The sequence below is a fragment of the Lithobates pipiens genome, unplaced genomic scaffold (assembly GCF_037356315.1).
Source record: "Lithobates pipiens isolate NorthernLeopardFrog02 unplaced genomic scaffold, aLitPip1_a1.2 Scaffold_19, whole genome shotgun sequence".
NCBI classification, from domain to species: domain Eukaryota; kingdom Metazoa; phylum Chordata; class Amphibia; order Anura; family Ranidae; genus Lithobates; species Lithobates pipiens.
Window position 1 is genome coordinate 536,812,636 of NW_027507764.1, and position 144,179 is coordinate 536,956,814.

General features: G+C 43.1%; 1 protein-coding gene across 10 annotated transcripts; it reads right to left on the minus strand.

Moving 5' to 3' along the window:
- Positions 1-4,680: 4,680 nt before the first annotated feature.
- On the minus strand, positions 4,681-80,724 carry SYBU (syntabulin). Of its 10 annotated transcripts, none has more exons than XM_077493232.1 (10): positions 80,571-80,724; positions 80,246-80,316; positions 58,287-58,467; positions 46,900-47,097; positions 35,901-35,924; positions 31,000-31,105; positions 28,306-28,359; positions 17,761-17,865; positions 15,198-15,347; positions 4,681-7,788 (listed from the first exon to the last, which is right to left on the minus strand). In XM_077493232.1, exons 2-10 carry the CDS (start codon positions 80,267-80,269, stop codon positions 6,699-6,701), a joined length of 1,932 nt encoding a protein of 643 aa, XP_077349358.1. In that variant the 5' UTR covers positions 80,270-80,316; positions 80,571-80,724; the 3' UTR covers positions 4,681-6,698. The 10 variants fall into 10 exon arrangements, with proteins under 10 accessions (XP_077349358.1, XP_077349353.1, XP_077349354.1 ...); XM_077493227.1 differs by having other exon boundaries at positions 17,662-17,865; XM_077493228.1 differs by having other exon boundaries at positions 17,662-17,865; positions 80,545-80,659.
- Positions 80,725-144,179: the final 63,455 nt, after the last annotated feature.

Here is a 144,179-nt window from a genome sequence, read left to right on the forward strand (position 1 = left end):
CAAGCATCCATGGTCAGTCTATTGTCAGTGTCACACTCTCCAGGAACCAGAGTCTTCTGGGCCAGGCTGGCTGGAACACCCTCTTTCTGAATCCTGCACAACAACCTGTGAAAGTAGAGTGATCGGAGGGAAAGCATAAAGCAGGGAGTACCGTCTCCATGGAACCATCAGAGCATCTGCTCCGATTGCCAGAGGATCACTTGTTCGGGACACAAATTGCTGTAGCTCATTGTTGAACCTGGATAACCAATAGGTTGACCGCTGGCCATCCCAAACACTGGCAAATTTCCTGGAACACCCCTAGGTGTAGGGACCATTCCCCTAGGCAGATCTGCTGGTGGCTGAGATAACCTGCCTTCCAGTTCTCTACTCCCGGCATATGATATAAAATTGGCACACATCCCTCTGCCCAGGCTAGTATGTGGTTCACCTCCTTCACAGCTGAACGACTCCTGGTACCACCTTGGTGGTTTATACAGGCAACTGCAGTGGCTTTGTCGGACTGAACCTTGATGGGGCAGTCCTGAAGCTCCACTGTCCAGGACCGTAGGGCCAGACATACTGCCTGTAATTCCAGGACATTGATGGGCAGGATCTGTCTGGCCCTGATCATTTCCCCTGAGCTGTGAGCCCTTCTAGGGTCGCTCCCCAACCTGAGAGACTGTCATCTGTAGTCAGCACGCTCGAAGATACCGGGTGAGAGGATTTTCCCTTTCGCAGGTTCTGATCCAGCAAGCACCTGTTTAGGCTTAAGTGTGCCCAAGGAGATAAGCACATTGGATAATCCAGGGCTTTTCCCTCTTCTGGTCCAGGACAACAAGATGTCTTGTTAAGGCCCAGAATGGAACTGGGCATAGGGCACTGCCTTGATACCATCCTCCCTAGAAGACTCATACCAGAGCCGAAGGCAGAGTTTTCTGGTGCCCTGTATCTGATGAATATTCTTGCTTGAACCATATCTAGGATCAGACCTAAATACTTTAGCCATTGAGCTGGTTTGAAGGCTGACTTTTCAGTATGTATGATCCAGTCTAAGCTTTTCAAATACCGCACTGTGCCTATTATGCTCTGTTCTAGAGCCTCTGATACCCGAGCACTAGGATCCTTGGGCCCTTAAAAGACCCAGTACTGGTGCTAGGACCTTTAAGAACACCCGGGGAGCTGTAGCTAGGCTGAAGGGTAGAGCCACAAACTGAAAATGACATTCCTCTACTGCAAAACGTAGGAACCTCTGATGAGGCTGAAATATAGGTACGTGGAAATACCTCTTTTATATCGATGGAGACTAGAAAGTCTTCCCTTTGGAGTAAGGCTACTACTGAGCAGACAGACCATCTGAAAGGACTGTATCAGTAGATACTTGTTCAGGGATCTTAGGTCCAAAATGGGCTTTGTGTCCCAATTTGGTTTCTGAGCCCCTTTCAGATACCGGAACCTCTGCAATCACTCCTTGATGTACTAGATGATTTAGTACCTGAAGCAATAAGTTTTTTTGGAGGATCTGAGGGAATGCTGGATCTTAACCTCTGAGGGGGAACCCCCCGCAACTCTAGCTTGTAACCATGAGATATAATTGAGGTGATCCACTCGTCCTGCAGCAGCCTCCTCCTCCTCCCTCCGTACCCCCCGATGGAGTGGGGGCATCCCCTCAAAAAGGAGGGCTTGGTTTAGAAGAATCTTGGACCCAGGGCCTCTTCTGGCCCTGTGGCTTGTTGGCGGCAGAACCGCCTTGACGCTGAGACATTAGAAGAAGCAGTCCCTGAGGCTTTAAATGAGGGATGTCTGGTGCTTTTCTTCACAGGAAGTAGAACACTTTCCACCAGAGATCTTTTGGATATATTTGTCCAAATGATCACCAAATAAATGTTCCCCATGAAAAGGGAAACCTGGCAATAACTTTTTACAAGGAAGTCTGCGCATATGTACAGGCGAGAGAGCCAAACAAGAAACCTGCTGTATTGAATCCTTTAAAGGCCTCAATAGCAAAACACAGTGCTCAAGAAATATTTGTCTTACTTTCAAGCAGATCATCCTCCTGGTTAGGCCTATTAGGCCATTTGGCCTGATCCTTTACGGACTGGCAGATACCAATTGCTGCAACAGCTGGCTGAATAGCTGAACTGGCCAAAGAAAAGGAAGCCTTTAATAATGACTCCAATCTCTTGTCAACAGGGTCTTTCAAACCCTGTGCGTTATTTACCAGACAAGTTAAGTTCATGTTTTAAGGATGAGACTGCTGCAATGGTCTATTTTTTAAATGAACTTTTCATCCACGAGTATAAAAAAGGGAAAACCTCTTAGGGAGAAACAAAAATCCTGTCAGGATGTTCCCAATCAGCGTACACCACCTGTTCCAAAAGGGGGTGTGGAGGGAAAGCCTGTATGGCCTGAAGAGGCCTCAGGGATCCCAAAGAGAACCAGGGGGGCTCAGTCACCTCTACAAGAGGCAACTTAAAGACAGAACGAACCATTTCGGACAGCGTCAGGATCAAAAGCCTCTGACTGAGGAGAAAAAAAAAAAAAAAAAAAACCAATGACCTGTACACACGGGCGTTGGTTTTTTTGTCAGAAAATCTGATCACTCGGAACGAGGTGACGTTCGTTACGTACGATGGGACTACGTAGAGGCCAGTAGCTTTCGTCTCGTAATTTATTATGAGCATGTGTGGCACTTTGTCCATCGGAATTCTCTACACACGATCGGAAAGAGTCTGATCGGGTTTTGTTGTCGGAAAATTTTAGATCCAGCCCTCAAACTTTTTCCAATCATTTGTTATTTTCTCTGTGACTGAGAGGCAGACATCAACTGGATATCTTCTTGTCTAGATTGCCAAGAAGCAGACTCAGCCGCTGGGCCCTCCACAGAGTCCTTAGCTTTAAGCTCTTCCCCGTTCCTGCTCCAGACTAGGAGGCTCCGGGGAGGGGGATCTGTCACACTTCCTGCTACCCGGCGGTACGGAGGCAATCATGCCAGCAATCCTGTGCTCTAGCCCGGCTAGGGCCGAGGACAGTTCATCCTTAGTGATAAAGGGAGAAGCAGCAGCGTTGACACTATGCCCAATACCAGATAGGTACAGCGGTTCAGATTGCCCGGAAGCCTCTGGTCTTTCAGGGGATACAACACTAGGGATACGACTAGGTTTGTCAGGAACTACTGACAACATTGGTGTGCCCTTCCTTATAGTGGAAGTCCTGCTCCTCTTTTTTTGGAGATATTTAACCGCCACAAAAAGAGTACTTGGGTGTAGTATTAAAACACCTCAGAAGGGAGACCCTTTAATAGAGCTCACCAAGCCCCTATGCAACAATCCTTCTAAGCACCTTTAGCCTGCCAAGCAACACTTGGTGACTCGCGTGACCCAGGTAAGGCGAAAATGAACCGCTGCAAGTGTCTGCTAGCTCTAGCCTGCTCTGTGTCCCACACCTGTCTTTTGGAAGCATCGCATGGTTGGCCTACACAGCTTAAATAAGCTGGGTGTGTGGCCACGGTCCCAGCGAACAGGTATGGCTGCATTTGCATATAATGCGCATGCTCGTGCATCTAGATAAAGTATACTGTGCATGTGTGGCAAAGCCACATGCGCCATGGCTGCCAAATAAATGCTAAATCAAGCGGCACTTTTGCGAATGCACGTGCGCCTGGGTGAACCAAGGCAAAATGGTATGCCATCATACAGGTAAGAAAACAGCCAGACACAAGAAAAGAGGGTACACTTTGCAAATGCCCACAGCTAGCACAAAAACTCCCCTGTATGGTCACCGCACACAGGCTCTAGCTAGCTTGACTTATTGTTACAATCACTGGGACACCCCACAATAATACGTAAAGGGGTTTCACTTACCCGTTCAGGCGCAGGGCAGCTTAGAAACTAAGAGCCCAAACTTCACCCATCACAGCAGATTCCTGTCACTTGAGGACCTTCAAGGACTGGGTACCCTTTTCATGGATAGGGTCCACTCCCTTGGACATGTACAGCACCCTGCAGGAATGCCTTAGCCCTGTGGTGTCCAGGATTCCACTTTGCAACGTCCAGAGCCTGGAGGCCGCATTACAGGCAAAACCTTGCAGGATCTTGAGTCTTCTTTGAGGCTCAGGTACCATTTATCTAAGCATACAAGCCTGTGTCAAATGGATCCGATCTGTCAATCCCTTTATTCATTTAAGAACCGTTTGTGGAGCTAGAAACCTGGAGGTCAGAGAGCTCAAAACAAACTATGCCATCCACCTTGCAGACGCAGGTAAAAAACAGAAATGCTTCCTGTGTGGGAGGTGTTATATAGGGGATCACTTCCTGTCTGAAGACCTTTGGTCTACCAGTGTCCAGTCACCTGGTGATGGAGTATAACCCAGTAGGTAATGAATATTGGCTGACTGTGTCCCATGATGTATGAAGAAAAAAAAAAAAAAAAAAAAAAAAAAAAAAGTCACCAGGACTCTACTGGAAAAAAAAATAAAAAATACAACAGGTTGCAACTTTTCCTGGTCCTACCAAATATTTCTTCCGCCTAGTTTTGCCAGCAATAAAGATATAATGTACAAATATTGCTATTTTTCACTAGACTGCTTGACTGCTGAGAGCAGCTACTTTACATAACAGAATGGCAGTTACAAAATTGTGACAACTCTATCATTGCCATACAAGATTCAAGGAGTGTGCAAAAGTGAAGAAGACACCAAAATAAGCAGATAGATAAGGTCAGTTTATTGAATCTGTACATACAGACATTGGACAAGCAAAATGTGTTTGCCTACAGCAACACAAAAAGTACATAATAAATAAGGAAACCAACTTTTTTTTTTTATATATTTACTGTACACATTAAGGTTTATAAATACATCTCACCATGCTACGTTACACTGTAAACACTTTGCAATAACCTCTTTGATATACAGGCACATCTCTGGGTACGAACATGCTCTGACACAATGCAGGTACTAATAGAACATTACATTACCATAGGTAACAATATTTACTTCACAGATAGCCAAGCATACCTACAGCAGAATGTGGGGCTCTATGAAATGAGGCAACTGTGCTAGGAATATTCAGAACGTTATGGACACTTCAACATTGTATACAAATACAACAACAAAGTAGATTACATTCAAGAGAGTCTCCATCCAGCTACAGATCTGAGTTGTCTCTTAAAACAGTTTCAAGTTGTCCCTTGAGTATTTTATAGTGCAATTTCCAGCACTTAGTTTTTTTGACTGGTTGTATCAGATAATAGGCTGGTAAAAACAAACAAGTCACAAACCAGTAAAGAAAATCAGTTAAAAAGGGACAACCATCACCCGTTTCCATCGTCAGGAAAACAAAACAAAATGAAAGACCAAAACACACACACACACACACACACACACACACACACACACACACACACACACACACACACACACACACACACACACACACAATTTTTCCAGCCATGGGGTAGAAACTATGTTAAATGCCCCATTTCCTCATTTTATCTCTTGTAGACTCGAGGAGCAAGCAGTCCTTGGCAAATTTCCCAGCTTTGCCCCTGCGGCAGCCATTGTAACATTATAAAAAAAGGCATTTTCGGTTATCCAGTGGAATTCTGGATGGTAAAAAAAATAAAAAATAATTAAACAAATTCAGTAGCAAGAGTCAGAGGTCCTCATGGCAGTGACAGGTTGGCAAAACTGGTATTTGGTTGCAGAATTCTTGGCACTGGAGCCCCTTAGAAACATACGCAACCAGTGGGGGATTCAACATGCCACCATACATCCATAACTGACATGCCAAAAGTCATCAGTATGACGACCACTTAAATCTAACAGCTGGGTGGACAATCCCTTTAAAGAAGAGTACTTCGAGATCAGTGAATGTTCCCAGTGCAGGAGAGTAAGGGAAATAAAAAAAAAAAAAAAAAAAAAAAAAAACACACACATAGCTAATAAACTCAATATGAGCAGCAAGGCTGCAATATAAAGAATTTTAGAATTTAGAAGTGCATTTATAACATTCAAAAACTTTTGTTCTTTAGTACATTTAGTGCAATAGTTGTTAGGGGAGAAGAAAAGCTATTAAATTTATTATTTTCAATTAATTTTGCTTCTGCAAAAGAAGCTGAAAGTGAGAGGTGATAAAGTGCAAATAAAAAAAATAGGTGCAAATATGACAAACTGAATTTATTCAATTTGATAAGTGCTCTATGCAAGCAAAATGCATTAAAGGGGAAATAACAAATTTCCATAAACTTCAGAATCTAGCAGCAATCCATCAAGGTACAAAAAAAAAAAAAAAGCCATGGAGTAAAGGGAACGGTGTCAATCCATGATCGGGGAATTCATTCTGAACAATCACTTTAAAACAATTATTATTGATGGTGGTTGTAAAACATTACATTGCTCATCATTACTGCTACCATATTTAAAACTGGTATCCTTTGGTAGTAATTTAATTCCAGCATGAAGTCAATGTGAGTTGTTTGCGCTCCATTTTGTTTTAGACTTTGCTTCCTGGACATCATGCAAGCAACACAAAGTGATCAAAAGCTGCACTCAATTGACAAAGTGCTGGCATTATATCCATATCCTAGGAACCGCATGGGTCTAGTAGATTACAAGAGAAGATTAAAACTAATTAGAAGGTAGTATACAGATTCCCCTTTAAGCATATAGAAAAGGACAGTGTCCTATTAACATTCTAGAAGAAACAAAAAGGTAGGGTTTAAATATAAGGGCTGTAGGATGTTTTCCTAAGAGTATGCAAAGCCATTAGACAACAGCCACGCATCATAGTGCCAATGTTATACACAGGGTCTGGATATCCTCTTCGTGCACTTAATGCCCATAGAACTGTAGGAATAATGGGCACAGCCACCACAAACAGGTCGGTCAAAAAATGGTCACTCCAGTGTCTTTTAGCTATGCACGTGTGTTGCATATCTCTGCTTGGCAACTCTGGCAAAGGTCCTCCAAAATCAAGTTCTTTCATGGCACGGTTTGAGACTGAAAGGGTATCCTTGTCCAGAGAGTCAGGGGTTAAAAGGATAGCAACGTTTGGATCATCAGGGGTCAAGTCAATGAGATTTGTGGAATCAGAACACTTGGCATGGAGACCACACATAATGGAAGATGATGTATTAATAGGATGGTCATTATGGGCCTTATACATCTTGAAGATGAATTTTTCAAGGTCAAGGCTGTAAGGAACAACATCAGTTTGGATTGCCTGTTCCATCCTTTGTGAACCCTGGGCCCACTTGGAATGTATTTTCTCAATTTCTTTATCAAAACAAGCTGTGGATTGCAATTTGGTAGAATTTAGATTTGCCAAGCTACCAAGATCACTTCTTGTTTCCATCAAGACCTCATCGTAAAGGTCATCTCGGTTTGCCAGATCATCATTCAAAAGGAGATCGCAGTCTGCCATCTCCTCAGTTGCCTGGTCCTCCATTAGAAGTCCTTCTGACATCTTATCATAAATTGCACTTTCAGTCAGAGAAGCTCCTGGAGAGTTACAAAAATAATCCAAACACGGTTCATCTCGAAATTCTTCATCTTGAGCCAATTCCATAGTACGCAGAAGGGTCTCCAATTTCTTGTTTTGAATATTTATGTCTATGAAGTATTTCTGTATTCCTTTGTCTTTCTCAGCCAAACTGTTTTTCATAGTTTCAATGAACTGCTTTAGCTGCTTGATCTCCTTTCGAGCTTCTTTCAGAGCGAGCTGGGCCTCAACACGATGGCATTCCTCTTCAATCCAGTCTTCCCTCATACGAGCCAGCTGAGACTTCAAGTCTTCTATTTCTGCTTCCCTGTAATGTCAAAATAATGTTTATTATACTACAAATAACAAAGACCCTTGGATTGGCCAATGTCAAGTTCTCCTGATTCAATACATTAAGACATGCATAAGACTGAAGCAGGGGCAATACCAGACTACACCAGCAGATGGAACCTCAAATTGCAATTTCAGTTCCAGTAAAGGTGAACGGGAGTGAGGGCCATTTTGAGTATACAATAAATAAAAGAAAAGGCACGGCATACATAAAAAACAAAAATACATCTATAATAAAGTGAAATATATACGAATTTCACAGATATGACTATGGTTAATCATTAAAGGATAAGTTAAAAAATAAATGCACTTTTTTTGCAGAAAAAAAAAAAAAAAAAAGTACATTTATTATTTTTTGTTGCAGGAGCCTGGAAAGCATTGCATCAGCGATCAGTAGATCTCCTGCACGTGGTCAGTCTATCTGCTTGCCCGTATATGCCGTACGGGTAAGCTGATACTCCCTGACAGGAAGGGTCCATGAACTACCACAGCGTCGTGATAGTTCATTGAGAACTACAAGCTGACAGCCACTAAGTATGTCGGGGCTTGTAGTTCAGACACACAGAGCCCCTTTCACACAGTGACAGCAGTACGGGGAGAAGTTCCCTGTACTAGATGTCACAGGGAGGGGGGCAGCACTGGGAACCTGTTACACGTTCCACCCTAAAATCGTGTGGCACATGTAACATGTTCCCAATTATGAACTTACCCTTTAAATATATAACGTTTTCAATCTGGTAGCCCATTAGGGACATGCAACTCCCTTAGTTAAGGCTATACATCAGAATAGTAGAAAAATGCAGTTTAACATAATCTAGGTCTTTTAAATTGTTGCCTAATCTAAGACTGGCCATGCATTATACAATTTTCTTCTATAGATTTCCTTTAGATTTACCAAAACCAAATAATAGGAGGTCAAATCTGAACACTTTCAGTTTGTGTGCAATCAGGCAGGCCCTTGTACTACACAGTTTAACATAAATATAAAGGAAATTGAATAATAAAATTGTATGGTGTATGGCCAGCTATAGGCAGAAAATTCCACACAGACATCTAAGAAGGCTCACAAACAATAAGGAAACAAAGGCTGCAATACAGAGAAAGAAGCAATTAAGGTAGAATATAGGTAAAGGATTTGGTTGAATGGGCAATTCTCAGGTTTGAGGGATGAGCCAAACACCCCCCAGTTCAGTTTGCAGCAGAACGTGGGAACGGGCAAAAAATTTGGCAGAACACACAAACAGCGTTAAAGTCTATGGAGCACTAACATGAATAATCAAAAGTGTTCATTTTAAAGGCTTGTATGCAAGTTGTTGTCATAAAATGTGTTTGGGGACCCGGATCCTACCCCAGTGCAAATGCAATTTTTTTTTTTTTTTTTAAACAAAAATGGCAGTTTTTTCAGGAGCACCAATTTTTTTTTAATGCTTAAAGTGAAACAATAAAAATGAAATATTCCTTTAAATATCGTGCTTGGGGGTGTCTATAGTATGCCTGTAAAGTGGTGCATTTTTCCCGTGTTTAGAACAGTACCACAGCAAAATTACATTTCTAAAGGAAAAATTGTCATTTAAAACTGATTGCGGCTGTAATGAATTGTTGGGTCTCTGCAATATAGATAAAAAAAAATAAAAATAAAAAAACTAATTGAAAAAATGTGTTTATTACCAGGCCTTCTGGGTCTGGTATGAATATTAAGGGGAACCCCGAACCAAAAAAAAATAAAAAATTGCGCGGGGGTCCCCCTAAAATCCATACCAGGCCCTTCGGGTCCGATATAAAAATTAAGGGGAACCCTGCACCAATTTTTTTTTTTTTTAAAGAAAAAGGGTGTAGGGCCCCACCCCCCAAAATCCATACCAGACTCTTATCCGAGCACACAACCTGGCATGCCACAGGAAAAGCCCTCTCCCTCCTGAACTGTACCAGGCCACATGCCCTCAACATGGGGAGGGTGCTTTGGGGTAGCCCCCAATGGTCCCAAAAAAGTTTTAAAAGCGTCTGATCTGTCCACCGCAATCCCCACAAAAAATAAAAAATTGCTGATCACCACCATTACTAGTAAAAAAAATAAAAGTAAAATTATTTATAAAAACGCCACAAATATATCCCCTATTTTGTAGATGCTATAACCAAAATATACGCTTATTGCAATTTTTTTTTACCAAAGATATATAGAAGAATACATGTTGGCCTAAACTGATGAAAATTTTTTTTTTTTGGGGGGGGATATTATAGCAAAAAGTTAAAAATATTTCAAAATTGGCAGTCTTTTTCTATAGCGCAAAAAATAAAAAACAGCAGAGGCGATCAAATACCTCGGGAAGAAAGCTCTATTTGTGGGAAAAAAAAGGACATCAAATTTTGTGTACAACACCAACAGGACCGCGCCACTGTCAGTTAAAGCGACGTAGTGCCATGTGGCAAAAAATTGTCTGGTCAGGAGGTGGGTAAATCCTTCCAGGGCTGAAGTGGTTAAGTATGCATGTGTGAAATCCGATCAGCGTCTGAGAAAGCTGTAGGTCAATGTAGAAGGGCAGCTGCTTGGCACAGCACTTGAACATTATGACAGGGTGCTCAAGCTACTACAGCGATTTACAGCTTCCTCAGAAGACGATCAAGTATCATGTATACATACTTACAATGTGCCAAGCTGGCTCAATTTAAGTATTCAAAATATGTAATCTCTGGAGTTAGCTTTAAGTCTGGTGCATCAGTGGATATCACTGGCTATAGGATAGATATCAGTGCACTTGTTACATAGTAGGTGAGGTTCAAAAAAGACATAAGTCCATTAAGTCCAACCTATATGTGTGTGATTGTATGTCAGTATTGCATTGTATATCCCTGTATGTTGCGGCCATTAAGGTGCTTATATAAGTCTCTTGAAACTATCGATGCTCCCCGCTGAGACCACCGCCTGTGGAAGGGAATTCCACATGCTTGCTGCTCTTACAGTAAAGAACCTTCTACATAGTTTAAGGTTAAACCTTTTTTCTTCTAACTTTAATGAGTTGCCACAAGTCTTGTTAAACTCCCTTCTGCAAAAAAGTTTTATCCCTATTGTGGGGTCACCAATACGTTATTTTAATATTGAAATCATATCCCCTCTCAAGCGGCTCTTCTCCAGAGAGAATAAGTTCAGAGCTCGCAACCTTTCCTCATAACCAATATCCTCCAGACCCTTTATTAGCTTTGTTGCCTTTCTCTGTACTCGCTCCATTTCCAGTACATCCTTCCTGAGGACTGGTGCCCAGAACTGGACAGCATACTCCAGGTGCGGCCGGACCAGAGTCTTGTAGAACGGGAGAATTATTTTATCTCTGGAGTTGATCCCCTTTTTAATGCGTGCCAATAGTCGCTTTGCTTTGTTAGCAGCAGCTTGGCATTGCATGCCATTGCTTGTATATTGAGAACAAAAAAAGAGAAGGAAAATCAGACTATATAGGCCAAACACTGAGTGTATATAAAAATAATGTTTGATTATAAAACAGGTTTAAAATAATACAGCATATTTGCATCATTCAGATAATTATGTAGCTGTGCTTATAAGACTTAATAAATGACATGTTTAGCAGATTTCAATGCGTATTACAAGGTCCTCATGTTGATGCGTTTCACCAAAATTAGCTTCATCAGTATACATGAAAAAAAAAAAAAAAAACAGTATAGCAATCATCTAAAGAGATAATACTTTATGATTTTATATACACTCTGTTTGGCCTATATAGTCCGATTAGCCTTCTCTTTTTTGTTCTAAAATGTATTCAAGACAGATGTTGGCCATGAGTGTCACATTAATATTTGTATAAGTGCACTTGTAAATTGGGCACATCTGCAATAGATACCAATAATTAATAGTGTACTGGGCTCTGTATTAGGTCCTGAAGGCTTGATTTTTAAGTTCTACCTTTTTAGCTGAGAACATGAAAAGGTGCGTAATAGCGTTAATAATCAAGGCCGTCTTTAAGGCAGGGCAAAAGGGACAGCTGCCATGGGCCCTGTTATTGTTGTGGGGTCCAAAGCAGCTGCCTCATACTTGCCAACTATCCCAGTTTCAGTTCCCTTGTTCCTTGAAGTTTTTGTCCCGTGCTGTGTCCCGATATGTCATGTGCTGATACTAATGCTGCCCTGCTCTGCTCCATTGTTGTGTACAGATGACTCACCTGCAGACCCTGTGTTTACATGTAAATAAAAGGCATTCATATGTGAATAGTGGCAAACAGCTGCATATATGTATATCATGCCCCCCTGAAGTGAAGCGATGATGTGCTATAACCTCAAGCAACCAATCAGTGAGCAGTATTACTATACAGTAATCTCTAAATCAACTAAAAGCAGAAATCATTTGCTGTAACCTCTAGCAACTAATCGGTGAGCCGTAATGTGTGCTGTAACCTCTAGCAACCAGTCAGTAAGCAGTAACAGCATATTGCTGCTTGATCTGATTCAGTAAACTGATTTCAAGTCTAGTTGTTATTGTATGTCTCAGAGCAGGTGGCGGGGGGGGGGGGAGGGGCCCCAAGAAAATTTTTGCCCAGGGTCCAATCAATATTAAAGACGGCCCTGTTAATAATCCTAGAGACTTGATAACCGGGAAATGTACCATTGCTGGAAGATTGGTCAAAGCAGTAGAGACTACACTCCAAAGTTTATAAGAAATAATGCACGTAGGCAAAAATAATCTTCCTATAAAGTAGAAAAATTAGTAGGAAAAAGCGACAGAAGAGAAAGATATGGGAGTGATCATTTCAGAATATCGCAAAATTAGAAAACTGTGTCCCCACTCCCCAGGCAGTGGGAAAAATCAAGTAGCCTGGAATGCATCACTAGAGATCACCAGCAAGAGGGCTCAATGCCTCTTTACAGAGACTGAGACCTCATATAAAATAGTGTATTTCTGGAGATTTCACTTAGACAAGCTATTGAGAAGATACAGTAATACAAACAGCCATCATCAAGATAAAGTTACTTCTTTTCAAGTGACAGTAATTTGTGGCCATAAGTCCAATGAGACTTAAAAATGACATTCATAAAAGAATGATCCTTATCCTGGTGATAAAGTTGAGTCCAGAGACAGGCAAAGATTTTATTTATTTTTTTCTTTTAAACAAGGCTTTCATAACAAATATGTTATACTTACCTCCTCTGTGCAGTTGGTTTTGCACAGAGCAGGCTGGATCCTCCTCTTCTCGGGTCCCCTGCCGGTGCTCCTAATGGGAGCGTGCCTGCATGCTGTGGGGGAACCCAAGCAGGCACGCCCCCGAGCCATGGCTCTGTGTGTCCATTACCACACGGACTATTCCCCGCGCATGCATCCTGTAAAACAGAAATCCTGCAGACAGAACTTTTTTTTTTACCTTCATGCATAGACTGTATGAAGGTAAAAGAACCTTGTGCCTTTACAACCACTTTAAGGACAGAACCAGGAAAATCTGAATTTTTTGTTTAATCTGCATTCCTCATTAGCTGGTGGGAGGGGCCAGCAGGGTGCTGTGCATAGATTACTGAAAAAAAAAAAAAAAAAAAAAACCATGATAGCACCCTGCCTCAATATTCTTCTAAGCCCTGAACCAAGCAGTGGGCCGCCTCTTGGGAGAAGATTCGCAAAAATAAAACTGCCTTGAGAGGTAGATTTCGGTCTGGAAGCATGGGCATTCATGGACAGGCTATATTTGCCTACAGACTGCCTATGTAATGCCAACATTTGATGCTGCGCTTCCATGATTGAAAGAGATGAAATCCAATGAATGAAAGTGGTGGACCAGGAACATTCAGGCTGGGGATGAAAAGACTAGATGTTGCTGGATATCCTTCAGCTAGTAATGAGACCACCTCTATTTGACTTGTTGAACCTTCTACTACACACTGAGAAGCTCACAGAGTGCAGTGAAATCAGACTAAGCAATTTCAGTTCAGAAGAGGAGCTGGGCAAAAAAGTAAGGCTGGAGTCCAGCTTTGAAGGAAGGAAGGAAGGAAGGAAGGGAGGGATGGAAGGAAGGAAGGAAGGGAGGGATGGAAGGAAGGAAGGAAGGGAGGGATGGAAGGAAGGAAGGAAGGGAGGGATGGAAGGAAGGAAGGAAGGGAGGGATGGAAGGAAGGAAGGAAGGGAGGGATGGAAGGAAGGAAGGGAGGGATGGAAGGAAGGAAGGAAGGGAGGGATGGAAGGAAGGAAGGAAGGGAGGGATGGAAGGAAGGAAGGGAGGGATGGAAGGAAGGGAGGGAGGGAAGGAAGGAAGGGAGGGATGGAAGGATGGAAGGAAGGGAGGGAAGGATGGAAGGAAGGGAGGGATGGAAGGATGGAAGGAAGGGAGGGATGGAAGGATGGAAGGAAGCGAGGGATGGAAGGAAGGGAGGGATGGAAGGATGGAAGGAAGCGAGGGAGGGATGGAAGGAAGGAAGGAAGGGATGGAAGGAAGGAAGGGATGGAAGGAAGGAAGGGATGGAAGGAAGGAAGGAATGGAAGGAAATGTGACGACGTGATTGAAAATTTTATACAAGTGACAATCTGATAGAGTGGTGGAACTTTCACTTGCATTTTTATTTATTTTTTGAAGACATAAAATGGTGGTTTCGTTCAACCACAAGGAGTTGGGATCAAAATTACCCAATTGAACCAGAGGGAGAAATCTGATCACTTTCAAAAACATTGTTGGAAATGTATTGCTTGTTTTCCACTGCACAATGGATCAAATTCTGACTGCTGATCCAACTCTTCCACTGGATGGAAAGTAGAGCTGCGCGATTAATCGTTAAAGAATCAGATTATTAAAGAAAAGGAGGTAGTGGTGCGCTGTACTACGATAGGATATGCCTTATTTTCCTTTACTAAAGAATCAGATTGCTATTCTTCCCCCATCACGATCTTAAAGAAATTTTCCCGATTCTACGCAGCGTTCCCTGCTCACAACCAATAGTTGTCAAAGAAAAAAAAACCCCCAGGCAGCCTGCCAAGATTATGAGAACATTGCTTAGACAGAGATAAGGAGAAACATTGTAACACTTCCTCCTTTTAGATCAAAAGGAATTAACTTTGGTCTGTAAACGAGGGAAGTTTGACCACTAGAAGACTAAACCTTTTTCTGACACTGGTCAATATGCTGAAAGAATCGTGATGTTTATTCTAAGCAAAAATATCGGCCAGAATCGTGCAGCTCTAATGGAAAGCGGTCAAAATGAACTGAAAATGATAAATTTACTGCATATAGCTACGCAAAAGTGTGCTGAATATGGAAGGGCGAATCACTGCAGCAGTGAAGAGCACACCGGGGAATATTTGTGTGTATGTGTATAATAAATAGATAGATATCTGTGTGTGTGTAATAATATATATATCTATCTATATCTTATAATATAACGCACACAAATACAGAAAAGACATAGTACCTTTCTTGCAGTGAATTCTGGGATTCCTTCAGTTTTGCCTTCAGGTGACGTATTGAGACTTCTTTCTGCTGTAGAGGAGTCAAATACTGTTCAGGAGAGGGGGGCTTGATGCCGTGATTATCTCCACAAGATGTATATTTCATGGTGCGCCTATAGACAAGAAAAAAAGGTCTTTGATTCGCTGCTCTCCTCTCTGTATTAATGACACTCACTAAGGCCCCATTCACACCTGATCGTAGCATTTCCAGGCATAAAATTACGCGATTTTACCGCGACAATGCATTGTTTTTTACTGCGATTTTGCAGAGTTTTTTGCCGCGTTTTGCTGCGATTTTGTCCAGGGCAAAAGGTCATCAATGTAAAAAGAAATATGCCCAAATCTGCCCAATTTGAGCAACAAAAAAGGATCCAGAACTTGGTTCAGCTTCAGGCGTTTGGCTTCAGGTGACATGGAGTGGAGATGTGAACCATCTCCATTGAGAATAATGGATTTTTTCCCCCTCCAGCGTTTTGTAGCTTCAGGCTTCAAGCTACAAAACGCTCAGGTGTGAATGAGGCCTTACTTTTACTCCTTTAAATGATTGGCTAAATCAGCTTCCCCATCCAAATTGGCTTTTCCCCTCCAAATCTTGTTATCTACACACTAGAAACACGGCTACTTTAAGGAGATTACTCAAGAAACTTCTTAAAAGCTCATCTATATATAATGAAGACTGGCATCATGGAACACACTTCTATATATAATGAAGACTGGCATCATGGAACACACTTGTGTTGTGTCTTTTTGCTCTGTGTTATTTATGCAATATTGTTGGGTAACCCGGGCATGTTACTTGATGCCACAGGGCCCCTTATAGCTTACACTATTACCTCTGACCTTCCTTGAGTTGAAAGTTTCAAATAGAATATTTTGGAAATGTTTTTAAGCCTACTACTGTAGCTTCTTGAGCACTGAATAACAGAGCAAAAATTTATGTAAACATGAAGAACGATGATTTGCCATGTAATGGGAATATGGTTAACAAACATGAGAAGATGACTGGTTTGGGCAAAAATATCTCATGGATCATTTCCAGCTGTCCCCTCTGTAACCAACCATGGTAGGATCAAATTGTAAATGTCTAACTGTGAAGGAACCTTACCTAATAGATCACTTGAATTAGAATAGCAATCAAGGAGTTGCCATACTGATTAGACCAATAAAGAAACAGGAAACCCATGCTGTGGCTGCCACAAGCTAAGTGAAGCCCAATTAAATTCAAACTTTTTTTCTCACTTTATTATAACCCTGAACCCCTCCACATGTAATTTGACAGATTTTTGCTTGAAAATACTGCATCCCACAATACCACCTCTGTGCTGGCAGAGCTGAGTAGCAGCCACACCCCTTGGCACAAGTATCCTCACACAAACTTGTATAGCAGCTGAAGAGAGGGGATTCTCCAGACCAGCTCTGTTACTAAGTGCAGATGCCAGAACGCACCTGGTCTAATCCTGGTGCCTATTTGACTGCCCAGTCAGTTTAGACAACCTGCAAAACTGCTATAACTGTAAAAGGGAGGTAAAACTAGGAAAAAAAGTGGACAGTACAAGACCTATATGCCTGCATATCCATTTCTGTGATTTCAGTTGGAATTTGACTGCAGTCACCACCCTACCCACAGTATATTTGCCTTTGTGGTGCCACATCTGTCTCTTCTCTGCAATCATGATTGTAAGCTCCGTGGAACAGAAACTCACTTAGAGAGAGCATACTACATTGAAGAGCTTATCAGAAGCGGAGTCCCCAGGTTGGGAGCTTGGTTCAACCATCATGGTTGATGTGCTTCTGTGCTGCCAATCCAGGTGTCCTAAAACAATGAAAGTATTACATTATCAGACCAGTACTCCCCTTGAGGGACCATGAAAATGAAAATGGACATACACAGCTGGAATTTTGGGCAATGCCTGTGAATACTTTCATGGTTTTAGGACACCTGGATTGGCAGCACAGAAGCACATCAACCATGATGGTTGAACCAAGCTCCCAACTTGGGGACTCCGCTTCTGATAAGCTCTTCAATGTAATATGCTCTCTCTAAGTGAGCTAACAATCATGATCGCAGACAACACCAGTTGGATAAGAAATTGAGTGTTTTCCACCTGATTCCTTCAATCAGCTGCAGTCCCGGTTCAAGTACTTTGACAGCAGTGGGTGGCAGCTACCAGAACACAACAACCAGCAGCGGGAGAATCATGCATCTGTTGTTTAAGGCAAATGGGGGAATGCATTGATTTCCCTAACTCCGTGAAAAGTCTTCACATGTATGGCTAGAATAAGCTACGGTAATCAAAAATAAGCCCGGACTAAGTGCTTGTCCCAATCCCTTCCCTTTAGAATAAATGAATGCATAAAGAAATGAGCGACATGGCCTTATGGAGATATAAAGATGAGCTGGTGAAGGTACAGAATGGAGTACAACACCTGAGTGTAGGGCTGGTGTCGCTGCCCTTGTAGGACCCAGAGTTACTGCTACTAGGAGAGGAGATCCCATATGCATCATGAACATTAATTGGACTCAACTGATTCCTACAGAGCACTGCAAACAGATCCTTCTCTCGAGTGGCAGGCGGACTCTGTGCAGGCTTTCCAGATGAACTGTTGTGACCTCGCCCATGGGACACTCGGCTGAAATACACAAATATTTGAAAATGAACACCGGGGCTTCAGATTCCAGATCACACTGAAACATTTTATAGAATGGCATCTAGGAGAGTAAAGGATCTTCGGTTTCATAATATCTACATAATTCACGACTGATGGCATACCTGATGAATGCAAAAAAACAAAAAAAAAAAAAACAAAAACAGATATTTAAAAAAAAAAAGAGTAACTTCACTTTTGTTGAAAAAAAAAAACAAAAAAAAAAAAAAAAACAACATTCCCCTCTGGGTGATCTATGTACATTACAAAGATTAAAAAAAAACCTTGTTGCAGATTCCTACCTTTTGTTAGTCTGAAAAAATGCCTGCAAGTTTGCCTGTTCCCTACTGAGCGAGCCTAATGGGAGTGGTTTCATAATTATCAAATCAGCCGCCGCACTTGCAGGGCCTTAATGAGGAAAATTTCAGGGTTCTGCATCCCTTTAGACAGAATATCGAGTTGCTGCCCCACGTTTGTGGAATGCTTTGCCTGATAGTTTGAGTGTTTTTCAGTCTACTGAAAATTTAAAAAAAAAGGGATTGAAGACTTTTTTTAGCAAATGTTTTTGAATTAAGTTATTTGTTTTTTGTAACTGTGTAGCACTTTGAGGTCTTTTGATGGAAAGTGCGTTATAAATAAAATGTATTATTAACATCCTACTAGGAGTATCTCACCAAAAAATTAAATTTTTGTTGCAGCGGGTGCCAAATATCTGACCTGTATCTTAGGCCCGTTTCACACTGGGGCGGTGCGGGCATCGGTGGTAAAGTGCCGCTATATCTTTTTATTTATTTATTTATTTATTTTTTTAAAACCGCCCCGCTAGCGGCCGAAAAAGGGTTAAAACCGTCTGTAAAGCACCGCTGCAGTGGCACTTTGCCGGCGGTATAGATTGATTTCAATGGGTAGGAGCAGTGAATACACCGCTCCAAAGATGCGGCTATCAGGACTTTTCACCGTCCTGCTAGCGCACCGCTCCAGTGTGAAAAGCCCTCCATTTTTTTTCCAGGAACTACACAGGTGCCTTTTTTTAGCGCTGTAGCGCCTGGAAACCGCCTCGTGTGAAAGGGGCCTCAGTGTGGACTTCTGGGAAAATCAGTGAGCCAAATCACACAAGCAGAAAATTATATGTTTCTAGAGGGCATTCTGTACACATTCTGTGTACAGAACACCTCCGGGTAGCCATATTGCATTGCATTTTATAGAAAATGACAGAGCTGTATAATGAAAAGGAGATGTAATGTTTTAATATCATTCAATTACAATATGACTTGAGTTGCAATTGTATAATGCTATATTTTTTTATTTGCCATTTTGTTCCCCACAAAAGTGGAGTTACCCTTTAAGACCATACCAAAAAAAAACAAAAAAACAAAAAAATAAAGAAGACACTTACTATAGGATGCTGGGCACCCATAGACATGATAGAATAGTTGTTTTTAATGGTTGAGAGCTTAGCTCTTCCACCTTCTGCACTTGCCCATTATTAGGTTAAGCCACTTCCTTTATAGTGATAGGCAAATAGTTAAATCAGAACGCCAGCAAAAATAACACTCAATAGCCCTTAAAAAAAAGTAACATTAAAAAAATAAAATAAAATGTTTGCTGAAATATTTGCCTCCAATCCAGAGCATACAGCCCAAGTACTTTTTTTGTGCAGCTAGGAGGTCTTCAGTCGGTCAGATGCCCGCCATCATTCATCCCCACTTTATCTGAGCCCAGGTCACCCTGGACCCAACCCAGCCTATGAATGGACAATGAAGGATTAGCACATTGAGAAGTTCATTGCTTTGTTACTGGTTCTTCCTCTTTCACTGCAGACCTTCTGCACAGGGACTGCAAGAGGCGGAAAACAACATACTATTGACTACAGAGCAGCATTAGTGTATTATTTTTATATCTGCCCAGAGATCAGCTTTATGCAGAAGAGGTAGATTGGGCAGGGCTAGGCTTACATCCAAGAGAATTAGTCACAATGGACATATTGAGACACCCCATGTATAGGGAATACTGAGCAATCAATACACAAGCTGAACACACAAGCAGGCACCTAAGGAAACTATGGCTGGCCACACATTTACAATGTTCTTATACAATTTCCCTTTAGATTTATCAAAACCATATAATGTAATAGAACATAATTTGGAGGTCAAACCTAAAAGCCTCTTACACAACACAGTTGAAGGTCAATTTAAAAGGAAATTGAATATGAAAATTACAACGTATGACCAGCTTATATTCAGAGATTATCCTACTTAATTTAACGTCAGGTATACTTTAAAAGGTCTAGCCCACCAAACTAATGGAACCAGCCAATATGATCATGACGCGGCTTATTATATCCCTCAATTACTTCAGTTGCCTTTTCCCCTCAGTGCTTTCTGCCTCTCCATCCCACAAAGCCATAGTGAAGCTGTGACTCAATCATTACTGGATACTCCTACCTATTTACATTATAGATAATCCTTCCATTATTTGACCTATTGGGGCCATGGCTGTGGGACAACATAGATGAAGTATCTGAGATACCTAAATAAGCATGTACTGTATATTTTTTAATCCAGGTATGTCATTCATTTAGCACTGGTCTGCCCCCAGGTTTACGCCCAGTTAGTCTCAAAATTCAATAGAGCATGGTGTGAAAATGTTGTCTCGAGAAGCCTACATAAAAAATATCACCTTGAATTCAAACACAAAGATCATTTCATAAGAACATGGGTCTTCCCTTAGAGTCCATTCACACAGGGGCAACTTTGGATATGATTTGAAGTCGTCCCAAGTTGCCTCAAGTCGCGCAACTTGATAAAATCAATGTAAGTGAATGAGAGCTGTCTTACACACGGTCGGAGATTCCGACAACCAAATCCGTCGGAGTAATTCCGACGGATTAATTCTGGAAGAGGTCCGGAAGTGATGTTGCATACACACGGTCGGACTAAATTGTCGGAAAATCCGATTGTACATAACGTGATGACATAATTTCGTTACGAAGGAACTACGTTCAGGCTAGTAGCCAATAGCTTTGGTCTAGGAATTTGATCTGAGCATGCGTGGCACTTTGTCCGTTGGAGTAGGCTACACATAAAAATAGTTTTCTAGGCAAACCCCTCCCTCCCACAGAGCTGATTATTATGTGATTGGCCTCTGGCAAAGTCTTGTCCTGGAGGCAACTTCAAGTTGCCTTGTAAGTTGCCTCACGTCACGCTGTGATTCCTAAGTCGTGTCCAAGTTGCCTCCCAAAGTCTCGCTGGAAGTCATGTTGCCCCTGTGTGAATGGACTCTTAGCCCTTGTACACACGGTCGGACATTCCGACAACAAAATCCGTCAGATTTTGTCCGAAACTTGTGTTGCATACACACGGTCGGACAAAATTGTCCGAAAATGGGATCGTACGCAACGTGACGACCTAATTTAGTTACGACGGGACTACGTTCAGGCTCGTAGCCAATAGCTTTGGTCTAGGAATTTGATCTGAGCATGCGTGGCACTTTGTCCGATCGGAATTCTCTACACACAATCAGACAAAGTCCAATCGGATCATGTTGTCGGAAAGTTTTATAGCCCAGCTCTAAAACTTTGTCTGTCGGATATACCGAGGGAAACAATCCGATGGAGCCCACACACAGTCCGATTGGACATTTTCCGTTGGAATGTCCGACCGTGTGTACAAGGGATAACATGTTTGAACTAGGCATGTACAAAGTACTGATAGCGCTGCAGAGGCAAGATGAACATTGCTCTGTGAAAATAATTTCAACAGTTTATTGGACATTGTCCATCAAATATGGGCAAATTAGGAAGGACAAGCAGGAACAGTTAATATTTAGCCACGTGTGTAAATATTTTAGGCGTTATCACAAGCTTCAGTTCTGATTAGGTGAGTAAAGAGGACATTTCCTACAAACAGTAACTCCATTGATGGAAGTCTTAGTTAAAAAGAACCTGAACTTACTTTAAACCTTCAGGTGAAGACCTGCTGTGATCAAGGAGAAGCCAAACATCAGTGTTTCAACACATGAGCCATTGTTAAGGGGATGGAGCCTGGTCTTTTACAGGGACTTCAAGTACATGTACTATGAATTTCAGAATACTGTAATGAGGGACTAGGGGAGTATAACCAAACTAGGTAAAAAAAAAAAAAAAAAAAAAAGAAGAAGGAAATTCATTTTATTCCCTCATGTTAAAAATTACTATAAAAAAAAAAAAAAAAAAAAAAAAGTTGACCATACATGGCATTATCTGAATAAAAAAAACAATAAAATAAAAAACCACGTGCAGTGTGGAGGTCAAACTATGAACCCATACTCTCTTCAAACCGTGTAAATTCAAAAACAGAAAGAATGTTGAATGCATGTACCTGTAGAAGTTTTCACAAGAGCCATAAAAAAATAAATAGAAAAAAGCTCTATTGTGTAGATCAGGGATCTCCAAACTTTCTAACAAAAAGGTCAGTTCAGACATTGGGGGGGGGGGGGTCAGATTGTGGCCAGTGGGGTAAGATAACGTCCCAGCATCAGTAGGAGTAAAGTCTTAGATTAGTGAGTGTAAGCGAGAGTCTTATCTGTGTACAGTAGGAGAAATAATGCCCCATCTTTGGCATCAGTAGGACAAATAGCGCCCCATCATTGGTATGAATGGTAGGAGTCGTGCTTCATTGTAGGTGTTAGTAGCAGAAATGATCCTCCGTTGTTAGTGTCAGTGGGCGGAATAGCGTCTAGTATCAGAGGGAGCCCCCAAGAGCCAGATGAAGGCTGGCAAAGGGCCACATTGGTGCTTGCTGGGACTTTTAGTCCTCTTCCCCTCTCAGACTTTGCGACTGATTTTTAATGCTGCATTTAAATATTGCAATTTTACATTTATCTGTTTTTGCGCTGCACCTTACATTTCACTTGAATTACGTGATGATCTTTTTGTGCTAGCTGGATTTGTTTTTAGATCATTTAGGATTTTTTTTTGCGCCGATTGCTTTATTTGTATTTACTTCTCTGATCTCCGAGAAAACAAACAGTGGTCAACTGCAAAAATCCCAAAACAGTCAATTGCTACATTCCCTGAGAGAGATCATCCAGGGTTACCCAAGCTCTACCCACAACCATAAGCCCTTGTACACGTGGTCGGACATTCCGACAACAAAATCTGTTGGATCTTGTCCGACGGATTTTGTCCGAAACTGATGTTGCATACACATGGTCGGACAAAGTTGTTGGAAAATCCGATCGTTTGGAACGGGATGACGTAATTTAGTTACGACGGGACTACGTTCAGGCTAGTAGCCAAAAGCTTTGGTCTAGGAATTTGATCTGAGCATGCGTGGCACTTTGTCCGATCTGAATTCTCTACAAACGATCGGACAAAGTCCGATCAGATCATGTTGTCGGAAAATTTTTATATCCAGCTCTCAAACTTTGTTGGTCAGACATTCCGACGGAAAAAGTCTGATGAAGCCCACACACGGTCGGATTATCCAACAACACGGTCCAATCGGACATTTTCCCTCGGAATGTCCGACTGTGTGTACCAGGGATAAGGGCCATCTAACACAACTGCAGATTGGAAGAACATTATTTCTATCGCTGAACCCCAGGAAGATGAACAAACACCATTTACTTCTATATGTATTCAAACACCTAAAATGTACTTTTACAGAGAATGAGCCAATGTACAAGACATGGCACCAATATCAGCCTTCTTTAAGCCTCTGATGTGCAATACTAGTGGACACAGAGGCACGACTTTGATTTGATTGGGTCAGGGCTCTATTGCCTTGTACAGCACTCGTCAGTCTGCATCTGTGAACGTGCTTACAGGTGCAGAAGGCACAGTGACGACCTGCTTCTCCCTCAATGTCCAATCACAGGCCGGGGTAGATCCTTACCAAGCTGAATAAATGTGTAGTCTCCAGGAGGGGAATGCGACCTGGCTGTGGTTAATCATTCCTGGCAGGGATGCTTAAAATCATAAGGCTCAGTCAGAATTAGAAATCTTTTTTAAAATAATAAAACACACACACACACACACACACACACACACACACACACACTCCCACAAATGTGAGTACACCCCTCACATTTTTGTAAATATTTTATTATATCTTCATGTAACAACACTGAAGAAATGACACTTTGCTACAATGTAAAGTAGTGAGTGTACAGCTTGTATAACAGTGTAAATTTGCTGTCCCCTCAAAGTAGCTCACACAGCCATTAATGTCTAAACCACTGGCAACAAGAGTGAGTACATCCCCAAGTGTAAATGTCCAAACTAGGCCCAATTAACCATTTTCCCTCCCCGATGTCATGTGACTCGTTAGTGTTAAAAGGTCTCAGGTGTGAATGGGGAGCAGGTGTGTTAAATTTGGTGTTATCGCTCTCACATTCTCATACTGGTCACTGGAGGTTCAACATGGCAACGAACTCTGAGGATCTGAAAAAATAAAATAAAAAATAAATTCTCTCTACAAAAAGATGGCCTAGGTTATAAGAAAATTGGCAAGACCCTAAACCTGAGCTGCAGCACGGTGGCCAAGACCATACAGCGGTTTGCAGGACAAGTTCCACTCAGAATAGGCCTCGCCATGGTCGATCAAAGATGTTGAGCGCACGTGCTCAGCATCATATCCAGAGGTTGTCTTTGGGAAATAGACTTATGAATGCTGCCAGTGTTGCTGCAGAGGTGGAAGGAGTGGGGGGGGGGGGGGGCAGCCCGTCTGTGTTCAGACCATACACCACACACTGCATCAAATTTGTCTGCATGGCTGTCATCCCAGAGGGAAGCCTCTTCCAAAGATGATGCACAAGAAAGCCCACAAAACAGAAAAGCAGACTAAGGACATGGATTACTGGAACCATGTCCTGTGGTCTGATGAGACCAAAATAAACGTATTTGGTTCAAATGGTGTGAAGCATGTGTGGCGGCAACCAGGTGAGGAGTACAAAGACAAGTGCGTCTTGCCTACAGTCAGGCATGGTGGTGGGAGTGTCTTGCTCTGGCGAGTGCTGCCGGCACTGGGGAGCTACAAATTGAGGGAACCATGAATGCCATCAACTCCATGCCCAAGAGGGTTAAGGCAGTGCTGGAAAAAAATGATGGCCACACAAAATATTGACACTTTGGACCCAATTTGGACATTTTCACTTAGGGGTGTACTCACTTTTGTTGCCAGCAGCTTAGACATTAATGGCTGTGTGTTGAGTTATTTTGCGGGGACAACAAAGTTACACAAGCTGTACACTCATTACTTTACATTGTAGTAAAGTGCCATTTCTTCAGTGTTGTCACATGAAAAGATATAATGAAATACTTACAAAAATGTAGCGGTGTATTCACTTTTGTGAGATAGAGAGGGGAAGAGATATAGATATAGATAGAGATATAGATAGAGATATATATATATATATATATATATATATATATATATATATATATATATATTATATACTGGGCTATTTGCCTGGAGTTCAACTTAAGTTTTTAATTATTGAACAAAGTACAGTTTAATATTAGATACCCTAAAGCAATATAGATATTGGGATATTAGTAGCTTATTGTACATAGACATAATATACATTTACCAGTCCTTTATGATTCTTGAGATGATATTCAATCATAAACATATATTTTAATACTTCTCAGTGTTCCAAATTTTTTTTTAGGACCTGCTATGTTTGCGAAGGCCAAAGTTTATTAATTATGGCAGACAGGTTGTTATAGGTTTCAAAGTTTGCCAAATTGTATTCTTGATACACTGGGAAGTATGTATATATGGTAAACAGCTACAGTGAGTTCTGGAACAACAACCACAGAAGAAGGGAAATAAAATAACCACATTTTATTGGACAAGATGGATGCCAAAATTAAAATCATTTTCCAACTACAAAACTGTATCAATGCTTTCCATTATACAATAAATGAACATGGAGTATTTTCTAATTAAAGTGTCCTAATAGTCATCTATAAGGATCAAGTATTGTATCACGGGAGGAGAACTGCTAGTCAACACAAATAACGCAATTAGCACATAGTGACATTCTATAGTTTTCTAGCTTTCCATTTTATAGAATACACAATTAAACTTCTGATATAAAGTGATGCTTTAAAGTGGATGTAAACCCGATTGATTCAAATTTGAGCCGGGCACATATCTGTAGCATTTTCTCATCTCTGTTTTCCTGCTCTAAATCTTCTGTTATCAGCCCGATAACTTCTGACAAGTTCTCTCTCAACTGAAATAAAAGCAGCCTGAAATTTGGTGGGAGGTTACTATAAATAGATTAGCACAGAGCTTGCCAATTCACAGAACAGCTCTGAAAGTCTCTACCTATGAGGAAAGTGGGTGTGTGCACGCCTTTCCTCCAATCAGCTGTCTCCCAGTGTAAGCCAAGACTCCACACCTACTGTTGAATGAGAAACTGAAAACTCTAACACAATGTAAAGCCTCATACACACGATAGGACTTTGTACAAACTTTCCCTTGGATTTTTGTACAAAGGGCGTCGGCCCTGAACTTGTATTGCATACACACAGCAGGACTTTTTCAGCCAACTTTCACCAAATCATGTGTTTTTTCTGCTCTTTGCTACCACCTTTGGTCAACTTCTGTATTGTTGTCTGATCTTTTGCATTGGTTCTGAGCATGCCTGTTTGTACTTTGTACAAAAGTCCTATGGTTTTCTGTACACACGATCAGACTTTGCTCCATCGGACTTTTGTTGCCAGAAAGTTTGTTTGTTCGCACAGCCAACAAAAGTCCGATGAAAACCAAAAAAGTTTGTCCGATGGAGCATACACACGGTCAGATGTTGCTCCAAAGAAGCTAATTTGCATGTTTGTTGTCAAAAAGTCTGATTGTGTGTATGGGCCTTAAGAATTCTAAAGAATATTAAGTTAAAGACAGCAGATATGCATGTAAAACTAGTATATTTGAGATTTGTTTTATCCCTGTGTATCATCTGAGGCTGTTCGCTTCACTGGTGTAAGGGTCTACATCCACTTTAGCCACAGGGTCACTTGTACTTGAACACAGTGGGGGCTATTTACTAAAACTAGAGTGCAAAACCTGGTGCGGCTCTGCACAGAATCTGATCAATTTTCAGGTTTTATTGCTAAAGCTTAAAGTGGATGTAAACCCTGACATATACCCAGTGAAATGAACAACCTCAGATGATACAGAGAGAGTTGAAACAAATCTCCCTACATATGTTTTACATGTATATCTGCTGTCTTCAACTTGCTATATTCTTTAGAATTCTTACATCGGGTTAGAATTTTCACTTCCTCATTCAGCAGTAGGTGTGGAGTATTGGCTTACACTGGGAGACAGCCAATAGGAGGAAAGACCCCCCATTCCACATAGGCAGAAGAACGAAAATACTTTCAGAGCTGTGCTGTGAAAAGACACTCTTTGCCAATTTATAGTAAGCTCCCAAGACATACATCTTCAGCTGCTTTTATCTCCAGTCTTGTGCCTAGGTCAGATTTCATAAAATCGGGCTTACATCCACTTTATTAACTGGACAAGCTGAAGTTAGAAGCTGATTGGCACACACAGCTGCCTCAGACAGAGTGCACACGTTTTAGTAAATCTCCCCCACTGTGATAGTAAATGGTTTTACTATCCAAAGTTAAAAGAAGGGCAGAAGATTTAATACATGGAAAGTTGAAAAAAAAATAAAAAATAATAATGACTGAAGGTCTGCTTTAAGTTTATAGATTAATTATACATAGGATTGCTATTGTGATAGAGAATATATATATATATATATATATATATATATATATATATATATATATATATATATATATATATATATATATATATATATATACACACACACACACACACATACATATATACACACACACACACACACACACATATATATATATATACATATACACATACATACACACGCACTTTTTGCTTACTACGGTGGCAAAAGGAATGGGAGGACTTAGAGCCAAGATTTCATACTCAAATATCAGTTGTTTTGAAATGCTGATGAGCCAATATATGTGCTAGCTGGAGAAATAAAGGTTAAAAGTTAATTCCCGTGCTGCTGCTCTTCTCTGGCAAAATGTATCCACAGCTCTAGTACCTAGCAGTGTGCCAACTATGCGAACAGTTCTCCTCCTGTGTCCTTGAGTTAGTCATATTTTAAGCTAGAATCAATTATACGATTGTCCAAACTGACGTTGCCAGTTGTCACTAGGAGGCCCCAATTAAAATTTGCTATGAGGCCCCTTGTAATGTGGTTACGTCCCAGACCTGCACTCAGAGCACATATTAAGCTGCCAAAAAAACAAAAAACAAAAAAACAAAAAACTTGGAGTGAAGAGGATCACATATGTTTGAAGGTGTACCAGAACAGCACAAGGTCCACACACAATGATGTACATGGATATGGTGGAGGTACACATGCAGTCACCTCTCAGCTGTGTTCCTGGAGCCCCGTTTCTGAGTTTCTGTGCGGTAGGGCGGTCTTCCAAAAGCAGGAGAGAGGAAAAGGCCATTTCAGAGAACATTTCATACATACAAAATAATTCACTCTGCAGCTTTGGAAATCTCATAGCAACAGTCCCCAACCTCAAGCAAAATGAGACAGAGTCTCCTTTGGTGATACAGAAATAAACCTGCCAAACACTGCCAATACACCCTAGTTTCTAAACTGACATGGTAATACAAAATATCTGCATGGTATCTGCTCTTGTGATCATCTTCTGTAGTTGGCTGCCTCGATTGCCAACATTTATTTGCCCATATTCATAAATTTATAAAAAGACCATAAAACACGAACATCTGAAAGTGAAACTCAAGTCTTCCCAGATTCAGAGCATGGACCGGTCACCTGCCTCCATGGATTATGCCCCCCTTCCCTCAAATTTAGGAACATCAAAAAGGGATAGGTATGAGGCTAAAGAACCATCCAGAAGTTTTGTGAAAACTTTACCAACATACCATGTAGATCTCAGACTGTTGCCATGTTTGCTGGATAGCACTGGTTGTTTACCGACTGATTTAAAAATCAAATTTTAATGGTAATAAAGAGCAACAAACGTATGTATTATGTTCTATGTGTTGTGCCTAAGATTTGCATAAAGTCAAATTGGAGAACTTTGAACTCTTATGCCCTGTACACACGACTGGTTTTCCTGTCGGAATAAACTCTGAAGGTTTTTCCGACGAAATTCCGCTGAAACTGTCTTGCTTACACACGATCACACCAAAGTCCGATCGCCAAGAACGCAGTGACATACAACACGTACGACGGGACTAGAAAAATAAAGTTCAATAGCCAGTAGCCAATAGCTTCCGTCTCACACTTGCTTCAGAGCATGCGTCGTTTTTGGTCCGTTGGAACAGCATACAGACGAGCGGTTTTCCCAATAGGAATTGGTTCCATCGGAAATATTGAGAACATGTTCACACGAAATATACGATGAAAAGCTTCCGTCTGACTTTTTCTGTCGGACATTCCGCTCGTGTGTTTTACGGCATTATACTTATTGCAGGGTTGCCAGTTTTCTTAGCCTATCTTTCAACTGGATGGGACTTGTTAACCCTTTGGAAGTTCAAGCCCAACTATTGAAGATCATCATTAACCACTTTCAGACCGGACCATTTTGCTGGTCAAAGACCAGACCACTTTTTGCGATTCAGCACTGCGTCGCTTTAACTGACAATTGCGCGGTCTTGCGACGTGGCTCCCAAACAAAATTGACGTCCTTTTTTTCCCCACAAATAGAGCTTTCTTTTGGTGGTATTTGATCAACCCTGCGGTTTTTATTTTTTGCGCTATAAACAAAAATAGAGCGACAATTTTGAAAAAAAAAAAAAAAAAAAAACGCATTATTTTTTACTTTTTGTTATAATAAATATCCCCCAAAAATATATAAAAAAAACATTTTTTTCCCTCAGTTTAGGCCGATACGTATTCTTCTACATATTTTTGGTAAAAAAAAAAAATCAAAAAAAAAAAAAAAAATCGCAATAAGCGATTGATTGGTTTGCGCAAAAGTTATAGCGTTTACAAAATAGGGATAGTTTTAAAGCATTTTTATTAATAATTTTTTATTTTTTTTTACTAGTAATGGCGGCGATCAGCGATTTTTATTGTGACTGCAACATTGTGGGGGACCCATCGGACATTTTTGGGACCATTGTCATTTATACAGTAATCACTGCTATATAAATGCAGTGATTCCTGTGTAAATGGCAGTGAAGGGGTTAAGTGTTCCTAGGGGTGTGTTACTAACTGTGTGGGTTTCATTTAGTGAACACATGGAGCAGAGATCAGCGTCACTAGTTGCTAGGCATTTCCTCCATTCAGCCGTCCCGTGAGACGATCGCGGGTATGCCCACGGCGATTGAGTCCGCGGGTCCCGCGACTGGACTCACGGGGGTCCCAACCAGCGCGGGAGCGTGCCGCCGGCGGCGCGCTCCCGATGGCAGGGCGGCATTGAAGATTGGACGTACATGTACGCCAATATGCCTGCCCGTGCCATTCTGTCGATGTACATCGTCGTGCGCTGGTCGGGAAGTGGTTAAGGTAAAAAATATGAAATGATTTAGAATCAACTAAATATTTACTAGGCTTCTAAGGTGGAAGAAAGAGGCTCTGGAGCCCACTCCCAAACACATGTCAAACTCTGACATGCCATTGTGTCTGTGCCAGGGCTGCATGTGCCTCCACTTCTATGGGCTGCTTGCGCGCCGCTCCGAGGTGGATACACATGCATCTACCAGCAGCTCTCCGTGGAGCATAGGTCACCTGTCTGAATGAGCAATTAGAGGTATTTTATCTGTGTTTTGAACGGTTTGGAGTTCCACTCCATCTTTAAATAGAGTGTAGATTGACATTTTAAGTAAAAAAAAATTAAATACAATTTTGAACAAAAATAAATTAAAAATTGCAAGGTTTAGGAAACCATAGCAGCCAATTCAAATAATTTTTTATTGTCCTGACAGTTACATAGTTAGTCAGGTTGAAAAAAGGCACAAGTCCATCCAGTTCAACCTTAAAAACAAACAGTTATAATTTGGAGTGTACTTTTTTTTGGTCACAGGCCACTTTTTTTATATTACGTTCTGTAAAACTGCAGACATGAGAATGAATTCTTACTTGCGTGAAAACGAGTTTTTCTTTCCTCCAGATGCAGTGCTCATATGGACCTCTGGTGCGGATATACTGCCAGTACTACTTGACGAGCTGAAATCTGCTTCACTTCCTACATCCAAAAATACAGAGATAAACATTTTAACTGCCAAAAATAAGCATGAATTATTAATTCCACCCAGAAAGAAACCTGGTATGAATACATTTTCTAAATCATGTCACATTTAGTATACAAAATAAGGAATCATTGTTGAAATTAATTTGCTGGAAAATAACTGGAGAAAGCAAAATTTGGACCAATAACTTAAATAGTGTATTTTATTTAATATTCTGTCGTCAGAATAAACACACATGGTTATTTGCAATCTTGCAGCCATTGCCACCGTTCTCCGCACAGAAAGACATTTCGCCGAGAGAAAACAGGAAAAATCTACTCTGATTGTTGAATCAACACACCTGTCAGTGTTCCCAGAATCTGCTGCCAAATATAAACTATACAGCTTAGAAACAACTTCAGTGCATAAATTATAAACCCCAAATCTGTTTGACACAAAGACCTTGTCCAACCAGGGCACCAGATAGCCCAGCCCCCCCACCCTAGACAATGGTACACAGCCACATAAGGGCCCCTATGCAAGAACAACAACCTCCCCCATCCACCCGGGTGCAATTTCTGGCCAAAACATTTATTCCCTGTACGTGAAATTAGAGGCCAATTTTAAACTCAATGTGGCTTAGATCAAAACTGGGAACCCCTCCCATTGTCACTTTTGTCACTTAATGATCAATTCCTGGTATGGTATATTGTTCCACTGGTCAGCACAGGCACCATTCAGAAGAGGTTTTGCCCGATTGGACATCACCATCCCACCTCTCCACCTCGTGAACACTTTGTATTCATTGAGAAAATGCAAAGTACTTATTAAATAGTGCCTGTGCTAACAAGAAAAAAAAAAAAAGATTAAATTTTGACTTGCCTGTAAAATCTGTATTCTGTAGTACAGTACAGGACACATGCAAAGTAGTCATGCACTATGGATTATAGGCTTGTACCATCAGGTGATTGAACGCTGGCTCTGGCTGTTACTGCAAGAGCCTTGCAGTTGAACGTTGCGTATGCAGAAGAATGGATATCCAGCTGTTATTAATTGAAGGACTCATGGAGTGGGGTAAGTTTATAGGGGAGGTGTCCAGTGGGCACAAAGGTTTGCCAGTGTCCAATCATCTGATGGTACAAGCCTATAACCCAGGATCTATGAATACTCTGCCGGTGTCCTGTACTTTATGATTCAAATATTAAAATTTTCTTCCAACAAGGGGGGCGCGCAATATTTTATTTTGTTATTAATAGTTACTTTATAGCTAGATTTTAGTTATGATAGGTTTTTGTAGACAGCCATATTGCCTCAGGTCTTCCATTTTGAATATACTTACTGTCATTTTATATATACAAAGATTATATTTGTCTGATTCCTATTACACTCATTGAACAATAATAAATGACTTTGAAAACATAAAGCCTCGTATACACGATCGGATTTTCCGCAGACAAAACCTCCCGAAAGAGTGTCCCTGGATTTTGTCTTGCATACAAAACGGCAAGGAATTGTTGGCCAACAAACAAGAATGTAGAGAAGTAATATGTGGTTTTTCAGCTCTTTAGTGCCACCCTTTGGGCTCCTTCTGCTAATTTTGTGTTAGTAGAAGTTTGGCAAGTGTTGATTGGTGCTTTTCAGTTCGTTTCTGAATGACCGTTCGTCAACCAAACATGTTGCGGAATAGAAGGAGATAATGTGTTATTTATTATTGGCCTTGGAGTTATTGCTTTGACGGGAGGAGGAGGAGGAGGACAAAAAATTGGTTGCTTTATTAAATCGTGACCATATGTCATATGCCTTTGCTGTGGGAGCTCCAGGAGAATAATCCAGATTATTTTCGGAATTATCTCCAGATGACGGACCCCTGCTTTCACCATATTGTGGCATTGTTGACCCCTATATTAAGAAGCAGGACACATACATGAGGCTTTTATTTTATTTTTGGTTGAATAATAATGGATTTGATTTGTTATATTGTCTATATTTTTGGATTCATAAAATGCACCTTTTTGGTTAAGTTCTATTGGCAGATAGCATGTCTAATTTTATTTGTTTTCTTTTTTTAATGCACAATAAGAAAAAAAAAACAAAAAAAAAAAAAAAAAAACCTTGTAGAATACTACTTGGCTATGTGTTTTTCTTCAAATACAACATAGTTGTAGGGCAGCACAGTGGTGTAGTGGTTAGCACTCTCACCTTGCAGTAAAAAGGGTTGCTGGTTCAAATCCCAACCATGACACTACGTGCCTGGAGTTTGCATGTTCTCCCTGTGCCTGTGTGGGTTTCCTCCCACAATTCAAAGACATGCAGGTAGGTTAATTGGCTTCTGTCCAAAATTGACCCTAGTATATGAATGGGGACCTTGGATTGTGAGATCCTTGAGGGTAGGGACCAATGTGAGTGTGTGATGTACAATGTACAGGGATAGGAACAATTGTAGACACTCACTCAGGTTGAACTGGATGGACTGGTGTCTTTATTCAACCCTGCTAACTATGAAACTATGTAATAGTTGTATCTTTGATCTTAAAAACAATGGGATAATGGTGTTGTAACCTGCCCAAATAAAAGCATAATATTTTTGATATCACTAGAAAAAAAAAAAAAGCCTTTGAAAAATCTGTTTGTAATAACTCCATCAGTATCACCAGCAAAGCAGCTTCATTATACCATAAAAAAGAAGAGAACATGCTCTGCATTTCGAGATTTCAGAATTTGCCACGTCACGAATGTTAATTCTCCATTAGGAACGCTAATTTGCAAGACCGACCACTTCTGGCTCGTCCTTGCTTCCGAGTATGCCCGTTTGTACTTTGAACTTTTGGTCGGCGGAAAATCCGACCATTTGTACGCTCCATCGGACAATTGTTGGATTTTCCACAAACAGCCTGTCATCACACAATTCCCCATGGAAAATCCGATCGTGTGTAGGAGCCTTAAGAGATCATGACATCACCTCCTCGCCATCGCATCTGGTCTTTTGTTTAGAAAGTTTGGAGTCCCCTGTTCTAAAGAAGGCTGAACAGGCAGGTAAACTTGTTTTATTATAGAAGCATAGCATGTTTTTTTCAGTCGTCACCAACAGCCTTTATGCTTTAAACAGAAGACTTACACCCCCCTCCACCCCCCTCATTTAATTGTCCCCTTCAGGGATTGTGATAGGGAAGTACATTGGAGGCGGAATCCGCCTGTTTGCAGAGATGTGCCGCATATCAATTCTCTCCCCGTCGGCAGAGCGCAGATCCTAGCCTGGTGTTGTCATGGAGACAGACATTAATGCATCCTTTTTGCTCGCAGGTCAAGTAAGCAAATGAAGTCAGCTCCATGACAACAGAGAGCAAAAAGGAAAACCCGAGCCTATCAGAGAACAGGCAGTGTGCCGCAGCTGTTCAGCTGAAAGGTAACAATTTATATTATGGGCTGTCTGCTGAGCAGAGGTTAACAGATAATGGCTGCAGTAATGAAAAGAAGCCATTTCATAAAGAAACAATGAAGCAATCTTGGCCGATTCTTCCAATCTGCGTCCTCTGAAAATACAATTAAATCTGCATCTGGTGAAAAACCAACCCACTCCACCATTACAAGAAATCTGTAGGCCTGGCTGTCATGCTGATCCTCTGGCTTCAATATTATGAATCACCGATCTATACTTAAAAGTGGTTGTAAAGCCTCAAGTTTTTTACCTTAATACATCCTTAATGCCCCCCACGGAACACCCAATGAAGAGGAGGGATCTGGAATGCCAGGGGGGCACAGAGCAGGAAAGTATAGACAGGTTTGTTATTTTTATTTTAAAAATAATTATGAGGGTTTACAACCACTTTAAAAGTAATTATAAACATTTGAAATGAGAAAAAAAATATATAAAAAAAAAAAATATGTAAATGTACAAAAGCATGTCCCAAGGTGTATGCTTGCCTCTATCTAAAACACCTGGTGTGATAATCTCCATTTTCATTACTTTTGCATCTGCATGAGTCTTTTCTGCCAGTCTATGCCAACATAGGAGACAGTCTATGCCAGGAGACACCCCCACCTCCCCCATCACCACCATACACACAGCAGGCCGTTTCCCTATGAGTCTGTGTAAAGGGGGTGTGTGTCCATTCCCTCCACTCAGGTTTCAGATTACACTCAGCTCACTGCTCTATACCGAGCAGTGTGTGATGCGACATCCCTGCCCCCCGAAGCTGAGAAATGTTGTGCAAATTCAGGACCTAAAACTGATGTAGAGGGAAGAGGGCTACAGATAAACAGATACAATTTATGTAGTAGGATTTGTTTCGTTTCATCTCCACTTATGACCTGAGGCTAGTCACTTCAATGGCTTTCTGTAAGGGTTTATAACTAACTTGCAGATCACATTACTTGCTATGTTGCAATTGTTGTACGTTGCTATAGGAGTGTTTACATGGATGCTTGAGTAAAATCACACAACCCTTAAAATGTGTTAAGTTTATGCAAGGATTGGTGTAAACCATCAAATAGCATTGTAGTGTACAGTCGTACATTGCAACAAGAGGCTGAACCATTGACACCCTGATGTCGGCTATTTACGCTCCATGCATGCTGTGGCCGTGTACATGAAACAGATGGAAATGGCCAGTCCAGGAAAGGTCAGCAGCCCATTAAAAGCACAAACGGATACAGCCCTCAGTTGACAGCATCTCTCATGATGGATGATTAATATTTAAGTAGCTTTAAAAGGCTGGGGCAACTCATAAAAAAGTGAAGATACTCAAGGATTAAAATGGGAGCATGACAAGATCTGTACAAGCTGGCCTGTTTTTGACCAAAATGGGAACTCACCTCGCATCTTGAAGGATTGTGGGCCTAGAAGAAATAGACGTACAAAGAATAGAAGAGGTTAGTGGAGAATAGAGGTGATATGGAATGATGACACAAGGACTATGGCCATGACTATACCCCGATCCACAATCCGGAGATGGAATTAGTACAGACAGCATGGCACACATGCCTAGGTGTGTGCACAAAGCACAACCAACATTTGCATGACAAAAACACACACACACACACACACACACACACACCTCATTCGCATTGCACACTCACTATCCAATTCTAAAAAGCCTCAGAATTTTCCAACCTTGCAAGTTATTTTCCAACTCAAGAAAACAGAATGAAAGTAATCAATGCCCAAACCTTCTAAAATCTTCACAGATATGGCTGTCATTACTCATAAGGTATTACCACTCTTATGTGGAGGTGTATTTTTTAAGAGGACTTGTATAAAAGTTCTCTTGGTAAAAGTTGAAACCAGCAAACTCTTAACTGATCATCATGGTATGTTTCATCCAGCACCATAATCAGTCTTACGGTTCCATTAGGCCACATATTGTTTTAAAAACGTTCATTTCATACTAATGTACGGAGCTTGGCTGGGGAAACACAAGTGATCTTAATTTTTCTTTAACCATTACATTTTCTTAATAACCCATATATAGCAGGTTGAGAAGTCTGTGTTTAGTATCAGGAACCCAACACAGTGCAATACAAAAAAGTTTGGGCATCAAGGCACAACTATTCAGATACATCCTTTAGAAACATTTTACAGCAAAGGCTTATAATATGGCGTCACTTGAGAAGCAGTGACTGAAGTGTAACACCATCTAAAATGGATATTTCAGATCTTTGTGGGCTCCATGAAGAATACTGCCCTCTCCCCTCGCCTTTTCTTATATTTTTGAGAGATTCCAACAAGGATACATTCCCATAGATATTTCATTCTCAGTCTCCTTCAATCCAATCTCTCATGGAGTCTGACACCATTACTTGTGCCATAGGGAAAGAGGGGGAAGAGAGACTTTTCTTCTGAGTGGTGGAAGAAGCCATCATGTGACTGAACCTTCCAGTACCCACACACAAAAAAAATAGAAATATTGGTTTTGGGTAGAGTTGACCTTTAAAATTCTTAATCGTGAAAAACCTAAAATCAAATCTAGTTAACCGTTTTATATCCACTCATTTTTTAAAACCTGAATAAAACAAGAAGCTTTCCAGTAAAAGGCCTTCAATTGTTGTATATGAAAAGTAAAATCTATTTTGGTGGTCACACCCTTCCTTGGCTTTTGTCTTTAGCTTATATCTGACTGCAGCCTCCGTTTCCTCTATTTCGAGGCAGACACAAAAGCATCTTAAAGGAAAGGAAACCTATGATGAGTAATTCTGGAATCAGCCATTGTTTGCTTTTTTCTAAAAATACGGAGTTACCTGGCTGTTGTGCAAATTCACAAACTTTAGTACTAGGAATCACAAGTATGTGTTTTCAGAAGGAAGCCAGCAATGGCAGGCCCCTAATCACATGACGATAATCACATATTGTAAAACTTGTCCGAGCGCTTCTTTATTTTTCATCTAATTGTCAACTGAATTTAAAAATAATAGTACAACTAAAGGCTCCGATGTGACAATCAAAACAAGTACCAAATTCAGTTACTAGGTTATGCACAAGCCTCATGGAAAACAAAGACATTTCCTTTACATCCCCTGACTGAGCTAAAGCCTCCTTAATTTGTGTCTCACACGCTTCCCTTCCCAAACACTGCAGCTCAGAGTGGGAAGGTTTCAGTAATAGTGGCAGTGCTGTCAATCCAGAGAGCAATGGGTAGGACAAGGTATGGTCAGGTGCTGATTGACAAAGATACGGGCTGGTGAATCAGCATTAACAATGCTAACAGCCACGCACCCTCATCTTACCATTTCACTGTAGTGAAAAAAGCACGGCTTACAAAAGGAGTGGCAACCATTCTTCGAATTCAGGGGTGGTGCAGCATTGATACAATACCACAGCATTACAGGAAGCTGCCTTAGGTAGACTTTACAGGCAGGATGAACAGGTATTTGTGGAAATTTGCAGGGCGACTGAGAGAAAACTAGGTGCATATGGTAGTTATACCTGGTGCTGCAGCCTGTTTTTGGGAGGCCATAGTCCTATCTTCTCATTTTGCTCCCTCATGGGCTTCTGCCCCATGAGGATGTCATTATGGAAGATCAGTCTTTTTCCCCAGACCTTTGGGCCTTGGAGAATGAAATGAATAGGGATCCTGACTGCTGGAGTCTAAAGAGTGTCTGGCCTACAGGAAACAAGCTTGTTCCCAACAAGACAGATGTGGTGACTGACTGATTGAGTGGGAAGTATATATAGAAACCTATCTGTCCTGCCTTGGAACATAAAGACTGAAATACTGTACCACATGAGCCTCAATTACCAGCCTAGTCTATATTCAGAAGGTCCAGAGATTTTGTCATAGGTGAGATTATAAAGAGCTTGCAACCATCAATGTTGTGGGATATCCTGAGCCACCCTTTACCCCCCTTACCATTCTTTATTGTACAGTGGACCAGTTCTTGTTTTGAGCTCACAAAGCGACTGGTGTCTATCTGGTTTACACCCCGAGAAAAGAACCACACCTGAAGTTGATTGTGCCTGGAATCTTGTTGCCATGCAAGTGTCCTTTGGACATTCCCAAGGTAGCTGTTGGTCATCTGGATACCAATATTTAGGATCAGTAGCAATAGCGCTCCACCAGCATACAGACAACAATACAAAAAACAAAGACTAAAACTTATTCCACTCTATCCAAAACAAGCGCTTTAACTAAAGTTGGACTTTTTTAGGAGGGGAATTTGATCATGCAGCACTGTAATTGGCTGCACAGTGCTGACATCTGGAGGCTGTCCAACTGGCTCCCAATTGTCACTTGTTGACTATGAGCTGTTGGCATCTGTTCGGTCACAGTTCTAGGGTGTCAGTGAAGCATATCCCAGAAAAAAACAGAAATGTATATATCTGGTGGCTGGGTGTTAAACTCTAGATCAGTGGTCATCAACCCTGTCCTCAGGGCCCACTAACAGGCCAGGTTTGCAAGATAACTGAAATGCATCACAGGTGATATAATTTTCTGCTCAGTGATTGCAGTATTCTAGTCTGCATCTCCCCAAGGTAATACATAAAACTTGGTCTGCTAGTGGGCCCTGAGGACAGGGTTGATGACCACTGCTCTAGATCACCTACATTGTCACCGCATATATACGTACTGCGGTCTTAATAAGGCACTAAGGGCTCATTCACACCACGTCTGTAGAGCTACATAGGTTAATGCAAGCTCAATAGAAGGGCACACAGAAAATAGTTTTTTATGTAAACTGTTCATGCTATAGCGTTGAGGTGCATTGTGGTGTGTTGTAAAAAATGCAGCATGCCTCCATTTTTATGCAACGTATAACACGCTGAAATGCAATTTATACTTCAGTGAAGGTAAAAAGCAAAAAGTCAAAAGTAAGTAGTGCAGTGATTGGAACAACACTTCACACCACCCCTACACATGGCACACCCGCGTGAATCTGTAAGCCCTTGTACACACGGTCGGAGATTCCGACGACCAAATCCGTCGGAGTTATTCCGATGGATTAATTCCGGACAAGGTCCGGAAGTGATGTTGCATACACACGGTCGGACAAAGTTGACGGAAAAATCAGATTGTACATAACGGGATGATGTTATTTCGTTACGACAGGACTACGTTCAGGCTAGTAGCCAATAGCTTTGGTCTAGGAATTTGATCTGAGCATGTGTGACACCTTGTCCGTCGGAGTAGGCCACACATGATCGGAGTATGTCCGATCGGAGCATTTTGTCGGAAAATATATTTCCGGCGAGTTGGAAAAGTTGGTCCGACGGAAACAGTCCGATGCAGACCACACACAGTCGCAATATCCGACAAAACGCTCCGACGGAATCTCTGACCGTGTGTACAAGGGCTTATAGAGAGCATATGGGCAGAGAAGTTTGCTACTAGTGAGCGAGACTAAGTGGCCCAGGCTAGGAAAGGGTTACGTTTTCGGTCTGCCGGTTTCTACTCCTAAATAAGGGAAGGCTGGGCTCAGGGAAAAAAAAGAGCAGGATCGTGTGAGAAGCAAGAAGGTCCAGATCACAAGGAAAGATGTAGCACAGAGCCATGTCTGTCTTCCACCTCAAGGGGATTCTCCAACAATGGGCTCTGCCAGTTATGGCCTTACACCTGTACAAGTATGCCTGGAAAGCGATAGCTTAGTTAGTGAGGACTGAGTCTGCATTATGACCTGTAGTGTTTTAGAAGCATTCAGTAAAGACCCTACAACTGTTCAAATGCTCTGTCTAAAGTCATTTAAAGGGAAGCATGCTGGAAAATATATGTGGTGTATCAGAACAGAGCCCATTAGACACTCTCCGGGTACAGGAGGAAAGCCACTATGAAGTGTTAACTCAGCAGAAGAGTTGGAGCAGGAGAGTAGTTGCCACGGGTAACCAAAGACTGGTGGGATTGTATGGCAGCCGTTCAACCAAACGTGGTGCCAGGCATAGGGGACAGGTCTTCCTGTAGCAAGAAGGTCAGGGTTCTGGCACCCTTCCTAGTAATCGGTTCCCCCAAAGTATCTGGGACCAAACCCACAGCACAGAAAACTCACGTACTGCTGCACGGTACAGGACAGGACAGTGAAGGACTTAAGTGCACGCATGAGGTACGTGCTTGTGCACCACGGAACCCCATTTTGTTACTGGAAGTAAGGTAGCAGAGATACGATGGCCTGGTGGAGAGGACATGGGCTCAGCAAGGTCTATCCTAAATACAACATACGAGTAAGGTGTGTAGTGACATAGGATAGTATGCTCACAGGGGAACCCGGTACACCACACTCCACGCTGTGCATGGCTCATGTATGAGCTAGGGTTCCACCTTAATGTTGACTTTCACATGACTGCAGCCCTGCCTGGTCCCAGGCATTGATGAGCATGAACACAAGAGGAGGGTAGAGGTACCCCCGCATGTGCAGGGCGAGTAGGCACCCCCCACCTGGCTGACTGTGCTGCAAGACAGCTCCCAGTAAAATAAAGTCTTGTTTCTTCTGGTTACTGTAATGTGCGTGTACATACTGAACATGGCTTCCCCAATACTAATCTGGCATCTTCTGTGCAGGATGGGAAAAGCCGATATTGAAAGGAGCAGGAATTTGCCGAGGCCATCACAATGTTGTGTTAGAAGGGGGTGAATGGAGAACATTGTTACAGAACGGTAACATTCATCTCTATGTGACTTGTTTGAACAAGAGACGTTTCTAAAACAAAATATTTCCAACACTATGACAAATAACTAAAACTGCTGCAGAGAGTGATTTTCCATACAAGCCAGTGTTTTCATTAGTTACGCAGCACAACACAACGCTTACTCTGTCTTTTATAAAAATGTACTGAGCTCTATATTCTAGAAAAGCAAAAAAGGTAAAAACACTGGTGTTACCCATAGCAACTAGCCAGTGATAGGATCTTTTCTCACCTGCCATTGAGAGAAACGGTTAACCCCAGTTGTTAAAGCCGATCTCCACACAAGTCAATATCCTCCAGGTTATATCCTTGAGATATATATGTAAAAACATTTTCTCAATTAAAAAAAAGGATCCGATTTTGGCTTCTAATGCTCCTTTCCAGCACAACCCATTTTTAAATCACTCCAGTCTGGGGGAGTGCAATAGAGATGGCACTAGATCTCAACTTGGTGACAAAGCCTTCAGTCAACAAACTAAAGTTCCCAGAAGGCTCCAAAACATGCTGCAAATCCACGTAATTAAAAATGACAAAATAATCTGTACATTAAAAATATCTGGCGATTTATCTGTAAAAAAGGTGCTCATTTATGCAGGACATAGTAGGTGTGGGTCACATTCAACTGAAATTGCTACGGAATGCTGATGAGGTTTTGAAGCTTCTTGAAGCCACTTCAATTGCAAGTTTGAAAGGTAACCCGGCATATATATCCACACAGGTAACATAGGCACCTTAATCCAATCACTATGGAATATGTAGATGATGGATATCCAAGAACAGAATGTCAGGCGTGAACATTATGGAGTCGCCATGTTGTCCCATCCTGTACTTGGACAATCAACATCTACACATTTCATTGTGACTTGGTTAAGGGGTTCCTACAACCTGTGTGGATGTGAATCCTGGGGTATGGTCCTTAGGTCTATTGGAACTGGAAAGTGGCTTGGAGAATCTAAAAAAACATGTCAATATTACAGAGAAAGTCTAGCTGAATGGGACGATCTACTATTAACTGCTACTAACAATTGGTTAAGTGGGAGCAGCGATGAACGAAGATGTAACCAAAGGACACAATGGGGGTTTGTGGAGCTGCACTACACTGCAAGTGAGTACAAGGGTTACTATTCCATCTATGTGGCTAGCTGCTGAAAGTGGTCATCATTTTAGGAAAAGGATTGTTCTAAATGACTGAAGGAGAAAAGCAGAAGAAATCGGATTGGTGTAGAGCACCTTTTCTCAACTAGGGTTCCTCCAGAGATTTCTAGTTCCTTGAGCAATGAGCAACTTCTGCCTCTCAGGCGAGCTACCACTGACAATGAGGATATTTTTAGCCATCAGCAAGGGGGAGTCTTCCCAATGACCACAAAATGTAAGGAGCCTTCTTCCTTGTAACCAACATACTAATGTACCGTGAGCTGTAGATCTAGTTTTTAATAGCAGCAGTTCCTTGACCCCGGAAAGTATTCCAAGGGTTCTCTCATGTTAAAAAGGCTGAGAAAGGCTGGTGTAGAGTGTTGCCTCACCTCTTCTGAGTAGAATATCATAGGAGACCAACATGAAGATAGATATGGGTATTTGTGCTAGTCGTATGCAACAACTATACACTTTGAGTCACTAATGTGGAACAAGAGTAAAAAATATCAACATTCACGTTCTACTCCTACAGGGATATTGAAAATGGTAGCGCGACACACACACAAACTAGTTGCACTGGATGGACCAGTCTTGGTCTTGATTATTCAGCCTTACCAACTATGTACATTCTTGTTTGGCAAATTTCGTGACAGATGCACTTGATGTGTTTCTTTTAATTTTGTCCAAAGGCGTTTGTCAACTAAATCATGGTTACAAATATGCAATCTAATTTTACTGTCCTGATCACTTTAAGAAGTAAAACAATTCATCTCGACAGACATGACACACTGGCTTATCACTTGAAGTGTTGGAAATTGCACAGGTGTAACAACGTTCCCTATTCAAATTCAATCTGGTTAGCATTCTGTTAGGCAAATCAGCACTGCAGTTGCTATAGAAACTGAAGGGAACACAGCTGAACAGAACAGCATTATCATGTGCACTCACAAAATGGTTATTATAGCAACCCTGCCTATAGAATCGAATAACCATTTATGTGGTGGACTAATACCAAACGGATCACGAAGGCATTACTAAAATTTCTCACAAAACTAAAAAGAAATATAGATAATATACTGCCTTACTGGTGGTGACACCCAAACTAATCTCTTTTGCAAGAGAACCCAAAATACATCCAACCTCTGCACATTACTTGAAGTGCCCCCCCACCCCAGCTAAAAATCCCAGGGGCATTTAACTATGAATGCCGGTTTATAAACATCTTTAAGTCATATAAAAAGGAAAACAAACTTGTTTACTTTCATTGAATTGATATTACTTCTAAACTGCGAGACCTTGCAAGATCTTGGGGCAAAATTGGCTTTTTGCCCCGAACAGATTTAGTGCAATAGCATATGCCGGAAGCACAAGATCAGGCACATGACATTGTATCAACGTCCACAAGCGCCATATGACACTGCACAAGGTTCCCACAAAATATTGGAAGGGAGGGGGGGTATTTTTTTGGCAGAAGAGAAGTCTAATAGAATATGGCACATGTGCAAGATAAGGAGCAAATGCAGCTACTGACGATTTTTTTTACGGCGGCATGGGTTTTTCTGCAGGGGAATAGAACATGGAGTGCAGGGAAAAACAGAGCGAGGAGGCAAGTAACTACTACCAACTTGCAAAGAAGATCAGTCATATAAAAATTCTACCTCCTCTGTTAGCCTTAGATCAAAATGTTCTATAAAGTAGACCTGTTGTCATCCCAAAATTATTATGACTGCAGTCTACAAAATGGTTGACTCATCTTTGACTAACTTTACTCTTGAGTTAGAAGTTAATTTGCTACAAACCTGGGCAATTTAAAGTAAGCAAATAATAAAAATAAAAAATATATAGGTGGAGGTGACCTTTGTGAAAAATCTAATTTTTAAAAACAGAGAAGAGAGGTGTAACCAAATTTTATAGGCAGGCCTGAACTTTTCTTGTAAAATTGAGCTTGTTTATGCTCCCCATCCTTCCAAGCCTGTATATTGGTCTGTAGGTAAAAGGAGCAGGACAAAGCTTAAAACATTAACCCTCTGAAACATTACCTTCATATACAAAAGGAAAGATGCACAATTGTGTGATAAGAGGTTGAATTTGCTGCCTAAAATTACAGTGAAATCCCTGCTAAATATGACAGAAAAATTAAAACATTTATATTGATAGGACTTAATTTAGCACATATTTCCTGTAAAGGATTTTTTTTTACTAGTTAGTCCTTATAATGAATAATTCAAATTGCACTGAATTAAGAGGAAAATAAATGGGGTTTAAGAGGAAATGGGGTTTTGTGGGCATTTTTCTAAATTAATTTTGTGTTTTGATTGACAACACTGCAACTGCATTAAAAAATATAAAAAAAATAAATAATATAATTGGCCATCAGTTGTCCTCTTTCAGTTAAGCATACAACGGTTACATCAGATGTTTCCAAAGTTACTTGTAGGTGCCGAATTTGAATTTTCCAGGCTTGGCTGTTCAGAGAATTTTCCAGTGGTTGGAAGAAGTCAGCTTCAGAGGAGAGCATGCTAGCTGTGGTTTCTGACTGCCCACACAAATCTATGGGTGGATCTATATGAAGTCCAATTTAGACCACTAATGACTTGTTAAAAGTAGAATCAGGAAGGTCAGAGACATAGGAAAAAAACTATGCACATAGAACCAACTTGAGTTTCGAAAGCGTTGAACAAAGACTTTGAACAAGCTGAACAGTTAACACTTTGGTGACAGGGCTCTCTGAGGTGTTTATGTTCAGAATGCATTGTTAAACCACCATAGAGATTACAAAAAGGGATACAACGGAGGATGCCAACACACACACACACATTGCAGTACTGTAGTAAGAAAAATGCATTCCTTCCTATATGACAGCTCTTGACAGCCTACAGCATCTGCCTAAAAAGATCTTGGTCGTAAGCTTGAGAACCTAAAGAAGAACTGAACTTTGGAAGCTGTGCCCAAAAAATAAATAAATAAAATAAAATAAAATAAAAAAGGGATAGGCAAAAGACTAGTCCCTGCAGCTAATCGTCCACCATTACTAACCAACCATGCCTTGTTCTGCACTGTGTATCTGTGTGGAGGAAGCCATCTTGGTAGAGGCTAGGCTTTTCTTTTTCATGTTGGAACAGATACAGCAGTGACATTACCAAATATCACCCCCAAATCTGATGAAACTAACATACAGCGATACTGGGAATTAGTGGCTACAAGAGTGCATAAGTACTCTCACATACCAGGAAGTACTCTGCTATTCAGGAGGGATTCCAGGCAAAAAGATTTTTCAGGGTATTGCAGAGGCACAGTTAACACTTTTGAATGTCCTTAAAGGGGAGTTCCACCCAAAAGTGGAACTTCTGCTCATTTGTCTCCTCCCCCCTCTGGCACCTGTTGGGGGGGGGGGGGGTGCGAGTCTGACAGGCATCCTGCCCCCCCCTTCCAGGAGTAGCAAATTACACCAGCAGCTTGGCTCCCTCCTTCCCTCACCGCCCGGCCAGTAGGAGAGAGGAGCGGATCCTCATGCATGCGCAGTAGGATTCTCGGCATGAAGCCGCAAGGCTACACTGTTCGGTTCCCTTACCCACATTGGCAGCGGCAGCACCCGACAGCTGATGGAAACATCGGCTGCGGTGCTGACATCGCTGGACTCCAGGACAGGTAAGTACTATTTTGAAAAGTCAGCAGCTGCAGTATGTGTAATTTTTGCAGGGATGGGCGGACCTCCACTTTAATAACACATAAAAATCTTTCCTTTTTTTGGCTTCAGATCCACTTTAACCCCCCTAGCGGTAATCTCCGAGTCTGGCTCAGGGTTGTGATTTTACTGACAGGAGCGGTAACCCCGAGCCAGGCTCGGGAATCGCATCCCTGGATGCAGGGGAGGACACAGGGAGAGTTACTTACCTTGTCCCCTGGATCCAGCGATGTCCTCCGCGCTGTGCAATCAAGCTGTCCTCCGCTCGATTCACAGTGCCGAATGCCACCTAGCTCCGTTCCCTGCGACGTTACAGGGCACGGGAGCGGAGAACGGCGGCAAATTCAAAAAAGTAAAAATACACAGCACTGTAATCTTACAGATTACAGTACTGTATTAAAAAATACACACCCCCTTTGTCCCTAGTGGTCTGTGCAGTGCCCTGCATGCACTATTATAAATACAGTTTTTTTCTGCCTAAAATTTGGAGATTGTCCATAGCAACCGAAAAGTGTCCTTTTCAGCGTTTTAGGATTTGATTACATTATTGAATAATCTTTATTATTCTTTATTATATTATAAACTTTATCATACCCGGGATGTCTGCTAGACTCTGGTTTGAACAGATTTAATAGAGTTATTCCCAAGAATTACAGGACTACAATATAAGATGCCAAATTTCCATGCAAAATAATTGTACCACTTTCAGCACCTAAATCCAGACTGAATCATACTGCCAGGGAGGTTAAAAAGGCAATAAAAATGTATGTAAAATGAACCTGTACTGCAGAAATAAACAGAATGCTATGAAGAAATATAAAACACTGATGGAGTATTGACAACATAATGGAGGTCACAGATGGAATACAGATAATGCAAAACCTTACCAGTCTTCATTAGTCCACTCTTTGGCTCCTTCTTATACCTCGTAGGCTGAATACTGCCATCAGTATACATGCCAGTGCTGGCTCGCTTGTGGCTGAAATCATCCTCGCTTCCTGTACAGAATCCCATGGGGCTCATACCAGCATCGGATGGAGTCTTCACTGGGGACACCGACTGACTGCTGGGGCAACCGGTATCATCTGAAAATAAAAATAAAGGATGTCTAGAGCAAAAAAGACAAAGGAAAAAAATAAAATAAAAAAAGAAGGGGGAGGGGGGGGGGGTTCATTTATTCCATATGCCCCCTATAACATTGTGGTCACCACCTCATGTATTATTGGTATGAATATGGCATAAGTGAGAAAATGTTAGATGGGCTCAACCCTAATGATCTATACATCAGGGAAAACCAAAAAAACAAAAAACAAAAACAAAAAACAAAAAAAAAAAAAACAGACGGACAACAGAAAAGACGGTTTTGGTTCAAAAGAACAGTTGGGAGTGCAAGCAATTTCCCTTCACATACTGTTTTGATGACAACAGTTTCATCAAGTGAGTGAAAATCTCCAACAGCTGGCCAATAGGCTTCATACTTTACTACTAAAATTTACCCCCATCACATTGTGTACCCGACAATGTACTAGCGGACCCAGTGCAGGTACTGGAGGAATTTCATCATCGCCTTACCAAACTGTACTCAGCGTGTAGTCAGGACACTGGATATCTTTTTGAAACATAATTTGCTCCCCACATTGACTGCGGCTCATATGCCCTTTATGCACTTGGATATTCAAGTCTCGGAAGTCCCCTAAGACCTGAAAATGGGTAAACAGCCTTGGCCAGACTGCTATATGGCACTTTATTATAGGAAGCTAGCCGACGTCATTGCCCCACATCTGACAACCATGTATGATTCTGTCAAGGACAGCCAGACCTTTATATCTGCCTTACTGACGCTTCCTAAACCTGACTGTGATCACTCTTGGGCTGCTTTCAGGCGCATTTCTCTTAACATACCGTAGATATTAAAAGATTGGGACCAAAATTCTGGCCAACCGCTTAAACTCTTTCCTCCCCCACTTAATCAAGAATGATCAAGTTGGCTTTGTTCTGCAGAGACCGGCAGGGGACACTAGTCAACAAATACTGCAGTTACAACATATAGCCCACAGCCGCTCGTTAGAATCAATGCTTTTATCTCTTGATGTGAATAAGGCATTTGACACTTTGTCATGGCCTTACCTCACATGTCTCCGTACTTCGCCATTATGGTTTTGGTGCCTTGTTTCTGCGATAGATGACAATGCTATATGATTCCCCTCAGGCTAAAATTAAAAAAATAGTATAGTCGTCCGTTTTTTGATATAGGGAGGGGCACCCATCAAGGTTGCCCACTCTGGCCACTTTGTTGTTCTGACTCTAGAACTATTGGCGGAGGCTGTTCGTTCTCATCCAGATATAAGGAGGTATTGATGTTGCAGGCTCTTCCCATAAAATATCCGTATTCATAGATGATATTTCGTTGACCAACTTCCCCCAGAATTTTTTTGCCAAACTTACTATCTCTTCTAGACGCTTTCGCAATACCTCTCAGGCCTTCGTGTCAACCCTTCCAAATCTAAAAGCACCATCAGTCAACCTCTCTCATTCAGTATTAACAGATTTGAAAGCAGCCTTCCCATTTCATTGGCTCTCCTCCTTGCCCTATCTGGGAATTCGTCTTACCTCAACATATGGGGGATTGTACCAGGCTAATTTTCCACCTTTGCTCAAAAGGTTATTGGATATGCTGTCCTCCTGGTCCCACTTACCATTGTCCTGGTTTGGTAGGATAACTTCAATTTGTATGTTGTATCTCCCGAAATTGCATTATTTCTTTCGAGTCTTGCCGGTTTTAGTCCCTTCACATATTTTTATGTATACATCATTGTAAGCTTTTGCAGTTTATATGGGGATCCACTTGTCCTCAAAATCAGTAAACAGGTCTTGTACACTCAAAGGATCAATGGTGGCCTTTCTGTCTCTAACTTGCAGGTTTACTATACTGCAGCAAACATAGCACTGTTATCCCAGATTCATGAAACACATCAGCTGCTGTTATGGGCCACAATCGATCCTGTCGATTTGGCGCTCTTACCCGTCTCTTCTCTACCCTGGCTCCTTCCTATTAATCACTCGCCTGCAATAGGGCAATGTTTAGACCACTCTCTGATTGTGGGACTCAGTTGAATATTCTGCAGGTTTGATTCATGCCCCCTCCCCCACCACGGCTTCTTCATCGCCCATCATTTCCCCCAGGTTGTGAAAATCCAGCACAAATTTTCATATTAGACTGTAAACAAATTCACAGATAGTCACTCCCTGTTCACCCCTACTAGGATATTGTCATTTAACGCCTTATGTTCTTCCCATAATATTCCCTTACGAGAACATTATAGCTACCTCCAACTTAGGCATTTTCTTCAACAACTCATTAAATCTCGCCCTACTCCATATACTCTGACCCCTTTCGAGAGCCTTTGCAGAACCCGACCCCGTTTCCCAGGCCTGGCATCATTGATATACTCATCTATAATTTCTGCAAAAAAGCCCCCATTGAGGCCTTACCACCTCCAATGGGAAAAAGAACTAGGGAGGCAGTTAGATCTAGAGGATTGGCAGATGACTATAGCCCTTTCCAAGTGCTTGAGAAATGTTCCTATATTGGAGAATGCCTATAAAAAAAAATTGTTGTATAGGTGGTATTATACGTCGGTTAGATTGGCCCGCTTTATCCCAACTTACTCTCCTCTCCGTTTGGCACATATTTGGGGGTCATGCCCGAGGGCGTGCAGGTTATGGGTTAGAGTCTATATCTTTCTTCGTAATTTATTTCAGGTTAACCTTAAAAAAGGACTCTTATGAAGCCCTTCTTGGCAAACCAACTGTTGAATTGCTACGTCCGAAATGGAAATTGGTTCAACATCTCTTTACTGCAACTAAACTAGCCATTGTGAGGGCATGGAAAACCCCCACGGTTAGCTTTGAGGTGGTCAAAAACCATATGAACAACATCATGGTGAAGGAGAAGCTAATGGCCATCCTCTCAGATAAGCATGATACATTTCTTAGAGTTTGGCAACCGTGGATCACATATACCCAGCCTTCTCAATTTAACAGTATGCCCTTCTCAATTTACCACTCCCCCGGCGCACACCCCATGGACTCTTCCTTCCCCTTTTTTCCTCCCGTTCTTTTTTTTTCTCTTCTACTAGCTTTTACTCCCCCACCTTCATTCTCCTCTTCCTGTTATGCTTTATGAATTAAATCTATAGGATTATCAGGCCGCCAGGTATTGCCCTGGTCGGGATGGTTATACTTATAATCTTCTGTTGCATCCCCTTGACCGCAAAATTTATGTTTCATTATGCTAGGTTCTATATATGCATGTTTTTGTTTACAGAGAGACAGACAATGACTCCTAGGATACCTTGGAAAGCCAATTTTGAACTTCCTCCTTTTCTCTTTATTCCATGGGACACTACACTAGAAACCTGCATAATCTTACTGCTTATGTCCCCTTTTTACCATTAGGCCCCTTTCACACTGGGGCGGGAGCGGCAGCGTCTGAAAAAACTGCGCTATTTTTAGCGACACTTTACCATAGTCTTAGCGGCGGTATTTGGCCACTAGCGGCCGAAAAAGGGTTAAAAAAGCCTGCAAATCGCCACTGCAGTGGCGCTTTGCCGGCGGTATAGCCGTGCTGCCCCACTGATTTCAATGGGCAGGAGCAGTGTATAGACCACTCCTTCACCGCTCTAAAGATGCTGCTTGCAGGAGTTTTTTTAACGTCCTGCCAGCACACCGCTCCAGTGTGAAAGCCCTCAGTCTTTCACACTGGAGACACAACAGCGGCTGTTCAGGACACTTTGCTATTTTTAGCGCTGTAACGCCTGCAAAGCGCCCCAGTGTGAAAGGGGCCTTATTCATTTTTGTTTTAGGTTTGTTTATTACACAAAATAACCATCTAAATACTGACCTGATATGTTTAAGTTCATGCTAATAAACCCTTTTTGTGAACTAAAATCTACAACGGCACATACACATAGGGCTTGTGTTTAAGGACTCTGCTTCACATCAGATGGATTTTGCACTCCCATACAAGTCTATAGGAAAACCCAACTGAAGCAAGTTAATCACAAGTCATTGGAAGGTCAAGTGCAGTTAAAGCGCACCCGTCAATGAATTCTGAATGATTTTAGAAGAGTCTCAAAGCAGATATAAAACAAATGCCAGCGACACAACCCTTTGGCCCATCAACAACACAACCTTTCCGACCTTCTGAAATGAGAATGTTAGACACCTTGGTATAGGTATGTAGGCAAAGGACACATCCTTGCGATGCACAAAGTAACATGAACCATGAAGGATTGATATGCAAAAAAATAAATAAATACATTTTTAAATCCACAACTGACTTTTCTCACCGCTACTTTTTCTTTACACTTGCATTGCAATAAACAAACTCAAATTTAGCGGTTGCCGCAGGAAGACCGATTCCCTTCCCTGCGCTGAGGGAGCAATTTCACCTCTCACAATCAATGCTCTTCTATTATATGCAGCTACCACATGCGGTGGCGGCACAGTTTGTGGGTGCCCCGTGGACTCACTCACCGACCCCGATAGTCCAATATATGGCTGAGGTGTCCCAGTATAAGGGCTTCATCTCCAGATCCTATCCCATGATTCTCAATATTTACAAAGAAAGGTTTCCCCTGGGAGCGAATGGGAGAGAGATGTGGGAACATTCGAGGAGGAACAATGGGAGGAGGCACTCCAGGCGGTACAACCTTGCTCCCTGAATGTGGCTCAATGATTGTCCCAGTTACACATAATGTTTAGAGTACACTATACGCCAGTCAGATTGTTCATGATGGGGGTAAGACAGGACTCCAATTGCCCCAGGTGCATGAGAGATCATGGGGATAATACATCTGCTCTGGGAGGTGTTCTGGACAGGAGTCCTGTCCACCATTAACAGAGCTTTCCAGACTACCATACCAATAGACCCGAAACCATATATACTAGGGATATTAGAGGACATCACTATGGATGACAACTTCAAATAGGCCACCGCCAGGGCCCGGTTTCAGACTTGCAAGCTGATCCTTAGACATTGGAAGGCAGCTGAACCTCCAACATTAAAGGAATGGAGAAATACATCTTCCAGCACAAAGGACGCCCGGGAAAGTTCGACAAACCATGGGCAACCTGGTTGGATACCCAAATGCACTTGGAAGTAAAGTCGCTGTAGATCCGAGGGGGACATGCAAGGAAAAAAATAAATAAAATGCACATGATTGGATGATAAAATTAGCAGAGCTTCCATTCATTTCAGATCTACCCCTTAGATTTACAGCGACTGCACATCGAAGTGCACATCGAAGTGCACTTGCAGTGCAAAGTGGACTTGCCTTTTGTAAATAACCCCCTCTGCGCCTTAAATGTGAACTGTAAAGTTGTTTCTGTGTTTTGTTTTCGAATAAACATCTTTGATCAAAAAAAAAAAAAAAAAAAAAAAAAAAAAAAAAAGTGCTTGGAGTTACATTTTAATGCAGTATATTACATCTAGTAACTAAATAGTACATTTCTTTATAGAGATCTATACATTGCACCCAAAAGTGCCAAATTAGGAGTAAAGAGTAGGGATGAGCCGAACACCCCCCGGTTCGGTTTGCACCAGAACCTTCGAACGGACCTAAAATTCGTACAAACTTTAGAACCCTATTAAAGTCTATGGGACTCGAACGTTCGAAATAAAAAGTGCTAATTTTAAAGGCTAATATGCAAGATATGCAACAGAACAACATCAGCAATAAGGGGTAGCTTCAGGTGTATACTGTGCAGGAGGCACACAACACCCACTGTAAATGCTGCAGATGCCTGTATTACAGAAACAGAACAACACCAGCAATAAAGGGTAGCTTCAGGTGTATACTGTGCAGGAGGCACACTACACCCACTGTAACAGCGCTAGGTTCCCAAGCAAAAATACACTGTCCCTGCCCATCTTGCTCTTTCCCTGCATGCCAACACACTACACAAGGCCACCGCGCTGGCGGCCTTATATAGTGTGGGGCGTGTACTAACCCCCCCCAGCTATAATTGGCCACAGGCATCCTGCCTGTGGCCAATTATGGCTCTCCTCACTGCCGGCGATGTGATTGGCCAAGCATGCAGGGTCACAGTGCATGCTTGGCCAATCACGAGCCAGCAATGGACTGCGATGGCGTAGTGCATTGTGGGGCGTTTGTGCCACACGAATTTGGTGCGAACAGTCCACAAAGTTCTGAATTAGCCGAACAGGCAAACGGCCTGCGTTCGAGTCGAACACCAAGCTCATCCCTAGTAAAGAGTAATAGAGGGGTTTGATTGCAAAAGAGGAACAGTCCACCCAAATCAAGGACAGTTGGGAGATATTAAAACACACCCAATGGCCCTAACCCTTGTAGTAAAGATGGAATAGGGTTTCTAGCCATTTCTTACTCTATGCAAAATTAAATGAAATAAAAACATTTTTGGGTGTCCAATATAGATCAGATAATCCACACATAAGAGCCAGAATGGTTAACCGATCATATTTTTGTAGGACTAGCTAATTCTGTTATCGTTAACTGTAGCAGAGATTTCCTTTAGACTGGGTTATTTTTTCCTATACAGCTTTGTTGAAGTAAAAATACGCTAAAAATGCAGTAACACGTTTAAAGGAATGTAGCGAACTTCAGCCCATTTCCTTTTTTTTTCCACCCAGACTAGTAGTTTTGAACATAATGTATCTTGGGAGTTTCCTGTGATCCAGTCCCCGTAGCTGCTGAGTGTACAGCCAGATGCGTTGGCAGAATGTTTCCACTGCTGACATCTGAGCCTGGTGGCCGCTATCCAGACACATGGATGAAGGCAAAGAGGAGGATCGAGTGTCAGATGGTAAACACGCACACCCTCCTAGGCTACTAGCAGGAGGTGGCTGTACAAGATACATGCTGACAGTGCTTACAGACCGGAGCTTGTTGAAATGCTACAAAAAGTAATTATTTACATTAGAAATGGGTTTTAGCGCTGTCCTGATATTTGTCTTGTTCCAAGAATCTGGTTAAAGGGTTGACTCATTTCAAGCTTGCATAACATTTCCCTTGGCACAGCAAGGAAGATGAAGAATCAGCTATTCCATTGCTAATTAATTCACTTGGACTAGTTCGATCTGTCGGCTTGTGCTTATTAGTTCCAAAGTGTTAGCATGAATCATACTTTTTTGTTTTGTTTTTTGTAGATGTGTGGTGGTCCTTAAAAGAAAAGACACTGCAGATTAAGAGCAGTCACCGTAGGGTGCCATACTGAACATTGAAGCCCACCAGCCAAAGCCACCACTACCCATTTAGAGCTCTCGTTTTTAAATATAGGACTAATGTGCGTGATCCCTCTCCCATCCCACAATGCGGAGCTCAGGGCTTTTGCAGCCAAGAGCCAAGGCAAACATCAGGGTCAAATACTTGAATAGGCTCATATCTAAAAAAGCAGTTATTACGTCGGTCAGAAGGCCTTTATGGTCACACTGGAGGCAAAGGGCGTACCTGACCATATGCAAACACTGAATTCTTAGAAAGTCAGAATTTGTGTATGATCTTTGGTGGCTACTGTGGAGCAGTGGCTAGAACACCGAAAAAAAAAAAAAAAAATTGCGCTGTAGGATGTCTTTTTCTACAGAATCGAGAGGTGTTTATTAGGCTCCATGCACACTAGTGTTTTTCTTTTAGCTTAAAATAAAATGCAACACACAGGCGTGAATAAATTCACACCTGTGTGTTGCAGTATTAACCATAGTAGCCTCTCTGTGTGCAAACTCAATACCTTCTCGGCCAAATGCAGTGGGCCATGAGAGGTAGCATAGTATGGAACCATGGGTCAAGAGCTTAAAATAAAGCTGGAAAAAAACAAAACAAAAAACAAACACTGGTAATTGTTTTTTTATAGTAGCGTTTAGGAGCATATAAGAGCATTAGCGTTTTAGCAGCGTTTTTTGAAAAAATAAAATGGTAAAAAAAATAAAAAATAAAAAAAAAAAATAAAAAGAAGGGGGGGGGGGAAGAGAGAAAGCTTAAAAAAAAAAAAATTAAAAAAATAAATAAACACACACGCTAGTAGTGTTTAGCAGCATTCCAGCTGGAAAAAACACCACAAAAGCTTACTCAAGCAGCAGTAAAGGCCAGACCTAAAGCCATAATCTGTTGGTCCAATTCACACCTGTGTGTCGCAGTAATGCATTGAGAAATGTCCGTTTTACTGTGAACGGCATGCCAATGCACTATTTTGGTAGCACACAAATTACACCAGCACTACAACGCACCACAGCACAAATGAAATGTGTTGTGGTGCAAGGCTTTAAAAAAATTAAATTAGGTATTTTTGTATAATAAAAAGTGCTGCCAGCCAATTAAAATAAAAATGTAATAATCACCTAGATGGCTGCAGCATCAATCCCGGCTTCAGCTGTTCCTGGTCATCTCTAGAAGCCAGCAGTGTTTTTGCAGAAAATAAATGTCTGACCCTTGTAAAAAAGCGTCTTAAGCTTTTACAGGCAACAAGCTCTTGGGTGTCAATTTCATTGGCCAGAATAAATAATGCATTCTGGTCATTGAAATGAATTCATGCTCAAGCACTAAATGTTTAACTGCTTTTAGAAGCGGTTATCAGCTTTTAGAAGCTGTTGGTAGCTTCAAACTTTTTTTTCTGCTCAAATTCTGCTGCTCCTGAATGCACTGGCAGTCTTTTTTCACCTGCCTCCAACAGCCTCTAAAAGCTCCTGCCACTAAACGCTGCTAAAAGCCTGTGTGTGCATGGACACATAGGCTAACATGGAAGGGCGTTTAGAGGCAAGAAGAAAAAAAAAAAAAAAAAAAAAAAGAGAGGAACAAAAACGTCAGAGGTCCATAGAAGCAGGTATAAAAGCATCTAGTGTGCATGAGGCTTAAGACCTGAGAACTGAGCGCCAAAGACTACTGAGCACTTAGCTTTTGGTCTTTACCCTGCAGAGAACTGGTGACTGTCAGTCACCTTCTCTCTGCTCTGCCTCCTCCAGTGCTCACTGGAGACGAGAGCAGCTGGCTCAGGGTTTTCGCAGCATGCTGAGAGAGACAGCCAGCAGCCGGTCCATATAGTCAAGATCTTTTTAGAGCCTGGACCAGGTCTGTGACGTCAGCCAACAGCAGGCTTTAACTCACCGTCAGCTGAAAATGAGTCATAGGGCTTCCTTCATCCCTAGTACATGGGTCGTACATGGGTCATACATGTACTAAGGATAGAGGCACACTATGTGCCTCATCTAAAGTCCCAAAAATCTCCCCCTCCATTGGAGGGGTGGAGAACTAACTGCACTCATGTGATCCACAGGAGAAGTAGAGCCAAAAAAGCAATTCTCTATACTCGTTTAATAGGCCCTAAAGGGATTCTGACAAAACAGATATATAGGAGGTTGCCATTTTTTTTCAACATGGCGGTTCTGGGGCTTTCATGCTTACTTTGCTACTTGTCAAGTCTTTGATTAAAACCAGAATATGTTGCAGGGTAAAACATCAGGACATTTCATGTGTCCATACTTGTACTGGATCACAAAAAAAAAAAAAAAAAACTGATGCAGAGCTTGCACAAATACAAAAATAAGCAATAGCGGTTTTTATTTTTCTTTCATGACAGGGTACCTTTAACCTTGGACTTGAGAGAGAGCTTGTACAAAACAAAAAAAAAAAAAAAAAAAAAAAAGACAAAAGAAAAAAGGAAGAAGAAGAGGATACAATTCCCCTGGGGCTCATGCATGAAGCTGTTGTGTTCCATGAAAAACCGATTTCCCCCTTACATTACCAGCTAGGCAGCCTAGGTACATTCTGTACTGCACATACTTTTGGCACTATATAAATCCTTTAGAATGGTAATAGAAATAGTAATGTTTCCATCATTCTTGCTGATATAGGTGGATTGGTACTTTAGCAGTAGCTTATGGTTTATTGGAGTCTTACTGAAAAAATACTGCATCAACAACAAAACTCAATGACTAACACAAATAGAGATGCATTATAAAAAGACCCTCTGTACTGGCTCTGCCTAGGGTACATCAGTTTCACAGTTACAGCTCTGACCCCAAGTCTCCCTCATCCTGACATTCTAGGGATGCCATAGTAGCATGTACAATAAAGGGCCTTAAAGAGATCTGTCAATGTCGTGTTTACATTTTCGTTTTATGAAGAGCATGCCTAACCATACAGAGCTGTAATATAGGTTTCCTTACTGTGCTGAATCCTATTTACTTACTGCTGGGCCCATGCCAAAATATGTTCCTTAAGCCAACACTTAGCTGGGAAAGTCATACAATTCCTCTGCTGTCAGTTCTGAAGAGGTCACTGCTGGCTGTCACAATTCAGATTACAGCATCCTACTAAAGTTGAGTGTTTTTTGGAGAAGATCACAAGAGGACGAGCACAATTCTCTTTACTTGCTGGCAAGCTTTAGCAGCTAGATCATTGGTGCTCAACCTGTGGCCCTCCAGCTGTTGCAAAACTACAAGTCCCATGAGGCATTGCACAGATTACAGGTACAAGCATGACTTCCAAAAGGCAGAGGCATGATGGGACTTGTAGTTGTGCAACAGCTGGAGGGCCACAGGTTGATCCCCCCCATGAACTAGATGCTCAGCTAACCAAGACCCTCATCCTTTCTATTAACCATAGTAGCCTCCCTGTGTGCAAACTCAATACCTTCTCGGCCAAATGCAGTGGGCCATAAGAGAGGCAGCATAGTATGGAACCATGGGTCAAGAGGCTGAAGGACCCACCAGTTTCATAAAAAGCCAAAAGAACCTGGCTGTGATAGTTAGGCATACTGGATTAAGCCCAAGATGCCTGGTTAGCCCAAGCATACTGGCTTTAGCCCAAGCTGCCTGGTTAGCATTAGGCCTCATGCACACAGGACGTTTTTACAGCTGCTCCTAGCTTTTTTTTTTCCCTACCGCTAAACTCCCCCGCATGTTAGCCTATGTGTCAATGCCAGTACGTCCAGGAGCAGCAGAGTTTTGGGCAGAAAAAAGAAGAAAAAATTCTTGACGCTACTAAACACCTAAATGCTTGAGCATTAATTCAATGGCCAGAATAAAATGTGAAATAAATTAAATGAATGCCCGAGAGCTTGATGCCTGTAAAAGCTCCTGAAAGCTTTAGATACTTTTACAAGCGTCAGGCATTTTTCCTGCAAAAACGCTGCTGGCTTCTAGGAGAGTTAAAGAAACATCCGGTGTGCATGAGGCCTAAGTAGTTCACAGATACAAACTTGGAGGGGGGGGGGGGGGGGGGAGCAAACACACACTTACCTGAGCAGAAGCTGTTGCTACTTATGGTCCTGGCAGAACGGCTGGAGGTAAGTTTAAAGTCTTTGCTGTCCTCCTCTGAAAATGGGGATTCAGAAGATGGGGACACTTTCTGCTTTGGCAAGTATGGACGCAGAACCAGGCGTGGGATACGACTCCGGGCAATCTCCTTGTCTTGCATTTTCTGTTTACATAAAAGAATACAGAAAAACTGTTTACAGTCGCACATTGCAGGCATAATAGAACCTGTAGAGTAATCGGAACAACAGAGGGCATTTTCAGATTCTCTGCTTGTTTCTATGGTAACACTGGAGGTATGGCAGCACATTTATAGACTATGACAACATGAGGCTATAGTAGGGTTCCAGTAACACGAGGTGTGCTGTTAGCACACAGGCCTAGTTTATTAGCTTGGTAACAGTACCAATGTGTTAGAAAGCATGAGCACGGTTTTACCTGGAAGATAACAGGTAAACATAAAAGTATAAGTGTATTTAATGTGTAAAATTGTTGGAAACCAAACCAACGGGAATTCTATAGACACCATATGTGGATGAACAGATGGATATTGAAGCTAAACTGGTCATCAAATGGCCCTCCTGCCTGGTGACCAGCTGAGACAGTCTTTCCCCTTGTTGTACAAGTCTATGAGCCTTAAAACCAGACTTTAGGACTGAATATGAACACATCATTTAACACAGGCTCATCAGGCAGGAGGTCTTTGAAGACCCCCCCAAGCCCAAAAAGGTGGGTAATAGATATTAACCTCTAGTACTTCATATTCCCATCGCACACATTCCTGGATGCGCTCTCGGATTTGGGTGCTGTAGCAACAACCAGCTGGATACTGGTTCAAGTCACGGTGAAGATATTTGCCAGCACACCATGGAACGACACAAATAGCATCCAAACGGGTGATTTATTGCCTGATCACAACACAAAGCTAGTGCTAATAGATATTCACCTCTGTCACAGCCAGTAACAGCCATAGCCAGCAAAGACCCCATTGCAAATTTTGGGCCCCAATAAATTAAGGGAAAATGGTTAGGGGTTAATGAAAAGTGACCCTTGTTTCTCACCTGCCCTAGAGAGTAAGCAGTGTCCAAATGATAGCAGAGGGTGTTCCAGCAGCAACCAAATCCATAGCTCATGTAAATGGGCCCCTAAAACCCAGAGAGCCCCTGAGCAGTTGTACTGCACAAATGGTAGGTCACCTGGGGCCAACACAGTTGAAAAAAGGAAACAAAAATAAAAACACCCCACCATCACCTAAATGGGGAAAAATATTTTCTAGGTCAATTTATATACACCGCAAGGTGTTTAGCAAAGTTCACTGCAGATTTGTACCCATTTCTTGGGACAAGGCATTGCACAAACGTCTAAAGAAACTGTTGAGTGGATGGACCTGCTAGTTCTAAATCTATATAAAACACACACCCCAAGGTGTAAATAGATGCACACAGTTCCCAGGGGTTCAAAAGGATTAGGCAGAGTGGTATACACTGTGTTTTTTAAGCTCAGCTCTAAAAACCAGCAAACAAAAGATCACATTAAATTGCTACAATGTAAAGTAGTGAGTGTACAGCTTGTACAACAGTGTAAATGTGCTGTCCCCTCAAAATAACTAAGCACAGCCATTAATGTCGAAACCACTGGCAACAAAAAGTGAGTACACCCCTAAGTGAAAATGTCCAAATTGGGCCCAATTAGGCATTTTCCCTCCCCGATGTCATGTGACGCGATAGGATTACAAGATCTCAGGTGTGAATGGGGAGCAGGTGTGTTAAATTTGGTGTCATCGCCCTCACTCTCTCATACTGGTCACTGGAAGTTCAACTGAAAAAAAATAAAATAAAAAAAAAAAAGAAGAAGAATGGTTGCTCTACATAAAGACTGCATAGGCTATAAGAAAATTGCCAAGACCCTAAAAATGAGCTGCAGCATGGTGGGCAAGACCATACAGCGGTTTACCAGGACAGGTTCCACTCAGAACAGGCCTTGCCATGGTCGACCAAAGAAGTTGAGTGCACATGCTCAGTGTCATATCCAGACTTTGTCTTAGAAAAATAGATGAATGAGTGCTGCCAGAATTGCTGCAGAGGTTGAAGGGGGGGGGGGGCTGTCAGTGCTCAGACCATACACCACACACTGCATCAAATTGGTCTGCATGGCTGTCATCCCAGAAGGAAGCCTCTTCTACAGATGATGCACAAGAAAGCCTGAAAACAGTTTGCTGAAGACAAGCAGACTAAGGACATGCATTACTGGAACCGTGGCCTGTGGTCTGATGAGACCAAAAACCTATTTGGTTTGCATGGTGGTGCCAAGCATGTGTGGTGGCAATCAGGTGAGGAGTAGAAAGGCAAGTGTCTTGCCTACCGTCAAGCAAGGTGGTGGGAGTGTCATGGTCTGGGGCTGCATGAGTGCTAACAGAACTGGGGAGCTACAGTTCATTAAGGGAACCATGAATGCCAACATGTACTGCGAAATACTGAAAGCAGAGCATGATCCCCTCCCTTAGGAGACTGAGCCGCAGGGCAGTATTCCAACATGATAACTCCAAACACACCTCCAAGATGACCATTGCCTTGCTAAAGAAGCTGAGGGTAAAAAGTGATGATCGACTGGCCAAGCATGTCTTCAGACCTAAACCCTCTTGAGCATCTGTGGGTTATCCTCAAACGGAAAGTGAAGGAGCTCAAGGTCTCCAACATCCACCAGCTCTGTGATATCAACATGGAGGAGTGGAAGAGGACCTCTGAAGCTCTGGTGAACTCCATGACCAGGCTTAAGGCAGTGCTGGAAAATAATGGTGGCCACACAAAATATTAACACTTTGGGCCCAATTTGGACATTTTCACTTATGGGTGTACTCAATTTTGTTGTCAGCGGTTTAGACATTAATGGCTGTGTGTTGAGTTATTTTGAGGGGACATCAAAATGTACGCCATTATACAAGCTGTACACTCACTACTTCTACTACTTCTCACCATTTCTTAAGCGTTGTCACAGGAAAAGATATAATAAAATATTTACAAAAATGTCAGGGGTGTACACACTTTTGTGAGGTACTGTATAATAAATTATAATATAAATATATATTTTGTTTGCTGAGACTAAAATACTACTTTCAAATGGCCTACCTTTGTGTTTAGACTGGTGTATAGTATATTTGCCTTTAGTAAATCAACCTCATAGTGTCTTCAGCTTAGCTGTGTCTAGACAACAAATAATTCTCTGCATCCGGGGACTATCCAATAAGGGTGACTTATTTTTTTTTTCCTACAACCTGAGGTGGTTTAGTCAGTTGGTATTCATTGTGGGCTAATCTAAACATGAAGGTAGTTCATTTGGAATTAAAATACATCTAAAAAAGGCTAAAGTATAAATTTTACCAATAAAAAATGATATGCATTCAGAAGGTCCTGTAGTAACCGTGCTTAGAACAGGGGTGTCAAACTCCACTTCATTGTGGGCCGCATCAGCATTATGGTTGCACTCAAAAGGCCGATTGTATCTGTAATACTAGATGTCCAGAGCACTCCCTTCTTATATTAGATGCCAAGAACGACCCCACCATCAAAAGTCAAGAATCCTCCACCCTCCCTGACATCACAGTGCACACCGTCTTGCCCTGTGCTGCTGCCAGGAAGAAGCGAGGGGCACAGCTAAGAAGAGTGAATTTGGCCCCCGGGCTTTGCGTTTGACACGTGGCTTAGAAATACATAGGAATTCACACTTGTACGAGTCAAAAAATAATTTTTGCATATTTATTTCCTATGAGATTTGTTTTTGGGGGGCATGGCAGGGGGTGTGTCTTTTGCCTACATACATTGTCAAAAAAAATAAAAAAGTATCTCTTTTCGATCTCAGAATGTTAGTAGGAATACCCAACAGAGCCTGTGTTGTGTTAACTATAGGCAAGACATTCAAACCTTTTATAGTTTGTAGAAACGTATTCAAACCAGACCCAGTTTTAGGTATCATCAATGTTAACTACAGGACCCCACTACTGAGACAGCCATATGAAAAGTATGTCACAATATATTTCAATTAGGACTTGACAAATGACCTACATCCATGGAAATTTAATTAAGATGATTACAAACAAAACCAGTTTTACTTGCCTTTAATTAATTTTGGTGCCCTCAGAAAACAAATCATTGATTAGTCATGCCTAGAGTTTTTCCAGATGTATTTTTAGCATTGTCAATAAATTTACATAAATTTACATGTGAATAACATTCAAATTAAGGAGACATCAAGCCAAGTCGTTAATGAAATCTGTACTGGGAGACAAAAGTGGGGTGCTGCCGACTTCTGAAAAGGCTAGCTGCCATTTTGTCATGTCGTTCAGGGTAAAGAACCAGATTTACTTTAAACTTCCCATCGCCTTTCCCCGTGCTTTCTTCAGCTGCAGGCAGCCGGATAAGCTGCCCAAATCATGGCAATTACATAGTTGGCAACATTGGGGGAAAAAAAAAAAAAAAAACACAAGTCCAACCTATGTGTGTGATTAATGTCAGTATTACATTGTATATCCCTGTATGTTGCAGTCACTCAGGTGCTTTTCTAATAGTTTCTTGAAATTATTGATGCTCCCCGCTAAGACTGCAGCCTTGTGGAAGAGAAATCCACATCCTTGCCACTCTTATAGTACCCTCTGCGCAGTTTAAACACTTGCCGACTGCTGCACACATATACGTCGGCAGATTGGCACAAGCAGGCAAATGAGCATACCTGTACATCCCTTTGAATTCGCCGCCTACTGGGCAAGCGTGCACCCACCGCGTGATCGTGCCCACAGCTCGATGTTCGCCAGCGTCCAGCGACTGTGACCAGGAGAGGCCCGTTTCCCTGTTTTGCCTAGCAACATGACAGGGATCTACTGCTCACTGTCATCAGGAGCAGTGATCTCTGTCATGTTGTAGTGAGCCCTCCCCCCCATTTAGAATCACTTCCTAGGACACACTTAACCCCTTGATCGCCCCCTAGTGTTTAAGCCCTTCCCTGCCAGTGTAATTTATACAGTAATTTGTAGCTCTGATCACTGTATAAATGACGGCCCCAAAAATAGCATCAAAAGTGTCTGCCATGTCGCAGTCCTGATTAAAAAAAAATAAAAAATGCCATAAATATATCCCCTAACTTTTGGGCAAACCAATCAATATACACTTATTGCGATTTTTTTTTACTAAAAATATTTAGAATACATAAAATTGTCCTAAACTGTAAGAAATTAGTTTTAATATATGATCAAATATCATCATAAGAAAGCTCTATTTGTGTGAAAAGAAAAAAGAAGAAGCCAATTTTGTTTGGGTACACCGTTACACGACAGCGCAATTGTCAGCTACAGTGACGCAGTAGAGTCACAAAAAATGCTCAGGTCAGGAAGGGGGTAAATCCTTCCGGGGCTGAAGTGGTTAAGGTTAAACTGTTTTTCTTCTAAATTTTTCTGAATGGCCGCGTGTCTTATTGAATTCCCTTGGCAGAAAAGTTTTATTCCCATTGTGGGGTCACCAGTACGGCATTTGTACATTGAAATTATATCCCCTCTCAAGCGTCTCTTCTCCAGAGAGAATAAGTTCAGTGCTCGTAAACTTTACTCATAACTAAGATCTTCCAGACCCTTTATTAATTTTGGCTGCCGTTCTCTGGACTCCCTCTTCCTAAGATTTTATCCCATTTAGTATCTTCTAGCAAGGATCGTAGTTTAGGGAAGTTGGCTCTTTTTAAAAATTCAATGACTTTGTATTCCCCTAGGTTTCCTATTTGTGAGATTTATACTGAAACAAATTGATCTGTGAGCGTCGTTTCCTAAATTGCCCCGTATTTTCACATCCATGACCAGGTCTGTATTGTTGGTAATCAGTAGGTCTTGCAACACTTTGTTTCTAGTTGGTGCATTTATCATCTGACCCATAAAATTGTCCTGCAAGACATTTAGGAACTGGCGAACCTTAGATGAATGCGTGGTTCATTCTACCCAGTCCATGTCTGGATATTTAAAATCCCTCATTATGACACTTCTCATCGTTGCCGCTAATGCAAATTGTGATAGGAGTCCCGCCTCCACCTCCACCTCCTGGTTAGGTGGCCTATAGCATAATCCCAGTATTACTTTCCACTTAGTTTCCTCCCTTTGTAGCTCTCCCTATAAGGATTCCATCTCCTCCCCTGCTCCATTAGTGATGTCGTCTCTCACGTTCACTTGTAAATCAATTTTTGATACACAGGTATACCCCTTCCCCCCAGGTTTACCCTCTCTATCTCTGCGATATAAGGAATACGTTTGAATGGTTGCCAGCCAATCATGAAAGCTGTTGAACCAAGTCTCTGAAATTCCTACAAAATCCTCATTTTACAACAGTAGCTCTAGTTTTCCCCATCTTGTCCGCCAGACTCCGGGCATTGGTGAACATGCCACGTAGTTTAGACCGGTCGCTTACAATCTCCTTATTGGGTGTTCTGAGGTTGCAAATAGGGCTTGTTACTGTACTTTCCTTGGGCTGAGGTGCTTTAGTCAACCCACCACTAAAGCCCAATACTCTGGAATTAGTTCCAAGCTGACTGTCAGTCAGTAACTCTGGACCCCCCCCCCCCCCCCGCCTAGTTTAAAAGCCCCTCTAAATTTTCATCCATCTTCACTCCCAGCAGATCTGCACCCTCCTCATTTAGGTGCAGTCCGTCCCTTCTATAGAGCTGGTGGCCAACTGCAAAGTTAGGCCAGTTCTCCAGGAACCCAAACCCCTTCTTTCTACACTAGCCACTTGTTTACTTCTCTGATCTCCCTCAGTTTTTCTGGTGTGCCTCAAAGTACTGGTAGCATTTCTGAAAAAACTACCTTGGAGGTTTTTTCCTCAATTTAATCCATGAAATCATTTTATTTAGGACACTCCATCTACCTCTGATTTTGTCATTGGTGCAAACATGTACCATGACAGCCGGGTCTTCCCCAGAGCCTCTCAGTAATCTGTCCACCAGAGCCGTGATGTGCCAAACATGAACCAGAGTGCCCTGTAGACAGCATACAGTTTGGCGCTTTAGGTCTTAGTGACAGATTGCCCTCTCTATCCTAAGGATTGAGTCCTCTACCACCAAAATCTCTTTCCTTTCCTGGTAGTTCTTCACTGGGCACAACTAGTATTCCATACTTCTTGCTGTGTAAAATACCCAGTTACCTGCTGCAAACAATGCTTCCTCCCACCAGCTTGTACACTACAGGACATCAGGAGTAACCACTGCATGTGGCAAGGGAGCAGGTATTGACCCAAAGTGGCCACGGAGAAGCAGTGATGTTTCAACATATACAATGCCTCTTTGTTCTGTGCAAGTGATCCTGTGGATCTTTCATTAAATGAATAGCTGCTAATCCTACCATGAAGGTCCTTTTTCAGGCACTTATTATTGGACGACAACACCCGTGCACTGCCTTCCAATTGTGTTTCTATGCAGTCATCCCTTATAGAAAATATGATTACCTCCAACCAGAGCCAGGATTTAGACCTTGAAGGGCCCGGGGCACTTCCAGTTTGGGGGCCCCTTATACACTGACTTGGTTTAAATTCTCATTGACAGTTACACATTTTTAAAATGCATGACACTCCGTCATTCATAGGTCACACATGCCCACACACAGTCATAGTGCTCCATGTGTTTGCTTGAGCCACCAAAATAAAGTTTTGAAAAAAAAAAAAAATAATACAATATACCAGCCCATATGTTGACCAGCAAAATATTACTTCCCACGATACATTTAATAAAGTACATTTCTTATTATACATTTTATATCTATTTTTTTAATATTGGCTTATATAATTTTTGTAAAGAGGGGGGCCCTGGGCAATTTCCCCCTTTTGCCCCCTTATAAATCCCCTCCTGCCTCCAACCCCACTTAAGCAGCTGAACACAGTAACAGGGTTTACAATTACTTTGGCATACCCAATACCCTTTTTGAACCCAACATCTTACCAAGTGCACCTCAAGTGCCCAAAACTCCAATACATACACGATAGGCAGATCGTGGTCTTAGTTCAAAAGCAGAAGCTTGGATACATCTCAACTTAGCAAAAAGCAGGCCTCTATATACACTGTCGGTTTATAAAGAGCACATTATGGGAAATGTTGTGGGGATGGGGGTGTGCCAATTTGCTGACTTGGATGTGAGGACAGCCTTTGCCTGTTCAGAAAAGCTATATTCATCGTCTTCTGGGGATTTTCGGACAGGAGGAGATGGAAAAACAAAGTGGTGCTTGCTTAAAGTAGAAGGAAAGGCAAAGTATTAAACCTACATTTTAGCATTCCTCCTCTCTTTTTCTTCTTAATGGCCCTGCATACCGTTTATAACAAAATCGCAATACAAATACTTTAGCTTTTTTTTTTTTATGCAATTTAAAAAATGCAACGTAAAACGAACAGAAGAAAAATATATCAAATCAATATTTGGTGCGACAACCCTTTGGCTTAAAACTAGCATCAATTCCTACACTTGCACACTTGAACAAAAGTCAGGTATTTTGTAGAATTTGAGTCAGATGTTTGAATAACCAATTATACCAAGTAGATGCTAATGATCATCAATTTCATATTTAGGTTGAAACCATCATTAACAGAAACAGCTGTGTAGGAGGCTTAAAACTGGGTGAGGGACATCCAAACTCTGCTACTAATGCCGGCCATACACGGTTCGAATTTCGAAAGAATTTTCTTTCGAAAATCGTATCTAAGATTTTTCGTATGAACTTCGCACCATTAGTGGGCTGCAGCAACAGCCGATTTTCGTGCAGAAATAAAATTTGAGGAATCGGACATGTTGGAAATTTTTAGAAAAACAAACGATTTTCTAATCAATGATGGGAGAATCGTGCGAGAAACGTAATAAGTAAAGAAAATGTACGGAGATAAAAGAAGATTCCCAGCCAAGAAAATTCTTTTCTGTAGCAACATGAGGTGAAATTGAAGGCTTGGTCGGCCGAATTTCGAAAATCAATGGCGGCATCATCGGATCACAAAAAAAAAAAAAAACTAATTTTCTGATTTTGAAAAGAAAATTAGTTCGAAATTCGACCGTGTATGGCCTGCATAAGGTGGCATGTGGAAGGTAGTTTCATGTCACAGGTCATACACGATGGCAAGACTAATCAAAGCCACAAGGCACAGGGTAGTTATACTACATCAGCAAGATCTCTCCTAGGCAAAGATTTCAAAGCAAACTGAGGCGCAGTGGTCAGCCAAGGAAACCTAATGCAGCAGATGAAAGACACATCATGCTTACTTCTCTTTGACATTTGAAGTCCAGCAGTGCCGCCAGTGCAGAACTGGTGGAAACTAGTAGGATCCAGGGGCACCCATCTACTGTCCAGAAAAGTCTGGTCAGAAGTGGTATTTTTGGAAGAATTGTGGCCAAAAAGCCACATTGACATGGAAACAAGGCCAAGTGACACAACTATGCATGAAAAAAAAAAAAAAAAAAAAAAAAAAAAAAAAACAGAACTGGGGAGCATAAAAACGACAGAAAGTGCTCTGGACTGAGGAGTCCAGATTTGGAATGTGTGGATGTAGCAGGAGGCAGTTTGTTCGCTGGACTGGAGAGTGGTACAATAATGAGTGTCTGCTGGCAACATTGAAGCATGGTGGAGGTTCCTTGCAAGTTTGGGGTTGCATTTTTGCAAATGGAGCTGGAGATTTGGCCAGGATCCATGATGTCCTCAATACTTAGAAATACAGGCAGATACTTATCCATCATGTCATACCATCAGAGAGGCACATGGCCCCACATTTATTCTGTAGCAGGACAATGACCCCAAACATACACCTGATGTCATTAAGAACTATCTAGCACAGATCTTAAAATCTTCGAGTCTGCCTGAGAATATATGTGTGAAAACCATTTATAAAATACACCCCTTTAACTGATTGCTAGCTCAAAAGCTTTTTCTTGCTTTTAGTATTAGTAACTATGGCAGATTGTTGTGGCTCCATAATTCTTCTCCTGTGCTGGACCTCTTTGAAGTGAAGTGAAGTGCTCATCAATAACCAAGCTGTAGTAGACAATTCCAGGAATCATAAAAAGGTTAAAGTCATATGTTCTACAATTTAAAGCTTTCCTATCAGCAGTGAAACTTTTTCCAGCCTTGGCTCAGATTGCTGTTGCTTACTGTTCTTAGAGAAAGGGAAGATGTACTGGGAATGTGAAAAGGAATGCGATCCAAGGAAACCAAGTACAACACTTTACAAAATACACACCGCCATCAACAACCTCTTATGAAACGCATATGTGAAATGTTACACGTATCTGCTAAAAGTGGCCACTTCACAGGAAAAAAATGCTTTAATTAAAAGAGAAGTGTGGCCAAAGTTCTTTTGGCCATACTTCTCTTATGGATCACAGGAAGGAGTACACTTATTTCTGCACTCTGGTGACCCAGTGTCATAGGTGTTTATTATTTTGACACCCCACACATCTCCTTTAAAGTGGTTGTAAACCTCTGAAATGGAAAGAAAAAAAAAAAAAAAAAAAAAAATAAAAAAAGAGAGAAGAACAAAACATCCTTCTATAGTGCGTACTTGCCCCCATCCAAAGCAACTTATGCGAGTTTGGTCTGCTCTTGTATTCCTCTGCTATCTGTATGAGTTACTTCTGACAGTTTTATGACAACACCAGACAATCCTGGGAGACTGCACTCCCCTACCTTCAGCAGTCAGCACACAGAAGGGTATCGATGGCCCCAGCTGTGCATGTTTCCCTATGAGACTGTGGGGTGTGTGTTTTGGGGGGGGGGGGGTTTCTCCAACTGCCCTCCGCTTCCTGCTGGGTAGTTTGCCACATCAGATACCTGTCTCCTGCTTTCTGTAACTATGTAAATTCTGAACAATGTTGTGGATAGGGGACTGCAAACAAACAAGTACAACGCACGTAGACCAATTTGGTTCATCTCTGTGCATCACCCGTGGACGATAGAGGGGTTTACAACCACTTTAAAGCTGAACTCCAGGCAAACAGTTAAAAAACACTGATGAAATACAGTACATATAAAATGAGCCATTTTACTTATCAAAGGATTTGGATTTTTTCCCCATCCAGGTCAGAGATTTAAAGTTCTGACACACAACAAAGCCCTGTCTGGTAGTCCAGAGGTCTCCATTTTTCTACTACAGTTTAGAAACATTTACATATCCCCACCACCCAATGACTGGACAGTGAACTGAGAAGGGGCAAACCGATTAGCTCATTTGTTCTCCCCTTCTATCAGCATGCTCATTGCATCCTCACCGATTAGCTCCTTCTGCTCCCGTCCCGTCTGACCTCTGCTGTACTGGAACAGCAATGAGGTTATACAAAGTCTTACATTCCCGGAACCTCCACATTCTCACAGAGCAAAGTCACCTAAAGAGTCTTCACAGCTGACAGACTTATGTGTCGGGTGCTTCTTACATCCCTTGCCATACCCTGTGGCTCCTGCCCCTATGTCACTACTGTAGCAATGTAGAGGCCAGAAGGTAGAACCACGGCACATGCTGCGGGCATCCCATACACCTAAAGTGTGTCAGTTATAAAGTTTCCAGGAATGGGTGGTGGGATAGGCAAGCATAAAGTCTTCTCTTTCCCCAGGTTAAAAATATAAATAAACACCCTAAAAAACCCAAACACGCCACACAACCCAACATTTTACACCACTCCCCCCCAACATTTAATAATGGTGTACAATGCCTATTGAACATACACAGTGCACTATGCAGTCCCAGCTTCTGTGTTACATCAACATCATCAGTGTCCACCCAATGGCCAAATAGGAGGTGCACACCACCCGAAAGAAGTGCTGGAGCAGATGTGGATGAAGTGGGGAGGGACAGCTCTATCAATGTTTGAGGAAGACAAAGGCAAATGTGCCATCATGAGCAAAGCTTTATGTATTTTTGGAAAAGAAAAGTGTGCTCTGTGCTTCAATTCTGCTTTAAAGACTAATAGGGAGTGTTGAAAGATAAGGGATGAAGGCCAAGCTGTCAGCCTAACATCGGAGGTCCCAGTCTGTGTGTAGGAGATGCCAACAGTATACAGGAAAGATTCCAAGTGAGCTTCTGTATGGGCCTACAGCTGCTTATTGAGTAACACCATGCTGGACGATCAGCTTTCCATGATTTATTGATTGCTTCAATGAACACACTGGGCTCAGTAATTGAAGCACTGAGGACAGCCTTAACCTTACACATGCATGACATGTCAGACCTATATTAGACAGGCACACTGAGCAAGAATTTCTGGCAAAAAAAATTAATACAATTTTGATTATATTTACACACCATTGTCAAAAATATTGGGACTCCTGCCTTTACACATATGAACACTTATGATTTTTAATGACATCCCAGTCTTAGTCCGTAAGGTCCAATGTTGGGTTGGCCCACCCTTTGCAGCTATAACAGCTTCAACACTTCTGGGAAGGCTGTATGCAATAAGTGTTTTCCAGAGTTTGACAATCAGCAGATAAAGATACTCCAAATACCTGGTGTTAGCGCTTCAATCATCCCAGCGCCATGATTGTTATGGTGTCAGGATGATTGAAGCGCATTATTTCTATTATAACATTGTAATATAAAATGAAATCATTCAACTCACCATAATGCAGAATCACTAGGAGCCATGAGCGCGCCACTAGCCACCAGATGCCATCAGGTGCCCCATCAGAGCAGCCTTCCTCACATCTGTGTCTCCATCAGCGGAGCCCCTCCTTACATCTGGTGTCCCCATCAGTCCTCCTAACATCTGGTGTCCCTCTGACATCCAGACTGCCCCCCCCCTCTGACATCCAGACACCGTTGTTGCCACGCGGAAAGACTTGAGCTGCGGCGCCGCCCACCTTCTGCCCCTTTCCATACACTTCACAGACACTGGCAGCGGGGGGTGGGCGGCGCTGCAGCATCTCTATTGTAGACCAGCTTCTGGTCTTTAACCACTTGCAGACCGGACCAATTTGCTGGTCAAAGACCAGACCCCTTTTTGCGATTCGGCACTGCGTCGCTTTAACTAACAATTTCGCGGTCGTGCGACGTGGCTCCCAAACAAAATTGACGTCCTTTTTTTCCCACAAATAGAGCTTTCTTTTGGTGGTATTTGATCACCCCTGCGGTTTTTATTTTTTGCGCTATAACCAAAAATAGAGCGACAATTTTGAAAAAAAAACGCATTATTTTTTACTTTTTGTTATAATAAATATCCCCCAAAAATATATAAAAAAAAACATTTTTTTCCCTCAGTTTAGGCCGATACGTATTCTTCTACATATTTTTGATTAAAAAAAAAAAAAAAAAAAAAAAATTGCAATAAGCGATTGATTGGTTTGCGCAAAAGTTATAGCGTTTACAAAATAGGGATAGTTTTATAGCATTTTTATTAATTATTTTTTTTTACTAGTAATGGCGGCGATCAGCGATTTTTATATTGTGACTGCGACATTGTGGGGGACCCATCGGACATTTTTGACACATTTTTGGGACCACTGTCATTTATACAGTAATCACTGCTATATAAATTCAGTGATTCCTGTGTAAATGACACTGGCAGTGAAAGGGTTAACCAGTGGGTGGCAGTGTAGGGGTTAAGTGTTCCTAGGGGTGTGTTACTAACTGTGGGGGGGGGGGTTGGGCTTTCATTTAGTGAACACTGATCTCTGCTCCAATCACATGGAGCAGAGATCAGCGTCACTAGTTGCTAGGCAGAATGGAGAAATGTTGTTTACACAGCATTTCCTCCATTCGGCCGTTCCGTGAGACGATTGCGGGGATGCCCACGGCGATCGAGTCCGCGGATCCCGCGACCGAACTCACGGGGGTCCCGACCAACGCGGAAGCGTGCCGCCGGCGGCGCGCTCCCGATGGCAGGGTGGCATTGAATATTGGACGTACCTGTACGCCAATATGCCTGCCCGTGCCATTCTGTCGACGTACATCGTCGTGCGCTGGTCGGGAAGTGGTTAAAGTGGCGGACCTCTAGTAGCCGGTGGCGAAAAAACAGGACTAACTGAATTTCCCGGGACAAGGGTCCTAATCCCGGGAAATTCGGGACAGTTGGCAACTATGCACTCCAATTCATCCCACTCTGTGCAGGCCAGTCAAGTTCCTCCACCCCAAATTGGCTCATCCACACTATACTGCCAAAAGTATTAGGCCACCCCTCAAAATCATTTGGTGGAGAGTGGTGGGGGTTGTGGTGTGGGACTGTCTCTCAGGGGTTCAGAATGGCCCCTTAGTTCCAGGGAAGAGAACTCCTAAGGCGTCAACATACCAAGACATTTTGGACAATTTCATGGTCCCGACATTGTGGGAACAGTTTGAGGATGGCCCCTTCCTGTTCCAACATGACTGCGCACCAATGCAAAAGGAAAGGTCCATAAAAAACCTGGATGAGCGAGTTTGGGGTGTAGGAACTTGACTGGCTTGCACAGAGTCCTGACCTCAATCCAGTAGATCACATTTGGGATGAAATAGAGTGAAGACTGAGCCAGGCCTTCTCATCCACATCAGTGCCTGACCTCACAAATGTGCTTCTGGAAGAATGGTCAAACATTTCCACTGACACACTCCTAAACCTTGTGGACAGCCTTCCCAGAAGAGTTGAAGCTGTTATAGCTGCAAAGGGTGAGCCAACGCAATATTGAACCCCTATGGACGAAGGCTGGAATGTCATTAAAGTTCATGTGGGGAAGTTGGGTATCCTACTATAGGTAGATGGGCTACAGCTTTTGCACAGAAAACTGACTTTCCCCATGAGTGTCTGGTGTCTCTTTCCCTTTGGATGGGACCTTTTTATTATTATCTTTGCATTTTTTTTCCCCCTTTTTATTCTTATAGGAGTGTCTTTCTCCTTACACGAAGGGTGGGCCCTTCCTCTTGTTTCTCTTCTTTTTAGGACTTCCCTGTTGGCCTCTTCATGACTCTGTTTGTCAACTAGAGAATGATACTGTTACCGAACTGGAGAGAGGAGGCTATATCTAAAATGAGTGTATGATGTGATCCTGTGGGGATTGAGGGGGGGAATCCGGGGGGGGGGGGGGTAAAATTAAATCTAAGTATAGGATGCCAGGGTAATAGGTATAGCTATGGTACATATTTTGAGAACACCAGGGATGGGGAGGTTTTCCACCACATTCTTCAATTATTTTTTAAATATTATGTAATGACTATGCGATCACAAGGAATCTTAGGGAAAATATATGAAACTAAATAAGCCACGATGATGTGGAATTATGAACGCGACACGAATGAGCGGCAGCCTGAATTTAGTCTCCGATATAAAAATACTGATGTGGCAAAAAAAAAAAAAAAAAAAAAAAAAAAGTTCATGTGCGTGTAAAGGCAGGCGTCCCAAATTATATACACACACACACACAATCTGACTTTTAAAATCCTTTAAAAAGGTGGCCAACAGGCTTAAAAGTAGTGTGAACAGATCACATTTAATTAAATGTTTTTCCCCAATGTTAGTTGTGTATATAATAAAACACTGCCAAACATTTCATAATTATATTTCCTGCCATCAGTTGGGGTGCTAAGGTTCTGTTCATCTAATTTCTGGAAAAGAGTTTACAGGATTCAATAGCTCAAGCTGAAAATTTACACAAACGACTGAATGAATCATAGGAGCGACTCCTACCATACCTGAAACAAGCATACACCAATAGAAGCTACAGCAAAGTCAGAAATCTTGCTCAAACTAGTCTTGACTCAGGAAGTATTGAAGCCAATGAAGCAGCCATAAAACAAGCATTTTCAAAATGAAAAGGTCAGTAATAGTTCCACATGTCCATTATTACAGGTTCAGCATAAAAACACAAAAAACAAAAAGGCAGTTTTGTTCCATTTAGAGACAATACCAGTTTCAATATTTAAAGATTGCATGTAAAAAAGTTCTTCACTTAAACTAAAATGTAAACCAAGAAATAAATAAATGGGGCTGCCACTGCTGACCAACATCTTCAAATGCCAATCGCCTGGTTACTATGCTCTACCACTGGCTGTGAGAATTTAGATTCCTGATTTGGAACAAGTTGGAATAGAGTCAAATAAACTGTTGAGCTTTTTATCTGGATACTTGTTTACTTCAGAGACTCAAGATAATAAAGCTACATGGTTGTATGACAGCCAGGAATCTAGCGTTTCCAGAAGGTAAGGTCTTCAATGTCAATGCCCTTGTGTTTTTCTTATGGCAGGTTCCCTTTAGAGTGACATTTGTCAAATTATGAGTTAAAGGGGGGCCTAAAATGCGGCCCCTGACATGACTTTCAGAAATTGCGAACCCAAGAGAGGTTATGAAGGTCAGTGAAGACATAGGATACATTGTTGGCTGGGGATATGGTGCAGGAGACAATACGAAACAGGGAACATGTTACATGAGGCTAGTAGAAATCAATGGCATTACCCTAAGCAATGTTCCCATTACAGATTGCTGAGGGCCACATATACACCAAAGGGCTGTATGTAGCCCACAGGTTGGACACCAAGGATTTAGAGGTTCGGTCCATTCAATAGGGATACTGCAGTGACAGTGCTGGAGGTTTATATGGAATCTGTCATTCTGCACAAGCTTCTCATAGGTTTTGATGACTATTGAGATTACTGTATTAATGAGATCACTATAGTACTGACGTCAGCTCTGCGTTTGCAGCCATCAAGTCTGAATCATCTTATTGTATCATGTGGAGTTTTAAAATGGTGAGATGGTAGTTTGTCCACGCTTATGGTGTCTTGATTTGCCTATATGTGTCTAGTATGCAAAATAGTCATAATCTCCCTTCCAACTGATATAGGCTCGATTAAATCAGAATCAACCTGCCAGGGCTGAAAAGCACTGATGGGTTTGCATTAATCAGCAACGCTCTCATTTGCTTTCTGGATGACGAGTTGCCGGCTATACACCCCAAAAATCGGCAACAGTGAGTTACTTTGCTCATGAACATGATTGTATTTTGGTGGATCAGATTATGAGATTACCTTATGGAGACACGGTCGATAAAGACTAAGTTACGATGGCATCCTAAGGCTCCATGCACACTGGAGCTCATAAACGATGTTTTTTTTAAAAGCCCATAAACTCCACTCTATGTTAGCCTATGTGTCCATGCACACATGGACGTTTTTCAGCTTTAATGAGCAGTGGAGTTTATGGGCTTTTTTCTGAACGCCAGAAATTCGCGTTCAAAGTGCCGTTTTTCACCGCCAAAAAACAACAAACGCTTATAAACGCGCGTTAATTAGTGTTCGGAATTCTATTTTTTCAATGCATTGTGGGAGTTTGGAATGTACTGTGGGATTTTTGGAGTGTCCTCTGTGTATTTTTATTGAAAACGCCCATAAACGCTAACGCTAATAAACACTCATAAACGCTAGTACAAAACGCTGTTAAAAGCAAGTTTTTCAACCAGCGTTTTCTGCCAGCAATCTGGCGTCCAGAAAAAGCTTTTTTGAGCTTCAGTGTGCATGGAGCCTTACTATTGACCAAAACCCACTTCCCTTTGTGTGGCACATCAAAACGAATGGGTTGCCAGCTATAGATCAATAATCATTTCAGGAGACACTGGCTGGAAAAGAGAATTGGCCGCTTATCAGAACGTGTATAACCACCATTGGATTTGATGATGGGTAAGGGGGTTTTGGCCGCCCAACAATCATCTCTTCTTTTAGAGTAGTTCCTGCAAAGGAGACCCAGGGTACTCCACTCAGGAGGTAAGTTGTCAATGCCCTGGGTGCCCAAGTCAAATGCTAGTGGCTCCTATACAGGACTGTCAGATGCTAGATTCCCTGGAACAGAAAGAAGACCTATATATAGGACTGAAGACTTCCATAATTAGACAGCTGGGTGTGGTGGTAGGAACATCACACCATGTTTACCTATAAACTGACTGGTACTATGGCACCATGCCATGCAATTTGGTGTCCACAACTGCACTGTGGTTGCACCATAGGCATTTGCAGGGTGTACCTGGGCACACCCTAAATCGCTCTGTGTGGTGCAGACTCCCTCTACTGCCCAGGTTTCCCTCCATGTTGTGCCCCCCCCCCCCCCCATTGCTTCTGGCTTCTCTAGGCTGCTGCAGAGGATGTTTCAGGATGGGCTACTCAATATGTCATTTACCAGCCCCTTCCTATTCTAAATGAACACACTCACACTCACTCACTGTGTTCTTTCCCAAACTAAAGCGCAGTAAACACAGATTACTAGATTTCAGTGTGTTTGTGCTTGGATGGGGGGCACACCCTAATGCAATAGACTGTGCACACCTATGGCTTGCAATCAGTTTGGGGTACCCTTAAAAACGCACTTGCAGCAGATCACAAAAGGTAGGACGTTTCCAGCGCAGTGCGAGAAACGCATGGAATGCACTTTTCCCGCACCCCATTCTTCTGTCAAGAGGCTCTAAGGCTGGCCATACACCAAAAAAGGGATTTCTTTGGTCTCTAAAGAACAATCTGTGTTCGGATCACTCTTCAGAGCATTTGACCGGTGGCGGGGAGGAGTTCTATTGCCGTGTCACTCCCCGCTTGAACCCCACAGTTGCGGGGCGCTAGCAGCGGCCCATTCCCTTGAACGGGTTGGGCTCAATGGGCGATACACCTGCCGAAAGAGATCGGGGTATAAATCCCACCACAAAATGTGTACACCTAGGGCTTGGATTTAGACCTTGGGGGGCCTAGGGCACTTCAGGTCCTGGGGACCACTCATACGCAGAGTTGGTTTACATTTTCAATGACAGTCACACATTACTAAAATGCATGACACATCATAATTTTGAGGCCATGTGCGCACACACGGTGCTGTATGTGTGGCTCACTTGTCCTGCCAAAATTGTTTTTTTAAAAACCCAATACAGCATACTAGTCCAGAGAAAAAATATTTACAGATAATGGATGGCAAAACATTTCTAAGATACATTTAATAAAATAAAAAAAAGTGATTTTTAATTCTATACTTTATATTATTTTATAATTTAATTTAGTGTTTATTATTGTTCTATAGAGGGGACCCTTTTGTTAGTGGGCTCAGGGCAGCTTCCCCTTTTGCCCCCTTATAAATTCAGCATTGTGTCATCCCTGACAGAGACACAGAGACACAGAGACACAGAGACACAGAGACACAGAGACACAGAGACACAGAGACACAGAGACACAGAGACACAGAGACACAGAGACACAGAGACACAGAGACACAGAGACACAGAGACAGAGAGACAGAGAGACAGAAAAATGCAGCTCAACCGTGTAGTTTGACCACCCCTTAACTGTTAGGGTTAACAAGCCCTAATAAAATGTATTTCAAGCTGACAGTCAGAAATCAAACAGGTTCCTCCATTCACGTGGAAGCATGGATAGATGAATCCCACTATGCCCAGCTATTATATTCTGACAGCCACTAGCGCTGGCCATCAGAATACCTGACCAGCACCTGAAGTTTAATAAGTTGCTGTTTGATTGACAAATGTATGTATGTATTGACCTATGTTGAGCCAGCAGGGCCAACCACTGTGTATGGGGAGCATTTGGAATGGAAAAAATAAATTAAAAAAAATAAAAACTGGACTGGCCCTCCTCAGCAAATGGATTAAACACTCCTAATTTTTTATTTTTTTTATAAGGATGAATACTACAACTCTTTTCATTGATAAACACTCCTAGGGCTCATTCATACATGCGGAAGTCCTTGACGTCCCTCTGAAAAAGCGCTCCAAATGGTAGTTTGTCGGGCGATGATGAAACGATAAGCCGCCACCCGTTTTAAAGCTCTATTAAACCTAAAGCCAAAATTATAATATATTGCAGCTTACCGATCCTTAGATGTGGTGGCTGCATTCATTATATATATATATATATATATATATTTTTTTTTTTTTTAGGCCTTTTTTCACCAGTATTATACCTCCTGTATTAGAGTGCCCCCCACTCTGGATGAAGGAGAACAGGGGGCACAGCAGACAGCAGACTTGTCAGTCTGGAAAGGAGGAGAGTGCTCACTTATTATCAGATTGAAATACACTAACAAAAATGTAAGCCAAACTCCACCTCACACTTTATCAGTTACAGCAGTTCTTTCCCCTTTTAGGATAAAGTATTTATGGGACTAAACAGCTGATCTTTCTAAGCACCCCTGCCAGTGGTAAATGGTTAGTCTCAGCTCTGTAAACTGATACACCTAGAAGAGTGATGTCTTTTTGATAAAACAAAAACAGACCTAATGACCAGATCGCCAGGTGAAAACAGAAGAAAGCTTAAAGAAGAAAATGAATGCAGCCATCACATCTAAGAATTGTTAAGCTGCAATAGCACAGTGGCTCAGAGGTTAGCACTTCTGCCTAACAGCACTGGGGTCCTTGGGCCGAATCCCAACCATGGCACTACTTGCATGTTCTCCTTGCACAGGTACTCCTGTTTCCTCCCACAGGTAATTGGCCCTAGTATGTATAAATGTGAGATAGGCAACTTAGATTGTAAGCTCCTTGAGGGCAGGAACTGATGTGAATGTACAATATATATGTAAAGCGCTACGTAAATTGACGGCACTATGCAAGTACCTGTAATAAAATGAATATAATAAAATGTTTGCTTTTGGGTTCAATGCTGCTTTAACCTCTAAAACGCTGACCCACCACATGGCAACATAGGTTTTGATCAGTGGGGAGTACCGCACGCCAAATGTGAAACAGGGTTTAATTTTTGCTGGCATTGCAGCCATGACACGTATACAGCGGCTGTTTGCCCTTGTTTAGATGAGTGGTAAAACCACGGCTCGACAGCCTATTTATCTCCTATATGAACTAGCCCTTATGCCGTGTACACACGAGCGGAATTTCCGACAGAAAAAGTCAGACGGAATCTTTTCATCGTATATTCCGATCATGTGTATGCCTCACTGGACATTTTTTTTTATTTTTGTTTTTTAACTAATATTCTGACAGACCTAGAAATAAGAATTGTTTCGGTCGGAAATATTTAGAACATGTTCTATCGGGAAAACCGCTCGTCTGTATGCTGTTCCGACGGACCAATAATGGTGCATGCTCTGAAGCAAGTAGGAGACAGAAGCTATTGGCTACTGGCTATTGAACTTCCCTTTTGTAGTCCCGTCGTACGTCGCCGCGGTCTTAACGATCGGACTTTGGTGTGATAGTGTGTACGCAAGACAGTTTCAGCGGAACTCCGTCTGAAAAATCTTCAGAGTTTATTCCAAGGGGAAAACCAGTCGTGTGTACGCGGCATTAGACTACGTTTACACTTGTGGTTGGGGATGGCAAAAAAGGTGGTTGTGTCAAATTTTTGCTGCCCCCTTAGAATTATACCCCCCCCCGCCCCCCCTCATGTCATATTCAGTAGGTAGTACCACCCGCCGAACGTGACCCATTCAAGTGAAATGCATGCAGCTGCAGGCTTTTAGGGGTTAAAGTAGGAGGTGAAGGGCACCATAATGCCTCCCAGCTGCCCATTACCTGTGCTCTGAAAAGCAATCCACTGTGGATTGCTCTTCGGAGCTTTACCGCTAGTGTATGTGAGCCCTAAAGCTTTCATCCAAGCTGGAACAATGGAATTGAAGCCAACACCCAAAACACACAGGTGGCAGAACACGCCATCTCCTGATTGCATAGACAATGGATGCCAGTATATATTACAGACAAATTGTCAATCCATTTTTTTTAAAAGCCAATATCAGTTATATGATTGGATAGAAGAACAGCGAGACAGACACACATCCAATACACACACTTAAAGGTAAAATCAGCACAGCCTGTAATTGCAAAAAAGGTGATGCAATAAACTGCAAACCCACACAAACAGCTCCGTCCACATTTCATGGGCTCAGCCAATGTGTGATGTGGAGGGACCTCAAGGCTGGGATTTGTAGTTCCTCAGCATCTGCAAAAGCTGTGGATTGCTCATTACCTGAACAAAAAAAAAGGAAAACAAAAGAAATGTCTCACCTTGCTGTCCTGAAGAGGTCCCATGATTTACACAGCAGAGAAGCAGAGCTCCCAATCTGCTCCCTTATGCCCTAAAAATAGGAAGGAACAAGGATTAGGTCATCATCAGTGGAATAGAACCTTCTCCACCATGAGTGGTCAATCATCTGCCTGTTACCTGTGTGATCTGGGCGTTCACCTATCCCACACCACCACCTACTCCCTATATCACCGATCTGATCGGCTCATCCGTCCCCAATAATCATATCAGTGATAGATGGCAGTGTGACGTCATAGAAGAGCCCCAAGTGATCAGTTACCTGGATGTCATCATCAGAGATCTCACCTGCGCTGCTGCCTCTCCCCGCCTGTGCTCCGCTCTGCTCTGCGGACGTTCTGCACTGCAGCCGACACAATGCTCTCCTCTCCCCTCTCCTCTCCTCCGCTCTCCTCCCCTCCCCGGTCACGTTGCTGCAGCTGCTCATATGATGTACACGATGCCGCCTGTCACTGGGGAAAGTACAGCACCGAGCACAGAGCGGCACAGGTACTGCTGGCTGAGCACAACCATCCATCACACTGATTGGTCCTCCTGATCGATAATAATTTCTGACTGTCCCCAGACTTCCATCTGAGCCTTGGAAATTCTACAAAATCTATAATGGGGTCCCCCATCACATCAGAGCCCCCCTTTCTCATCTACTCTTATGTAATAGTCCTCAACCCCCCCCCTTTACATCATAGTCATTAATGCCCCCCCTTTTACATCGTAGTCATTAATGCCCCCCACTTTACATCGTCATTAATGTCCCCCACTTTACATCGTAGTCATTAATGCCCCCCCCTTTTACATAATAGTCATTAATGCCCCCCTCCCTTTTACATCATAGTCATTAATGCCCCCCCCCCCTTTTACATCATAGTCATTCATGCCCCTCCTTTTACATCATAGTCATTCATGCCCCCCCCCCTTTTACATCATAGTCATTAATGTACCCCCTTTTACATCATAGTAATTAGTGCCTCCCTTTACTTCATAGTCATTAGTGTCCCCCCCTTTTTTACATCATAGTCATAAGTGCCCCCCCTTTTTACATTATGGTCATTAGTGCCCCCCCTTCACATCAGAGTCTTCAGTCCTCCCCCTTTCACATCAGAGCTCACATTCTCCCTTCCTTTTCATACCAGAGTCCTTAGTCCCCCCCTGTTTCACATCAGAGCCCCCAGCCTCCTTTTCCCTTTTTTTTTTTACACATCAGATTCCCCAGTCCTCCTTTTCACATCAGAGCCCTCAGTCCTCCTTTTCACATCAGAGCCCTCAGTCCTCCTTTTCACATCAGAGTCCTCAGTCCTCCTTTTCACATCAGAGCCCTCAGTCCTCCTTTTCACATCAGAGCCCTCAGTCCTCCTTTTCACATCAGAGCCCTCAGTCCTCCTTTTCACATCAGAGCCCTCAGTCCTCCTTTTCACATCAGAGCCCTCAGTCCTCCTTTTCACATCAGAGCCCTCAGTCCTCCTTTTCACATCAGAGCCCTCAGTCCTCCTTTTCACATCAGAGCCCTCAGTCCTCCTTTTCACATCAGAGTCCCCAGCTCCCATTTTTTTTTACACATCTTTCTTTCACACCAGAGTCCTCAGGCCCCATTTACATCATAGTCATTAATGCCCCCCCCCTTTTACATCATAGTCATTAGTGTCCCCCCCTTTTACATCATAGTCATTAGTGCCCCCCCTTTCACATCAGAGCTCACATACTCCCTTCCTTTTCACATCAGAGTCCTTAGTTCCCCCCCCCCTTTCACATCAGAGCCCCCAGCCTCCTTTTCCCTTTTTTTTTTTTTTTTTACACATCAGAGTCCCCAGTCCTCCTTTTCACATCAGAGTCCTCAGGCCCCATTTTTTTTTACACATCAGTGTCCTCGGTCCTTACTCTTTCACATTGGAGCCCTCAGCCCCCATTCTTCTTCTCCTTTTCACACCAGAGTCCTCATCCTGGATTGTAAGCTCTAACAAGCAGGACCCTCTGATTCCTCCTGTACTGATTTGTATTATAAGTGTACTGTCTGCCCTCATGTTGTAAAGTGCTGCGCAAAAACTGCTGGTGCCATATAAATCCTGTATAATAATAATAATAATTCCCACACCCCCTTTTAACTTCAGAGTCCTCATTTTACCCCCACATCAGATTCTTCTGATATATGCAGTGCAATATATCTGTGTATCTGAGCCCTTGTACACAGGGTCGGACATTCCGATGGACAATGTCCGATAGGACCGTGTTGTCGGATAATCCGACTGTGTGTGGGCTCCATCCGACTGTTTCCGTCGGAGTATCCGACGGACCAAGTTTTCCAGCTGGGCTATAAAATTTTCCAACAACATGATCTGATCGGACTTTGTCCGATCATGTGTAGAGAATTCCGATCGGACAAAGTGCCACGCATACTCAGATCAAATTCCTAGACCATTTTGGTGTAATCATTTTGGTGTAATTTTAATTTATTTTCAGAGTTATAATCCCTCTCCACTCTATCCAAAACAAAAGTATACTTACCTATACTTTAACCACTTTCAGACCGGACCAATTTGCTGGTCAAAGACCAGACCACTTTTTGCGATTCGGCACTGCGTCGCTTTAACTGACAATTGCGCGGTCGTGCGACGTGGCTCCCAAACAAAATTGACGTCCTTTTTTTCCCACAAATAGAGCTTTCTTTTGGTGGTATTTGATCACCCCTGCGGTTTTTATTTTTTGCGCTATAAACAAAAATAGAGCGACAATTTTGAAAAAAACGCATTATTTTTTACTTTTTGTTATAATAAATATCCCCCAAAAATATATAAAAAAACATTTTTTTCCCTCAATTTAGGCTGATACGTATTCTTCTACATATTTTTGGTAAAAAAAATCGCAATAAGCGATTATTGATTGGTTTGCGCAAAAGTTATAGCGTTTACAAAATAGGGATAGTTTTATAGCATTTTTATTAATAATTTTTTATTATTTTTTTTTTTACTAGTAATGGCGGCGATCTGCGATTTTTATTGTGACTGCGACATTGTCGGGGACCCATCGGACATTTTTGACACATTTTTGGGACCATAGTCATTTATACAGTAATCACTGCTATATAAATGCAGTGATTCCTGTGTAAATGACACTGGCAGTGAAAGGGTTAACCAGTGGGTGGCAGTGTAGGGGTTAAGTGTTCCTAGGGGTGTGTTACTAACTGTGGGGGGGTTGGGCTTTCATTTAGTGTACACTGATCTCTGCTCCAATCACATGGAGCAGAGATCAGCGTCACTAGTTGCTAGGCAGAATGGGAAAATGTTGTTTATACAGCATTTCCTCCATTCGGCCGCTCCGTGAGACGATCGCGGGGATGCCCGCGGCGATCGAGTCCGCGGGTCCCGCGACCGGACTCACGGGGGTCCCGACCAGCGCGGGAGCGCGCCGCCGGCGGCGCGCTCCCGACGGCACGGTGGCAACGAATATTGGACGTACATGTACGCCAATATGCCTGCCCGTGCCATGCTGTCGACGTACATCGTCGTGCGCTGGTCGGGAAGTGGTTAATGTTTATCCCAGATATACTTATGGTACAAAGTTTGCAGCCTATGGTTGAGAGACTTCCAAGAGTGCCACAGAACCACATGAGCATCAATAACCGATTCCTCTGTATAATCAAAGGCTCCAGACTGCCCCCTGCCTGCTGGAAGGAATAGTGGCTCCTTGGGGGTGTTACACGTGAACAGTTTGTATTTTTGTTGGTGGAATAGTTTACTATGTACTGGCAGTTCACCCACTAATGCTGCATACACACGATCAGACTATCTGGCGGACATAGTCCGGTGGACAACCCGCCGGACTTTCCGAACGAGCGGACCTGCCCACACATGACCGGACTTTTTCCGGCCGACTAGGTCCGCCGGACTATGGCGGGGGTCTAGCGGACTTTTGAAATGAACAGACTTGCCCACATGGAGTAAAGTTCGTTCATTTTGAACATGGCTCCAGGTAGAAGGGACTAGCAAAGGAAGTCAATGTCGCTACCTCCATTGGCAAGATTAATACCTCGCTAGCCCGTTACCTGGTATGGATTTAAAGGGGAACCCTACACTGAAAAAATGGTGTGGGGGTCCCCCCAAAGTCAATAGCAGACCCTTATCCGAGCACACAGCCCAGCCAGTCAGGAAAGGGGGTGGGGACAAGCGAGCACCCTCTTCTGAGCCATACCGGGCCGCATGACCTCAACATGGGGGGGTGCTTTGGGGAAGGGGGTCGCCCTGCGGTCCCCCCACCCCAAAGCACCTTGTCCCCATGTTGATGAGGACAATGGCCATTGGTTGTCGGGGTCTGCGGGCGGGGGGCTTATCAGAATCCGGGAGCCACGTTTAATAAGTTGGCCACTAGATTCCGGCCTCCTACCCTATGTGAATGAGTATGGGGTACCCCTACCCATTCACCTGGGGAAAAGTGTACATAAAAAAAACACAATACAGGTTTTTAAAATAATTTATTAGACAGCTCCAGGGGTCTTCTTCCGTCTTCAGGGGTCTTCTCGCCGGACTCCTCTACTATCTTCTGCTCTTTTGCTAGCTCTTTTACTAGCGGAGGAGCCCGGCTTTCTCCTTCGTCGTTGCCACCGTCCGGGGGTCTTCTTCCGACTTCGGGGGTCTTTTCCCGCTCTTTGGTTCTTCTTGCCGGGCCTCCGCTTTCTTCTTCCAGCTCTTTTACTAGCGTTGGCCCAGTCTTCTGTCAATGTCCCCGCCGCCGTCTTCTGCTTCTTCTTCTTCTTCTTCTTCTCTAGCATCCTCTGGGACTGTGACATCATAAGGGGTGGGATTCTGATAAGCCCCCCCCGCCCGCAGACCCCAACATCCAACGGCCAGGGTTGTCGAGAAGAGGCCCTTGTCCTCATCAACGTGGGGACAAGGTGCAAAGCACCCCCCCATGTAGAGCACACGCGGCCTTGTACAGCTCAGAGGGAGGGTGCTCATTCGTCCCCACCAACTTTCCTGACCGGTCGGGCTGCGTGCTCGGATAAGGGTCTGCTATGGACTTTGGGGGGACCACCACGCTGTTTGGCGCAGGGGTTCCCCTTTAAATCCATACCAGGTGACGGTGCTAGCTAGGTGTCAATCTCACCAAAGGAGACGGTGACATTGACTTCCTTCGCTAGTTCCGTCTACCTGGAGCCACGTTCAAAACGAATGGACTTTACTCCATGTGTGAGCAAGTCCGTTCATTTGAAAAGTCCGTTCATCTTGACTATTTTGAGTCAAGACTTCTTTCTAAGTCCGCCGGACTTTTGGGAAGAAAAAATTCCGCCGGACAATCCGCCCGTGTGTGGGCTCCGGCGGACTCTGGTCCGCCAGACCAAGTCCGCTGGATAATCCGATCGTGTGTACGCAGCATTAGACTTCACTGCCAGAATCAAACTAGGGTGGCAATTTGCCCTCATTTTGTAATTATGGGTTCTGGCCAATTGGCTAATTGTCTTTTTTCAGCCTCTCTGGCCCTGGTCTCAGTGTGCCTTGTGTGGCCTACCAGGGCCCTCTCTGCAACCCCCAAATAAGGAAACATAGCAGTTGTGGACTCCGTGTATGGCTTATTTACACGTTCACTCAGAGGGGGTGGGTGGTAGAAGTAAGCAGTTGAGATGTATTTTGACTGCCCCCAAACCACCCCTCTTAAGTTGCAAAGGCAGCTGGATGGGTTGCAGACATTCTGTGGCCATAATGCTTTGCTTTTCAGTGGTGGCAAACTGTGACGGAACCGATCCCACACTCCGATTGAGTGCTTCCGTCTATATACCGCTTCCTAAGTCCTGGAACACAAGTCTAATGGATCTGGCTATAGGAACCCCCAAGCACTAGACGACACCAGCCTTGGAGGACATCAGGAATGACCTTTATTTGAGATCTCACACAAAATATATATACAGCAGGGTGACTAAAACCTAACCTAATTAGCATGAGCTAATTATCTAATCAACACTCAGACTAGTTTGACTGAAGGGATAAGACTTTTCGGCTCCTAGCTCATAATTCAATAAACATTACTATAAACATAAACAAAGGGTTAATTAGCACAAACAACAACGTTTGGAATGTCCTTACAAGCCAGATTAGACTCATTTACACAAGAGACAGGTGTCTGGAGTTAATGACATTAGCATCTGACAGTGTGTGTCCCAACAGCATGAGACAACACACATCATATATACATATATACAGCATTGAATCTGACTAGCACAGATTATAGTGGGGTTCTCATTCACCCTGTGCCCCTTAAAATCCAGGGCCCATAATCAATTGGCAAGAGGCTCGCACTCAGTTCTTTCAAAAAGCCTGTGTCCCGGATAGGTCTGCCACACAAACATTTTATCCCCTGTTACATTTGATGGGCAGTACCATTACCAAGCAAGACCCATTCATGTGGATATGTACCCATGTCACAGGCACGGCAGCCTATTCATTTCATTGGGCTGCCCTATCTGTGAGATAAATAGGAAAAGAAGTCCCTGACCCTTTTTTTAGAAATTGCTCCTTATTGAATCACATTGTGCTGCGGCACCATGTGGTTTAGCACACGCAGACTAGCGCCATGTGCATATGCTAAAAGTGCAGTGTGTTTCTCTGGGGTCGGGAATGCTTGTGATTTTGCATACATTGCCCTTAAGCCTCGCACACGCGATTGGACTTTCCGATGGAAATGTCCGATGACAGGCTGTCGGTGGAAAATACCAACCGTGTGTACGTTCCATTGGACAATTGTTGTTGGACTTTCCGCCAACAAATGTTGGATGGCAGGTTTTCAAATTTCCCGCGGACAAATGTGTGTTGTCGGATTATCTGAGCGGTCTTTTAACCGGTTCCCAACCAGCGCACGCCGATGTACGTCGGCAGAAGGGCATGGGCAGGCATATTACAGGTACGTCCAATCTTCAATGCCGTCCTGCCATTGCGAGAGCGCCGGTCGGGACCCCCGTGAGTCCGGTCGCGGGTCCCGCAGACTCGATCGCCGCGGGCATACCCGCGATCATCTCACGGGGCGGCTGAATGGAGAAATGCCGGTGTAAACAGCATTTCTCAATTCTGCCTAGCAACTAGTGACGCTGATCTCTGCTCCATGTGATTGGAGCAGAGATCAGTGTTCACTAAATGAAAGCCCAACCCCCCACAGTTAGTAACACACCCCTAGGAACACTTAACCCCTACACTGCCACCCCCTGGTTAACCCCTTCACTGCCAGTGTCATTTACACAGGAATCACTGCATTTATATAGCAGTGATTGCTGTATAACTGACAATGGTCCCAAAAATGTGTCAAAAATGTCTGATGTGTCCGCCATAATGTCGCAGTCACAATAAAAATCGCTGATCGCTGCCATTACTAGTAAAAAAAAAAAATAATAAAAAATTATTAATAAAAATGCCATAAAACTATCCTTATTTTGTAAACGCTATAACTTTTGCGCAAACCAATCAATAATCGCTTATTGTGATTTTTTTTACCAAAAATATGTAGAAGAATACGTATCGGCCTAAACTGAGGGAAAAAAATGTTTTTTTATATATTTTTTGGGGATATTTATTACAGGGGTTGACAAATTTGCTTGGAATCTAGGAGCCAGCTAAAAAAGTTAGGAGCCGGGTCTGTGACAGCGATCTGGACCTGTCCCTGGCCTGACATGGAGACGAGTGAGGGGAAGATAGTGCAGCCCCCCACACCTGTCTCCAAGTCATTGCCCATAGCGCTTAGAGGGACATTTTATTTATTTTATTTTTTTCAAATGACAAATTTTTTTTAAATTGCATTTTAGTGTAAATATGAGATGTAAAGTCTCTCTGACCCCGGATCTCATATACAAGAGGACCTGTCATGCTTTTTTCTATTACAAGGGATTTTTACATTCCTTGTAATAGGAATAAAAGTGGCACACTTTTTTTTTTTTTTTTTAAAGAACAGTGAAAAAAATAAAAGTTAAAATAAGAAAAACATTTTTTTAAACGCGCCCTGTCCCGCCAAGCTTGCGTGCAGAAGCGAACGCATATATTAAAGCTTCACATGTGAGGTATCGCTACGATCAGTAGATTGAGAGCAATAATTTTATCCCTAGACCACCTCTGTAACTCAAAACGTGCAACCTGTAGAATTTATTAAACTTTGCCTATGGAGATTTTAAAGGGTAAAAGTTTGTCGCCATTCCATGAGCGGGCGCAATTTTGAAGCGTGACATGTCGGGTATCGATTTACTCGGCATAACATTATCTTTCACAATATAAAAAAAAATTGGGCTAACTTTACTGTTGTCTTTTTTTTTTTTTATTAAATAAATAGTTTTTTCCCCAAAAAGTGCGCTTGTAAGTCTGCTGTGCAAATACTGTGTGACAGACAGTATTGCAACGACTGCCATTTTATTCTCTAGGGTGTTAGAATAAAAATAAAAAATATAATGTTCAGGGGTTCTGAGTAAAGGCTCCATTAGCATTGCTGGTTGTCATTCCAACGGCCACCACCAGAGGGCGCCAGATTCCAGAAGGAACCATAGGATCACAGAAGGCCTGAAAGCCGGGGGCTCATTTACCGGCCGCCGGTGGCGCGGCCCAACGCGATCACGCCGGGGGGGTCCACGGAGATAGGATACCCCCAGCTGTGCTGCCCCAGGCGCCAGGTCGCTAATTCTAGTCGCAAATACGACCTGGCGCCCGGGTTTTGTCGAGCCCTGATTTATTATAACAAAAAGTAAAAAATTATGCGTTTTTTTCAAAATTGTCGCTCTATTTTTGTTTATAGCGCAAAAAATAAAAACCACAGAGGTGATCAAATACCACCAAAAGAAAGCTCTATTTGGGAAAAAAAGACGTAAATTTTCTTTGGGAGCCACGCCGCACGACCGCGCAATTGTCAGTTAAAGCGACGCAGTGCCGAATCGCAAAAAGTGGTCTGGTCTTCGACCAGCAAAATGGTCGGGTCTGTAAGTTGTGAAACTAGCGTTTACAATGGAGAATTAACATTCGTGACGTGGCAAATTATGAAATCTCGAAATGCAGCGACAATTCTCTTCTTCTTTAATGGGATAATAATGAAGCTGCTTTGCTGGTGATACTGATGGAGTTATTGCAAACTAAGGCCACGTACACACGGGCGGACTGTCTGACGAACTTGGTCCGCTGAAACATGTTTCAGCGAACAATCCGCTCGTGTGTGGGCTTCAGCGGACTTTTTCAGCGGACAGTCTGGCGGACTAAGTCTTTCGGAATTTCCGTAATATTGTCCGTCCAAACTTGGTTTCAGCGGACAGTCCGCTCGTGAGTAGGCAAGTTGGACAGACTAAGTATGGCGCATGCTCAGAAAGGATTTACACGGCCGAAGGTTGCATTGCAGTGTATTGGACGTCGTATTTCTAGTCCCGTCGTACGTGCTGTACACGTCATCGCGCAAGCTTTCGGCGGACTGTCTGTTCATCGTGTGTGGTCAAGTCCGTTCATTCAAAAGTAGGACGGACTGTCTGTCGGATTGTCTGACGGACTTAGTTGGACGGACAGTCCGCCCGTGTGTACGCGGCCTTATTTGCAAAGGTTTTTTTTTTCTAGGGCAAGTTACCACCACACCATTATCCCATAGTTTTAAAGATCAAAGCTACAACTATGTTGGTGTCCCTTGTTAATTTTACATTTTATTTTTTTAAATGTAACTGCCACTCCCAAACTGTCTTTTGAAGTAAAACACATCGCCAGGTATTATTCTACACAATTTTTTTTATTGTGCATTAAAGAAAGAAAAATAAAAAAAATTAGACATGCTATCTTCCAATAGAACTTAACCAAAAAGTGCATTCTATGCATCAAAAATTATAGAAAATATACCAAATCAAATCATTATTCAACCAAAAAAATTATGTCAAAGCAATAACTCCAAGGCCAATAATAAATAACACGTGATCGCCTCCGATTCAGCAACATGGCTGGTTGACGAATGGCCTTTCAGAAACAAACTGAAAAGCATGAAATCAAAACTGCAAAATGAAAACTTTGAAATGAAAAGCATGAATCAACACTCGCCAAACTTCTAACACGAAATTATCAGAAGGAGACCAAAGGGTGGCGCTAAAGAGCTGAAAAACAACGTAGTACTGTACATCACTATGTTTGTAATTGTTGGCCAACAGTTTTGTGGCCATTTGTATGCAAGACAAGTTTAGGCCAATGCCCTTCGGACAAAATCCCACGGTTTTGTTGGCCAACAATTGTGTGATTGTGTGCCGTGTGTATGCAAGACTAGTTTGGGCCAACGCCCTTTGGACAAAAGACACAGTTTTGTTGGCCAACAATCTGATCGTGTGTACGAGGCTTTAGAGATGTGAACCAAGTCTGCATGGATCAGCAGAGCAGTGACTACTATTTATGTTTTGCAACATTGTTTCTATCTGCCAAATGCAATCATCAAGCCCAGTTTATGGGATTATTTATTCATAACACTTCTGTGGCTAATGTATCTACTTTCAGCACAATAACCGGCATTATCAGAATTGGCATGACTATTCATAATACACAGGGCTTCTTTCATCTGCCTGTGAGAGCAAGACAATTTATGTAACTTAAATTCCTAAAGTATAAGTAAAGGTAAACTTTTTTTTTTTTTTATAGTTTTGGATAGAGCGGAGAGGGATTAGAACAGCTGACAGTTTTTACTTTCAATAGGTTTTTAATTATTATAAACAAGTGACAAAATATCGCATTTAGAATGTTGTACATACATGTCAAGTATGGTAGAATGGTGTAAATGATTTCAGAGGCAGTTATCTTGCATAATGGTCACCTGTTGGAGAAAGATGGATAATCCTACCACTCCTAAGAGAATGTATCTTTCTGAAGAGTGTAATGTATTATTCTGCATATAACATATGAGATAGGTCACCTGACTCATTGACAGCATAGCAGAGTTTATATCATCTTTTATCAATGGCCCCATCCGCAGTAGGCCTGTCAGGAAGGGCATGCCAGCACCCAAAATGGCTGCCGAAGAAGACGACCTGTTACCTCTTCATGTCAGGAAGGGCATTCCAGCACCCAAGATGGCTGCAGAAGAAGATGACCTATTACCTCTGCCCCTGTCAGGATGCCATTGGTGTGCATGCACCATGTGACAGCTTGGTCCGCCCAAACGGGCTATTTAAACTCAGCCAGTTTCCAGGCTCAGTGCTGTCTGCTCTACAGCGTTCCCTGTGTAACCTGCAATTAGCTACCTGACTTCTGTTCCTGTTGTGACCCGGCTTGCTTCCTGACGTTCCTGTTTCCTGCCTGCATCTGACCCCGGCTCGTCCCCCACTCCACACCTGCCTGCTCCTTCTGCCACTCCGCTGCCAGCCTGTTGATGACCCGGCTTGTAATCTGATTCTACTTCCGCTTCAGCCCCTGTTCCTGACGTGCCCGTTGTGTATGACCCGGCCTGCCTGTACTTGCCTTCTCTTCAGCCTTGAGGGTGCCACCATCCCTTCTGCTGCATCTGCACTCCTGCCTGGAGGGATCAGTTGTCTACTTGTTCCAGCTACCTGCCTACCACTTCTCTGGGATTTCTACAGACACCTCTACAGCCCGGCCGAGTGCTCCGATCCAGCTCCAGGTTCAGCGATCCTACCAGGCACTCGTGCGACTCTGCATCTCGGTGCTTCCTGTCGGCTCTATCAGGGACTCTGAGTCAGAGCTGTAAGAGAGGCCGTCCTCTGCATATCAGGCTCCATCACCAGGTACGTGACAGTAGCAGACAGCACCATGTCTGAGCCTGTGCGAGGACCCTCTCCTATGGAGGAACTCTGCCAACACCTCGCCGGATTAACCCAAGCCATAAAAGACTTACAACATGGTTATACCCAGCTGGAAGGCCAAATACAGACCTTGTCTGCCTCTGCTCCTGCTCAAGCACCTTCCACTTCTGGGATGCCAGCAACCCCCGCAGTTGTTATGCTACCACCTGAACCCAGAGTTCCAACTCCTGAAAAGTTCCAAGGAGAACGCAACAAGTTCAGAGCTTTTCGCAACGCATGCGAACTCTATTTTTCGCTACAACCACGCACCTTCTCCCTGGAAGCCACCAAAGTTGGGTTTGTCATTTCCTTGCTTCAGGGGGAACCGCAGGCCTGGGCCCACCGACTCCTTGAACAAAAGGCTACATCTCTGATGGACTTGGCCTCTTTCTTTGGAGCCATGGCTCAGTTATATGAAGACCCCCAGCAAGCCGCTACTGCGGAAGCTGCTCTTCACACGCTTCGGCAGGGTCGCAGGGCCGTGGAGGACTATGTTTCTGAATTTAGGCGATGGAGTTCCGATACCAGCTGGAACGATGCTGCCCTGCGTTACCGGTTTCGCATGGGCCTTTCTGATCAGCTCAAGGACGAGCTAGCACGAACAGGTGTTCCTTCCACCTTGGAGACACTTATAAATTTGTCAATCCAGATTGACCGTCGCCTAAGGGAACGTAGGTCGGAACGAGCTACTGACCAGTCACGCCCAGTATGGATGCTTCCAAGAGTGCCTGGTTCTTTCAGTCCTGCTTCACCTGCTCCTGCCGCATCTGCTTCAGATGCATCTGAACCCATGCAGCTTAGTCTCCTCCGCCCTTCTTTGACTACGGAAGAACACCAGCGCAGACGCCAGCTAAATCTTTGCCTGTACTGTGGAGGATCAGGACATTATGTGAGGTCTTGCCCAGTCAAAATCCGTAAGTGCCTCTCAGTTACATCCGCTTCTCCTCCATCTCTACCCAATAACTCTGCTCATCTTGCACTTTCCATTTTGTTGCAGCTCCCAGGAGGAGTTATCCAGACTCCCGCTATAATTGACTCTGGAGCTTGCAGCTGTTTCATAGATTTAACTTTTGCTGCCAAACATCACATTCCTCTACTACCCAAGGCTCAGAGACTTTCTGTACATCTGGCAGACGGATCCATCATTAAATCTGGATTGGTTACTCATGAAAGCATCCCGTTATCCACCACCATTGCCAAGAACCATCAAGAGCTTTTACGCCTAGATGCCATTGCCTCCCCTCTGTTCCCAATCATTCTGGGTATGCCTTGGTTAAAAGCTCATAACCCTCACATTAATTGGGTTACGGAAGAAATCAAGTTTCTTTCCCCCTATTGCCTTCAGCATTGCTGGCAAGAGAATCATCAGAACCAATCTCCCCTGCTGTGCATCGATGTGGAGTCCGAAGCTCGCCAAGTTGTTCCAGTGGCATACCATGACTTTTTGGACGTTTTCAGCCAAAAGGGGGCAGAAACGCTTCCTCCCCACAGGGCCTATGACTGTCCAATTGAGCTCCTCCCTGGGGTTGAAGTTCCTTTTGGCAGGATCTTTCCTCTATCTGAATCTGAACTTGCTGCTTTGAAAGACTACATTGATGAGAACCTTAAAAAGGGGTTCATTCGCCCTTCCACGTCTCCTGCTGGTGCGGGGATCTTCTTTGTAGAAAAAAAGGACCACTCATTACGCCCCTGTGTGGACTACCGTGAACTTAATAAGATCACTGTGAAAAACCGTTACCCTCTTCCACTTGTGCCTGAACTATTCCAGCGACTCGGTACGGCCACTATTTTCACAAAATTGGATCTTCGGGGTGCTTATAACCTGGTTCGCATACGAGAGGGGGATGAATGGAAGACGGCGTTCCGCACTCGGTTTGGGCATTTCGAATACCTCGTAATGCCCTTTGGACTTTGCAATGCTCCCGCTACTTTTCAGCACTTCATCAACGATGTCTTTCGAGATTTCCTGGATCTTTTTGTTGTCGTTTATCTTGATGATATACTAATCTTCTCTCCCTCTCTAGATCACCACCGTAGTCACGTCAAAAATGTATTGAGTCGCCTTCGACAACACGGACTTTATGCAAAACCAGAGAAATGCGTATTTGAACGCCAAAGCATCCAATTCCTGGGTTTAATCATTTCCACTGAAGGCATCCAGATGGATCCCCAGAAGGTTACAGCCATCCTGGATTGGCCTGCTCCCAGTGATAGGAAGGGTGTCCAACGTTTTGTGGGGTTTGCAAATTTTTATCGAAAATTCATCAGAAATTTTTCTGCAATCATATCCCCCATTACAAGTTTAACCAAGCAAGGTACAAGATTCTCTTGGTCTCCGGAAGCTCAGAAAGCTTTTGACACCCTAAAAAGACTTTTCACATCTGCATCTGTCCTGAAACACCCTGATCCAGCCCTACCCTATGTCTTGGAAGTGGATGCCTCAGAAACAGCGGTCGGAGCAATATTATCTCAGAGGCAGGGAGCTAAGGCTCTACTGCATCCAGTTGCTTTTTTTTCCCGCAAGCTGTCTAATGCTGAAAGGAACTATGACGTCGGGGACCGTGAACTTTTGGCCATCAAAGCCGCTCTGGAGGAATGGAGGTACCTGCTAGAAGGGGCTGCACACCCAATCTTGATCTATACAGATCATAAGAACCTCGAGTATTTAAGAACAGCAAAAAGATTGAAACCCCGACAAGCCAGGTGGGCACTATTCTTTTCTAGATTCACTTTCCACTTAACATTCAGGCCCGGATCGAAGAATACAAAACCCGATGCGCTATCACGCATGTTCAGCAAACCTGAAGAAATCTCATCTCCTGATACCATTCTATCCCCTGGGAACTTCATGTTGCTTCAAGGAGAGTTAATAAAACAAATTAAACAAACTCTAGTAAGGAACCCTTCACCAGCTGGGGTCTCTCTACTGGCAAAGGATGGGCTACTTTGGCACGAAGACAAGGTCTTTGTGCCAGAAGACCTCCGAATGGCCATCCTGGGGCGATGCCATGATCATGTGCTGGCAGGTCACTTTGGCATTGGCAAGACAACTGAATTAGTACAACGGACATTTTGGTGGCCGGGGGGGTGGGGAAGGATTGCAGGAAATATGTAGAATCTTGTACCACTTGCATCCGCAATAAAACCAGCAGATCCAGAGCCTGGGGTCTTCTAAAACCCTTACCAGTTCCCAGTAGACCTTGGAAGATGATCTCAATAGATTTTATTGTAGAACTCCCCCCATCTGAGGGCCACAACACCATTTTTGTAGTTGTCGATAGGCTGTCTAAGATGGCACACTTCCTGCCCATGAAGGGCACACCATCTGCACGAGAAACAGCTCAAATTTTTGTCAAGGAGATCGTAAGGCTTCACGGGATTCCGGCCAATATTGTGTCCGACCGTGGGGTGCAGTTTACATCCAGATTCTGGAGAGCCTTATGTGATTCGCTCGGGATTGAACTTTCATTTTCTTCTGCATATCACCCACAAACAAATGGGCAAACAGAGAGGACTAATCAGACCCTCGAACAGTACCTACGATGTTTCTCCTCATTTTCGCAAGACGATTGGGCTTCTCTGCTTCCCCTGGCCGAGTTTTCTTATAACAATTCAGTACACTCTGCTACAAAGCAATCTCCATTTTTTGCAAACTACGGTTTCCACCCTTCTTTTTTGTCTAATACAATTCCAGATTCCCCTGTACTAGCTGTTTCCGAAACTATAAATTTCTTCAACGCCAATAACAGACTACTACAGGAAACAATGGCCAAGACACAGGCATACAATAAGGAAGTTTTTGACAGGAAAAGAAGAGGAGAATTGATCTTGAACTCTGGTGACCAAGTGTGGCTAGCAACTACTAATTTGAAACTGGCCTGTCCCTCGAAGAAACTGGGCCCTAAATTTATAGGACCCTTTCCGGTGAAGAGACGGATCAATGAGGTTGCGTATGAATTAGAGTTGCCTGAGTCATTTAGAATCCACCCTGTGTTCCACATAACCTTGTTGAAACCTGCCATTCCTGACCCCTTTCCAGGACGAAGTTCTGGCCCGCCTGAACCTGTAATTATTGACGGGGAGGAAGAGTTTGAGGTAGAAACAATCTTAGACTGCAGGAAGAGAAGAAATCAGATCCAGTTTCTGATAAAATGGAAGGGATATGGGCCAGAGGACAACTCCTGGGAACCCGAAGGTAATATCCACGCCCAAGATTTGGTTCAGGCTTTTAAGAACTCCCATCCTGACAAGTGGGCCAAGTTGGGCATCCGGAGGCTGCCCTTTGGGGAGGGGCAGTGTCAGGAAGGGCATGCCAGCACCCAAAATGGCTGCCGAAGAAGACGACCTGTTACCTCTTCTTGTCAGGAAGGGCATTCCAGCACCCAAGATGGCTGCAGAAGAAGATGACCTATTACCTCTGCCCCTGTCAGGATGCCATTGGTGTGCATGCACCATGTGACAGCTTGGTCCGCCCAAACGGGCTATTTAAACTCAGCCAGTTTCCAGGCTCAGTGCTGTCTGCTCTACAGCGTTCCCTGTGTAACCTGCAATTAGCTACCTGACTTCTGTTCCTGTTGTGACCCGGCTTGCTTCCTGACGTTCCTGTTTCCTGCCTGCATCTGACCCCGGCTCGTCCCCCACTCCACACCTGCCTGCTCCTTCTGCCACTCCGCTGCCAGCCTGTTGACGACCCGGCTTGTAATCTGATTCTACTTCCGCTTCAGCCCCTGTTCCTGACGTGCCCGTTGTGTATGACCCGGCCTGCCTGTACTTGCCTTCTCTTCAGCCTTGAGGGTGCCACCATCCCTTCTGCTGCATCTGCACTCCTGCCTGGAGGGATCAGTTGTCTACTTGTTCCAGCTACCTGCCTACCACTTCTCTGGGATTTCTACAGACACCTCTACAGCCCGGCCGAGTGCTCCGATCCAGCTCCAGGTTCAGCGATCCTACCAGGCACTCGTGCGACTCTGCATCTCGGTGCTTCCTGTCGGCTCTATCAGGGACTCTGAGTCAGAGCTGTAAGAGAGGCCGTCCTCTGCATATCAGGCTCCATCACCAGGTACGTGACAAGGCCTCTGGAAAACTAATCCTTGAGAGCAACGTTAAAAGTGCAGAATGAAGCCCACTAGGAGATAGTTTGAAAATGCATATTAAGAAAGAAAAGTCTGAAAGAAGAAATAAAGTGAAAAGAAACACTAAGGTTTGCCAGCCTAACAACACTCCCCCCCATCCCAAAACAATTCACAATATTATCAGGGAATACCTATATAGGATGCCCAGGGCTCCCATTTTGACTCAAATTTTGCAACTGAATCCAACAGGGAGCTAACTATTTTCTCTTGTGCCGTCATCCAGGAAATGTTCAGTTTGACTGCGACAACGGAGACGTTTGGTTGTTGCCAAGACCTTGCTATGGTCAGTTTTGCTCCCATAAGAATAAAGAAAATGTAATTCTGGGTGGCTTTATTGGTTTTAGGAACCAGGGCATTGAGTAAAATGATTGAGGGGTCTTTGGGGATCTGACCAGGGGTCAAGTCCTGCGGAAAAAAGTGTGGGAACTCCCACCCAAGATCCACTCCCCCACCAAAAAAAAAAAAAATGATACGCTCATATGCATATATATTTCAGAGAAAATACAGTGCAACATTTATTGTAAGGCTCGGTTCACACAGGGGGCGACGCGAGGCGACATGACTTGCCGCGCCGCGACCTGCCGCGACCTCAGCGGCGACTTGCAAATGACTTCTGTATAGAAGTCAATGCAAGTCGCCCGAGGTCGCCCAAAAGTAGTACAGGAACCTTTTTTCTAAGTCGGGGCAACTCGAGTCACTCCTCTTAGAACGGTTCCGTAGTACAGAATGGGGGCGACTTGTCAGGTCGCGGCACGGCAAGTCGTGTCGCCTCGTGTCGCCCCCTGTGTGAACCGAGCCTTAAGTGCCAGTTTACAAAAACAAAATAAGTTAACTTGTCAAACTAACAGAATAATCACCACAAGAATGGAGGGGGACAGCAGAACGGAGGGGGACATGGAGGAAAATTGGAGGTGGACAGCAGCAAAACGGAGAGGGACAGCAGCAGAACGGAGAGGGACAGTAGCAGAACGGAGGGGGACAGCAGAACGAAGGGGGACACGGAGGAAAACTGGAGGGGGACAGCAGCAGAACGGAGGGGGAGTGGGGGACAGTAGCAGAACGGAGGGGGACATGGAGGAAAATTGGAGGGGGACAGCAGCAAAACGGAGGGGGACAGCAGCAGAACGGAGGGGGACAGCAGAACGGAGAGGGACACAGAGGAAAACTGGAGGGGGACAGCAGCAGAACGGAGGGGGAGTGGGGGACAGTAGCAGAACGGAGGGGGACAGTAGCAGAATGGAGGGGGACAGTAGCAGAACGGAGAGGGACAGCAGAACGGAGGGGGACACGGAGGAAAACTGGGCGGAGGACAGCAGCAGAACGGAGGGAGAGTGGGGGACAGCAGCAGAACGGAAGGGGAGTGGGGGACACAGCAGCAGAACGGAGGGGGAGTGGGGGACAGCAGCAGTAGAACGGAGGGGGAGTGGGGGACAGCAGCAGAACAGAGGGGGAGTTGGGGACACAGCAGCAGAACGGAGGGGGAGTGGGGGACACAGCAGCAGAACGGACGGGGAGTGGGGGACAGCAGCAGCAGAACGGAGGGGGAGTGGGGGATACAGCAGCAGAATGGAGGGGGAGTGGGGGACACAGCAGCAGAACGGAGGGGGAGTGGGGGACACAGCAACAGAACGGAGGGGGAGTGGGGTACAGCAGCAGAACGGAGGGGGAGTGGGGGACACAGCAGCAGAATGGAGGGGGAGTGGGGGACACAGCAGCAGAACGGAGGGGGAGTGGGGGACAGCAGCAGCAGAATGGAGGGGGAGTGGGGGACAGCAGCAGAATGGAGGGGGAGCATGCTCACTGTAACTAACAAAGTGTGTGTAACACACTAACCTGGAAGTTTGTCAATGACTCTGGCGGGCGGTAAACTGGCAGCGGACCTCGTGGGCGAGAGGACTCGAAGGCTCAGCTCAGGAGAGGAGAAGTTGAACTGGAGAAGTCTGGCAGCTCAGAGTTGGGTTGCACTGCGGGCAATGTGCTACAGCGGCTGCGGTAGTAGTCGGCGGCGGCCCCGGGACTGTCTGGCACTGACTGGGCAGTGAGCACAGGCTGGAACCTTACCAGCAGTAAGTGTGGCTCTGTCTGGTGTGGTGTCTGTGGCTGGCTGCTCTCTCTCTGAGGCGCTGCTCAGCCTTGCAACCAGTTACTCGGGCATATGCAGGATGCGGCTGCTAATGGGAACTGAGTTCCTGTTGTGGAAAAAGTACAGGAACTCCTGGCTCTGACAATCTGACTTGAGCCCTGGCTCTGACAATCTGTAACTTTGCGTAGCATGTGAAATATTCTATTCCATAATCCCCTAATTCTATGGCACTCCCACCAAGTTTCTGTTCAAGACCTCCACCTCCCAGCTGTCCTGAAGCTCGCCCTCCCTTACCAGCATATATGGTAACTTAGACCTGTCTGAGGCCAGTGACAGGTACATAGTGGATATGCCCCCTCTCTCTGCTGTGTGGCTTGGCCACACCATTGTTCATAGGCTGTCAACCTTAAGGGTCCTGATCTGTTCTTCCATTGAGAGTGTAAAAAATTGGATATTTGCATGAATCTAAACCTCTCAGAGGCAGACATCTCCAATTTGCTTTTACAGTAGCTGAGCAAGAGTGGGCCCAGGCAGGGGTGTAGATAAGAATTTAAAAATAAAAAAGTGGCAATACAGTGCTGTCTAGTGTATCCCTCTAATAAATTAAATTTAGAGTAAAAAGTGAATAAGAAATTTGCTGCAACTCAATATGAGATACACACAGTAAAGACATAAATGAAAAGAAAAGCAGCGCTGCAAATTGCTAAACATGAATAATTAATCCATATAATATATATAATAGGCTACTTCAGCAAAAAACAATTGAATTAAAACAATAATAAGCTGAGTGATTATATAAACAAAAATAAATAAATACATAAAATGTCCAAAAAATAATGGTGTAACTATATAAGTGCACCAAAATTCAAAATAGGATAGTCCACACTATACGTCAAATGATGGTTCTTCAGCCCTGCAAAGTGTATCACACACAACACCCATGAAGATGTGCCAAAGTACAGCAATTAAAATACTGCCGCTCACCAGCTGGCTAGATCTCTTGTTTAGGGAGATCTATGGGCAGATTTACTAAGATGAATTTGCTGCGCCGGTTTATACCTCAATTTGTGCGCCAGATAAATAATTAAGTGAGCGTATGAACCGGCGCATGCATAAGCGCAACAGATAACATGCTGGCACACACGATAATAATCTCCCATTGATAAGAAAGCACGCCGTATCATTAACAGTCTATTCACACAGAGGCAACATGACTTCCAGCGTGACTTTGGGAGGCAACTTGGACACGACTTGAGTATGAATCACAGCGCGACTTACAACGTGACTTGGGGTGACTTACAACACGACTTTAAGTCGCCCCCAGGCCAGGCGACTTTAATTAAAAAAAATAAACGGCATGGGTTCCCCTCCAAGAGCATACCAGGACCTTCAGGTCTGGTATGGATATTAAGGGGAACCCCCATGCCAAAAAAAAAATGGCGTGGAGGTCCCCCTAAAAATCTATACCAGGCCCTTCAGGTCTGACATGGATTTTGAGGGGAACCCTGCGGCAAAAAAAATGGCGCGGGGGACCCCCCGAAATCCATACCAGACCCTTATCCGAGCACGCAACCTGGCAGGCTGCAGGAAAAGAGGGAGGGACAAGAGAGCGCCCCCCTGATGCTTCTCTTCTTCTGACACTTATATAATGGAACCGTGTGCCAGAGGGGGGTGGGGTCACCCGGTGGCCTCTGTTATATAAGAACTGTCAGAAGAAGAGAAGCGTCACACAGCGGGAGCCTCCCATTGCGCGGAGCGGCCCAAGAACGAAGAAGAGACGCTGTGGAAGAAGATGCCGGACGAGAACACCAGAGCAAGAAACAGAGGACCGGAGGAAGAAGAAGATGGAGGAAGAAGAAGATGGAGGAAAAAACCGAAGAATGAAGGAAGAAGACCAGAAGAAAGAAGATGAATGAAGAAGACTTTAATAAAGGAATTGTCAAAAACTGTCTCTTGTCATTTTTAACACTTTTGGCACTTTTTTGGTGAAATGGTAGTACCCCCTTACCATTTCATACAGGGGGGGAGGCCGGGATCTGGGGGTCCCCTTGTTAAAGGGGGCTTCCAGATTCCGATAAGCCACCCACCCGCAGACCCCCACAACCACCAGCCAGGGTTGTGAGGATGAGGCCCTTGTCCTCATCAACATGGGGACAAGGTGCTTTGGGGGGGACCCCAAAGCACCCTCCCAATGTTGAGGGCATGTGGCCTGGTATGGTTCAGGGGGGTGTTGCTCTCTCGTCCCCCCCCCTCTTTTCCTGCGGCCTGCCAGATTGTGTGCTTGGATAAGGGCCTGGTATGGATTTTGAGGGGGACCCCCATGGCATTTTTTTTTTGGCGCGGGGTTCCCCTTAATATCCATACCAGACCTGAAGGGCCTGGTATGGAATTTCGGGAGACCCCCACACATGTTTTTTCTTAATTTTTTTTTTCTTAATGCTAACATGATGTGTGTGCAAATAGCCTTAAAAAAACCCCCACAGAAGTGAACCAGCCCAAAAAAAAAAAAGCACGTTGAGAGGCGCGCCTGTTCAACTTATGCAAATTAATCGACAAGGCTTGACATTTACTAAGATTTTGCCAGCGCAGTGAACCAAAGCACTTGAACGTGCCACTTGCGGCTGTGCAGTTCCAAGTGTATTTGCAGGCGCAGAAAGCTTCCTCAGAGAAAGTTACTTTTCCGTTCTATTTTGGGCATATTTGTTACTTGGACAGTTATAACTATACTTCCTCACATCACCCCCATAATATTGGCACTTCCACCTTCTTTTAATTCTGAGTTGAAGAATGCGTGCGCCAGGTCTATAGCGGCGCACAGATCGCCACCTCCCGTGCGCCGGCATGCTAATAGTAAATGGGGAATTGTGCTGTGTTACAGACGCAAACGCATTGTGAATACGAAAAGGGCCGTTGCGCAATACGCGTGTGCGGCAACTCATGGCGCAAACCCTTTGTAAAGCAGCCCCCTAGTGTGCTCAGAGCGATAGCAGAATATTCTCCAGTATTCACACCGTAACTATTATATGCTCATTTCCCATATAAAGATAGAAAAGCTACCATAGCATAATTCAGTAAAACTCTTTAATAAATAAAACAAGCGACAATAATGCACTTACAGTTTGCCTTATATAAAAGCATTTTGTATTCAAGCCGGCTGGCTCTCAATCGCTGCCTGTTGCTTCTGGGACAAGCGCAGAATAGTGGCGACGTCAGCACGTCGCTCCTCGGGGGATCAGGGGTGTAGATAAGGGGGGGCAGGGGTGTTCAGCCCCCCCAGAACATCCTGGCAAAATGCCCAGACAGTGTCCCTGCTGTTTAGCCTCAGCATCAGCACAGTAGAAGCAATCCGAGTTTTGGAGTGAAGCAGCCAGCCCCCTTCTATTGTGCCCCATCCCCTCAGTTTAATAAGGGGTCCCCCTGAAAAACATGAAATTACTTCAATGTCTCAGATGCCGGCAATTGACAGTGCATGGTTGAGGGAACTCCTAGACTCCTCTTCGAGGTATCATATGACACACCTAAAGGGAGACTGGGGATGCAGAAGTTTTCCTACTTATGTGACGTGCTGAATCTGAGGTCTGGTAAGTGGGGAGGCATACGTTTTCTGATTTGGAAAGAAGGAAGTGAGAATTCCAGCCTGAAGGAGTTTCTTTTAGTGGGGTTTAAGGAAGGGGGGGGGGTGGGTTTGCTTTTGGAGAAAGGCGCATTTTCTTCTAGAGAAGTTTACAGGGGGGTGGTTAATGGCAGGGATTTGCTTCTGGGAGGGAGTTTGATTGGATGAAGGGAGATTTTCTTCATAATTAGGAATCTTTGCTGGAGGAGAGGGTGTTGACTGAGGGAGATATTTTTTCTTTGGGGGGGTCGGTTTAGAAAAGGGGGGTTTGATTTTTGGAGGAGGGAGATATTTTACAGTGGGAATCTTTGCTTGGGGAGGGATGGTTCCTAGGAGGGAGAGGGGGATTGTTTTCCTTTAAAAGAGATGTTTTTTTGAAAATTATACTTACCTAGGTGGATGGAGCATCAATCCAATGTTCAATCTGTCTCCAGCTGCTTCTAAACGCCCATACACACGATCAGACTTTTTGACAACAAACATGCAAATTAGCTGTTTTGGAGCAACATCCGACTGTGTGTACGCTCCATCGGACAAACTTTTTCGCTTTTCATCTGACTTTTGTTGGCTGTGTGAACGGACAAACTTTCTGGCAACAAAAAACAAAAATCCGATGGAACAAAGTCTGATGGTGTGTACAGAAAACCATAGGACTTTTGTACAAAGTACAAACACACATGCTCAGAACCAATGCAAAAGATCAGACAACAATGCAGAAGTTGACCAAAGGTGGCGGTAAAGAGCAGAAAAACCATGTGATTTGATGAAAGTTGGTTGAAAAAGTCCTGCCGTGTGTATGCAATACAAGTTCTCGGCCGACGCCCTTTGTACAAAAATCCACAGGAAAGTTTGTACAAAGTCCGATCGTGTGTATGAGGCTTTAGATCAACATCAGAGTGATTAAAGACCGTTGATCACTCAGTTCTCAGCCTTTGGTGAGCAAAGAATGGTGACTGTCAGTCAATGGCTCTGCCCCCCCCCCCCCCAGCTCACTGGAATGCCAGGCTGTGGAGGGAGCAGGAGTAGCTGGCTCAGGGTCTCTGTGACTCACTGAGAGGCTGAGCGAGCTACTGGTCAAGGCATCTGGGTGAGTCCTAAAGTTAGGATCTTTCCACAGCCTAGACCCGCTGAGCGATATTAGCTGACAGCGGGCTGTAGCTGGCTGTCGTCTAAAACTGGGTCACGCTGTCCCTTCAGAGCGCATGCACCGGGGACATCACCAGCTGCTTTCCATGTGAATATCTCCTAAACAACACATGTTTAGGAGATATTCACTCTACATAGGTTTACTTGTAGGTAAAAGTTCAGAAGCTGGGTTTACTAAAGTTTAAGACTGAATAAAAGCCAACCATATTGGCCAGGTGCCAAGAGCACCATCTTGTGGTAGGTAGTGCATAATATATATTTTCTTTCATCTCTTAAAACATTTCCTAAAATTTCTTAGGACACAGTTTTGTAAGGTTTAAATAAATCACTGAATTTACTGCCTACCAAAATATGTTGCCCCTTACACCTGCTCAACTTGCACAGTAAGGTTAGCTAAAATCCAGTCTTGGGTCTCATTTATACATCCTACATGGCCATGGTGCAGAAAGTGTACTGAAAATACCTGCACCCGGGATCTCAGTTCCAATCTCTGCTTAGCCTGTACAGTGATGGGCTGAAAAGAGCCAAGGCTGTCTGCTGCTGTAAACATGTATCCACATGTATCTGCACATCCAATGGTTACCTGCAGGTAGGGATACATTTTTGCCCTTGGATAAAATCTCTCTGCATCCAGGGTCAGAAATGTGTCCCTAACAGCAGGTAACCACCGTGACCCATGGTTTGTTACAGACCAATAATGCCATGCAGTTTGCTAGGATCTTGGTCAGGATCTTTATGTCATTATTGATCAGAGTTAAATGGGGCTGTAGTTCCCTATCTCTCCTTGGGCTTTATTGAGTTTGGGTATTGCAGAGATGAAAGCTGAATTCAGCTGTCTATCCAAAGGGTCCCCTTTAGTTTTGGAGTTATAGAAGCGTGTGAGGTGTGGAGCCAAAATCACAAACATTTTATAATATGGGGTGGAGAAGCTATCTGGGTCGGGGGCAGACCACATTTTAAGGTTCTTAATGACTAGAAGCATTTCTTCTGCTGATATCGGGGTCTCCATTTTATCCCGGTGTTGGGATTCCAGAGACGAAATTGGGAGAGAATCCAAAAATGAATTCATGTGGGCCGTGTTACAAATATTCCCTGCGCTGTATAATTTCTCATAGAAAGCATGATACGTTGTGGATTTAAAGTGTGAGTCCCTCCTGGTACTCAAATTTTATGTAAAGCTCGTATGTGTTGTTGGGGAGATAGTTTAGTGGCTAACATAGGGCCAATTTTATCCCTTTGGTGATAGAATTGAGCCCCACTCCATCTAATGCCTTGGCTGTGAGAGCCAGGTTGAAGGAGAGACGAGCTGCGTCCAGATTATCCGCGGGGACAGTTTTGGGGTCTCGTTTATGCAGACCTCGCATTTGTGTAAATTCCTTCTCCAGTTTGTCAATGTCCACCATTCTCTCCATTTTGATCTGTGTGGGCATCTGACCTAATTTGCCCCATATAGTAGCCTTGTGAGCAGCCCAGAGAGTCTCTGCTGACACGTCTGCTAAGTTATTAAGGAGAAAATATTCTTTGATAGCTTTCTCAATTTCCAAGACCCTAACCGGGTCACTGAGAATAGATTCATTAATTCTCCAGTGAAGGACTTTTGGGCGATTAAAACTTCTGTTGAAGAACAATGGACTGGTCCGACCAAATGGACGAATTAACTATGGATGGAATTTTAGATGTGGAAATAAAAATGAGGTCAATCATGCGCAGGACTGGTGTGGGCACGAAAAGAAGGTGTAATTCCTTTTGGTTGGGTTCATCTCTCTCCAAGCATTGGCTAACCCATGTTGCAAGATTAATTTAGCTATTCTGAGGCTCCGTTTAGGTGGACGAGTAAGTTGGGATCCAGGTGGTCTGGACTTATCCAACCATTGGTCCAGGGCAGTATTTGAGTCTCCCCCATAAATGACTGACTGTCCCTCCCACTTTTGGATTTAGCGTTTAAAGCACAGCCTGGAATAATTTAGCCTGGCCCTGATTGGGTGCATAATACGAGATAACGGAATATAATTGATCATCTACCATCCCCTTCACAAGCAGAAATCTGCCCTCGGGGTCCTTGTGTTCCAACTGAGGTGTGAATTTTCAATTGTTAGAAAATAAAATAGCTACCCCTTGGTTTTGTCTTAGGCCGCGTACACACGCGGGGACTGTTCGGCCAACTTTGTCCGCTGAACAGTGTTTCGGCGGACAGTCCGCCCGTGTGTGGGCGTTCAGCGGACAGTTTCAGCGAACAGTCCGCTGAACAAGGTTTTTCGGAATTTCCGAAAAACTGTCCGCTGAAACCTTGTTTCAGCGAACAGTTCCCTCGTGTGTAGGCTTGTTCGACAAACTAAGTTCCGCGCATGCTCAGAAAGGATTTACACGCCGAAAGTTATAATGCAGTGTATAGGACGTCGTATTTTTCGTCCCGTCGTACGTGCCGTTCACGTCATCGCGCACGGTTTCAGCAAACTGTTCGTACGTCGTGTGTGGCCATGTCCGTCCATGCTAATTTTGAGCGGACTGTTTGCCGAAACTGTTTGACGGACAAAGTTGGCCGAACAGTCCCCGCGTGTGTACGCGGCCTTAGACATTTGCAAGGAAAAACAGAGGGAATTTGTCATGTAGGAAGGACGGATTATAACGCCTTGCAAATGTGTCTCCTGAAGGAGTACAATGTAAATCTTTTGGGAGTGACGAGAATGCAAGATTTTCCTCCAATTCACTGGGGAATTCATTCCCTGCATATTGTATGAAGCAACACACAGTGGAGGAGGGGGAGTAGTGTCATTAGCCACCCAGCAGAGGGGTAAGGTCCTCACCTGATACGCTGTCAGGGCTGGTTTAGCCCTTCCTTCTCTGGGCTGGCTGATCAGCTGTCGGCTAATTGCCAGCTGTCATCACTCTCCACAGTTACCAGCTGTTCCTGATCATGCTCGTCTGACCTACCTACTTAAAGCCATCCAGTTCACTTCACCTTTTCCGTCGCCTTGGTCACATCACAAGAAACCATCTCCTGCGGTTCTGTTTTAAGACTCGCTTGCTGACATCCCTTCTGGCTCCTTATCCTGCTTGCTGTTGCTCTACTTGGATCCCTGACTTCTGGCCTGGCTGACTACCCGATCTGGTTATTGAGCTCTGGCCTGGCTGACTACTCTATCTAGTTACTGGACTCTGGCTATGCTTTGACTACGCTTTTTCTATTTACCTTTTTATTTTTTATTAATAAACAAATGTGATTTAATTGTACTTCTGTCTGAGTCTGATTCATGGTTTCTGACAGTAGGCGAAGGCCATGAATTCAGAAGATACAGTCAATCCACTTGTTGGTAATATTTTTTCCAGATTGGATGAGCAAGATCACCACATGGATCAGTTTGCCATGGCGTTACAAACGCTCCTGAGTCGCATGGCTCACCTGGAATCCCCCACGGTGGCTGCTCCGGTACAACCTGAGTCAGTTATACTTGAACTATACATATACTATAGTTAGCAGTCACATTGTACCAAGACTTTTTAAGTTCAGGTTTAAAAATAAAAGAAGTCTTCTGATGATGATGATTTAATTTGTGTTCCTTCATGTTTTCTAGGGTGGACCTAGAATCCTCTACCAGCTCTAGAAAGGCTCTCAGTGGTTGAAGAACACGAGGGATCCACCAACAGTGAAAGAAAATGGACACAGTAGCGCTATTATTTGTTATAAATTAGGGAAATTCTAATTTCTGTATAACCACTTGCAATCCGCCCTATAGCCGAAAGACGGCTACAGCGCGGACTTCATTTGCTGGGAGGGAGTCCCTGGACGTCCTCCTGTGCTCGAGTGGCCTACGCGCGGCGCGCTCTGTGATCAGCGACTCTATGAGACTCGCCTGATCACAGATCAGAGTAAGGGGTCGATCCCGACCCCTTACCACGTGATCAGCTGTCAGCGAATGACAGCTGATCATGTGATTTAAACAAAGCCGGTAATCGGCTATTTTTCTTCCTCATGCTGATAGCCGATCACCGGCGGCTGCGAGAGGGACAGAGGTCCCGATCATGAAGGTGCCCACCAGTGCCCACAGTACCACCCATCAGTGCCTACAGTGCCACCTATCAGTGCCCTCAGTGCCACCTATCAGTGCCCACAGTGCCACCTATCAGTGCCCACAGTGCTGCCTATAAATGAATCAGTGCGTCATTACCAGTGCTGCCTATAAATACCACCCACCAGTGCCATCTACCAGTGCCACCTACCAGTGCCCATCATTGCCACCTATCATTGCCCATCAGTGCCATCTGTCAGTGCCACCTATCAGTGCCACCCATCAGTGCCACCCATCAGTGCCACCCATCAGTGCCATCTTATCTGTGCCTATCAGTGTCACCTTATTTGTGCCATCAGTGCAGCCCATCAGTGCAGCCTCATCAGCGAATATCAACGAAGGAGAAAATTGACCTGTTTGCTAAGTTTTATAACAAACTAAGAAACATGTTTTTTTTTTCAAAAATGTCTGTCTTTTTTTGTTTGTTTAGTGAAAATAAAAACCCAAATGGTGGTTAAATACCACTAAAAGAAACCTCTATTTGTGTTAAACAAAATTATAAAAATTTAATGTGAATACATTGTTGTGTGACCGCGCAATTGTCATTCAAGCTGAAAAGTGGTCTGTGCAGGAGGGGGGTTTAAGTGCCCAGTAAGCAAGTGGTTAATATATAGACATTTTTCATTACAAATTTTTAAATGAATGTAAAGTGTGTTAAATGTACTCTGCTGCCATCTGCTGGAAGAATAGTGTTGGTTGCAGACTTACTTTAGTTTAGTGTGAAGTTTCGTATAGCATGTTGAAGTAATCTTGCATTTATTTGAAACATCCAGCAACTAGTTAAGCTGAACTCCAGGCAAAGAGCTGCAAATGTAATTAAAATACCAATGGACAATCTGTCTTCTCTGCTACAGGATTGAAAATTCTAACAATCTTGTGATCTATGTGTATAAAAATATACGTTGCTAAGTCATATACCAAAAAAATAAATAAATACCAAATGAAATAAATCAGAATTGTACTAATTACCGTATATAGACATGTGTAATTATATTTCAAAATCACCACTTAACAGTCCTTCATAAAAATGTCCGATGATAAAACTGTTATTCAATCCACCAATCGTGATCAAGTCCATATAAACAGTTCCATTCGGTGAGATCAGATTGTGTAATAGCAGACACCTCCAAAAAAAAAACCCTTTGAGCACACACTCACTTTATGGAATGACCCTTATTACAAAGGTCTTATTGTGCCTTTAATCAAATCAATCGGACTCCATAGAACCAGCTGGACTCTCCCAGGGCTCAAGCAATCCTCCCCAAAACTCTCACTCAGTAAATCCAGCAATCTTCTCAGCTCAGGTGATGAAGCATGGATCAGTGCTCTGGCTGCATGGAAACTTCTGTCTCACACCCCATGCGTTTCGTCATTCTGACGTCATCAGGGGCACTAAGAAGAGCAAGAGATGCAGTTTAGTCACTACTGGTGCTGAAGTCACAATTTTCACTTTTGTGATCTAGCCTCACTGTCACATAGCAGACAACATTGCTTGTAGAATAAACTGGCACCAAGAAGGCAGGGAATCTGCTACTGATGGACATTATGGCTGAAAATGCTATTTTCCTGGCAGTCCTTATTTAGCAGATTCTGTGCACTGCTTTACCTGATATAAGTATGTACATTAAGAGTTCTGACTTCACTTTGGCTTTCCTGATCTACATACTTACCTCTGGTCAATGATGTCACAGTATTCGAAGGGCAAAATTGCAAGTGGCTATTTTTTAACATGGTCAGCTATGGCAGCCTTCATATTTCTCGTATTAAAGGATTTCCTTAAGCAATACAGCCAGGGCCTCCCCTGGTCTGTATCTGTGCATTAAAGGGGCATATTTGCATCGTTAGACTGACAGCACTGGACACAGTAAAAGAGTCCTGCTGCTACTGTTAAATAGTGAAAGTGCATTTCCCCATTGGAGACACAGAGAGGAACAAAAACTAACAGGGGTTCTTACCATTTCCTACTCTTTGCAGAACTAAAACATTTTTTTTTTTTTACATTTTAAAAACTGCTTCAGTCCTGGAAGATTTTACCCCCTTCCTGACCAGAGCACTTTTTGGAATTCTGCACTGCGTTGCTTTAACTGACAATTGAGCGGCCGTACCTCATTACACCAAAACAAAATTGACATCCTGCGGTTTTTATTTTTTGCGCTATAAACAAAAAAAGAGCCACAATTTTGAAAAAAAAACAATATTTTTTACTTTTTGCTATAATAAATATCCCCCCAAAAATATATAAAAAAACATTTTTTTTCCTCAATTTAGGCCGATATGTATCTTCTACATATTTTTGGTAAAAAAAAAATCGCAATAAGCGTATGTTGATTGGTTTGCGCAAAAGTTATAGCGTCTACAAAATAGGGATATATTTCTGGCATTTTTTATTATAATTTTTTTTTATTAGTAATAGCGGCGATCTGCGAATTTTATCGTGACTGCGAGGTCGGACACTTTTGACACTATTTTGGGACCATTGTCATTTATACAGCGATTACTGATTACTGTGTAAATGGCAATGACAGGGAAGGGGTTAAACAGTAGGGGGCGATCAAGGGGTTAAGTGTGTCCTAGGGAGTGATTCTAACTGTGGCGAGGGGTGGGCTACAACTCACATGACAGCGTTCACTGCTCCCGATGACAGGGAGCAGTAGATCCCTATCATGTCACTAGGCAGAACGGGGAAATGGCATGACCCGTGGGCAAGGTCATCCTGTATGTGGCGTGCCCACTAGCCCTGAAAATTAAAGGGGATGTACAGGTACACCCATTTTCCCACCGCTGCCATTGTGCCAACGTATATTGGCGTGCGGAGGTTGGCAAGTGTTTGAATATACTTTAGCAGCCTTCCTCAGTGGTCAGTCCATCTGTATGTAAAGTGGAGCTGGCAGTAAAATGTACAGTCCTCTTATTCGATCGAGGATCTCTCCTTCTTTAAACATCGCTGCATGTACCTGTAGGAAAAAAAGTTTCAATATATATATACTTATCTTACCTCTGTCTTCTGTCTGCTGTACCTAGACAAGGGTTAAGTCACATCCCTTCTGGAGAGATTAAGGAGGATCCCAAATCTCTCAGGAAAATGCTTGTGCACTGGACTGGAGTGTTCACCAAATGCATTTGCAAACCCAGATACTTTGTGAAAGTCACGGTGACATCATCACTAGGCTGTACAGAGCCTGTGCAGGGAGCAGAGCTGTGGGAGGGGCCCAGCAGGCTCCACCCACTACAGGTTGCATGCAGAAAAGTACACCAGTGGGCGGAGACCAGACCAGTCACCCTGTACAAGGAGAGAGAGCAGCAATGACCAGTCTTCATTACAGGAAGCTCTGGCAAAGTTTTTATGTTGGATTGCTGCACAGATCTGGAAGAAATACACAAACTATAACAAGATTCAAGAAAGAATTACTCTGACTCTTGTATTTGGATAATATTTGCGCATCCTAGAGTTTAGCTTTACATTTGTACAACAGTCAGAGTTTTATGTTTCAATAAGTTTATTATGAAAAGATTTTTAGACATACACAGCAACAAGCACAATTCCAGGCAAATAGGGTACATACATAAAATCAGAGCGCGGAACAATGATACTCCTGAATGACATTGTGTTCAATGACACCTATCAGCCACAGCATTATGACCAACAATTATGTGTGCAGCCTATTGCATTAGGGTGTGCACCCCAAAACACAAACACACATGCTTTTCTCTGCAGCCCCAGCTGCATTGGACAGTGAATGAATGGGAAGTGCTCTGTGCTGAGTGGCTTCCTGTTCGTTCACAAACTGACACATAGAAAACAGTTTAGTATGCTTCTGTTGTGATTGAAAACAGTGTGTGAGTGTGTTCATTGTGTTCATTTAGAAATAGAAGAGGCCGGTAACATTAATTAATTTATTTATTAGAGGTACTTATATAGTGTCATCAATTTATGCAGCACTTTACACAATATTGTACATTCACACCAGTCCCTGCCCTCAAGGATCTTACAATCTAGGTTCCTTAACGCACACTTACTAGGGCCCATTTAGACAGGAGCCAACTGACCTACAAGCATGTCTATTTACTAGCCCTTTCCCCTGCTCTCCATCGTGAAACATTCCCTGCTGCAGCACCGCTGGGGGTGGTGGCGCAACAGGTGGGGGAAGCCTGGGCAGTAGGGGGGCATCACAAAGAGTGAGTAGGGTGTGTTCAGGCACACCTTGCACACCCCCTGCGCACACCTATGCCAACAACCATAGCATTATGACTACTCACCTAATATGAGTAGGTCCCTCCTTTGTGTGCCAAAAACTTCCCTGCCCCGTTGAGGTATGGGCTCCACTAGACAAAGCATCACACTTCCTCTGCCAGCTTGCCTTCTTCCTATACTGCATCCTGGTGGCATCTCTTCTCCAGGTAAGTGACGCACACACCTCCATCATGATGTAAAAGAATATATCATTAATCAGACCAGGCCACCTTCTTCCAATGCTCCGTGGACCAGTTCTGATGCCCACGTGCCCATTGTAGGTGCTTTTGGCTGTGGACATGGGTCAGCATGGGCACCCTGACTGGCCTACAGCTATGCAGCCTCATACACATCAAACTGTTATGCATTGTGTGTTCTGACATCTTTCTATCTGAAACCAACATCAACTTTTGCAGCAATATGAGCCACAGTAGTTCTTCTATGGGGTCGGAATACACGGGCCAGCCTTCGCTCACTACATGTATCAGTGAGCCTCTGACATCCATGATCCTGTCGCTGGTACACTGGTTCTTGTTCCTTGGACCACTTTTGGTAGGTCCTAACCACTGCAGACCGGGAACACCCCAAGAGAGCTGCTTCAGGGTCAACATGTTCACTTGCTGCCTAATATATCCTGAAGACTTTCAGGTGCCATTTTCACGAGATAATCAATGTTCTTTACCTGTCAGTAGTCATAATTTGCCACTCACACAGAAACTACAGACTTCATTCACTGTAATTGTTGGGAGCTATTTGTATTTTTTTTTATTAAAAATAAAATTATATTTTTTTAATAAAAAATAAATAAAAAAATAAAGTAAATATAAATATATACAATATATACACTGTATTAATCGAGGAATTAATCTTTAATTTCCACAGCCCTAAAATATATATATATATATATATATATATATATATATATATATATATATATATATACATACAGCCCTAATATATATATATATATATATATATATATATATATATATATTTTAGGGCTGTGGAAATTAAAGATTAATTCCTCGATTAATTTTTTTGAACGATCAAAATTCTTTTGATCGGCACTCACCTCTCTGCTGGTTTCCGGGTCTTCAGGGAGTTCCGTCAGAGATCCGGTGACGTCACAGACATCGACTTCACTGGACCCCTCCCCCCTTCCCCAAGTGCCTCCGTCTGCTAATGAAGGGAAAGGGGGAGGAGTTGGGTGAAATTGAAGTTCTGATTGAACTTAACGCATACAGGGGAGGAGCTACGTATGGCACCCGCTACTGCCCTATGGAACTAACACTTTACATGCTGTGTTTTTATCATCTTTATGTGAGTAGTTTGTGTTTGAACACAAAAATTAAATCTCATACTTAAGCGGTGAGCACTTAGATCTTTTCTTTCTACCCATGACCTGATGTCCTTGCTGAGATCTAAGGACACGTGAGAGAAGTTTATGGTCCGTGTTAACCCTTTTGATACCCGCTTGCATGACCACCTGTTTGCACAGGGGTCCATGCCATAAGGTGAGAGTGATTAGTTAGCCTGGAGGTGGAGGGATTGTCACGCTACTGTGGGAAAAAAAATGACTTACGTCAGTGCTACAGTTTGAATTTAAAATGTATTTGTGTGAACTGTGAAGTTAAGTCATGGATTGTGGAAACTAACTAGTGTCGGGTGATTGTATATAGTGTATACCACATTTACCACTGACTAATGCAGAGTTGCAATGCAAGGAGATCAGCTAAAAGTAGTTGGATCTGTATGTGTGTTATAATTAATTGAAATTAGTCGATTAATCAATTTAAAAAAAATCGATTAATCGAACATGAAAATTGTAATCAGTAACATCCCTAATATATATATATATATATATATCAATAAAAGATGTTTAGCATATGCCAGAGCAGAGGAGTGTGGTCATAAATGAATACATGAGTTGATGGTATTTTTTCACAGTAATCTGCAGGCCTAAGCAAAGTCCACTGCTGGAATGGAGCACAGTAATCAGCTGACCCCCTACCAGCACACAGGCTATACGGAAATCAATTGACTGATTGCATGCCAGATACCTACAGCTTGTGTCATGTTCTCTGCTCCAGGGAAGACACAGAACAATTTCCCGATCAGCCAAACGTGGAAGAATTCCTGCAGAATGTCATGTCAAGGGATGCTGGTGACACTTCCTCAGGGCGTCGTCCATCAAAGGGAAAAACATACATTATTGATCTATATGTCAGCAGTTATTACAAGGTCAGTGGGTTCCATCACATTAAGGCCCTCAGGTCAAAGTATTGATGGCACAGAGTGGAAACATGGGACAGATGCTCCATCGCGTATTTATGTTGTAAAGAGCATGTGGCTACAGTAAAATGAATCAGCAATTGGATGGATGTATATCTTCCTCACATATTTCAAACTCTAACTGAATGGCATTTAGCTGCATACAACACTGCATATTATAAACAATTGGTATTTATTTTTTTATAAAATACTTGTGTCAACTTTTTTCATTTTTTGCATCTCAGTGCTGCTTGCCCCCTGAGCCTCTTTGCAGCCACTCCAGCGATGATAATAGTGGACCGTGCCTGCGTAATGTGAGTTTGGACACCCACTTCGATCAGAAGCCTGTGTGTAGGAAGGTGCAGTTTATTTTCTCCACTGCAGGTGGTGCTCTGCAGTAGCACTGTTGGAGAGGAAGTCAAGAGGAACAGGGTTACCCTATGGTTTCCTGAGTCACTGGCGAAGCTATCCTATTGAATACTGCCACCCCATGTGAAAGACTCATTGACAGTAGGGATAAGCTTCGAGTTCAAGTCGAACTCATGTTCGACTCGAACATTGCCTGTTTGCCTGCTCACCGAACAGAGAACAATTTGGGTTGTTCGTGGCAAATTCGAAAAGCCACGGAACACCCTGTACAAGTCTATGGGAGAAATCTAAAAAGCTAATTTTAAAGGCTTATATGCATGTTATTGTCATAAAAAGTGTTTGGAGACCTGGGTCCTGCCCCAGGGGACATGTATCAATGCAAAAAAAAGTTTTAAAAAGGGCCGTTTTTTCAGGAGCAGTGATTTTAATAATGCTTGCAGTGAAACAATAAAAGTGTAACATTCCTTTAAATTTCATACCTGGGGGGTGTCTATAGTATGCCTGTGAAGGGGCGCATGTTTCCCGTGCTTAGAACTGTCCCTGCACAAAGTGTCATTTCTGCAGCATATATAGGAGGCCCGCCCCCTGCCAATGGCAGTTAGGGATTGGTCAGGGCTCCCACATGTGCTGCCTGTCACTCCAGCTCTTGGCCCAACCTCCTCTTCCAGAACATTCTCCCAGGAATCAGGGGAGGTGCCTCAGACTGGAGCACAGGTGGTCACACCCACTGCTACTCTAACCACTCCCAGCCCCAAGATCAAAACAGACAAGCCTAGCTCGCAGCACAGGCCTGCCTTAATTTGCCTGTGCTGAACAAACCTAGTAAAACAACCCTTACTAGCACCTCCCTTCTGGTAGAGGGTGCTACATAATAATATCCTATTACACTCTAAACTGACTTAGAACACCCCCCCCCCCCCCCCCAGATCTGACCTCTGGACATAATCATAATAAAACCCTATTACATTCTATATAGACTTAGAACACCCCCCCCCCCCCCCCCCCAGATCTGACCTCTGGACATAATCATAATAAAACCCTATTACATTCTATATAGACTTAGAACACCACCCCCCCCATCATGATCTGATCTCTGGACATAATCATAATATTCTATTTCAGTTTTTATACACTGTACATACGAATCTTCACTTCAGACATTACCATAATATTCAGTCATATGCCAGCCAATGGAGATTAGAGTTTCTGAAAGGGCATAAAAAGTTACTTGGCATGTTATTTTCCTAGATATTTTAGAAGCAGGGCACTAAGCAGCGACACGGAGCCACAAGAAGCTATGTGATGATAACATGGCCAGACAGCTTGCTTCTATCTCTTGGGCACAGTGACCTTGTTATGTCAGGCCCGTCATTAAGCCTCGGCTCTATAGCAGAAGGAGCAGACAATGCAATTTGCAAGAAATAAAATAAAAATCAGATGAAGAACAAAGTATTCTGTGAACATTATGGCCAACATTGGGTGCAGGGTTTTCATACTTAGTGTTATTAACCCCTTAGTACAAAATAAATCAGTTACCAGCTGGTGATCACTGTCCATTAAAAGTGATCGCTTAAAGTGGTTGTATACCGCTGGACCTTTTTTTTCTTCTTCCTACTAGCACATTATGTGAAACTTACCTGAAAACAAAGCTGTTCCAGCACCGCAATGCAGCAACTTCCATTTTCACCCATCTTGCTTCCGGGTTTGCGAGCTTCGGCTCTGTGACTGTCCGGAGCCACGATGACGGCACAGGGTTTAGAAGGAAGGGCATTGGTGGAAGTGATGTTACTGGCTGCATGTAATGTAAATATCTCCTAAATGGTAAATGTTAGCCTCATACACACGATCGGACTTTAACCACTTCAATACAGGGCACTTAAACACCTTCCTGCCCAGATTAATTTTGAGCTTTCAGCGCTGTCACAATTTGAATGACAATTGCGCGGTCATGCTACACTGTACCCAAATGAAATTTTTATCATTTTTTTCCCACAAATAGAGCTTACTTTTGGTGGTATTTGATCACCTCTACAGTTTTTATTTTTTGCTAAACAAAGACCGAAAATTTTGAAAAAAAATATGTTTTTTTTTGTTTCAGTTTCAAAACTTTGTAAATAAGTACGTATGTTTTCTCCTTCACTGATGGGCACTGATGGGGCTGCACTGACAGGCACTGATAAGGCGGCACTGATGGGCACTGATGAGGTGGCACCAATGAAGTGGCATTGATGAGGTGGCATTGATGGGCACTGATATGTGGCACTGATAGGTGGCACTGATGGGCGACACGGATGGACACTGATAGGTGGCAAAAATTGGCACTGATAGCTGGTATGGATAGGCAGCATGAATGGGCATGGATAGGCGGCACAGATAGGCATGGATGGGCTCTGATAGGTGGCACGGATGGGCACTGATAGGCGGCATTGTATTGTATTGTTTTGTACTGATTGATGCCAATCAGTGCCAAACAATAATGCATGCCAATCAGTGATGCCCATTGTGGGCACTGATTGGCATCCATTGTGGGCACTGATTGGCATCCATTGTGGGCACTGACTGGCATCCCTGGTGGTCTAGGGTGGCATACCTGGTGCTGGGCATCCCCCCAGCACCCGGGGGTGTGCAGCGGCTCAAAATCCTGAGGACGTCATATGACTCCCAGTCAGGGTTTTGAAACCACTTTGCAGCCGGCATTTGCCTATAGGGCGGGTGGCAAGTGGTTAACCACTTCAATACAGGGCACTTAAACACCTTCCTGCCCAGACCAATTTTGAGCTTTCAGCGCTGTCGCACTTTGAATGACAATTGCGCAGTCATGCTACACTGTACCCAAATGAAATTTTTATCATTTTTTTCCCACAAATAGAGCTTTCTTTTGGTGGTATTTGATTACCTCTATGGTTTTTATTTTTTGCGCTACAAATAAAAAAATACCGAAAATTTTGAAAAAAAAAAATGTTTTTTTTTTGTTTCAGTTTCAAAACTTTGTAAATAAGTACGTTTTCTCCTTCACTGATGGGCACTGATGGGGCTACACTGATGGGCACTGATAAGGCGGCACTGATGGGCACCAATGTGGCACCAATGAAGTGGCACTGATGAGGTGGCATTGATGGACACTGATATGTGGCACTGATAGGCGGCACTGATAGGCAGCACTGATAGGCGGCACTGATGGGCGACACGGATGGGCGACACGGACGCACACTGATAGGTGGCACAAATTGGCACTGATAGCTGGCACGGATTGGCATGGATGGGCGGCACAGATGGGCATGGATAGGCGGCACAGATGGGCATGGGTGGGCATGGATAGGCGGCACAGGTGGGCACTGATAGGCAGCACAGGTGGGCACTGATAGGCGGCACAGGTGGGCACTCCTAGGCGGCACAGGTGGGCACTCATAAGCGGCATTGGTGTTATACTATAGTAATGGATGCCAATCAGTGCCAAACAATAATGCATGCCAATCAGTGATGCCCATTGTGGGCACTGATTGGCATCCATTATGGGCACTGATTGGCATCCATTGTGCTGACTGACATCCCTGGTGGTCTAGGGAGGATTACCTTTTCCCTGGTGGTCTGGTGGCATCCCTGGTGGTCCAGTGTGGGCATCCTCGGGGGGGCTGTGCTGATAATCGATCAGCACAGACCCCCCTGTCAGAGGAGCAGCCGATCGCCTCTCCTATACTCGCGTCTGACAGACGCGAGTGAGGGAAAGCCGATCACCGGCTCTTCCCATTTACACTGTGATCAGCCGTGATTGGACACAGCTGATCACGTGGTAAAGAGTCTCCGTCGGAGACTCTTTACCGAGATCGTAGTTGCCGGGTGTCAGACTGACACCCCGCAACAATGATCGCCGCGATGCGCGCCCCCGGGGGCGCGCAGCGGCTCATAATCCTGATCACGTCATATGACGTCCGGTCAGGATTATGCAACCACTTTGCAGCCGTCAATTGCCTATAGGGCGGGCGGCAAGTGGTTAAACAAACTTTCCTGTGGATTTCTGTACAAAGGGCGTTGGTCATGAACTTGTTAAGCATACACACAATCTGACTTTTTCAGTCAACTTTCACCAAATCACATGGTTTTTCTGCTCTTTACCACCATCTTTGGTCAACTTCTGTATTGTTGTCTGATCTTTTGCATTGGTTCTGAGCATGCATGTTTTTAAAGTCCGATGGTTTTCTGTACACACGATCGGACTTTGCTCCATTGGACTTATGTTGTCAGATGAAAACCGAAAACGTTTGTTCAATGGAGCGTACACACGGTCGGATGTTGCCTTGAAACAGCTAATTTGCATGTTTGTTGTCAAAAAGTCCGATCGTGTGTACGGGTCTTATTTATAGGCTTACCTATAGGTAAGTGTCAGCAGAGGAAGTTTACTTCCTCTTTAAAATTATTCCTCTGGGTTCAGCAAGTGGCATGTTCATTGTTCCTTAAATCTTGGTGTGTTTTATGTATTTCTTCCAGATCTGTGAAGTAATCCAGTGTGCAGTGCATGAGCTGGCTGTAATAAAGACCGCTCTCTGCTGATCTCCTGCTTTTGCAGGGTGACTGGTCTGGTCTCCGCCCCCTTCTGTAGTTTTCTACAGGCAGCCAGTAGTGGGTGGAGTCTGCCGGGTCCCTCCCACAGCTCTGCTTTGTGCACATTGAGAATATCACCACTCCTTTCACAAGGTAATAAATAGGGCTGTAAAGGCATTTAAAGAGAATTTGTATCCTTTGTGACTAATGAGGAATATATTTAAACACCTGCAGTTCAGATAAAAAAACACAACAATATCTCTTCTGTCTCTGAGTACAAAGATGCAGTCGAGCAATGCTGTCACTCAGCACTCAGAGCAAAGTATAGGAGCTTCTTTGAGGCATAATTATGCATTTTTAGCCCCAGTAGACCTCCATGGAACAAATCCTGAGAAACACATGTAACGTGTTTTTCCTGCACTTTCCTATATGACAACCATCTATTTCTCCCAGTAACTAACTTTCTATTGGCTAAAACAAAAATGCTCCAACCCAAAAAGGCATTAGAAAAAAAAAAAATACAAAAAAAAGCATAAAAAGGGAACAACAGATGCCAAAGCTCTGGTGTGAATGTAGCCTTAAGGATACAGTGCCTTGCGAAAGTATTCGGCCCCCTTGAACTTTTCAACCTTTTGCCACATTTCAGGCTTTAAACATAAAGATATAACATTTTTATTTTTTGTGAAGAATCACCAACAAGTGGGACACAATTGTGAAGTGGAACGAAATCTATTGGATTTTTGAAACTTTTTTAACTAATAAAAAAATGAAAAGTGGGGCGTGCAAAATTATTCGGCCCCCTTGTGTTAATACTTTGTAGAGCCACCTTTTGCTGCTATTACAGCTGCAAGTCGCTTGGGGTATGTCTCTATCAGTTTTGCACATCGAGAGACTGAAATTTTTGCCCATTCTTCCTTGCAAAACAGCTCGAGCTCAGTGAGGTTGGATGGAGAGCGTTTGTGAACAGCAGTTTTCAGCTCTTTCCACAGATTCTCGATTGGATTCAGGTCTGGACTTTGACTTGGCTTTTCTAACACCTGGATACGTTTATTTGTGAACCATTCCTTTGTAGATTTTGCTGTATGTTTGGTATCATTGTCTTGTTGGAAGATAAATCTCTGTCCCAGTTTCAGGTCTTTTGCAGACTCCAACAGGTTTTCCTCCAGAATGGTCCTGTATTTGGCTGCATCCATCTTCCCCTCAATTTTAACCATCTTCCCTGTCCCTGCTGAAGAAAAGCAGGCCCAAGCCATGATGCTGCCACCACCATGTTTGACAGTGGGGATGGTGTGTTGAGGGTGATGAGCTGTGTTGCTTTTACGCCAAACATATAGTTTTGCATTGTGGGCAAAAAGTTCGATTTTGGTTTCATCTGACCAGAGCACCTTCTTCCACATGTTTGGTGTGTCTCCCAGGTGGCTTGTGGCAAACTTTAGACGAGACTTTTTATGGATATCTTTGAGAAATGACTTTCTTCTTGCCACTCTTCCATAAAGGCCAGATTTGTGCAGTGTACGACTGATTGTTGTCCTATGGACAGACTCTCCCACCTCAGCTGTAGTTCTCTGCAGTTCATCCAGAGTGATCATGGGCCTCTTGGCTGCATCTCTGATCAGTCTTCTCCTTGTCTGAGCTGAAAGTTTAGAGGGACGGCCAGGTCTTGGTAGATTTGCAGTGGTCTGATACTTCTTCCATTTCAAAATGATCGCTTGCACTGTGCTCCTTGGGATGTTTAAAGCTTGGGAAATCTTTTTGTATCCAAATCCGGCTTTAAACTTCTCCACAACAGTATTACGGACCTGCCTGGTGTGTTCCTTGGTCTTCATGATGCTCTCTGCGCTTTTAACAGAACCCTGAGACTATCACAGAGCAGGTGCATTTATACAGAGACTTGATTACACACAGGTGGATTCTATTTATCACCATCAGTCATTTAGGACAACATTGGATCATTCAGAGATCCTCGCTGAACTTCTGAATAATTTTGCACGCACCACTTTTCAGTTTTTTATTTGCTAAAAAAGTTTAAAATATCCAATAGATTTCATTCCACTTCACAATTGTGTCCCACTTGTTGGTGATTCTTCACAAACAATTTAAATTTTATATCTTTATGTTTGAAGCCTGAAATGAGGCAAAAGGTTGAAAAGTTCAAGGGGGCCGAATACTTTCGCAAGGCACTGTAAGTTCACTTTTCTGAACATGTTACATGCTATACCCATATTTAGGATCTTTAATGCATCTTTTAGGGTGTGCTCCCCCAAATATCTTGTTTGTCTATTGTATGGATTCTGACCAAATCCTTTTGGGCGGAGCACCCCACTCCCTCATTAAGTACCTCTCATTAGTGACCACCTGTGTCATGGTGGAGACCTCATGTTCTCCTATATAGAGGAGAGTATGGCTCCCATTGTTCAGAGAAGCAGGATCTCCCAATCTATGGATAGTGTAGGACCCACTAATCATGGGGTACTTTGTCGCAGTAAGTGGGCTTAAAGTGGTGTTGCCACCAAAAAATAAAAAAGTGTTTAAAATTCTTAAAAAAAATAATAATAATAATAATAATTGGATTTTTTTTTTTTTTTACTCACCTCTAAATACCTGTTGCTAGGGGGTCCCTCGTAGTCTACCTTCTTCCTTGCCCGGGCTGGTGACATCACTTCCCCTCGCGCCGCACAGTCACCTGGGACCTGTGACGTGTCCCAGGTGACTGTGCGGCGTATCGCGGCACCCTGCGCCGCTCACGCATGCACAGTGGTTACCCGGCTGTGAAGCCACAGCCGGGTGCCCGCAGTACGAATGACGGCGCCACGAGTGGAGCGGGGAACGAGGGGGGGCTTCGTTCTCCCACATCGCTGGACCCTGGGACAGGTAAGTGTCCGATTATTAAAAGTCAGCAGCTGCAGTATTTGTAGCTGCTGACTTTAAATTTTTTTTTTTTTAGGGGGTACCCCACTTTAAGCACCATATAGCAATATGGTGTGACCAAATCCCCATATTTTTTGATAATGTTTTTTGAAAACGCCTAGGTGTTTTAAATAAGCCTTGCTGGAGGTAAATGTCTTTTTTGCATGTGTGCGCTGTAATATTTTGTTCTGTTGTATGGTCTTATGGCTGCACCATCTTTAATGCGTCTTTTAGGGTGTTCCCCCCCCAAATAGCTTGTTTGCATATTTAGGATGAAACACATAGATCCCAACTGTCCCTGATTTTGAGTGACTGTCTCTTATTTGGAACAAAGTCCCTCTGTACCTCTTTCCTTCTCATTTGTCCCTCATTTTGGTCTGATCTGTATCGATCGGTTTCTAAATTGTTGCATTTGTACATTTCAAAAGCCAATATATAGGAATAGTAGTGGTAAAAAAGCACTTGTAGGTTTAACCAATCCTTCCCCCCTCCCTTTTTTTTTTTTTAACAATTCTCCTTTGACCACTTCCAGACCGCCGCACGCTGATGTACATCCTAATTTTGACTGGGGAATTCGTTGTTATGGCAGTAGCTAGCTGCCATAACCCCGGTATCTTCGTGTTTGGCCAGCGGTCCAGGCTCTCATAAGAGTGGTTTCTGCGGCGGATTCGCCTCAAGATTTTTTAAATGATTTATTTAAATGACGATTTTTTTTTTTATTATTGCATTTAAGTGTAAATATGAGATCTGAGGTCTTTTTGACCCCATGTATCATATTTAAGAGGAGTAGGAATAGGAATAAAAGTGACACATAAAAAAATAAAAAAATAATAAAAAAAAAAGTGTAAAAATAAAAGGTAAGATAAATAAGAAAAAATTATTATTATTTTTTTTTAACCACTTCTGGACCGCCGCACACCGATGTACATCCCTACTTTTGGGACGGATATCATTGTTATGGCAGCAGTTAGCTGCCATTCCATTAATGGAATACCTTGGGGACCCCCCCCCAGGTCACCAGAACTAGTGTCCCTATTGGAAGATCTTCCCTCTATTATTTTTTTGGGGACAACCCATTTTTTTTTTCTTTTGTTACTTTCACTTTTGATGATATTGTTAAACAGGACAAATAGAGAGGGTGAATCTCATTAACGGGTGCACAGAAGACAGCAATAAAACAGAAATACAACAGCAATAAGACAGAAATAATATCTGACAGAGGTTCTAAACCATCTCCACACTGTCCAAACAAAAAAAAATGTTTAGCCTTTAGTTAACCACTTGCTTACTGGGCACTTAAACACCCTTCCTGCCCAGACCAATTTTCAGCTTCCGGTGCTCTCACACTTTGAATGACAATTACTCAGTCATGCAACACTGTACCCAAATGAATTTTTTGTCCTTTTTTTCCCACAAATAGAGCTTTCTTTTGGTGGTATTTGATCACCTCTGGGGTTTTTATTTTTTGCACTATAAATGAAAAAAGACCGAAAATTCTGAAAAAACCCCGCATATTTATTTGTTTCTGTGACAGAATTATGCAAATTATTAATGTTTCTTCATAAATTTTGGCCACAATTTATACTGCTACATATCTTTGGTAAAAATAACCCAAATTCGTGGATATTATTTGGTCTTTGTGAAAGTTAGAGAGTCTACAAGCTATGGTGCGAATCATACAAAATTGATCACATCTGATGTACTGGTGGCCTATCTCGCTTCTTGTGACCCGAACAAGTCAGGAAAGTACAAATACCCCCCAAATGACCCCTTTTTGGAAAGTAGACATTCCAAGGTATTTAGTAAGAGGCATAGTGAGCTTTTTGATGTTGTCATTTTTTTCCCACAATTCTTTGCATAATTAAGATTTTTTCATTTTTTATTATTTTTTCCACAAAATTGTCATTGTAATAGGTTATTTCTCTCACATGGCATGTGTATACCACAAATGACACCCCAAAATAAATTCTGCTACTTCTCCTGAGTATTACAATACCACATGTGTGGGACTTTTTCACAGCCTGGCCACATAGAGAGGCCCAACATGCAGGGAGCGCCATCACGTGTTCTAGGAGCATAAATTACACATCTAACTTGTTGACTACCTATTACACTTTTGAAGGCCCTGGAGCACCAGGACAATGACACGATGACAATGATGACAGATGGCACTGATATGTGGCAATGATGACACTTATACATGGCACTGATGACACGTGGCACTGATGACAGATGGCACTAATATGTGGCACTGATGACAGATGGCACTTATACGTGGCACTTATGCGTGGCACTGATGACACGTGGCACTAATACGTGGCACTGAAGACACGTGGCGCTAATACGTGGCACCGATGACAGATGGCACTAATACGTGGCACTAATACGTGCCACCGATGACAGATGGCACTAATACGTGGCACCGATGACGCGTGACACTGATGACAGATGGCACTGATAAGTGGCATTGATGACACGTGACACTGACAGCAGATGGCACGTGACACTGACAGGTGGCACTGATGACAAATGGCACTGATATGTGGCACTGACAGATGACACTAATATGTGGCACTGATGACAGATGGCACTATGTGGAACTGATGACACGTGGCACTGATGACAGATGGCACTTATACGTGGCACTGGGGACAAATGGCACTAACAGGTGGCACTGGGGACAGATAGCACTAACAGGTGGCACTGGGGGCAGGTAGCACTGGGGTGGATGGCACTGGGGCGGATGGCACTGGGATGGATGGCACTGGGGCGGATGGCACTGGGGTGGATGGCACTGGGGCAGGATGGCACTGGGGTGGATGGCACTGGGGCAGGATGGCACTGGGGTGGATGGCACTGGGGTGGATGGCACTGGGGCAGGATAGCACTGGGGAGGATGGCACTGGGGGCGAATGGCACTTTTAAAAATTTTTTTTTAACTTTATTTAACTTTTTTTTTTTTACACTCACGGCCGCTGCAGCCATTCATCTCTCCCTCCTCACACGCTGTCTGTGTGAGGAGGGAGAGCGGCGCTGAGAGATGATCTCATATGTTTACATATGAGATCATCTCCCATTGGACACGCCGATCGCGCTGTAAACGGCCGCTGTGATTAGCCGTTTACAGCGATCTGTGTTTGCCTATCTCCAGGGGACACGGCAAACACAGAACTTCCCCGATGCGCGCCCGCGGCGGCGCGTATTGCGGAAGTAAATAACAGGACGTCCAGTGACGGCCTCCCGGACGAAAGCGCCTGCTCTATAGGGCGGGCGCGAGGTGGTTAAACTTAAAAAAAATATAAGCGAATCCCAGAGTATTTCTGAGGCTCTCTGGCGCCGCCCACACCTCTGGCCACATGCTGTATTGCATGCAATAGAAGTCAATGCTGAACGAGTTATCATCATATCCATTGACTTCTATGGGGAAACTCGCTTTGATATGCGAGTGCTTTGGATTACAAGCATTCTCTTGGAACGGATTATGCTCGTAATCCAAGGTTCCACTGTATATGTGTGTGTGTATATATATATATGCGCAGATCAGTTTACATGCTGTGGGAAGCTGCGAACAGGTACGTACAGTATATTGCATGTCACTTCTGCAATCATAAACCTGCCTGCTCACAGTGAACAACAGCAAACTTTAGTGCTGCTTTATCTGCTTGCTGACCGCCGCCTGTATATATACATTGGCAGAATGGCACGGCTAGGCAAAGTAACGTACCAATACGTTACTTTGAATTTCCAGCGGCGCACGCGCCTGCCGCAAGCTCCGTGACCGTGCCCGCGGGACCCGCAAACTTGATGTCCACGGGGATACCCGCGATCGTGTCACGGAGCTGAAGAACAGGGGGATGCCAATGTGAACACAGCATCTCCTGGTTCTGCCTAGTGACAGGACACTGATCATCTGCTTCCTGTCATCGGGAGCAGCGATCAGTGTCGTGTCACTGTTACCGCATCCCCCAGACAGTTAGAATCACTCCCCTAGGACACACTTAACCCCTCCCTAGCCCCCTAGTGGTTAACCTCTTCACTGCCAGTGACATTTTTACAGTAATCAATGCAATTTTATACCAAAAATGTGTCAAAATTGTCTGATGTGTCCGCCATAATATCGCAGTCACGATAAAAATCGCTGATCGCCACCATTACTAGTAAAAAAAAAAATGATTATATATTGTAGACGCTATAACTTTTGTGCAAACCAATCAAACGTTTATTGCAAATTTTTTTTTTTTATTTATTTTTTTTTTTTTAACAAAAATATGTAGAAGAATACGTATCGGCCTAAACTGAGGCAAAAAAAAATATATATTTTCTGGGGATGTTTATTATAGCAAAAAGTAAAAAAAAAATGCTTTTTTTTTCAAAACTGTCACTCTTTTTTATTTTTTTTTTATAGCGCGAAAAATAAAAACCGCAGGGTTGATCAAACACCACCAAAAGAAAGCTCTATTTGTGGGAAAAAAAGGACGTCAATTTTGTTTGGGTATAATGTCGCACGACCGCGCAATTGTCAGTTAAAGTGACGCAGTGGCCAATCGTAAAATGTGCTCTGGTCAGGAAGGGGGGAGGGGGGGGGGTAAATCCTTCCCGGGACTGAAGTGGTTAAGGGCCCATTGAGATTGTTTTGGTGTGTTATGGTGTTACCGCACATACAGCATTTGTAATGGTAACATGAACTGCAATAATGCAACGCATGCTAACAGCCAGTACTGCAGGTTAGAAATCAGAATGTACTGCAGCCTATATTTTAATGGACATGGATCATTTAACAACATAATGAACCCACAAAACACAGATGGGCATTTGTACCTTGGTGTTGGCTAAAACACCCATACATTGTGCATTGAGTGCCATTCAAAGTTAATAGCAATGTAATACACAGCGTTTTTTTTGTGCTATGGTGTATTGCTGTGGTGTTTGGAAAAATGTCAGTTATATTATGTGTTAACGTAACACAATATTCTGAATTAGCCCTCATATTATACAGGATCTTCATGTGCATCAGGAAAATGTTATTAGAAGAGATCAGCACTGAACATGGCCCATGACTGCCCTCTGCTGGTGGTGAACTACATTGCATTTTGGAGATCCAGTAACTTTCATTGCCCTTAGAGAGTATGGAGCATTTTAAGGAGTAATGATCCCCATTCATCACATTCAGTATCTGCTAACGCTGAGCAGATACAGCTCAGTGAGAGAAGGTAGATATTTAGTTGATATTTACCAGTCTGAGCTGGCTCTAAATACACAGATAGAAATATATGGATCCTGCCAAGCAAAATACAGCATATTACCAAAAGTATTGGGACACCTGCCTTTACACACACATGAACTTTAATGGCATCCCAGTCTTAGCCCGTAGGGTTCAATATTGAGTTGGCCAACCCTTTGCAGCTATAACAGCTTCAACTCTTCTGGGAAGGCTGTCCACAAGGTTTAGGAGTGTGTCTATGAGAATGTTTGACCATTCTTCCAGAAGCGCATTTGTGAGGTCAGAAACTGATGTGGACGAGAAGGCCTGGCTCAGTGACCACTCTAATTCATCCCAAAAGTGTTCTATTGGGTTGAGGTCAGGACTCTTTGTTTTCTGCACTGGTGCGCAGTCGTGTTGGAACAGGAAGAGGCCATCCCCAAACTGTTCCCACAAAGTTGGGAGCATGAAATTGACAAAAATGTCGTGGTATGCTGATGCCTTAAGAGTTCCTTTCACTGGAACTAAGGGGCCAAGTCCAACCCCTGAAAAACAACCACACACCATAACCCCCCCTCCACCAAATGATTTGGACCAGTGAACAAAGCAATGTCCATAAAGACATGGAGGAGCGAGTTTGTTGTAATAAGAAAATGAGCACCATTTGCATTCCTTTAACCATAAGAGCCAGTTCACACTGGGACAGCTTGTCAGTCAACTTAGCCGCCTGACAAGTCGCGTCCCGTTCTGTACAATGGAACCATTTTAATAGGAGCGACTCAAGTCACTCCGACTTAGAAAAAGGTTCCTGTACTACTTTGGGGGTGACTTGCATTGACTTCTATATAGAAGTCGTTTTGCAAGTCGCCGTTGCTGTTGTGTGCAGGCCGCCCGAGGCAGTCGCGCTGCAAGTCGTGCTGCCTCAGTGTGAACCGACTCTAAACCCTTGTACACACGGTAGGAAATTCTGACGGAAAATGTCCGATCGGACTGTGTTGTCGGATAATCCGACCATGTGTGGGCTCCATCTGACTTTTTCCGTCAGAATGTGCGACCAACAAAGTTTGAGAGCTGGATATCAAATTTTCCGACAACACGATCCTATCAGACAAGGTGCCACACATGCTCAGATCAAATTATGATACCAAAGCTATTGGCTACTAGCCGCAACGTAGTCCCATCATACCGAACGAACACCATCACGTTCTGAACGATCGGATTTTCCGACAACTTTGTCCTACCGTGTGTATGCAACACCATCAGAAAAAAATCTGACGGATTTTGTTGTCGGAATGTCCGACTGTGTGTACAAGGGCTAAGTGTCATATATTGATCAATTAAGAGTCACAAAGTTTCTGATAAAAAATAAAATAAAACTTCCATAGGAAATTGGATTCAAGGAAGTATATGTATAAGCTCACAGTGTATAGAACGCCTCCAGGTTGCAATATTACAAGGAAGGAAGGACAATTTGACTTTTTTCAGATTTAGAAAATCACATTGGCAGCAGGCTGAAATAGAAAATTCCTTTAATCTTGTTAAATTACAAAATTGCTCTGTAATGATTATTGTGAAAATTGAGAGCAATTTTTTTTCCAAAGTTAAGCAATATTCTAGAGATTTCGGGAACTTTTTCAATTTAAGTCAAATCAATGGGGAAGGAAAAATGAAGGTTTTAAAGTGCACAATGAGCTTCAGGTTCCTGAGGATTACAGAAGCTCCTTTTACAGACAATAAAATAAATGGAGAATAAAACTTTTAAAGTGACAGTGCACTTTAAAAAAAAAAAATTCCCTCTGATGGGAAGTAATAAATAATATAGCACCTGAAGGCAGACGGAATTAAAAATGACTGATTTAGAAGGAAAAAATTGTTTGAATGAAGATAGTTTAACATAATATATACAGTTTTTTCGGGCAAAGAAAGCAAATAGGACAACTATTATAAAACTTGACACTGATTAGCCTTTGATTCAGTTATATGGCTGCCAATACTGTTACTGTATTTTACATTTTTGTATACTTTAAAATTGTACTGCATATCCAACAAAAAGTGACAGTACACAAATATCAATCAAATACACAGAATTAAATTACCTACACTACCCTGAATACGCCCCCCCCCCCCCCCCCTTTACAAATAGAAAAGCACTATTTTAACTGGCAATTGCTTTATTATATAAACGAAAAGAACAAATATTTTGGGGGGAAAAAACCCCAATAATTGAATAATTGTTACTTTTCTGCTATAAAACATATACAATTTAAAAATTTTAAAAATCACATTTCTTCATAAATTTTGGTCTTTAGTAAAAAAAAATTAAAAAATACCCAAAAAGTGTACAATATCCCACAAATGTGAATACACCCCTCACATTTTTGTAAATATTTTATTATATCTTTTAATGTGACAACACTGAAGAAATAACACTTTGCTACAATGTAAAGTAGTGAGTGTACAGCTTGTATAACAGTGTACATTTGCTGTAACCTCAAAATAACTCAACACAGCCATTAATATCTAAACCGCTGACAACAAAAGTGAGTACACCCCCAAGTGAAAATGTCCCAATTGGGCCCAATTAGCCATTTTCCCTCCCCGGTGTCATGTGACTCGTTAGTGTTACAAGGTTTCAGGTGTGACTGGGGAGCAGGTCTGTTATATTTGGTGTTATCGCTCTCACTCTCTCATACTGGTCACTGGAAGTTCAACATGGCACCTCATGGCAAAGAACTCTCTGAGGATCTGAAAAATAGAATTGTTGTTCTACATAAAGATGGCCTAGGCTATAAGAAAATTGCCAAGATCCTGAAACTGAGCTGCATCACGGTGGCCAAGACCATACAGCGGTTTAATAGGACAGGTTCTACTTAAAACAGGCCTCGCCATGGTCGACTAAAGAAGTTGAGTGCACATACTCAGCGTCATATCCAGGGGTTGTCTTTGGGAAATAGACTCATGAGTGCTGCCAGCATTGCTACAGAGGTTGAAGGGGTGAGGGGGTCAGCCTGTCAGTGCTCAGACCATACGCCGCACACTACATAAAATTGGTCTGCATGGCTGTCGCCCCAGAAGGAAGCCTCTTCTAAAGATGATGCACAAAAAAGCCCGCAAACAGTTTACTGAAGACAAGCAGACTAAGGGCATGGATTACTGGAAACCATATTCTGTGGTCTGATGAGACCAAGATAAACTTATTTGTGTAATTTCCTCAGTGTTGTCACATGAAAAGATATAATAAAATATTTTCAAAAATGTGTATGTATATTGATTGGCTTACATGCAAGTTATAGCGTCTACAAAGTATGGTATATATACTGGAAATTGTATCATTTTTTTTTTATACTATTAATGCCTGTGTTCAGTGATTTATGTTAGGACTGTGATAGTGCAGCAGACAATCTGACACTAACTGACACTGAGCCCCACTAACTGCCATTGACATCTCCAGTGACACTAATACAGTGAACAATGCTAATACACTGTCCCCGTACTGTACATGTGTGCACCTCAAACTTGGAAACAGGCAGCAACGTACCAGTACGCCGCTTTGCCTGTGTGGGCCACCTGTCCGCAGTACATTGCAGGCAGCAGGGGTGTACCTAGAGCATTTGGCACCCAGGGTGGTTCCTATATCTGGATTCCTTTACATTACACAACCCCCTGCCCCTCTGGACCCCTTTACATTACACAATCCCCTGCCTCTCTGGACCCATTTACATTACACAACCCCCTGCACCTCTGGACCCCTTTACATTACACAACCCCCTGCCCCTCTGGACCCCTTTATATTACACAACCCCCTGCACCTCCTGACCCCTTTACATAACACAACCCCCTGCACCTCTGGACCCCTTTACATTACACAGCATCCTGCACCTCTGGACCCCTTTACATTGCACAACCCCCTGCACCTCTGAACCCCTTTACATTGCACAGCCCCCACCCCGCAGCTCTGGAGCCCTGCAGATTACACAGGCCCACAGTCATGTGACGCCGTACACATATAATATTTATGTCCTGTTTTTTCCACCAAGAGCTTTCTTTTGTTGGTACTTGATCACCTCTGCGGTTTTTATTTATTTGCGCCATAAACAAAAAAGGCCAACAATTTTGAAAAAAAAAAATATATTTTTTACTTTGTGCTATAATGCATCTCCAATAAAAGAAATTGAAAAAAAAAATCGAATTTCTTTATCAATTTAGGCCAATATGTATTCTGCAACTCCAATAAGAGTACATTGATTGGTTTGCACAAAAGTTATAGTGTCTACAAAATAGGGGATATTTTTATTATTTGTTTTAATTTTTTCCTAGTAATGGTGGCGATCAGCGGCTTATAGCAGGACTGCGATATTGTGGTGGACAAATCGGACACTAACTGACACTTTTGACACTTTTTGGAGACCAGTGACACTAATGCCGCGTACACACGATCAAACAATCGGGTGGAAAAGTCCGGCAAACTGAAGTCCGCCGGACAATCCCCCCCGTGTGTAGCCTCCGGCATACTTTTTTGACCCGAAAGTACGGTGGACTTAGAAAGTAGTTTTGCACTCCAATCTTCCCGCCGGACTCGCATTTCGGCGGACAATCCGGCCCTGTGTGTGCCAGTCCGCCGTACTTTTGAAATGAACGGACTTTTCCCGCCCTGAGAAAAGTCCGCTCATTTAAAGCGGGTCTCCAGGTAGGCGGGGCCCGCAAAGGAGACGTCGCTGGCCCCGCCACCTGGTAGGTACTTAAAGGGGAACCCCAACGCCGGAAAAAATCGGCGTTGGGGTCCCCCCAGGTCCATATCAGACCCTTGTCCGAGCACGCTACCCGGCCGGCCAGGAAAGGGGGGGACGAGCGAGCGCCCCCCCTCCGAGCCGTGCCAGGCCGCGTGCCCTCAACATGGGGGGTGCCTTGGAGTAGGGGGGCTGCACGGCCCCCCACCCCAAAGCACCTTGTCCCCACGTTGATGAGGACAAGGGCCTCTTCCCGACAACCCTGGCCGTTGGCTGTCGGGGTCTGCGGGCGGGGGGCTTATCGGAATCCGGGAGCCCCCTTTAATAAGGGGGCCCCCGGATCCTGGCCCCCCACCCTATGTGAATGAGTATGGGGTACAATGTACCCCTACCCATTCACCTGTAAAATAAAGTACAAAAAAAAACACAACACACAAGATAAAATAGTTTATTGCACAGCTCCGGGGGTCTTCAGTCTTCGGGGGTCTTCTCGCCGGATTCCTCCGCTATCTTCTTCTAGCTCTTTTGCTAGCGGAGGAGCCCGGCTTTCTTCCTCGCCGCCTGCCTCTTTTTCCGACTTCGGGGGTCTTGTCCCCCTCTTCGATTCTTCTGCCGGGCCACCGTGCCTTCTTATAGCTCTTTTACAAGCGGTGGCCCGGTCTTCTGTCGTCGCCGCCGCCTTCCGTTTTTTTTTTGTACTTTATTTTACAGGTGAATGGGTAGGGGTACATCGTACCCCATACTCATTCACATAGGGTGGGGGGCTGGGATCCAGGGGCCCCCTTATTGAAGGGGGCTCCCGGATTCCGATAAGCCCCCCGCCCGCAGACCCTGACAACCAATGGCCAGGGTTGTCGGGAAGAGGCCCTTGTCCTCATCAACATGGGGACAAGGTGCTTTGGGGTGGGGGGGGCACGTGGCCCCCCCTACTCCAAGGCACCCCCCATGTTGAGGGCACACGGCCTGATACGGCTTGGGGGGGGGGCGCTTGCTCGTCCCCCCCCTTTCCTGGCTGGCCGGGTAGCGTGCTCGGACAAGGGTCTGATGTGGACAGGACCCGACAATAGCAGCAAGTGATTTTAAAATACTTTTTTTCCTGCACAAATGACACTTTGTGCAGGGACAGTTCTAAGCACCAGAAACATGCGCCCCTTCACAGGCATACTATAGATACCCCCCAGCTACGAAATTTAAAGGAATATTACACTTTTATTGTTTCACTTTAATCATTATTAAAATCACTGCTCCTGAAAAAACGGCCGTTTTTAAAACTTTTTTTTGCATTGATCCATGTCCCCTGGGGCAGGACCCGGGTCCCCAAACACTTTTTAGGACAGTAACCTGCATATTACCCTTTAAAATTAGCACTTTAGATTTCTCCCATAGACTTGTATAGGGTGTTCCGGCTTTTCGAATTTGCTGCGAACAGCCCAAATTGTTCACTGTTCGCTGAACAGGCGAACAGGCAATGTTCGAGTAGAACATGAGTTCGACTCGAACTCGAAGCTCATCCCTACACTGAAGCGGTGCGCTGGCAGGACACTAAAAAAGTCCTGCAAGCAGCATCTTTGAGGCGCTTTAGGAGCAGTGTATACACCACTCCTAAAGCGCCCCTGCTTGAAATCAATGGGCAGCACCAGCAAATCGCTGATGCAGCAGCACTTTGTGGTCGCTTTTAACACTTTTTCAGCTAGCAGGGGTTAAAAGAGCGCCGATAAAATGACAGTAAACTAAAAATAGTGGCGCTTTACCACCGACGCCCCCCGCCTCAGTGTGAATGTGCCATAATACAGTGATCAGTGCTTAAAAATATGCACTATCACTGCACTAATGACACTGGCAGGAAAGGGGTTAACAGCAGGGGCAATCCAAGGGTTAAATGTGTTCCGAGCCAGTGCTTACTCACTGTGTGGGAGGTGCTTCTACTAAGGGAAGGCAGATATACGTGTTCCTGCTTAGCAGGAACATAGGATCAATGGCTTCCCTACTGACGGAACGCCAGTCTGCCTTGTTTACATAAGCAGATTACCATTCTGACAGTGTACTAAACAATCGGCGGGTGCCCCCGAAGTGTTAGATCACGTGTAGGGATGAGCTTTGTGTTCGACACGAACGCATGTTCGACTCGAACATCGGCCGTTCGTCTGTTTGGCGAATTCAGAACTTTGTGGACCGTTCGCACAAAATTCATGTGGCACGAACGGCCCACAATGCACTACGCCATTGCAGTGCATTGCAGGCTCATGATTGGCCAAGCATGCACTGTGACCCCGCATGCTTGGCCAATCACAGTGCCGGCAGCAAGGAGAGCCATAATCGGCAACAGGCAGGATGCCTGTGGCCAATTATAGCTCAGGGGGTTTAGTACACGCCTCACATTATATAAGGCCGCCAGCACGGTGGCCTTGTGTAGTGTGTTCCGGCGTGCAGGGAAGGGGCAAGATAGGCAGGGACAGTGTTCTTTTCTCAGGCGTCTGCAGGAGTTAAAGTGGGTGTTGTGTGCCTCCAGCACAGTATACACCTGTATCTACCCTTTTTTGCTGGTGTTCTCTAATACAGGCATCTGCAGGAGTTAGTGGGTGTTGTGTGCCTCCAGCACAGTATACACCTGTATCTACCCTTTATTGCTGGTGTTCTCTAATACAGGCATCTGCAGGAGTTAGTGGGTGTTGTGTGCCTCCAGCACAGTATACACCTGTATCTACCCTTTATTGCTGGTGTTCTCTAATACAGGTATCTGCAGGAGTTAAAGTGGGCGTTGTGTGCCTCCAGCACAGTATACACCTGAAGATACCCCTTATTGCTGGTGTTGTCTGTTACATATTTTGCATATTAGCCTTTAAAATTAGCACTTTTGATTTTGAACGTTCGAGACCCATAGACTTTAATAGGGTTCTAAAGTTCGTACAAATTTTTAGTCCATTCGAAGGTTCTGGTGCAAACTGAACCGGGGGGTGTTCTGCTCATGCCTAATCACGTGCTGTGTATATGTGCGGTAGGCAGTCATGAAGCAGTTAAAGGAACGTCATCTGTTTCATATATTTTTTTATTTTTGCCAAGATTTTACTTGACAGAGTAGCACAAATGTCATCAGAGCATTGTTGTAAATTATAACGTTTTTATACTTAAGGGAGACACGGACCTGTGTTAGAATGTAATTCCTGGAGGCTAAAAACCTGAATGACTGTACAGCAGCATCTCAAGATCAATTCACACAAAATTCCTTGTTAGGAAGAGGAAACAATATAGGAAAAATATCATACATTGTGTAAAGATGAAAGACAGCACTTTAAAAGGTTTAATTAACACTCTGGTAGGTAAAAATATACTAGCCAGCAATGTTGGGAAAGTAGGGAAATAAGCAAATACAATATAATCAATAATAAAACCAAAAGCTATTGCTCCTCTGCAACTAGGCATTCATATACCCCATCAGAGTCCTCTTTACATTCTGGTCCCCATCAGAGGCCCCACCCTACAATAGGATCCCCATCAGAATTCCCCCTATGACCGAGTGCCCATTAAAGTCCACCCTTACACCAGAGTCCATCCTTAAATCAGAGTTCCTATCAGAGGTCATCCTTACATCAGGATACCCATCAGAGCCCCCCTTATATCAAGGTCCCCATCAGAGTCCCCCCCTTACATCAGAGTCCCCATCAGAGCCCCCCCTTACATCAGAGACTTCATCAGATTCCTTCCTTATATTAGAATCCTCATCAGAGCCCCCTTAACTTATAGTGCCCATCAGTGTTCTCCCTTTACATCAAAGATCCAATTAGATTCTCCCTTACATTAAAGTCCCATCAAAGTCCACCCGTACCAAAGCCCCACCCACAGCAGAGTCCATCCTTAAATCACAGTTCCTATCAAAGTCCCCTTTTATATCCGGGACTCCATCAAAATCCCCCCTTACATCAAGGTCCCTATTAAAATCCCTCTTTACAGCAAGGTCCCCATCAAAGTTTCCCTGTTACATCAGAGTCCCCCTTAATTTGTAGTGCCCATCAGAGTCCTCCCTTACATCAGGGTCACAATCAGATTCCCCCTTACATTGGCATGCTCATGAAAGTCCACCCTTACATCGGAGTCCACTCTTAAATCAGGGTCCCAATAAAAATCCCCCTTTACATCAAGGCACCCTTCAAAATCCCCCCTTACATCAAGGTTCCCCTCAAAGTCCCCCTTACATCAGAGTCTCCATTACATCAGAGTCCAACCTCCCTCACACATTTACAGAGGCTGGGAGAATGGCTGTAGCAGTAGGTGAAGGCAAAGCAGGTCTGGATGAAGGGATCGCAAACAGCCAATGACAGTATAAAGATGGCGCACCCGGAGGAACCTGCATTGGACATCGGGGGAGGGGGTTGGGTTGAGTATGTTGAGATGAAATGGAAACTATAGACCTGTATGAGAAACCTATGACCCTAGCTGAAGGGTGGATAAAAGCTTGCAATAGGCCAGATTTGGCTATCGTTTGGAGACTTCTGGTGTGAAGAACAACATATCTTAAATTAGAGATGAGAACTGGGAAGGTAATAAGGAGATTCCATTAGATGTGTAACTTTCTTTCCACAATTAGCTGTCTGGAGTCACATGAGATAAAAGAATGGGCAGGCCATTGCTAAACCTCTGCAGAAGGATCCCTGCTTCCAATACTTTAGTGGACTGTTCCTCCAATAATCATGTGAGTGCCATGTAGAAATAAAATCACCATTGGTGGCTTTTGGCACTGCTCTCTGCACTGTTGTTAGTGCAGACTTCAGACAAGATGAACTATCCCGGGCATTTGATGACAGCTTTTAAAACACAGGGAAAGAAATGGCAGTGGTGAGAGGTTATATCTGCAAAGCTAATTGGTGTCCCTGGATAAATTTAGAGAACTAACCTGTTTTAAAAGTACAAAAAGTGTATGTACAATAAAGGATATTTCTAAGATGTCATAATTAACATGACATAATACTTATAAAAATACCAAATCTTACAAATATTAAAAAACATAATTTCATAAAACCATCACAGAACATCCATGTGGCAATAACGCATATACAGGCATACCCCACTTTAAAATACACAAAGGGAATTATTTACTAAAGCTGGAAAGTGCAAAATCAGGCTCACTTCTACATAGAAACCAATGAGCTTCCAGGTTTTATTACCAAAGCTTAAGTGAACAAGCTGGGGTTAGAAGCTCATTGGTTTCTATGCAGAAGTGAGCCTGATTTTGCACTTTCCAGCTTTAGTAAATAAACCCCATTGTGTACTTAAAAGTGGGGTATGCCTGTACAGTAACTTCAGCTCAACATGCTTCACCAGTCACTGACTTCTTCAGGAGACTTGTGAAGTACAATATCCCTACGAATAATAAAAGCATAACACATAAATGAACACTATGAAAAAATATCTTGTAAAGAATTATCAGTGTAATACTGATTACATACTGTATTAGCAGATATCACATGGAGATATCAGTGAGCCATAAGAGGAATATCTCCATGTGCAATCCTATTGATGTGTGCCCATCCATCTATTGATTTACCAATACTTCTAAGCCCCCTGGTTAAGAGTTTATTCAATTTATTGTTCTGATATCTGTATCTGCTTCATTATTTGTAGTGATATTGTATGCAGTACTTCAAAAGTCTCCTGAAGAATTCAGTGATTGGTGAAACATGTTGAGCTGAAGTTACTGTATATACGTTATGGCCGAATGGATTTTCTCTGATGGTTTTATGAAATATGGTTTTTAATACCTGTACATTACAATAAAATTTTATATTTTTATAAGTATTTTGTCATGTTAGTTATGACACCTTAAAAACCCCTTTCTTTTACATACACTTTTTGGATTAAATTAGTGGGATGTGGTGCCTTGATCCTTGGATACCTGGCTAATTATCATAGTACTTGTTTTAAAAGTACCTTTACGCATCTCATTTGTAGTGAAACCTTTAATGTTTCTAATATATAGTGTCTTGTATTATTTAAACAAAATCCACATCTCTTTTATACAATACCATTGCTGTACTTTCTCCTTCAGGTGGTCCAGGAAGATTCTCAATGTCACAAAGAGATATTTAACATTTATTAGCTGTAGGCAGTGTATGCTAAGCACTGCCGCATACTTACCATTCCACTAATCTGATGAGCAAATTGACATACATATGAGATTTGGAGCTTTAATAAAAGACTTCAGGCAGAATATGATTTCTGGATTAAACATTTTCTGAAGTTCAGGTAAAGAATATTATTATGGATTGTGTTTGCAGTGTCAAATCTGAAGAGTGGCAGTGCAAACACGATTCGCATTAATCTCCCAAATTCAGTTAAAGTAAGATCCCGCATGCAGACATGTTTGCCCTTTCCGCTCTAGTTGCTTTTATTTTTATTGTAATATTGTTATAAACTTCATCAGCTCTTCGGAGTCCCAGCTCAAAATCCCTTGGTCTGAATACTGTCAGATCAAGCAAAAAAAAAAAGTGAAAATGTTTTCTCTCAAAGTGATGATTTTTTTTTTTCAAGGATGTTTTTGTTGCATTAAATGTGTGAATATGTTTTCAGTTATTTTCCTGTGAGACCCCTAAAAATGACCCCTTGCCCTGGGGCTGTGTCTGTTCTGCAATAGTTAATAGCTTGGTTAGGTCTAGGGCACTTTTTTAAATAGATTTACTTAAATGATCCTCCACTCCTTTGGAATGCTAAACTGGACCCTGCAAACATTTTCTCTCCTACACTCCTGCAGTCTAAGGTCCTGACACCATCAAGAGCTGTAATGGACATGACACCAAAGGACAGCCTTAGCATAGGAGAGCACCATCTGATGGGGAAGTGGTCAGGTAAAGTGCTTCTCCTCTCTCTCCTAGACCAAATCAGCAGGAAGCCCTGGAGGAAGGTGACTATTTAGAGCCTGGAATTTAGAAGGCAATGTGCCCTCGCCCAACTGTTCTACCCACCTAGGCCATCAGACTATACACTGCCAATATAAGTTGAATTCACTGTTTTAGCTTGGTGCGTTAACTCATTTTAAAAACAGTTTTCAGAACATTACATCAGTTTGTAGCAGGGTGACATGTCATCTGGTGGGATTTCCTTTGTTTTTTTGTTTAGGCACCCTTAGATGTCAATACATACCCTGGTTTTCTGGTTTTGCCTATGTTTCACGTATGTAGGGCCCTATTGTATTTTCATGATGTTTGTGGGTAGTTTTCATGGGCACCAATAAATATCACCATATTTACTAGAATTGTTTGTGGATTGTCCCTGTTAGGTGGAGCCCTACTCAGGAGGTAGCTAGACAGCCCTTCCTGCCACCTGCCACTCTAATAGTGGCATGCAATAGACGCTTCGATAAATGATCAATTTTTTTAAAACTGAATCTCTGCTGATAGGAATGTTAGTTGACAACATAACCAATTGATACAGTATGCCATACATGGAAAAGGGGAACTTGATTCATAGTTCGAAGATATGACCATAAGTTTCCACTAGGCAACATCATAATAAAAATCAATTGAAATTTGTGAAGAATCATCTCCATGCTGCTAAGACTGATCATTTTTTTGCCCTGGCCAATCATCTTTGATAGAGTCTGATCTAAATAGAGCTTATCTTAATCAAAGTACACATCAACTGCATAACAAAATCAAAGCATGTATGGCCACTATAAGTCGTTTACTGAGCAGTAAAAATAGAGAGATGGATGGAGCCCAAGTGGTAGAATATATTAGACCTTGTGAAATGAAGGTCCAGTTTATCTGGTGGATGAGTCTTCATGTGAGCTATAAGACAGAAAGAAAGGGTTTTCACCTTTTTGGAGAAAGTGAGGAGCTTCTGCTTTGTGAAGATGGGCAGAGACACTGGAATATTTGTGGCATATGAAATATGGGCAATAATGCACTCCTCCTGGTAACTACAACTGGCACCATAAAGAATTCAATGTTGTTTATACTGTGAAGGAAGGGTGTGTTGTATCACTGGCTCTGTTGTTAAAGATGGATATATCATTTCTAGAATGGTACCAAATTCTCCACAAGAAAAGGAACATTTTGCTGATTCAAGATCCTGTGAAATGCGGAGATTAAGATAGTTTAGTGGGCTCAGAGTGGTGATGTAGACTAGTTTGACTTTGTCAGTCTGGCAGTTTCTCATATCCCTGTAGGGTAAGGGCATCAGGCACTATGTGACTGCCTGCTGGGGTGGCCCGAGTCTTTGTGATCTGCTCCCTTTTGTTTGAAGTGTGGAGAGCTCCAACTAGGCTAGTCGAAAGGCCATGAGATCCTCCTGTGAGAGCCAGTAATGCAAGAATAATGGAGACAGAGGGTAGCAGAGGTTGTTACTGCAACGGGGGCCCCTGCTTCTGCAGGGCTTGTACACTTGTTTAACCATCTCCAAACCTTCTCTTGCAATCTTGAGCAAGTGTGTGACTAAACCATTTCTCTTGGAAGAGAGGGTATACACTGTGTAATGTGGAGGGAGCTATAAGAGTTGTGTGTTTTTTTTTTGAGTTTAGGTGTCATGGTGGATTACGCAGCTAGAGAGTTTTAGGTATCAGGAGGTAAGAAGATGTTGGTAACTATTGACAATTGAGGGGTCCAAATTGATTCTGATGGGCATATTAGCTGTAAAGGAATCTGTAGGGTTGGGGATGGTAATCCTAGAGCAGGGTTTAAGGCAATGAAGTTGGTTCCCTGATTGAAATCTTGCAAGTTATTAAGTTGCGCTACTGATGCTGTGAAGAATACTAGTACAATCTCTAAAACTTAAAAAATTGGTTTATCATTTGTAAATTATTCTTTTACTCATAATATTTCCCTACAATTATGTAATATGTATTATACTCTATACACTAGAATTATTTACTATTATATAGTATAGAAAACTGTACTACAGCTGCTTTGAAAATACATTGGGGACATACATACCAATAAGAATAGAGCTGACAAAAAAGATGTAGATTTTAGTTTATTAAAGTATTAAACAAGAATTCCAATTGGTCACTGTTAAAAACAATTCCAGTCATAATTTATTTTCTTGATTTTAATGAATCAACCTAAATGACTAAAAAACTTTCATTCTATATTGTTTGTTAATATCCATGTACATGAAGGCAGCCACATATACTTCTTAAAATGTTAATGCTCTGCTTTCTTCCTATCTCAACACATGCATTATATTCCCAAACATACAGATGGCCACTAGAGGGAGCATTTGGAAATCTATATATAGAATACATTAATCAAAAAACAAGCAGGTCAAAGTAAGAAAGCCTAATCAAAATTGGAATAATTGCTTAGAATGTGTGAATATGGAAAATAAAATTATAATTTCACTTTAAAACTTCCATCAAAACAATTGAAACTACATACACACTTGAAAAAATAAAGCTGCAGGCAAACAGCAAAATGCACAGCTGAAATGCATATATGAAAGTTGTTTTCCCAGTAAAAAGATTTGTAACTCTGGCCAGCAATTCCAGATATTCAGGCAGCCCTACCAGAAAGCAGAGCCTGATATTCTGTATGGCAGTTTAAGCTGAACTACAGGCAAAAAAAAAACTCTCATTTAAATATATCTCTCAACAACGACAGAGGATATAATGTACTTTGTGTGTCTTAGCAGACCCAGATATTACCTTGTAGCACTGATGTCAACACTGTGCTGTAGAAAGCCTGTGCAGAAAGCAGAGCTGTGTGAGGGACTGAGCAGGCCACACCCATTATAGGCTGATTGCAGAAAATGGCAGGAAGGGGCAGAGACAAGACTAGTCACCCTTCATAAGAAGGGGGAGAGCAGCAGTAACTGGTCTGTATTACAGGAAGCTCCTGCACAGAGGCAAATTGTCACATTGGATTACTGCATAGATTTGGAAGAAGTAAACAAAACACACCAAGAATACACATCTCCTGTTTTTATTGACCTATACCAGAGCAGCAATGCATCCTGTCAACTTCCCTGCCCTCAGCCTGTGATTGGACAGCAGAGAAGCAGCGTCAGGCTGGTGTTACAAGCCCTCTGATAACTCTGCTCAATGGGAGTTGGCTCCTAGTTGCCCCTCTGTCAATGCTGGGCTCAGCCCTTCCTTCTCAAAGCTGGCCACTGAGCTGGCACCTAATTGCCAGCTCCTATCTCTCCACAGTGACTCACCTGTTGATATCCTGCTCGTCGGTCCTGCCTACTTAAGTCGTCCAGATGATCTCTGCCTTCGCCTTGGTCACATCTCTAGAGACACTCTCCTGAGTTATTATTAAAGCGGTTGTATACCTGTTGGAAAAAAAAGGAAAAAAAAAAAAAGAAACCCTGTAAGGTAAGGGCATAATGAGCTAGTATGCAGCGCAAAAAGTTTTATCAGACCAGAGAATTTTGTTTCTCATGGTCTGAGAGACCTTCAGGTGCCTTTTGGCAAACTCCAGGCAGGCTGTCATGTGCCTTTTACTGAGCCCTGGCTTCCGTCTGGCCGCTCTACCATACAGGCCTGTTTGGTGGAGTGCTGCAGAGGTGGTTGATCATCTAGAAGGTTCTCCTCTCTCCACAGAGAAACGCTGGAGCTCTGTCAGTGTGACCATCTTGTTTTTGGGCTAAGTTTCTTGGACTAAGTTCTTGGACTAAGGCCCTTCTCCCCCGATTGCTCAGTTTGGCCTGGTGGGCTGTTCTAGGATAAGTCCTGGTGGTTCCAAACTTCTTTCATTTATGAATGATGGAGGCCACTGTGCGCATCGGGACCTTCAATGCTGCAGAAATTTTTCTGTACCCTTCCCCAGATCTGTGCCTCAATACAATCTCGCCTCGGAGGTCTACAGACAATTCCTTGGCTGTTATGGCTTGGTTTGTGCTCTGACCTGCACTGTTAACTGTGGGGCCTTATATAGACAGGTGTGTGCCTTTTCAAATCATGTGCAATCAACCAACTTTACCAAAGGTTTATCAATTTTTCCACAAATTTGTCAAGTTGTAGAAACATTTCAAGGACGGTGAGTAGAAAAAAGGATGTACCTGAGCTCAATTTTGAGTGTCATGGCAAAGGCTGTGAATACTTATATACATGTGATTTTTTTTATAAATTTGCAAAGATTTCAAACAAACTTCTTTCACATTGTCATTATGGGGTATTGTTTGTATAATTAAACTTCAAGGAAAGGAATGAATGTATTCCATTTTGGAATAAGAGCGTAACATAATAAAATGTGGAAAAAGTGAAGCGCTGTGAATACTCTCCTCCTCTTCCTCTATTCCTTTCTATTCTATTCTTTTTTGTTCTATTCTATTCTGTTTTATTCCATTCTATTCTTTCTGTTATTTTCTATTCAATAAAGCAGCCTAAGTAGGAGTCATCATCTTATTTCACTAATATACCTTGCTATATTTATTGCATGTTTCCATTTTGAATTTGATCAGAAAATTATAAATGTGAATATATGAAACTAATTCTGAAAATGAATCATTCTAACATAACAAATATGATCAAATAAAACTATTTAACAAACTAATCTGAAATGAAACACATTTTTCCACTGTGCACATCTCTACGTTTTTAGGAAATTTCCCCTTCAGTTGTTATAGAGTCTTATATTAGTCTGTTATGCAGCCACATTGCTGCGGGTCCCGTGTTTATGCAGCTTTTATAAGCAGTTTTGTATTACACTGCAGTGTATGCATGCTTTTTTCCATCCGAAACATGTTTTGCATTATTGATTCTAACTTTGCACCTTTTTTTATAGTAACAATTACTTCCCTCATCATTTAGCTGATTACCAATCCCTCTACAGTTTTACACTGAAAGCAGCGCGGTGCTCTTTTATCCGCTGTTTGGTATGTCATATAACAGAAACGTCTCATTTGACACATTGACGCCAGTGTTCCT

Bases quoted from the DNA above. Each gene is read 5' to 3' on its own strand.
- SYBU (XM_077493227.1), bottom strand. From the start codon at position 80,269: ATGGGACCTCTTCAGGACAGCAAG. The intron at 58,468-80,245 runs GTGAGACATTTC...TTATGTAAACAG, and splicing joins GACCTCTTCAGGACAGCAAG to AAAATGCAAGACAAGGAGAT. The intron at 47,098-58,286 runs GTAAGTGTGTGT...TTTTATTTTCAG, and splicing joins TAGCAACAGCTTCTGCTCAG to ATGATACCGGTTGCCCCAGC.